Below are 143,029 nucleotides of genomic sequence, written 5' to 3' on the forward strand. Positions count from 1 at the left end.
CCTCCCCCCCCCCCCCCGCCCTCGCCGCCGCCGCCGCCACCCGGGCCGGCGCGCAGGCCGGGCCCGCCAGCGGGCCGGGGCGAGGCCGCGGGGAGGAGGTCTCGGCTCGCCGCCGGCCCACGTCCCCTCCCCGGCCGGGGAGGAGAAAGCGAGCGAGGGCCAAGCACAACAGTTAAGAGAAGGTTTGAAAGCGCCCTCCTCCCCCCCCCCCCCCAACCCCCGCCCCGCCGGGGAAGAGGAAAGCGAGAACCGCCGTGAGTGGCGGAGGAGGATGATAACTTAGGCGGGAGGGCAGAAGGGCGGGCGGCCGTGCCGCGCCGTGCCGCGCCGCGGGGCTGCCGGCGGGCGCGGAGGGGCGCCCGCGCTTCCAGAGGGGTTTCTCTGCCAGTGCCGGGCCAGAGCGGCTCTGAGGGCGGCAGAGATGTCGCAGGGTACAGCTGGGGCAGAGGGTGCGCCCCAGGTGCAGCCGGAGGGGAAGGAGAGGCAGAGGAAGAGGAGGCGGAGGAAGAAGGAGAGTAAGACGCGGCTTGTGCGCTCCAACTTGCTGTTACCCGAGCCCGAGGCAGAGAAGTCCAAGAGGACCATCCTGGCCAGCAACCGCCTCAAGACCACCAAGTACACGGCGCTGTCCTTCCTGCCCAAGAACCTCTTCGAGCAGTTCCACCGCCTGGCCAATGTCTACTTCGTCTTCATCGCCCTGCTCAACTTCGTGCCAGCGGTCAACGCCTTCCAGCCAGAGCTGGCATTAGCCCCCGTGCTGTTCATCCTGGCAGTCACTGCCATCAAGGACCTGTGGGAGGATTACAGTCGCTACCGCTCTGACAAGGAGATCAACCACATGGAGTGCCTGGTGTACAGCAGGTGAGGTGGCTTGGGCCGGGCGCTGGGACGGGGAGCGCTGGCAGCACCCCACAGGACTTGTGCAAGTGCATGTGTGAACACAGCAGTGGGCAGCTCTGCTCCGAAGGGTTTTGATTCATCCCCCAAGTGCGAAGAAACACTCGGTTATCTCTGGGATGGGCGTCTCCCATCTCTTTATCCAAAATTGCGGGTGTTCCTAAAGTTCTGTGGCATCAGATGAAAGTTAGTTCGCTCTGACCAGTAGGAATGCCACAATAAATTACTGAATTATGAGTAAGCAGCATTCTTGTATATGTATATGCTCCGGTCTTCATAGTGTTTTATGTTTTAAAGGGAGGACGGTGCATCACAAAATGAACATAAGTATCACAACCGCTGTTTGATTTGCAAGCCTTTATGGGAGTACTTCACAGTGTGAGTGGTCGATTCTACTGGGGTGTAGTTTTAGGCATTAATTTGCCTTTAGTAATAGGAGATCTTACTCAAGTTTTCTTTGCTGAGCAAAAGATAGAGGCCAAAGGCTTCTGCGTTTGAGTTGCAGCGCGAGGTTTTGTGACATGCAAATTAGTAAGCCTGAGCTGTGTTTGCTTTTCTAAGGCATGTAAGACAGTCCTTTCATTAAACATTTACTCTGAAAGTGAATACTTTTAAATTTATTGTCTCAACTGTCATAATTTCCTGTGACTTTCCTACCTCCCGCAGTGTTAGGTCATTCATCTCCTCCAGACAGAAAGCTTTTATTTTTTTTTCTTATTTTTAATGATCTGGGCTGTAGTTTTAGATCACATCCTTGATACCTGTAAATCAGACTGAAATGACCTTTGTATTAATGTTTCTGTGTGCTCAGAATCCAGCTTCACAGAACCTTTGTTTTGCTTCTTTGCTAGATAGTCATCTCCATAGTAGCTAAAGCTGAGATTTTTCTGGGAATTGAGCATAGCTTCCACAAGAGCAAGTTTTAGTTCTGTCTCATGCTTGTAGATCTAAAACAGAAAAGAAACACGTGCCAAGAAGCTTACACTGATTCCCCAAGCTGTCTGGGAGGAGTCCTCTGGCTGACATAAGCATGAAGACAGAGAGTAATTGGCCCGTTGTGGGGAAATCGTGTGAAAAAAAAGGAAAACCCCTAAAAAGTCTCATTTTCAACATTCAGTAGACTAAGTTTGTTATTTCACAGACTCATATTGCACAAGAAATCTCAGCCTGGGATATACCTCTTCCTGTAGTTGCACATGTGTGGGAATACAAGTAAAGTGCCGTTATTTACCTAAATTAAAACTAAAGTAACTAACCCAGCCAAATCACACATGTAGACAACACTAACAAAATGCCATGCCTAGTGCTTGCTCACCTATAGCCATCTTTAACTCTGTGAATAGTTCTGTGATTGGGGGTGCATGTGTGGCAGGCTGGCTGATAAGGGATCATTCTTGAAGTAAAGTAAAATAGTGCTAATGAGAATGATAAAATCTAGTTCCCATCAGATAAAAAGCAGTTTAGAAATGGGTTATCCTGTGTCCAGGGTTGAAAAGAAAAAAAGTACCTGTTGCAAAAACTGTTCAAAGTATTAATGAATCCTAGTACCAGAATATTAAGTCTGGAATGTTTCTTCCTCCTGCAACTTTCCATGCCCTTGTCTGCAGCCAAAAAAGAGAGAAATGACTGAGAAAAGATGTACCTTCAGTGCTGAAGTCACTTAGGCTGTTTTGGGAGTCCCACCTAAGCACACAATAGTGCTTATGCTGTGCCAGACTAAAATCAGAACTGTTCCTTAGACTGCAGAATTTAGATTACTTTTGAGTGACATTTACATTGGATTAATTTGGGAGTAGTTTGGATAGCCTCTGCATTTGCATGGATGGCGCATGTCAGCTTAATCTCTGTGGGACAATGAATGTGAAAGCTCAGGAGCTCTCAGCCACCTATTCAAATACAGTAGGAGCAAAGGGTAAAGCAGCCTGCAGAAGCAGGGTAGCAGCTCACCTATTTTCACCTTTAAGCAGTAATTAGAAATCAGTCCTCCTAGCCCCAGTTAAAAAAAATTAGGTAAAATAATTTGGTTTTATGTTTTTAATCTTTCCTCTTTTTCAGTTTTAGTCTTTCTTTAGTCTTTTTAAAGCTTTATAACCTTTTTGAACATCCTCCAGCCCTAGTGCAAGCTAAGATTCTCAGTAACTTGCATGGCTTCAGTAGCTGAGTCTTGAAAGAAGAGAACCAAGACTGAGATACGTGTCAAGCTCATGAAGGTCACTGGGAATGAGTCCAGAAAAGCTGTTTTCTCAGAAAGGTGTAATGCCAGAAGCACAAGCCTGTGATTTTAATTTGTTTCCTTATACCTTTTGCTTCTGGAAAAAATGTTGAAGGATAGATATCACATAAGAAAGCAATAAATGACAGCTTTTCTCTCCACTTATGCTGATCACTTTATTGGTTCTACTACCTTTTGTCCAAGTGGCTCTCTTCGCTCTCCCTCTCCGTCTCCCCCTCCCTTTTTTTTTTCTGTCACTTCCTTGTGGTGTCATACAGGCAGACTTTGATGCAATACTGTCCTCAATACAGATGCTTCTGTAGAGGTAGGGCAGGTTAATGAACTACAGTCATGTACTCCCCTAGGATTGCTGGATTTGCTCTCTCTTCTCTTGCAGATTCTTCACAGATTTAAAAGAGGCCTCCTGAGAGATGGGATGTGTCTGAGTCCCAAGGAGGTCCTCTGTGGTGTGACGGGCTCCTTTTCCTGCCACCCTCCCACACAGCTGAAAGAGAACCACTTCAAACACGGAGTATAGCAAACGGCAGCTAATTATAACAGTGAGCAGCCTGCAACAGGGTCCTTTGCTATGCTGTAAATCCCACTATCTTGTGTTGTATACTCTTGGCTCTTTCATGACCACATAAAGATTCAAGTCAGATCATGTGTTTTCTGTCATATATCCTGCATGTGTTGCTTTCCTGGCTGCTGAAGTACCAGTTCCCAGTTATACACAATTGGCAATTAATTATGCGAGATCTACATGATGGAGAGAAATTAGGCAGAGGCAGGGCCTATGTCTATGTTCGTGCCAACTCATCAAAAAGAGGCTCCAACAGCATGAGAGCAATGTCTCCTGTGAGATTCTCTGCAATAACATAAACAAATAGACCCCATCAGGAATCTGAACGTGAAGGGGGAAATACTGTTCTCCTGCTCTGCAGACTGCTAACAAACTGTTGTGTAGGCTGGGCCTCGTTCCTCCTGCCTTCCCAGTGGTGTGGACTCAGATGACCCTTCCTCATAAAACCACTGCTGAATCAATGACTCAGTGGCTCGTAGTTGGCAAACTTATCAGACAAACACAGCAAAAGATGATGCAACCTGAAGTAAAAGCTAGAGAGAGATGGAGCTTTTTTTCAAAGAAGGAGAAGAACACTTTTGTTTAGAAACTCTGAATGTTTTGAAGAGTCCCTCAAAAGCTATTGCTTTCTAGAGTTGGTTGGTATAAAGGGAAAAGACCTGATTCTTTGAAATAATTGAAAAAAGCTGTTTGAACTGGCAGCCTGTGTCAAGGAGTGAAGCATGCTCAAGAATGCACACTTCTGTTGCCATGTAATGGAGTTTGCAGGTCTGCTTCTGAGAGCATCCATAGACAAAGAATGGAGTTTTTTAGCTAAGAGAAGTTAATGGGGCCTGTCTCTGGAGGTCTTTAAAGGCACCTTTCTTGTTTAACTTTATAGAGGAATTTAGGCACTTACCTTAGGAGGCAGCTTCATCTAAAACTTCACCTAAAAATTCAATTCAGGTGCTTAAGTTAGACAGCTGGATCACAGCCAAAGCTCTTGCTTAGTCAGTTTAAAGGCAGGTTTAAAGTCCTGCATTAGAACCCAGTCTACAGAAAATTCTGTGTGTGTAACCTTTGCGGTTTTGTTATCATCTTTCTTGGTCTCCTCTCTCCATCCTTCTTCCTCATTTCCACCACTCAGGGTTGGAGGAAGTGGAGATGAGTGGAGATCACAAATTCACAGTCTCATGGTGAAATCTCATTAGGTTAGTTGCTTTTCTGGATTGTTCTTTTTGAATCAGAGAGTTAGGAGGGTGACTTTCTGTTTGTGGTTGTTGACCTCCAGTCTTTACCACCTTTGGCTACAGATACGGATCACACATGTGAATGTTTTCTCCAAATAATTCTAAGATCTACACATTGCTGCTTGTGCTAATATATGATGGAACTTCATTTCTCCTAGGAGTGGAAGTGTTAAAACTCTTAGGAGCAGGGACTTTGCTGCTGTTAGAAAGTACAGTATACATTTACATGGTATGTAAATAGAAGACAAATAGTGGTAACTACAATCACAACAAATAGTGGCAGTCCTCCAGCAGGGAATACTCAGTGCTGTTTTGGTGAAATAATCTCAGCTAACATTTTTCTAGGAGCCTTATATTCTAAATATAGGGGTTTTGCTTGTTCAATCTACTCTCTTATTCTTGCTATGTCCATTGAAGAGTATTGCTAAAGAATGTGATGGTCTCTGCATACTGATCAGGGAGTGGTAACTGTCTCTTCTGTCAAGCCGTGACTTAGAAAATTCATGACAATCTGGAATTTATGACTTGATATTTTTCTCCTCTTAGGTGTGGAAGATGTTTAATGGGGCACTCCGGCATCTATGAAAGCAGGCTGTTTTATGCTAAATACTAATTTCTTCTTGCAAAACTCAGGAGGAGAGAAGAATTTGATGTAGGCAAGTTGCTTCATGCAATTGCCAAAATACACCCTCTTCTTCTTCTCTTTCAACCCCTGCAGTGAGGCACTTCCAGCCTCAGAGAAGAAGATACAGCAGTGCTACCAACTTCTCCCAATACCAAAGCATATTCCTCCCATGAGTTCTAAAAGAGCTACATGATGACTTGTCCCATAACCACCCCACTTCTAATCTCCCTGCTTTTCTGGCAACACCACTCTCTGAGGATTTGGGTAGTGATTATCTCCTCACTCTACCCAAATGGACCAGAGTAGCTTCTGGTCCCAAGAACTGCAGACAGGGCAAGACATTTCTCACCATAAGAAATAAACTTGTCTCATGCCTTCCATAAAGCAAATGTCACTAGATGTGATTCAGAAGGAAACTACCTGGGATTACTCAGTTTCCTCTGTGAGTGAGCTTGGTGCACAAAAGAGCTGACAGCAAAAAACAGTAGTCTGGATCTGTGTCAGTGAAGTCAAATGTTCCCTCCTTCAGTTTCACAGAGGTGCTGTTCTCTTCATGTTATAGTATCTTTGTGCTTCAGTTTGGGCCACTCTGGCAATGAATAAACTAACTGAGAGGTGTAGCAGAGGCTCTTACATTAGACTAAGGAGGTGCAAATTCATTCTGCAGAAAAGGATGTTCTAGTAGCAGAGGAGATCAGTGCTGGTCTTCTATAAGATGTAGGCAGCTGTAATACATGGGAGAAACCATCCATCCTTGCAAGTTCATGCATGCAATATATTTGCTATTCAATGTCAGACGAATTTTCTAAGTGCATAAGTTTCACTACTTGAAAAGAAAAATACTCACTTCTCATTACTGAGTTGCTTAGTTTGTATAGGATAGATGTCATGAGAATGGCTGTGGGCTGTTTCACACACTTCTGGCTAACTGCCAAAGACAGTCCTGCTAATCTCCACTGAAAGAGCTAGCAATGTCCCTGTTAACTTTTGAAGATATAGACTGCATTCTGAAGGGATCTTGCAGCTTGCGTTAGGAAGAAGACACCCAACAGGTATAGCTGGCCACTTTGTGCTCTGATCCAGTTGTTCTTTTGTGTCAGTATTATCTTGAAATCGTGCTTATTGCTAGAGGTAGTTGAAAGAATCAACCTGAGTCTTTCAAAGTACATTTCCAAAGAAAACTATAGAAGATAAAACAATTGCATTTAAGGTTCAACTCTGCCTGATATTTGGTTCTTGATTCCACTTTTTCCAGGTCCAATTAGCAAAATTGAAAATGTATATATTGGCATCCTGGCACATTACAGAACAGTATTTTATGGAACTGCTCGTTAGCCAGCGTGGTATAACATGGCCAGGACATAGCAGGCTGGGCCTACAGAAGTACTTTTTAGAGTGGCACTCTCAAGCACTGCTTGGGAGGCTTTAGAGGAAGGATTAAAAGGCTATTTGTGGCTTCCTGTCCTTCCGACTAATGTTGACTGATAAGGTAAAGACAGAGAAAGGAAGAGGTTCCTTGCTGCTGGACAGTGCATATTCAAATGTCTTGTCTCAGCCCGCACAACCCTTAATGGAGGAACAGGTTGCTTACTCTGCCACAACAGCAGCAGCAGTCTTAGTGCCAGATCTCCCTGGCTAGGTAATCCAGCCTGCTGCCCATTTGCAGTGTAGTTGCTCTGCCCAGGAGCAGGCTGAGAGTACCCATCCCTCACCCCACAACACCAGGCCTTTTGGGTACATGCAGCTCTTTTGTGTATACACAATGTGTGCAATGCAGCTGTGCATTGCAAACAGATGGCTCCAGGGTTGTGCATAATTTTCAGGATTTATACTGTGCAGGTTTGGTTTTAGCAACCACATATATTGAGAACAATTAAGTATATGAGAAACAGAAGACTGTTTCTCTTCATATAGCTGCAGAGGAGAACCAGTTTTGTCAGCTTACCTTCCACCTTGGGATTTTTATTTGGGTGTTTGCACTGATACAAATACGAGTGACCATAACATAGTTGTATCCAGAAGAGATCCACAGCAGAAACAAGATCTGGACACTTCTGTTAAGGCTGCAGTAATACACTCTGCCTGACCTTATCCCACTAGGAAGTAGAACCAAGACAGTGGGAGTCTCCACACACTGGGCCAGGGAGAGCGTGTTTTAGTGAATGGCGTAATTTAAGAGTGCAGAGCAGACACAATGCTAAGAGGCAGGATACTGACCCCTTACAGATGCTGTGTGCAGACACAGGCAGTAGCTTTCTCTGATTCATGACAACCACAAGAGTTGACCCATAGCCAAAAGGCACCCAAAATACAAATATGCAAAAGGCACTAGTTTGCAGCTTTTCTTGATATGGGTGTTTGTGGTGTCATGGGGGGGTGGGGGTGGAGGGGAAAGAGTATGACACTGACATCCTGTGCCAGGAGCTTGAGTGGCCCTGCTGCTGAGATCAGCTGAGGAAATGTGCACAAACAAAATGCATCTTTGAAAATGAAAGATTTGATAATGGTCAAAAAAGATTTAATTTGAGGAAGATGGCTCACACAGTCCTAAATGAGTTGGTTTAGTCTTTCTTGCATGTCCAGGAGGTGGGAATGAGAGGTTTTCAAACTAAGAGTTCTCAGTGGATGAAATATCTAAGTTCATAAGCAGAACTCCGTCTTTTTTTACTATCTCTGGGATATCAATACAAAGTCTGCACATGGAAAACTGCTAATTGCCCAACAAATAGTATGTTCTCTCCTGTGGAGTGTTGAGGTTATCTAATCCTTATGAGCTGGCAAACTGCCATCTAGTTCTTTGCTCCAAGAGGGCAATGTTTTATTCAGTGTAGCGTATTGCAGGTTAAGACCTCCAGCATGGTCATCCTACATCCTTAAGGCCATGCTGTTTTGTCAGAGGACAGTCTTGCACTGTGAAGGCACACATTTTAGAGGCAAGAAGCATCTGCCATCTCCTCTGCTATTTTATTATAGTTTTATTCATGTCTGATTACAATTTCTCCAGAGTGGTGTGACAAGTAGGCCAGCCTCTCCAGTGCAGCAGCCAATGTTTGCATCATGCCCAGTCATTTCATAAACCCAGACTCTGCTGGAGATTTGTTATAATAGGCATGGAGGTCACTTGTTTTGTTTTTATGTTCTGGTTGCCTGGAAATACTGACCTACTTCAAGGAAGAGTTTAAGTACTTGACTGACAGCTGCACTCCAGTTCCGATACGTCCGTGCTGCTATTATTTTAACACTGAGCCTGTGAACACAATTACAGAATATTTAGTTCTTCTGTATTTTTGAGGGAGATTTTAGTTTTGTCCTTTTGGAGGGAAAGAGAAAGTCAATTACGAAGTGACAGTATTTGTAACCTTAGTCCTTTCCCTTTGTTATCTGATGCTTACCAGACTTCTCCTGTGCTGTATAGCCATATACCTATATGCTTCCCCTTCCTGCCTCCCCTTGGCCTGTTCCCTTGAGTAAAAACCACAGTGTGCCTGTTTTGGCTCTGTTAGGTGGTTTGTTCACCAGTCCTTGGGACAGTTTGTTTTGAAGTCTCCCAAAATACTGAGGGCAACACAAGAAGTCCTGAATGTTAGTCTTCTAAATACCACAGCGAGGATGTTCATGATCTGTCAAAATCCAGACACTGAGTATGGTGCCTCAGGAGAGATGCCAGTGGACAGATCTTAGCATGAAGATTTAGCAGCCAACCTCTTCAAAATCTAGGAAGTTCAATAAGCACTGAAGAAAAAAAATCCATTCTGAGAAAAAGTAAATTGTAAGAAATTTAATATAACCCACCTAAGTCTGATATTGCAGTTGTAGTGCATTACTTTTGTGTGAATCCACACTTACATTTTGAGATTCAGATGATTTCCATATTTTTTCTCCCTTTCTGGAATTTCCATGTTCTCACTCTCAGCTTCTCCTTGATGTAATTCCTTCTTTCTATACACCTGCAAAGCAGGAAACAAAAGCTTGATCATACAGTTTACCAGAGTAAACACACATTTCATACACAGTTTACCAGAATAAATATACATTTTATTTTTATCTGCACACTTGAAAGCACTTTGATCTTCCTTCTTTCACTATCATATGTTCATATTTTATCAGCAGTACTTGGAATTCTCATTCTCCTGACAGACAGGTTGTTTCGTGTCTTACCTCTTCTGCATATATAATTAGCTGTCTTCCCCATAAACAATAGTGAACCAGTTACCTGTGGCTGGCTGGCAGGAAAGCCGCTCGAGTGCTAATTAGGCGCTCTCTGACCTGACAAGAGTATTTCCTGAGCAATTTGTCAGGTTCTTTCTGGGACACAAGAGGTGAGATTTAGAGCATGCCACTTTCAGCTGAAAGTTTTGCATCCAGTCGGACAAAGTCATCTAAACTTCTGCCACAGACATTGGAGAGTATTAGGCACCTTGGAGTGTGGGGAAAGACGGAAGAATCTTTCCTGTTTATCTGAGACAGTTACCTTAGGAGAGGTTAGGAGAGGAGGAGGTCCTTACTTACCCCTCTTCAGTGGCGATACAGCAGAAACCTGACTAGAAGGCTTACTCAGCTAAATTTGAGTAAGATGAATCCCACCTGTAAAGTCAGAAGGGCTAAATTTTAATTCCTATCCATGTTCCATATGATTTTCGGACTGTAGAGGAATGACCTGTCCTGCCAAATGTTTTTAATGATTTATTTAAGAGTTACACTTTGTAAATCATGGCTGCAAGTATATTCTCCTGTCAGGTGAAGGAGTTAACCCACTCTGCACTATTTCATCTGCTGCCCTACTCTGCCTTCAGCTTTAGCCATTAACATATTTTTCATACTTGTGAATTACATTTACCTCAATTTATCTCAAAGCTGGAAAACAATGTAAAAGATTGGCTGCTATCAATAAATAATTTCCCCCCTTGAATAACTGATGATATTTACATTTCTGTGAAGTTTTTCAGGCTGCCTAGATGGATCTTGATATTTTGGGATGTTAATTGCTTTTCAACCTTTTCAACTTCTGGGGATGGATGTTGAAACATAAGGTAGAAGGTGCTTAGTTCTGCTGACTTCCATTTATCTAGATGTGCCAGCTGGGTCAACTAAAAGGGCTGTGGAACCTCGATGCAAAAGGTCAGTGCAGGCATGCCTGTTGCAAGGGTGAAAGTGAGGCTTTGGTGGCAGGTATCTCACAAATATCAAGTATGGTTATTGGACTTATTTTTATGTCTTGTAGGATCAGATGTTAAAACCAGTAAGGGATAATGCTGGGTAGGTAAATAGGTATTGAATCAGGTGGGTCAATGGTGAAATTATTCAGGTCACTTTGAATGTCATCGTTTCACCCTTGATCACCATCTTACTATGTTGGAATTTCAGTTCTTGCCCATATGTGAGCATAGGTGTGTGCGTCATAAAGCCATGAGAGGTGCAGCAGCATAAGATGTCCAGTCATGCCGATGTTTGCTGTGTTAAAAGTTCTAAGTTCTGTTTGCTTGACTGTAGTACTGACACTGTGCTCTTCCTGATTCAAGCATGTATGTACTCTGTCCTGTGGACTTCATTCTTACATATGTCTCTCCTTTATTTTTAGTGCTGTTCTATCTGTCTGTCTTGCCTCTGTGATAGGATCATGGTTGTGTGTGGGAGCTCCTATTTCTGTCAGATCCTGTGGGAACTTTACAAAATAAAAGTTAAACAGAAAAACTATGCCAGGGCTGAACCAATTGTCGGTCTAGTGGACTGATGTTTAATCTCCCTCCCCATTTTTCAAAAGTCCAATGTAAGGTCCATAACAGCCTCTATCATCAATCCATGATACTGTCTGAATTCCAGGAATCACACTAGACTCCATATTTGAAGTCCTACCGACATTATATAATAAACCTATTGACATATTATCAGTGAAATAGCTTGCCTTTTTGGAGTGGGACATCTGTCAGCTCATGCTGGAAAAATGTACATGTACCCATAAGACCCTATCTATAGTCTGCCAAAGAATATTGCAGCACAGGATCCCCAGCCTGACAGGGCATCGCTATATGTAGTGCAAACAAAGCTAGCACTGAAATGTAGGGGAATCTAAGGGAGAAAGTCTAAAAAATTTTGCATATTTGTCCTGTGGTCAGTTGTTTATTTGTTTTTAATTTGGGGCTTTTTATCCAGTTAATATGCCAGGCAGAAATTATCAGTTGTTACTCCAATTTCAAAACTAGTTAATAATCAGTCTGATCATTACCATTCTCGCTAAAGATATTACTCATAAGAACACTTTAATCAAAAACATTTGACCCTTTTTTAGACAGAAGTACTGAGGAAGGATCTAGCATGATAAGGACAACAGTAGTGTCTTTTAAGCACGGGCAGTATCAAGTGCATATAGTATCTTTACCTTTTAAAGCCTGTATCCAGTATTTTAATGTAAGATTTCTCTAAAATCCTGAAGGGTTATTCTGAATTCAATCCTCCTTGGAGCACAATGAGCAGGAGAGAAGGAGAAGGGTTCCTGAATTTATTTTCAATGGCATTTATTTTGGCTTTGAGAATTTTTATAATGATTATTTGGTCCTAAAATTATTTATGTCCCTCTGCTGCTGCTCCTAAACTGGAAACTTTCCATTCTACATCTGGCATCTTGTCCCCAGTTTTTAACCTTTGTGCTTTATCACTGGCAGTAACTGTTTTGTATAAGTGAGTCCAGCCTTTTAGTCATAATAACATTCCCTTGAGCTGTCCTATCTGACAACTTCTGGAAAGAATTTTTTTTTTAAAACAACTATCCACATTTACAGAAAATGTGCCTTAGCTGATGGTGCTGCATCCTCCCAAAAAAGTAAGAAAAACATGATCAATGTTCTTCCCTCTTTACCAATGGAGGGAAGTTTAGGAACATAACCACATCTACAGAAGTGATTAAGGCCAATGGTTCATTGTTCCAGCTAGTTGAGCAGTATTGAAACCATTTGCAGACCCTGTTGCTGTTCTTCTGAGGGCAGTATTCTTTTTTTTCCAGTTACTGAATATTCATCTAGATGCCCTGCACTTCAGTGAGATGTCTCTTCATAGATGTCTAATTTTTTTTCTGATCTGCTTTAGTAACTAATTATTTCTAATTAGATTTCACAGCAATTGGTTCCATGGAGGACATGCACAATATGAAAACATCATCTGCACAGGAAGAGTGCCCAGTCAGTGTACCCTGTAAATCTTACGACTGTGCCACATATTTGTACATATTTGTGGGAATGCTAAGGTATGCAGTACACACTGGGAAAACATAAACCATGTATTTAGAAAGCTTAGTCTGTTCGTCTTTTTGCTCCAGTATAAGTCAAATGAAAGGCAAAGGTCAGACAAATAGATTTTTCTTAAATGGTGATTTCCCACTCAGTTGCTTCCATGAGTGCCAGTGCTTAAAACCTTGCAAAAGGCATGTTTGCACACATTTAGCAAGAAATACTATCCCAACTGCTATAGCCGAATGCCTCCAGAGCACCGTGCAGAGGAGCTGCCTTCTATGCAAGCAGTATGGAGCATTACTGCTGTGCTGTCTCTTAGGAGGGCTCATCAGCTCAAAACATAGCCAAGTTCACATGAGTAATAACTTTCTGTTTGTGGAGGGGCATAGCTGGTGGGAGTTTGGGACCCTGCACCCTACGCTATTTTATGCAGTGCAACGGTGCCCTTGGACTGAAAAAAAGCCAGTGAAAATTTTCGGTACACGCCAATGGAAATTGCTTGACTACACTTGTTCTTCAGGGGGTTATTTCTGTTTGACTGTAATCAAATGAATGGTAAATGGTGATTTTTATTACTGGCAGCTAATGCAGCAGTGTTTCCTGAGTAATTTTTGATGAGGAAATAATTTGGAATAAGTAGAGCCCTAGTGAAAGCACTTTTTTGTTGCTTTTTGAGAAGCATTTACAGTATAGGTGTGATTTAGCACATCAGCACAGATCAACTTACTGGAAGATTCATGATGCAGGATTGAAAAGCAAATTAAACAGACTGAACTTAAGTTTAAGAGATTCAGATGAGGCAGATTTAAAGAAGTGCAGCTACGTGTCGCTCTCTTTCTGCCTTATTTCTGCGATCCAAGTTCATTTTTACCAAGAACTTAAATGGACTGAAAAAGTTTCTTTGGAATTCTTAGGAAGAGAGCAAGACATTCTTAACAGTTTTCTGAGGCTTCCAAAAGGTAACCCAGTGGTGTCACAGCAGCTTAGGAAATTCATATTCCAGGGCGATGTTTATCATGCTTAAAGTCAACAGGACAACTCTCTTTGAGCTATGAGTTTTCTCCGGCTTTTTAAGTAATAACCTTTCTGCTAGTCAGATATAGCAGCATCTGATTTTCCCAATAATGACTGAATCAAATTTTACTAAAAATGCTAAATAGTAATAAAAAGTAAGTTTAAAAAAAAATTAATAATTTCAGTTGTGCTATAATTATGTATCAATAACATTGGGAGAGGGCAATCTTCTAGAAGAACAGAATACTTCCAGTAAGCATAAATAGCAAAAAGGCAGACAGTACAATTACCATAAAAGACTGAAAGGTGAATATTATAATACCTCTAAATAGCTCCACTGTCTAACACAGCACGTCTCCCCTCAATAAAGAGACATACCCACTTCCCTAAAAGAAGACACTTTGGGCTTCAGAAACTGAAGACAGTTTGAGACCTAGCTTTATTCAGTCTGACATTCAGAACATGATGTACTAGGTCACCTCCAGTGGCCTTAAACTTAATGGCCTTTGTAGTTAATGTCTGTCTAACTCTGTACCTGCCCTAAGCCCTATCCATGGTGGTTTGTGCAGAGAATCAAAAAGCACATTTATGTTGCGCAGCAAGGAAATCTCTGGGCTGGCAGTGAAGCAGACTGATGTGTCTATATGGCAACCTACAACACAGCTTTATTCAGATTAGTGTTTCAGAGATGTTCAGCAAAGTTTGTTTGTCTGCATGAGGCACGTTATGGTTGATTATGTTTGTATTGTTTTGAGATAAAAGTTGGCTGTACAGGAGCTAGTTCAAGTTTCTCTGAGTGTAATTTCCAGGATCAAAAGGAAAGATGGAGGTTAAAATGTTTGCAGTTGTAGGTAGCACCATTAAATGTTCAGTCTTTGAACTAGGAAAGTCTATTAAAAAGATGATTGGGAGTTCAATAGACCTTAAAATGTTTATGAATGGAATAATAGCTGTTTTTCCTTCTCTGTAGTGGAGCAGAGGGCATTTTGTAAACATCAGTCAGTTTGCTTTGCAACAAGGTGGGTACAAGGAGAAAATTGAAGCAGAAAAGGATTAAGGCATTTGTCTAAGGTCACTCGGAAGACTGCTGGAAAATACAAGGGAGGAATCCAGATGCTAAGTATTTTCCTTTCTCATAGGCAGAATGACAGTCTTGCTGCATTGTCACGGGAAAATGTGTCTTGGCAGTTAGCAGTGATCAAGTAGGTGGCATTTGTATGCTGGGACAGTTACCTATTAGCAATTTTTCATTCACTGATGTCCTTAAAGCTCACTCATGAAGAATACAGCTTGCTTGCGTTGGGACACTTGACTCCTTCACGGGTGATGTTCCCATTTTGCTGGAAGGAGAGCTCATATGCTTGTGAAGCAAAATTATAGCATGTCACAATATAGAACTGTCCATCATAAACCTATGTCACCTATTTGTACCGCAGTCCTGTTTATCAGGAAATGTCTGAGTAGACAGCAAGTGACCACCTAAAGCAAAGGTAAGTCATCCTCTGAGGAGTGGAGAAAATAATGGCAAATGTGATCACTGTATTTCCTCCATTCCTTCTTCTGAATGCAGATGATACGCAATAGTTCAGAAAGTTGAAATCCAGTCTTCTTGCCATGGCGTGGGTTTATACTTTGGCTGGCTCAAACTTCTGGTCCCTCCATGTCCAGGCAAGCTGCTTTACTATTGAACTTTGAACTGTCCAGGCGCAGAGATGGCTGACGGTTGACAGAGACATCAGGCTGCAAGGGTGGTATGGATAGTCCTTAATTCTGCCTGTAGGGATAGGTAAGAGCAGAGGCAACCTTCATGGCTCGCTAGCATTGGCTCTGTCTCCATCTCTTTCAAGATATTAAAACAGCACTCTGTGGCTTTTAAAAAGCATTTTCTTAAATACTGTTTAATGTCCATAATAATCTTAACTGCTGTTTTTCTCTACCGGTGTTGTTTTTCTCTTGATAAGCAATTGTGTTTGGGGGGTTTCTGTCTTCCTTTGGTTATTTAGGATGAAGTAGAAATCAGCTTTGCTACCAACACCATACAGATGCACACACATGAAATACTTGAACTTGCCAAAACAAGTTATGTTTTGCATCAGCATTCTTGAGTTTTTTCTGCTTGCATGCTTTCAGAAAAGAATGCCTCTTACCAGCTGTTGTGAACAAAACATTATTTCTACAAGGTCTGCAGACTGATGGCTTTTAATTAGTGATTTAGAGGTCAGTTATGGGAGAGGCAGTTAGAGGAAAATAGGCAAAATTTGATTATTTGAAGGACTTCTTGGATAAGAAGATAGATTAAAAAATAGGGCAAAAGATAAATGTGGTTCTGTCTTTTAAGGACTGAAAAAGGAACTGTCGAAGCTTAGAACCTGGGCCTTGAAGCTAGCCCCAGGAAGAGACTGAGGCTGAGTGATAGCTTAGATTTACCTCCAGCCCTTGATGTCTTTTTTTATGATGAACAGTTTTCTATATTGTGACATGCTATAATTTTGCTTCACGAGCACATGAGCTCTCCTTCCAGCAAAATGGGAACATCACCTGTGAGGGAGTCAAGTGTCCCAATGCAAGCAAGCTATATTCTTCATGAGTGAGCTTTAAGGACATCAGTGAATGAAGATGAGATTATAATATCCTTCCTGTCATCCAAAGCCCTGTTAGAAATGTCATTGGTGCTTATTACTCTCCCTTATTTTTATTTTTTTTTAATCTAACATCTTGTTAAATTACTGAAGGGCCTTCAGCTGTTTTGGGAGAAAGAATGGCCTTGTGTTTTAAATATGACTACAGAGAGTCAGCAGATCTTCACTGGGGTCTTCAGTCAGATTTTGAGCAAGTTATATTATCCTTTTATGCTCCACAGTCACAGTCTACAAAATGCGAACAGCATGATTTACCTCATGGGGTTTTTGAGGTTTGAACTGGAACTTTTGAAAGATATCAGTGTTTGAGTCAATTCCCCTATAAATTGAATGGGAGTTCTATGTCATTTTCTTATGCCAGGGATTTTTGAAGGAGCTTGCTTATGTGGAAGAAAAATATTTTTCCCTGGATTTTTGGGTCATTAGTGACCCAATTTGAAAGCTAGTTTGAATGGGGTAAAAGATGTGTTTGGGAAAAACTACAGTACCAGTGATAAAGAATTTTGTATATCTGCTGTCCATAAGCACTTGATTACTGCCAACATTGCTGATCTGTGATTATCTGTGATAAACAGGTTATAATTCCTCTACTTCTTTTATAATTCTCCGAGAAACTCTGAAATCAAAGTTTTAAATTGGCATTGTCAAGTACCCCAAAAAGGATCGGGCATTTAGTGTAGACAGTGCAAAGTATTTGGAGGTGCTTTAAGCAGAAGTAACTGTTTTCAGAAATACTTGTCTACCGAAAAAAAATGCTACTGCACAATAGCCATTGCCCTCAGGTAAATATGCAAGAAATTAGATAGAAAGGAATAGAATACAGAATAAAAATGCATGAGGAGTAACAAATGATGAGTAGAAAGTTCTTCACTGTATTCCTTAGCTACAAATAATCCTGTGAAATGTTTGTTTGAAAGGCCAAATAAAAAAGACTTCAAAACAAAAAAAAAAAAAGGATTATTAGAATCACTTGTATCATCAGACTAGAAAAACTTTTTTTGAAAAACTTGATTGGAAAGAGTGCTGGTATTTGAGGGAAACATTACGCCTAATTCTCTATTCATTTCAGTTCCTAAGAACTGAACAGCAGCATAAAGGACTTCAGCATCAATATCTGATCAGAGGGAAAACTGGGATTCCCAGAAAGGGAGAGGATAAAGCATTTATCGCCCCCTATACCCAGCAGCAACTTCATCATTTAAAGTGCTGAAATTTCTTGTTTTTCCCTGAAACATTCATGACATTTATCTTGCCTCATTTTAACTGTTCAGATATTAGTTGTTCAGTCACATCTACCCCTTAGACCCTCTTACTAGCTAGGGCAGAAAGATGGGCACCTCCACAGAAGTCCAGCCCATGTTCCCATGTGAAGATTGACCCACCAGAAACTTTCCTTCACTTTCCATTTGATGTAAAGTAGCCTAAATGAACCAGCGCAAATGAGATTTCTCACTTTGGGACAGATGAAATCAAATAATAATATTGTCTCCCCAGAAAGGCATGTGGGGATGTGCCTAAAGGTTATGTTAACAGGAAGGAATTACCTTTGTACTGTTCATAAGAAAATGCATCATGCAAATAGATCTGGCACCTGCTTGTTTGATTTTGTTGTAACTATCAGACTTAGCCCCAAAGTTATCTGTAGAGGTCCCTGTAGCTATTGCACCTCACCTACTCACTCATATTCCATTGCTTTGCACAAACGAGCATGAGCTTCTTCAAATCATGGAATCATAGAATCAGTTAGGTTGGAAGGGACCTCTGGAGATCATCTAGTCCAACCTCCCTGCTCTGCAGGGTCACCTACAGCATGTTAGACAGGGTTGCATCCAGGCTGGCCTTGAATATCTCCAGAGAAGGAGACTCCACAACCTCTCTGGACAACCTGTGCCAGTGCTCCGTCACTCTCACAGGGAAGAAATTCCCCCTCACATTCAGGCAGAACTTCCTGTGCTTCAATTTCTGCCCATTGCCTCTGGTCCTGTCACACGGGACAACTGAAAAGAGTTTGTCTCTGTCCCCTTGACACCCTCCGTTCAGGTACTTATACATGTTGATAAGATCCCCCTTCAGTCTTCTCTTCCCCAGGCTGAAGAGGCCCAGCTCTCGCAGACATTCCTCCTAGGGCAGATATTCCAGCCCTCTGATCATCTTCATAGCCCTACACTGGACTCTCTCCTTAGCTCCCTGTCTCTCTTGTACTGGGAGCTGAGAACTGGACACAGGACTCAAGATGAGGCCTCACCAGAACTGAGTAGAGGGGCAGGATCACCTCCCTTGTGCTGATGGCAACACTCTTCCCAATGCGCCCTGGGAGACCATTGGCCTTCTTGGCCACAAGGCCACATTACTGGCTCATAGGCAACTTGTCATCCACCAGCACTCCCAGGTCTTTCTCTGCAGAGCTGCTCTCCAGCAGGTCAGCCCCCACCTTGTACTGGTGCATGGGGTTATTTTTCCCTAGGTGCAGGACTCTGCACTTGCCCTTGTTGAACCTCGTGAGGGTCCTCTCTGTCAGAGCTGGTAAGGTTAAAAGGGACCTCTGGAGATCATCTAGTCCAACCCTCTAGCAAGCAGCCTATACAGGGATCAAACCCACGACCTTGGCATTATTAGCACAACGCTCTCACTAGCTGAGCTAAACCTAACCCCAGTCTTTTAGTGGTGAATGTATCACTGTGCTGCTCATCAATGTCAAATCCCATGTCCCGTTACAGGCCCAATTTTGTTAAAACTCCTGTGATTTTGTTAGTGCATCTGCTGTTTTTTTAAAAATTGTCATGCTTCTTTTCTCACCAGAGTGGTTTTACTTTTCCTATCAAGTGTTTTTGAAGTTAGCAAACTTATCAGCAAGTCAGAAGTCAGGAACTGGGCCTTCCTGAGCTCCCCACTTGCACAATGCCGAGGGAGCCCTCTAATGCCTACGCAGTATTGCCAGCAGACAGCGCTTCTCTGCTGATGTACTTCTGCCACAACCCTAACACAGAAAAAGCAGTTGTCAAAAAGCTGTTGGCCTATCTGAGTCCATGCAGAGCTGTTACCAAAGATGATAGATTAACCCTTTAAGGCATCATTTCAATGAATTATTTGGGAGACTTTCCTACATCTTTTAAGAGTACTCAGATTTTCTTATATAATGTGGGATAACAAAATGCTACTTGTAGATACCACAATGAAGAAGTTTATAAGGAATGTTGAAGTCTTTCTGGCAAAGACTATCTTTGATGATGCTACAAGAAGGGTTCCCACGTCAGAGATATATTGCCATTTTAAATGTGCTTCCATTTCCCATAGCAGTGAGATCTCTACAAAATGGAGTCCTCTATAAAATGGGAGAGAATCTGAAAATGTTATGTATTTCGAAAAGTTTTCCCCAAACCCATACTATCTGCTAAAGCTAATCATTTTATAAACATTCGGCCATTTTAAGCAATATGGTTATAACTTCAGCTTTATGCAGGGAGAGATTGCTAAGGAATACCTTGACAGAAATATATTGTGGCAGTGTTTTTGAAAAAATACTGAAGGTTTAAATACAATGTGCATTTCTTCAGATTTTTCTGGTGATAGTGACACATCCTTTTGCTTCTTTCTGAGCTCTTCTGTTTTTTCCTTCTGTTTTGTTCTCCTCTAGAAAAAAATGAAGAGCAAGTTTATCAGTAAGAGGAGAAAAGGGGGATCAGCTTTCTTTTTCAAAACAGAATACGTTTTATTTGTTGAGCCTGAAAAATGATCTGTTTTTACAAGATTTAAACTTTGTCAAATTCTGTTGAAAACATTATTTCTTAAAAAAAAAAAAAAAAAAAGTGAAAAATGAAGGCAGTATTTCCAGCCAGGCTTGCAGAAGATCTTTGGACTAGTAGTTCAGGTATGAGAGTGAACGCTAGCACGCAGGAGGGTTGGGGTCTGTTGCCCTCCCCAATTCTCAACAGTATCCCTGTGTGCTTTTCCTCCTGAAATACATCCAGCAGTAGTTTTCCACCTGCATCTACAGATCCCAGGAGATGCGGGAGGCATTGCTTGTAGGTTTTGCGAAAAGTATAAACAAACTTATTTTCACTAGGCTTAAAAATGCTGGGTCTGTACCTCAGTAGAAAAAAAGTGTGCAAATAAAAAACAAGACAGAACTCAAAAATCTCTGCTATCAGTTACACAAAGTGAAATGATAAATTTCATAATGTCTAGTGCTTGGGACTGAACTTCACACTGCAAAGGCTGTGAGACAGTCTGCTTAGCTGAACTTACCAGTTGAGTTGTTCCGATCTGTCTCAGCTGAATGTTCACCCAGCACCTTTTGGCGCGGTTATGGAACATTGCAAACACAACAAGTGGACAAAACGTAATTTAGTGCACTCAACAGAACGATTGAGCACATTTTTATCACATTTACTGCCATCACCCCATTGTTTATTTCTAGACCATGCAAAGTTAAACGAGATTTTTGTTTTTTCTTTGAGCTGAGAAGCTGTAAGTTTATTCTATAAATACAACCTGAGTAGACTTGTAGGAAGGGCTGAGTTGCATATTTTCCTTAAGGAGTGCTGTGCAGGTAAATAATCTTTCAAATAAAGGGATCGTTAGTCATCTTTTCCACATAGAACAGAAAAAATCCTGTTTCCTCCAGTGTACTGAATTGCTTTCTCTTGGGTGGGAGGGGGGACAACAACAAATAAATAGAAAATAGAAGTCTTCCAACTGCCTATAGAAATTTTGTTTTTACAGTGTGCTTCAGTCTTACCGCTTTTGAGGAATACTAGTGATAGTCAGACATTCCTCAGATGGGAAGTGATTAGGGTGTGAATTGCTGTAGAAGAGCACTATTTCTAGTAATAACATGGCAGGTGTTTGGAAAGAATGTTGCTCCAGCCTTTCAGATTGCAGATGCATCCCAGTAAATATAAGAATCACAGTCTACAAATGCCTAATTTCACTTCTGCATTACTAATTAAAAGGGGGAGGGGGAAGAGCAAGAATACCAAATTTTAAAAGACAAACTAATACAAATGAACAACTTCCCATTTCTGATCTGTCGTCGTAAATGGGAAGGTCATTCACATACAGTCTCAGGACCTGCATGCCTGAGTATAGTGCTGTTAGCACCGGTGGGAAACCGAAGTGTAAAAAGACATACACTTTGATCAAAGCTTAAGAAATGCAAATGCATTGCACTGGGGGAAATACATTGCAGTCAGTGGGACCAAGATAACTGTTGCCTGATAATTACATTGTCTTTATGGCACAGGACACAAATTCATTATGAGATTCTAGTGTCAAGTGGGCATTTGATGTGTGTAATCTTGATTTAGAGATTTCAGCTGACTGCAAATCCACCATATCCCTTTGGAAGTCATCCTGACGCTAGAGCGAAAATCTTGCACTTCATTTTCCATCTGACCTTTGTTTAGTTTCAGTTCTCAGCCAGTGAATCTTGATCTTTCTTTGCCTGATCATCTCTCTCAGAAAGGTTCTTCCTGTGTAGATATTAATATATCAAGCCACTTCTCAGCCTTCTCTCTGTTAATTAAATAGCTTGATCTATGACATAAGAAAACCAGTATTATGTTTATCATTCACATTCTACCATAAGTTCAAGTTTTGGTTAGATTTACTGCCTGCCAGTTTTACATCTATTCAGCTCACCAAAAAGGGACCTTTATTTAAATGTTAATCCACTTTGACAACCTGAATTATGAATAGCATCAAAAGAATATAGAGTCTTCTCCCACTTGAAATCAGTAGCACAAATCCCATTATTTTTAATGGATGCAAAATTATTCCTTCAGTTCTGCATTGTAAAAGGGTAAGAGTCAGAAGTAAAGTGTACTGGTAGAGCAAATAAAATTAATTTGTTATTTGTAGACCACATACTATGTGTTGCTTTTTTTGCTTTAGAACAATATTCTATTTTTCATTGCTCACTAAGGTATATTTTGCCTTTAGTTTTCCTGCAAATCAGCCATTAATATAGGGGGAAATTCAGTGTCAAATATTGTGCAAGATACGAACGCTGTGAGAATTAAGCCCATTCTTCTCTCCCACCCATGTTAACATAGAAATGTCAAGGTTATTTCAGAACCTTTTGCTTGGCAGAAATTTGAACTCACTAGAGACCTGTTCCAAAGCACACGGAAATCAGTGCAAAAGAACTCACTCACTTCAGTGAGTTTGGGATAAAGCACTGGGACTTTCCTGAAGGGAAAAAATTGCAAAATATTTCTAATTGTAAGTCATTTTAAAGCAGACTGCTTTGTTCTCTGAAATCACTTTTAAGGAGCTGCTGGAGACTGAAAACGTGTATAACTTGATTAGTTTGATGTCTAGGGTTTTTTTCCTGCTTATTCTTTTTAGCTGGTGGAAAAAGAATGTTATTTTCTTACAACCTTATTCCAGATTGATCACAGATAAATTAAAGAGCTTTGAAGTGGTCAGCAAAGCATACTTACTGATTTAATAACAAATACAAGTGTTCTTGGAAAAAACCTCTCGGGCGTATGCTGCAATTCTATGTTTGTTTTTCTCTCCTTTTTTGAATAATAATAATAAAAAAATTATTTTTTTAGAATGTTTCCTCAACCTGATTGTTCTGATTCAGCTAAGCATACACTCTACAACAGAAAGGATAAACAAGTGTAGCTTTGTACTTGGTCCAGAGCATGAGAAGTTCTAATCATAAAAGTTATTGAGAACTTAACCTGACTTACATTTCTGTTGCTTGATAGATACTAGGTGTCTTTCACTTGACAAAATTAAGAAAGAACATAGAAAATTATCTTCTTTTCCTAAAATTCAAGGGCAAAATGGTAACATTAATAACATTAACTTTCCATTCCTCTGGGTGTTACTAGCCTTTCTTCTTTAGATGGGGAACTTGCAAATTACAGAAAAGCCCCATGACAACCCTCTGTGTCCTCTTTTAACTGACTACATGACAGGTTGTTTTCAGTTGTTGTTACATTGCTGGTGCTTAGCAGTTTTGAAAATTAGGACACTTACTCTTAGGTACCTGAAAGAGAAATAGGTCTCAAGGCCTTACTAATCTTCGCGAGGAGAGAAACTTGCCACCAGTAGAAACACAGAGCTGTGTAGAGTTCACTACCGTGTCAGAGTCCTCATTTTCAGAAACAATTTAGGTTCCTGCGTGGCTGACCCAGAACTGATCAATTAGTCTCATTCGTAAGTGCATCATACTCCACCTTAAAATACCTATGCTGTTTGTTCAGACTACTGCTGTAGTAGTAGTTAATCTCACTAGTTTATCTTTCTCCGAACCTTAGAAATCGTGTTCTTCGCAGCCTTAGTTTTTGATAGCCAGTTTTATACCTACTGTCTTGTAGGTTTAAAACTCAATCTTGTCTGAAGGCTTCCCTCATATTTAAGTAGCAGGTCCTCTGAAGTTTGCCCTTGTGGAAACAGTCCAGTTACTGTCTGGGCTTTGTTTCCTAGGCCAAGAAAATCAAGCAGAGGTGGGTGAAAGGAATTTTTCCTTGAATTACCTTGAGATCACTTTAAAAGCTCAGAATGAAAACAGAAGCTTTTTAATGGACCCAGAATGAATTCTGTAATCACTAGGAAATGACAATTTGAAAATAAAAAGTCTTTTAACAGGAAAACATCAAACTATTGACAGTGGTGATCTGTTGGTCAGACATCTCTGGGATTCACTAGTGCCTGTGGAATAACTCTCGCCTTAGTTTTTCCTTTTAAATTAATCCTTTTGCCCCATTGTTAATAGTTTGATTCCTGTTCCCTGGGTTCTGTCCTGAGCCCAGATGACAAGGCCCTATACAGTATGCAGAATGGGGACATATTAGAGCCTTGTACTCTGGAAATAACGTTTCTCTCACTGCATTTGCCACCTTGACACTCCAGTGTGGAGCCCAGGGCTGTGGAAGGATAAAGTATCGGTAATTTCCAGTTTCCAATAAATCATCAGTTGTTTTTGAGAGTGCCAACTCCTGGTAAGTTTCCCATGAGGTTCGTGACCTTGTTTTTATTTCTGTTTGATTGGTTATTTTTCTTGGAGAAATATCTTTGAACACCCTTAAAATGTGTGCTGTGCATAGCTGCTGAATTAACAAAGAGTGGATATACTGAAAACTAAAAGCGCAAGGATTTTTTTTATCCCTTTAAGCTATCTAGTAGATTTCTGTCATGGTTGACTTGAAAACAGAACAAAGTTGTTGGGAGATGCACAAACCTAATATTAGTTTGGAAGGAGTAAATATTTATCCAGGGAGAAGAAGATGACTTATTTAAAGGCTGACCTAATTTATTATTTAGGAAAACCACTTTTCTGTATCCACCCTGCAGCCAAGAATTGTCCTTCTTTTTCCTAGGGAGTATTATAGTTTCAGAAATGAACCACACAACCCGGAATATTTTGGCAGGGGCAGTCTCCCAGAATGGAACTAGTCATTAAACTCATTTATCCTCCTAACAGATCATTCTGAAGGTATTGCAGTGCATTAGGGACAAAGCTGAATTGCTGAAAGGTCACCGTTCTTAGAGAAGGTAACTGTAGCCAGAGGCATTCCAGGTTTGGTTTGCTGCTAGCAGTTTCACAGGACACTTGTCCACGATAGCAGTTTCACTCAGCAGTTCTATTTAATGTTCTGTATTTAAACTGCTTGCCAAAAAAAAAAGTCTCCCAAAATTAAGTCTTGGGAAGTGTGAAGGTGGTAGGGAGGTTGGTTTTTTGTTTTACTCATTTCATCCTCCATTATGTTAAAATACTGAATGAGATAGGGGATTAGAAGCATAATAGAGTTTCTTCCTTGAGAATGATTGATTTGTGTGTATGTGTGTGTGTGTGTTCTGTCCGGGCTAATAAGAGTAAGGAAAATTTCATATTTGCTGATAGTGATTCAGGTGCCAGAGAGGACCTGAACAGGCTTGGAGAAAGAACTTCTTTCCTCTTCCAGGAGCACCCTCTCTGAAATAGAGAGGGAACAACCATGTGGTTACACATCCTGTTCTAGCTGCAGCTGAGCCCTGCAAACACAGTTACCCTTCAGACTCCCTTCCACTCTCTCAGCTGCACAATTTAACTGCTTTGATGTTGCTTCCAAGCTCAGTTCAGTGAAAAAGATCCAGATTAGCTTCAACATTCCTAATAGTGGGATTCGCTTTTTGACTGAGCTGAGCTAAGAAGCAGTGGCACAAGTAGTTGTGCCAGCAATCGGAGTGATCAGTCATCTGTAACAGGAAGGCAGCGGTGAGCAGTCTGCGGTGAGCTAGAGACAGTAACCAGTGTGCCTTCCCCAGCAGTATACAGCTCAGAAGATGTTACTGCAGTATCTTCTCAGAGCAGTGCAGGGAAAACATGAAGTACTGCTGCCTCTGCTGTGCTAGTGCTTGAGATGAGCCACAGAGCTCCCCAGTCTTTCCTTTCCTCAAGTGGGAATAAAATACAGGTACAAGTTTTTATTGACGTGGCTGGGTGATGTACTGTTTGGATTTCTAATAGTCCCACAGTCCATACTAGTGTACTTACTGACTAATTGCAAAACACTTAAAGGGCTTTCATCCTGTTGCTTCTGACTGTCCCTCTGTGTCACACTAAATAGGCTTTTCCTCTTTCATGTAACAGCTCCCAGTATTTGTAAGGTTATCACATCTCTGTGGATGATTTGAATGTGCTGTGCAACACAGTTATTTTTATATTTCCTCATAAAGCCCTTTCCATGTTTTTGTTCTCTGAACTCTGCCCAGATTCTCATCCTTTTCATTCCACTGCTGAGGTATCTGGCAATATTTCAAAATGCAGAGCAGTAGGAGAAATCCCTGCTAGATCATGGGATCATCTCTGCCTTCAGCTGCAAATTGTGCTGACACTCTGCTGCTGCCTTTCAAGATAGCATTTCCGTCCTCAGCCTCATCCAGTGAGAGCAGGGCACGTGTGCTTCAGTGTGTTCTCAGGTCCTCACCTCTGTCACCTAGACCAGTGACTTGCCCGGAGGGTGTCATAGCTCTCTTCCAGCCACACTCTACAAGCCTATGCTTATGTACAGTATTTAATAAGACATTTTATTCCTTCCTCACATGCCTAATTTCTTTTGCGTGTACAGGAGTGGAGTCCTCAGTGCTCTTTAGTGTGCTGAGAAGCCCTATACTTAATCCCTGTATCTCATGTCTTTCCACAATAACTTAAGTAGGAATCACCATCCTCTGAAATAAGGAATGTTCTTAAAAACTGATTGAATACAACCCAGTGCTAATAAAACCATCAGTTTTATTTAACATTGCTGTGTCTATGTGATAAAACAGATAGGAGGCAACTTTTTTCAGTAGGTCCTGTACTTGATGTATTTGATCTATCTAGTTTACTGTGTTACATACTACTGCCTGCAGTTCATTAGCTTTGGTGGTGACTAAAACTGGAGTTAATCAAACGCTCCTCTGTGACTATTGTCACTCTACTCCATATGCTGTCATTCATTATTAACCTATGTCAACAGCTCTTCAGCTAATATATGTCATATTATACTGCTCTTTATGCCTGATACCATTAAAAGTAACAGTTCTAGAAAGCTTTCATGAAATGCTATATTGATCACTACACTTACAGTCAGATTTTTATGTACTCTTTTTTTTTTTCTCTTACTTGTAAGCTTTTGAAAATGTAATCACATTTCAAATTACATCCTTGTAGGTGTTTTTTTGTGCAGGTGTTTTTCTGCTACTGTTTATTGCTAGATAGGCCAACCAGAAATCTGGTTGCAAGCAGTAAGAATTTTGACATGTGAGTCTTTGAGAGATCTGTGTTTCTTTTATCACTATTCTTCATTAAGTGTTTAAATTATTTCTTCATATATTATACCCATACCCTAAAATTATGATTCTAAGTTTCAAAACTCATTATGCAGTTCTTTTTCAAATTGGAACAAATGTGAGAGCTTTGAGAATATCTATATAGTCTCCTGTTACTCTGGGGACAAAATCCAAACCAGGATCTCTCATCACTATGTCAGTTCAATTAAGAAACCATCATAATAGTCCACAATTTTCCATAAACTCTAGATTTTCTCATCAATAGCAACAAAATATTTTTATTAAAAATTGATTAAATACAGTCTAATAATCATACAATCAATAGTTTTATTTACAGTTTTGTCTCCATGTGAAGATGTATACAGTGACTTCACTTCATGCATAAAGTTGAATGAGGCACATTAGCGGTTAAAGTAGTCATATTCCCCAGATAGTTGCAACTGTTCCCATTTTTCCACTAAGATGTTTTAGATAAATGTAAAAGTATGGATGATTCTGCTTGAGGAAGGGAGAATATGACTTTGTATAAAAAGGAGGCATAGGTTTATACTATAAAGAGATCAGAGAGTTCACCTCCATAAATTGTAGACATTGTTACATGATCATAGATTTGCTGGATAATGCATTATTAGATTAGAGCTCAAAGGTATTATTAACCACCTTTTTAGTTTCTGAGCTATATGAAATAGATTATGTCTACCACAGTTAGACCAAGAATAATAGTTTTAGTGATTCTTCCTGCAAAGATTGTATTCCATATACTATTGAAATACCCTGCCCATGAAGTCTCAAGACAAGTGTCACCTGAAAGCAAAATGACAATAACATTATTAAAATATCCCAGCTTTTTTGAAATAGTGTGATTTTGACACTCGGGGAGAATAACAAAATTATCTATGTATTTCTAAAGATTCCTTAAAAGCAAGATTACATGATTTTAAATTATTTCAGTGTTTGGTGGTATGGCAGTTTTGATTCTTTTCTTGCTGTTGTATACTTTTCCTCTTAGTAAATGGAGTCATCGGTATTCATTTTCTCTGGATTTTAGATGATGATGATATTGACCCAATGCCAGGCACAACTTGCCTTGATTTAGAGTTCAATTTTGACCAGTCGTCTGTCACTAGCTTGGCACTTACTGTTTGAGTGAAGTTGTAGATGTAAAGTGCTGGAATCTGGCTAAGCCTAGGTTTCAGTGCCTTGCTTGACAGATTCATGATCTGTGGTAAAGCTCAGATTGCTTGACTATCAGTACCATATTTTAAGCCCATATTTCTCACTCTAAAGCTGTATTGTGAATGCTAGCTCAAATAAATTGTCAATTGATATAAGTAGGTTTTGTAGAAATTCCAATCTGGGCTTCTGTAACTTGAAATATGTGTCATATGTTGCTGGGGAAATGCTGAATCCAACCTGAGTGCCTAGGACCAGCAAAACACTAGGATAACTTTAGTGACAGCCTTCAGCAAACTGAACTCAGATGAGCTCAGAGTTGAAGTTTAGGTGTGTTTTACAGAGCAGAATACTCAGCCCACTGCAAGATTAAATCATTAGAAGCAAAAAATGTTTTATTTCCTCCTAGTGGTAAACCCTCCTGAACATTTCTGACTCAGAGGTATCTATCAGTGTGTACATATGTAAAGATAAAATATTTTCACAGGAATATTTGGAGTTCTGCTGCATATCCTGCTTATCCATCTGCTATTGTGCTTCACCTCTCAATTAAGGGCTGAGGAAGACACAGAGAGACTACTGTAGCTGGGTTGACCACTGAGAACGATACAGCCTGCTCTTTAGTTTTAAATTGCTGGATTTCTTTGCATAAAATTATCTATAATAAGAAATAAAAAGCATACATTGCTAAGGTGTGCTGATCATGAAATCCCAAACTGCGGATATTAAATGTTCTGGCCTGGTTTATATCATTCTTCCTTATCCTTCAGGAACGTACCCTTCAGTCCCACCATCCTCAGTTTACAGATTGATTTTAAAAAAGTTTAAATGAATTCTAAATCAAGGCAGGAAAAATATATCTCTATAGTTTCTGCACAGGAACACAAATGTAATGTTTCCCATTTGAACTAGTATGGAAGCAAAGTGTGATTGATAATAAAGTGTAATAGGATATACTGTACATACCTGCAAAACTATTCCTGGCTCCTTTACTTTCACATTAAATGTATAAAATCAAGAATTTGAAATCTCTTAGTACTTGCCCAAATAAGCTAAGGCTAGCTGTGAAAGCCAAGAGTAGGCATGCTCTGTGTTCTAACTATAACATTGTACTTTCTACAGTGGAAATAAAGCAGTATAAAATATTTTATTTTAAGAGCAGCAAACATTTTGTCATTTGATAACTTAATTCCATAATTTTAAGCTTTCTTTGCCCTATTTAATTTCATTCCTCTAATTCTGTTTATATCACTTGAATGTGTTCTTCTTGTTCATTTGTATGTTTGGCTATCAGATGTTAATGAATTACGATTGAAATAGTCAATTCCTGTTCTTTAAAACATAGGTTTTTATTACATTCAATAAATGTAGATTCCATTTTCCTTATTTTCCTCACGTATCAGTTTACCTTCCTGCTTAATAGTTTATATCACATTTTCAGAACTCCTCTGAGTTAAAACCAGCTTGATTTTGAGGAGGCCAGAAAACTGAGAGCATCATAAGAGAGTACATAGAAAACAAGAATTATAATTTATAGCTCATGGATATTTACTCCTACTTATTTTAGGTTTCTGAGTTTTATGGGTTATGAGTATGGGAGGATATGTGTGATTATTGCTGATTTTAATATCAGTAGAGAGTCAATTGCATATAAATATTGCTTGCACTCCCATTGTTTCAGATTACTATAAAAGTAGACTAAGGTAAGATTCAGTGGTGATTTCCATGATTCTCTTCATATATTGCTATTTTGATTAGATATATTGCCATAAAACCATTTGAATGAATGCTGAGATTCAGATCTTATGAAATACTGGCAAAATGGCTTTGCTTAACCCAAGCATATTATTAGTAGGTTTTGCAAAGGCATTTTCTAACGCAGCTAGGCTTCCAACTTATTAGTAATTAAAGTGAGATTCATAAAAGAACAGAGCCTAATTCCTATTAAAATAAGAGCAAGCATCTTTCAGATTGCAGTTGTTGCCTTTACAGTTGTGTTTAGTGGACAGGAGATTTGGTTTCTATTCCTAACTCTGCTGCCAAATTTCTAGGCCTCTTTCTGCTTTTCTTCATAGCTGTACAAGTTACAAATGCTGAAAAATAGAGCTTGAAGTTTCATCTACCTACATTTTATTGTGTTTCATGACCATTCTGGAGCTTCAATTTTATTTTTCCCAAAACAACAGATACTGTTCTAGGATACTTAAAGGCAGAGAAACAGAGAACAGTATCTTCCATCCATTCAGTAGTTGAGCTCTCCTGCACGGGAAAGCTATCCCGAATCAAATAGAGAATATTCATCTCCCACATCTAAATGTCAGTTTGTAATGCTGTGCATGCTAAGTTGCAGTATTTTATCTGTAAATTCTCTGGTTCTCTTCAAAAAAATCATATTCATTTCATATTCATTTTTTGTAGATGTAGGTAAAAGAGAGATGATTATGTCTTAACCCATAGGAAGGAAAAAAATAGACAAAGAAATTTCTTTTTTCCTTGGTGTCTAGGGAGATACTAAGGAATCAGCAAATCCTTCTGATCTGAGGTGCATCATTTTCAGCCTTGGAAATAAAATACAGCATTTTGTTTCTGATAATTCCTCTGCTGTCCCCTTCTCCCTGAAAACTAGTATGCCATGTAAATGAAAGTGAATATGAATAGTGTATTGAGAAACACTTAAAGTTGGATTCCCTTTAATGTCTCCTATCTACTTTGCAAAAAGTCATGCTGAGAGTGCAGCCCTCAGCATATATTCAACAAGTGAATTATTTCCTACACCTGCAAAGAGTTGTGGCCTCAAAACTGATGTGCCAGATCAGGAAGACAGAGCTGTGTGGTACTACCCTATTTTGCAGTCCCATGGATGAAGCTTAGAAGCCTCCAGCAGAAGTAGAGTCACAAAAGCAGGAACCTATTACCAGCCAGCCTTACAGTTTTCAAATTTTTCATTTCATATAACTGACTGAATTTTTCCAAAAACAGAAGGTTTGTTCTTCTGCTTAAGTTAAAAGACTTTCCCTTGACATGTTTTGCTCTACGTTTTCAAACAGCCATTAGCTCCCTTTCTCTGCTTTTCTTCATCTTTTCAGGCTCTCTTATGTGTATATCTCATCCTTTCCCATTCTATGTTCATGTACCTCTTTTTGTTGCCCAGTCCCATCCAGCGGATTCTGCTGCTGTCTTTCTCTTCATCACTGTCTGAGATTTGCATACAAACTCAGGGTTTTTCTAAAGGGATGTAAACTCAGTCTGAAGAGGACCTGCTCACTGATGGAGAGATGGGAAGAGAGAAATTGATCCTGTTCCTTGTCAAAAACGAATGAATGAATTTAAAGACTAGCAAACACATACTGTTAGAAGTCATCTTTTAGTCTGAATTGAGTTCAGAAAAATGAGCTACATTGTAACTAGTTTGGTTCCACCAGTGGCTGTCCTAAAAGTGTTTACATTGAACGAAATGCTAAATGGAGATTCCTGCAGGAGTCTAATTTGGTGCTGCCTCAGACTGAGGCAGATAAACAGCATGATCTGAACAGTGTCCTGGTCTTTTACAGCAGGTTGCCATCTGTGATGGAGTAGCGCATGGACAGCAGTGCTCAATTTCATGGGTTTTGGAAAGCGGTTCGTTAAAGTTTCCTCCAAGAATGCCACCCTTTCTTAGGGTTCATTTGACAGTCTCCAAAAACTAAGTATTCAGTCATTAATATATCAGAGAGAGTATTACCTGTACATTAGGAGTTAATATGTATTTGACAGACAACTTTATCCTTGCAGAATGCAGTGGTTCCCATTTATTTTGAGAATTCATCATTTTGGATTTTCTGAAGGCATGCTTTGTAGTCAGATTAAGTATGTAGTAAGATTGGGGGCTGCTTACAGCATTGCCTCTCTGATTAAGATCATGTCACCATTTTTGTTTTGTTTTGTTCTTTGAAAAGATGAAGGAAAATGATACTTTGCACATAGAGTTCTCAAGCAAGTTTTTGGGCCAACAGTTTTTTTTTTTCTGTTCTTAAACAAAAAATGATTGAAAGTATCTTTCTATATTCCATAAAATATTCTGCTTATTTTTATGCAGAATAAATGGATGTCAGTCTATAACTGTGGAGGAAGCGTATTTGTTTGGATTATTCTCCCCCTGAAATTACAATATTTAGTTTAATCCTGAAGTATTTATACATCTTTCTCACACCACCCTCTTGCTCTCATATCACAACTGAGCTAGCAGAGTAGGTCAGAGGTTTCTCGTTTCCTATGCTATGGCTTTTATCTCCATAGATAACTTAAGGAGGCACCCTGTTCCCATCTCTCTTTGCTGTATAGTACCACAAGGAAAGATGGAATAACATCCCTGGGGAAACTCACGGAAAATAGTATTCTGTTATTTGTCCCATGGTACCACTGAAGAGCTTGGTGAGAGATTGGGGACCTATTGGGTGGCAGACACAGTGAAATTAAAGAGGGAAGAATACTCCACAGAGCCTACATGATACAAGGTGAAACATTAGGCCCAATTCAGTTGCCTAAACATAGCTGTCTACTGCCGTTTGGAATGCTTTGGGATTTTCAGACTTCCACACCAGGCTAGAAAGTAGGAAAAACGACCCAGGAGAGACCTATGTGTTTCTGGAGCGGCAGCTAGAAACTAGGCACCGTGGACATCTCAGATGACCCTGGATACTTTGCTTAGGCCACAGAAACAAACTCACTGTGTCCATGAAGCTTCCTGTCCATTTTCTGCCTACCATTAGCAGCTCACTGCAGGCAAGCTTGTCAGCGAGAAGTCCAGAAGGTGCCAAGTCGCCAAGTCCCCGTAGGTTTGAGGCAGGTGCAAGACTAGCTGCAGCATGGCTCAGTTAATGGCTCCTGTGTGAGAGAGGCAGGATCCTGCACCCACCCCTTATCAGATACCAGCAAATCCAGAGGCTGAAGCCTGTAAAAAAAAACAAAACAAAACCCCCCAAACCAGTTACATTCATTTTGTACCAGAGGGTCCTCAGTGGGAGGAGGCCAGCAGAGTTAACCCAGCGCAGTGGCTGCATGCTAGACACTAGCATGCTAACAGAGTGGCTTCTGCATTGGAAGGCCTCTGAACTGAATTTTCTACCAGATGATGTGAGTAATTTGGCATATTTACAAAAGAAGTGGATTGTTTTGTGGGTGGTCAAAAAAAGCATTTTCAGAATTTGCACTATGTATTTACAAAGTAGCTTGGTTGAAATTAGTGCCTGAAGATGGATGATTATTCTTTTTCTTAGATTAATAAGGTCTACCTCACAGGGGAAGTGCAAGCACAAGTTTCAGTTTTAGGCATTTTACAAGCTCGGATTTCTAATTACAGAGAATTTTCCTTAGCTGTCTTTACAGATGTGGCCCTAAATGCAATCCATATCTCCAAGAGTCATAAGAGAAGATATACACAGTCAATCATGAGGTGCCAAAAATGACAGACAAGATCACCATCCACAGGGGTGTAGAAAAAGCTAGATAAGGAGGAGAAGTGCTTTGGAGTAGATGTGACTTTCAGCTGGATGTAGCAAAGAGGAGCCACAGGGTTCAAAGTCATTATTTGCTGACAATAGAGAAGGCAAAGTGATTGTAGCAGTACCAGTAGTACCAGTGTGGAAGCTGACAAAGCAAAACTGGAAATGAGGGTCATGTTGAGAGTTTGGCATTAGAGAGAGAAAGAAAAGTGTAAGTTTTTGATGTGGTGTTTTTATGATGAGGAGAGAAAGAGTAAAAAAGTAAACTTCAGTTATGGTTTGGGGGAATAGAATTGAAGATGGTGATGTGCAAAGGAGGAGACTTCCTATGCAAAGGAATTTTAAGTGTGGGCTGTGAGTGTTAAAATTCATCTAACTGGAAGACCTGTGTGTTATCTAAATATCTGTGAATTTCTTTTTTAAAATGTTTTGAATTTCTTACAGACTTGTGGGGGAATGGTTCAGGATAAATAACTCTTTTGTTAGATTTGTAAATTTTATCTGCAGGCTTAATTGATTTAATTTAGAATAGTAAATTGAGGCACCAGATTGAGGTTTGATTTTTAATACTTATATTCCTGAATTTTTAAGTTGTATTTTGCCTTAAGAATGTGACACAGGCTTTTTGGTTTCTCTGTATGCACCAGGCTGCTGAATGCTGGCTTTTCTGCACACAACCAGGGTGGCCCGTCACCTGCTGAGGTGTTTCAGACCTCACATCAGGCTATTTGTTCTCCCTCTATGATTCAAACCCTTCCAATAAATAGTCCCTTTGTAATTGCTTGCTCTAAACTTCAGTTTCTGGGTGTTTGAGAAGAAGAGTTGTTTGCAGTTAGTCAATTTTTTCTTTTGGCTACAGTAAAGACATTGAAGGTGTTTTTGTGTGTTTGGTTGGTTTTTTTTCCTATGGTATTGCATTTCAATGTCCTATCTTTTCTTTCACTCAAGGAAGGTATGAATCTTAACTGCAGAGAAGTTTTCTTTCTGGACTTCGGCCAAAAAAATTGCCTTTCTGGCTGAATTTAGACATAAAATTAGGCACCTTCCTGAATTGAGGCCTAGATTTTTAGCCTATTTTCGGAGTTTAGTGAATAATAGGTGAAAATTATTCATGAATAATTTCTTTCTGGGAATAATATTTGCAAAGAACTTTAATAATTACCAAGAAAAATTTTAACTTAATGAGGTATCCCACTCATCCAGAAAGAATCAAAACAGTGTTCATTCCTATTAATTGACCTGCTTATTTTTTAAAGAAATAAGATACAAGTCTTCAAAAATGAATTTAAATAGTTTCCACGAGCAATATGAGTGCTATAAAAAGTGCTCAAGAATGACACTATATCTATTTATTTTAGCAATAGTGAAAAGAAAGATTGTAAGTGTCCATCTTTGTATTTAAAAACATACAGATACATACAGGCCCGCCAACCAACATACTCTCGAAAATATTCATGCTGTAACTGCCTGAATGATTTAAAAAATGTGGGATAATTATTGTATAAAGATACATTTCGTTGTGAAAATGTATTATCTGGTAAACTGATGGAAACAGACTACCAAAATTTATATTGATGGGATATAGTTCTTCAGAAATTGTCCTCTTTATTGATGATAGTTCTGTAGTTGTGGACAAATGGCAAAGATAACTTGGTTCCCTGCAGAGCTCTCTAATTACAGTGTCTTTGAATAACTAAGTTAACAGGTTGTGATACATTCCATGTGTCAGCTGACTATACCTCATGAACCATAATTCATAGCATTTGGATTATAAATCAGTGGGACAGAATCCGAGTGCATTTATTTCTGCAAAAACAAAAGTACTGTTCCAGCTTAGAATTTCATACTAAACTATATTCATTAATTATCTCCAGGATGTTTGGAATATTAATGAGATGAAGACCAACCGTCTTTAGTTCTGGGAATGGATAGGTTGTGTAAAGGCAGAGGCTGTCAGTATAATCAAATTGACATTGAAAACACTTAATGAATTCATCGTCTAAATTTTTCATCTGCAAGTACCAGCCATAGTCAAATTGTCGAATCAGAACTACTGAAATGTTACTAAAGACATCTTAACATTTCATTTAAATAGTAGGACACTACATTTTGCGGTTTTCACTTCTTCAATGTAGATCTCTATCATTTATTTTTACCAAGAATTTTGAATACACGATTTGCATTCATAGACGTATTTGTTTTGAGTCAAACCCTGAAAGATTCGTATCACTACATGGCATGTGCATACAGTTTGGCCTTCTAATTCTTCTCTGATGTGAATGACGAACATTTTTATATTCTATGAATTTGTATAAAAGCAAAACAGTCCAATAAAAGGATTGGTATGTCTACATTTAGACTGCATCAGCACCTAGAGCATAGCAAATTGGGGCTTCTGCACATCCTTGTTTCAAGCTGACGGAAGATCAGGATTCGATCGATGCATGTACTCAGTCATGAGTACTGAGAATTGTTGCCAGGTCCTGGGTTAGGTGTGGCCTTATCAATCTTCATTAAGACAACATTCTTGTGAAACACCTTGTTATTAGTTTACACATAATTCTGGAGACTTTTAGACTTCTGTTTTGTTGTGAGAACAATATGGTAATTTAAACATTTCTCAGTACTAATGTTTAGCTTGAGGCTGTTTGCTTTTCCTTGCATTAGTGTTCTTGTCTTGTTGGAGCAAGCAGTGATCCAGAAAGGTAAAGACAAACCACATAACCTGTGGGAGCAGCTAAATATAGAGAAATTGGGCTATACATAGTCTAGGATAAGTCACTATGTTTAAAACTTGAACTATATTTTCTGAATCAGCCTGAAGTACAAGATACGGCCTATTCTCCTGGCAGCTTCACAGAAGAATTAGGATTCTTTTGAGTTGTAATGCCTTTTACAGCTCCTTCTCCCTTGGGGGTGTACTGATGCTGGAAATAGATGTTTATACTTCGAATCAGGGGCTCCCCAGGGATTTGTACTAGTATTGCCTCTCACAAAGTAGCTTCCAGATCTAGATTGAAAGTGTCAAACAGTTCTTTCACTTTGAGCAGCAGTGCAAGCACTATGAGAGCAGTGCAGCAAGTTCCAGTTCTTCTGTATTTCATTTACATCTTTTCTGAGAAATCTCATTGCTCTTGTGCTTAAAAACCTACATGGAAAAATATAAACAAAGAATTAATAATAGTAAATACTAAAAAAGGCATTAAAAAGATCTTTCTGTTCATGTTTCAGGGCCTTAGCTGACCTTGTGTGCCTTCATATTAGGAAGAAACCTATGGGAACCCAGTTATCCTAAAATTGCTGACCTGTTTTTACAGAGCCATACCCAGTTAGGAGGACATGAATGTGGTATGACAGAAGCAATGCCTCAGAAGTGAAGCATTCTGCCACCCTGCTGGGGATTTGTATCAGGGGCCTAGGGCAGCCAGTCATGTTATACCAGGGACAGGGCCCTAAAAGCAGTATATGGCATCTGCTCAACAGATATTCGCCAGTGATACCCACTTTGGCCAAATTCTGAATATTTGGGGGCCTCTTTTATTCTTGGGTAGACATTGAAGGGTAAGATCAATGTTTGCACAAAAATCCTACCAAACCATTCTTCCATGGTTTGGCAGGATTTATGTGCAAATATTGGTTTTATTCTGTCACCATCACAAAAGCACATAGATATGTCCAGTTTGCTTTGCCTGCAGCCTGTAAGCATCCATGAATGTCAGGTAAAACTGTCCACTTTGCCATACCTGCCTGGGACTATTTGGTGCAGGCTTCAGATAGGTGATAGATAGACCATGGTTTTATCGAGGATAATGCATTACATCTCCCTTTTTACCTCTGAGGGTCAAGAGAGAAAACAGTGCCTGATTTTGAGGTTTCACTCTTTTGCAATTTCCCTCTGATATATCTCCTCTGACAGAGAGTAAACTAATTCCTTAGTAATGATACAGTTAAATAAAGTTCATGAGAATTAAGATAACAGTACAATGAAACATGCTCCAGTTCAGTTTTGTGTGGGAGTCGCAAGATCTTGTTTATGGGCCAAAGCAATATTCTAGGAGTACAGTCAGAAGTATTTTAGAAGCAGCAACGCGTAGAGCATCATCTCAGTTGGTCGAAGTTTGAGCACTGAGACCCAATGAGGTGTCAGTTGGTGTTTGGACAGGTTGATATTTTTACTATCCTCAACTTGAAATTTAGATTATATCCTGCATTTCTAAATGTTAACATATAAACACCTTTTTTCTTTCCTTTACTCTTTAGTGAATGTAAGGAATGGAATGGGACACTGTGTGACTTCTTCCAGACAAGAATAGAAATGGAAAAAAAAATGTAAAACTTTATAATTTAAGGAGGAACTCGAGAAAAAAGATCAAAGGTTTATATTTCAGCCTGAGAGGCTGATTTTGCTTGTTTAATTCTGAATTGGTGAATTATTAACATTCTTTTCAACAATGGTCTTGTTAACATAAAGTAGTAACTGAACTACATTAACTTCTGGAGTCCTTTTGTGTGGTGATTAGATAACATGAGCTTCAAAGCTGACTTTAAAGGAGCTATGTTCGTATGCCACAGCTATGTGCAGGAGGATACTTGAAAAAAAAATAGTCTCCAAAACTGGATATTAATCAACAACTCCAGCAGGTCTCTGCACGTAATTACCAGGAAATACCTTTCCTGCTAAAATTCTTTCAACTGTTTCATGTTTAGCTCAAGGTACTGGAATTATTTCTTAAATTAAAACTGTTGCATTTAGGAAATGCCTTTCATTTAAGAGATTTTGTATTATTTTACAAAAAACTTTCTGTGTCTGGATAAATTGTATGTAGTGAATACATTAATGCATATATGATGTGTGTCATGTGGTCCTGAGATCAAATAGGCAGATGTGTAGAATCACAGGAATTAGAAGGAAAAAAAATTCCATCTGAATCTTGTTAAAGAATGGGATTTCCCTTACTAGCTCTTCGGAGCCATGCTAAATTTACCTTTTAGGACATACAGTTAAGATACTACAAGCTCCTTTTCAGTACTCAGCTGATTATACTGGTTTAAATGCAGTGGGGGAGCACCAAAGGGTGAGATTTTGCTCACTAAATTTAGGTATCTAATTTGCACCTAAAATTTATGTACTGAAAGAGTTTTCCGATGTTGCTTCATTCGACTGATTATCAGTTTACAGAACCAGGGCTTTGGAAAGCTTCTGCACAGAGATTATTCCTTACCAAAACTGAGCACCTAAGATCTCCCTTGGAGAGGGTTCATGCCTCTCCTGTAATTGTTCAGGAAGTAGGCACAGGCATGGATTTTTATCATTACGTGTCTACAATTTAAATGGCCCTCCTTTAGGCAGGGATTGTTTCTCATCCATGTCTGCACAGCGCTAGATGCAATTGAATCTTATCAAAATGCGTGGTTTGGGGCTCCACTCTATAATGCCTGCAGTGATCCTGAAATTCAGGATGAGAATCTTAGCTGGGTGCGGGTCTAGTGCTGAGGTGGCCATCTCCTTTGTATCTGTGGGTATCTGGGAGATACCAGGCTGGTAAGCAATGTTGTCAGTGTTGTCAAATGCAGGGGTTATGGTTAGTGATGGTCAGTTAGAAGGCATCAAAACCAGATGAATGCTTTGTTGCACTATTTTACTCAGAAGAGAATTTCTAATACATCAAGCTGTTGGAAGCTTTGTGGCATTAATATGGAGGTAACTGACTCATGGATTTTAATATCTGTAGGACAGGTTGGACATTGTATCAGGCAGTTCTTTCACTTTTTCCACTTCCCTGTATAGTACCCAGTTAGGAAGCCTCTGTACTAACCATTATTTATACATCCTGCTAAGTATAAGCAATAGATAATCTTCTCTTCCAATATATCTGTTTACTGGAAGAATGATAACAAGTTTGTTAGCATTTCGGTCAGTAAACAAAGGAGTATCTAGGATCATACTACTTTAAAAAAAAAAAGATGGATACTAGATGTAACTCCAAAACAATCTGAGTTTTAAAATGGAGTTCTGGAAGACAGCTTTTCATTCTTCAGTTTGTGTAAAGTAAATGTTATGCTTTTATATTTCATGTTGTTATCTCAACAACAATTTTCTTGGCTGAAAAATCATTTATTCCGGGTAGCAAATGTTTCATTACAGTGAACAACAGTAAGATTTTTTTCAGCATGAGGTATAATGGAGATAACACTGCCAAAAGAAGTTCAGTGATTGCTTCCACATTCCTAACCTGAGTCACTGAGGTTCCCTGATTACATTTTATTTCAGAACAAGTTTAACTTTTAACAGAAAAATTAGCACTTCTTAGAAAGCCTGAATTTATTAAAAGGCACCTCATTATTCCCATACACACACAGGCTCCTAGTCCTTTTGTTAGGATTAACATCTGTAACATATATTTGCACTTGCTAATCCCCCCCAAAAAACTTAAAGTCCATGAAAACAAGAAAAGTTCTAAGTCCTTTTAAAATAATGTGAAGATTAAGGAGTCTATTTAGCAACATCAGTCACAGAGAGATTTTGTTCTCTTCAACATTTCTCAAGAACATACACTATTAATCTGTTTGTCTGATTAATATCATATTCAGAGCTTCTTCATGATTTATTTTAATAGAAACAGATGTTATCGTTTATGGTAGAATGAAGACATATTCTGGGCATTAGGTAACCTGCTTTGGCATTAACTTACACTACATATTTTTCCTTAATTCTGCCACAACATTGTAATTGTACCCAAATGGTTCCCAGTGTGTTTCCATAGATATTTATCATGTTCAGACTTAAAGTAATACATGCATTCATCTCGTGGATAAACGAGAGTTTTTAAACTCTGAAATCTGATACACTTACAGCTTTCAAACTATAATTGATACTGGTCATAATACAGTAATTTTTGTGGACTGCTTTGTGGACTACTTTATTATGAGTGTAACAGAGCACTGGAACAAGTTGCTCAGAGAGGTTGTGGAGTCTCCGTCCATGGAGATATTCAAAAGCCATCTGGACATGATCCGGGGCAATGTGTTCTAGGTGATCTCCAGAGGTCCCTTCCAACCTCAACCTTTCTGTGATTCTGTGATATATTTCAGTGTTGCCACTAGCCCTGATTTTGTAGTCTATGATGAGTTACACAAAATCTGTACTTGCTGTCCATGTTAACAGAGTCTTGGGCTCAGTTAGCGTTAAGCATCCACTTCTGCAGTAGTGTCAAACACCAATGTAGAGGGTTACAAAGGAGAACTCTAGCCCAGGCAAGGGCAGACTGGAAAGAAGAGGAGACAATTTGTGAAAAAACCTTGAGTGTGTGAAAGACCTGTTTAGAAACAGCTAGATACTAGAGCCTCTCATAAAGATAGTTCAGCCTGGTGTGGAACATCTTTTTACTTTGTTATTTGAACAAGGCTCTCTTTCTTGGTGTGTAATAGTGAAGTTGCCATTGTGCTTCAGCTCTGCCAATTGAATCCTCGTGTTTTTTTAGTTAGCTTGTTCCTAACCAAGAGACTTATCCCAGCACCTGTAACCAATCCACTAGAACATGTTTTAAGGCATTGGAGACATAAATGTTCTTAATAATTTGTTTAGCTCTACCCCACCCTCTTTCTGCCTTCTCAGATGTAAAGAAAGGACTTGGTTGACATCAAGAACTGCTCCAAGGTATACTTTGTATATGCCTGCTGTCTTTGACCTGCCTATTTTGGAGGACTTTTTCTCTTCCACAGAGTTAATTTAGTACTGTGTTTCTGCTGGCTCTGTGACCAATCTGGGCTTGAAGAGAAGGCATAGTCTGGTCTCTTTTGAAGCGAGGACAATTGGTACTTCAAAAGCAGGTCATTTGACAGGCTTGGACTGGGAAACAAACTTTCATTTAAGTGTCCTGAAAGGCTTAAAATCTCCTAGGCTGCAGTCTCAGCCTGTGCAGGGAATGGCATATTGGGTAGGCCAGACTGAGCAGCCCAGGAGATACACATGCGTGTCCCCCTATCTTTTACTACATGCCTTTTCCAAGGCCCTCCTAAAACAGAAGTAAGAGATTATGCTGGGTCTGAGACAGGATGGTGTTACAAATACGTAGAGGCTCCCCAGCCACTCCCTGCAATGATGGAGCAAATCTGTGTCTGCTATTCCCACTCATTAAATGCAGTTGTTGCCAGTGGAGAAACATAAGAAGGAAGAAATGATTACCCAGTAATCTCATCTCCTGGGCTTAAGATATGAAATTGCTAGTAGTAAGGCCTTGCACGAGTGGAACAGATTATACTGCAGAGCCTTCACATTTTTGACTTAATCTTGCTTGTGATATTTTCCTCTAGACTTTGGGGGGGGGAGGGAAATAAAAGGAAGGAAAAGAAAAAAGAAAGGAAGATTTCTCCAAAATTTTATATGCATATAAAGCTCTGTTATCTCCCTTTATGGTTAATTTGGATAATGTCTTATCACACCAAAACAGATCAAAGCTATTCAAAATAAGGAAACCATGTTATTTTTGTGAGGCTTAGTTAGAGATCTTAAATCTTCAGCCTTTTGTAGTTTTAAAAAAGATGTTTATAAAGTGAGAAAAGTGAAATTATTGGCTTAATCTTCATCAGGTCAAGCTGCAGGGAAGACCAGAAGAAGGAAGAGCATGTTTAATAAGGAGGAAAAAAAAAAGTAATATCTGAGTTTCTGTATTTTTAAATTTAGATTTAAAATTTAGAGACAAAAAGTTCATCAATAACTTGGGAGTTCTGAGAAGTTTTGCTGTTAGCCAAAGCTATTCCTAAATTTGGTACAAACCTGCAAGCTGTACTGGTTCAAAACAGATCACAGGCCTAAGCAGTGGGTAGGGTAACACAAGTTTTTAGACAGCAGTTAGAGTCATTTTCTCTGTGTACACACATTTGAAAGAATGTTGCAAACTTTACCTTGTGTGTTGAAAAGTGAACATGTTAGAATAATTGCACTTCACGGCTGCAAAAGTACATTAACCTCTAGAGGTGCTTAAATCCACCAGTGCCACAGATGCTGCTGACTGATGGTATTGAAATCAATACAGCTGAGCCAGTCAACTCTTTAGGCTTCCATCTTTAGATTTCAATCAATATCTATCTGTAAAGATATGCACAGAAAAGCAGAATCAGTGGCAATTTCTGTTTCAGATCATGACAGAGAAAAGGAAGATTTCCATCAGTAAGGGTATGCAACCTGAGCTAACTGATAACGTTCTCTGCATGTAAATGTGTTGGTGGAGTTTAGGTTGTGTACAAGGGGGCTAGACATTTTTAATATGTGGGCCCAGTACAAACCTTAGAGTAGTTGGGCATAGCTCTCTGAGCCTAAGTGTTCCGCAAAGTGATTTAACTAGAGAGTAACATGATCTATTCCTTCTTGAAGAGTGGCAAAAGTGTGTGACAGCATTTTAGTTTAGAAGGCTTTTATCTAAATCTCCAAGTTTGAACGATAAGAATTAGCATCTCTGACCTCTTCCTGGGTTCATGCAGCTTTGGTATCTTGCAATATCAGCGTTAAATTTGTTATAGGTACTATATCTTGAGGCTTGAGATAAGTGAGGGCAGGTAGAACTAGGGTTGTGGGGTGTTAGCTTCTGACATAAACATCCATGGCAGCATTTTCCATGACTGCAGGGAGGAGGCTGAACTCACTAATCCAGGAGTTCCTTTCCAGTGCTATGTTCCTGCTAGGAGTTTTTGAGCGCTTCAACAAAATATTCCAGAAAACCAGATGATGTTTAGTTAAACTTACGAGAAGCTGTTAATAAAAGTTCCTTGCAAACAGGACCTGAGGCCCTCTCATGAGAGTGCAGAGGACTGTCATAGACCACATAGCTGTGGACAGAGCAAGGATAAATGGCAGGACCTCAGAGGAATAGACCAAGGCATCTGTGTTCAAAACATTGTCAGCTGGGTAATTAAAAAAGGGAAGACAGCAAAATTTTCAGATGATTTTTAGGACATTCAAGACAAAATGAAGACATTTCAAAAGCTCCTACCAGATAAATGAATGGATAGAACCATGACAGGAAAAATCATACTGATTATTGGATAAGTAATAAATACCCACTCGACTGCATTTTGTTGAATATGCTTTGCATGAGTATACTTCCACCTGACAGCATTTTGTTGCTGTTGCATAAGATTATATAGAGTGGTGGTTGTTTTCTTTTCTGGGCTTGATCTCCATTACATGAATCCCTGCAGTTGCAATGAACTGGTCTCAGTGATCTAGGTATTCCATTCAGTCCTATGTTTCAATGTTTTAAATTGTTGATATCCTCCAAACTTGGTCATTGCTGTGAAGAGCTCAGATCAAGTATCTGCTTAAACATTACATTTGCTGTTAAGTTGAAAAATAAACTGAACCATTTAAAAATATGTACATGCCACTCCAGATATGTAATAAAGTTGTACATATGCTCACCTGTATTTGATCTAGTTTGCCTGTTGCAACAGAGCTATGCAATATGGTCCTCAGAGACTTTGCCGTATGTCCTTAGAGACATAAAAAGAACTCCTTCTGAAAAGCATCTAGAAAAATAAAGTCTATGAGGTTACACTGAGACAAAAGTACTCAAATCACTGAACTTCAAATAAATTTTAAGTCAAGTGTTCTTATATGCTCCACCTTATATAAACACAAAAGAGAGCTTAAATATTAAAGAGAGCATTTCTCTTATATGTGTGACATTCCTAACTCTTTATATCATATAACTTATGGAAATTACTGGCACAATATAACAGCAAGAATAAATATTTAGTCAGCAGTATAAAACTTGGATGCTAAAGTCCTGTCTGTGCAGAAGTCAATGACAAATTATTACTTGATAAATCATACTGTATTAGTAGGGTCAACGAAAATTTTCTCCAAATGAACTAACTTTTATGTTCAAAGGAGTAGGATGAGCGTGTTAAAGGAAGAATGTTCCTAAAGGGCTAGAGCATCTATGCTGCATCAATACCTGAACCAACACATTTGAAGATGGTATTGTGCCTTATTTTGTGGTGAATACTAGCAGTGACAGTTCATTTGGTGCAGTGAGAAAATTCTGAGTTAAAAACTTTGTTAGAGGATGTGGGTAACTGGTTGAATAGGATAAGGAAGTAGTTTTCCGTGCAGGCAGACAATTTGTCCTCTACTGGCCCTTGTTAGCAGAGAGAGATGGATTAAGTGGAGTCCTAGGCCAAATTATTTCTGTACATCTACTGAAGGGAATTTTTCCCTGGGGCCCTGGCAAGTGTGCAAGAGTTCTTGCATTCGTTCTATCCTAGCAGAGCCATTTGGCCTGGTGGTGCGAGATGCCCACCCTTCCTGCTGCAGACAGAATATGTAGTGTGACAGCTGCCAAATGTGGGAGATCAGGAAATGCTAAAATAGCAATGCTTTTCAAACAGTGGAAGTTATATAAAAATATTAGGCCTTACAGCATGGTACAGGACTACTTGCTAGTTCTGGCCTGGTAGTACTTATATACTGCCATTCACTTTGCGTGCACTTGAACATCACCCATTTTCACAATTAAATGAAAAAGGATCAAGAGTGATGGCTACATGTGAAGGGGTTTGGATTTACAGATTGTGTGGCTAACAGACCTTTCTGATCTGTAATGGAGTGATTTGCACTACATTATGGCACACTGTATTTCAAAGCAATTCATTCATTAGCAGAGAAACTTAGATGCTGGCTTCAGCCTGAATGTGAAAGGAGTGGGTAATATCTGCAGCTAGTACATGAATTACTTGCCCTTGTTAGAGTATCACATTTTACACTTTGCTGTTATTAATCATTTTTAGGCTTTATCAAAATAGAAAGCTCATACATGGTTTTCTTTTGTCCTTTTATAAATTACATCTAAAGAAAGGTCAGTGAAGCAATTCTAGGAGGCAAAACTTCTCTGATTCATCCTTGTGAGGTTACCTGAGAAGTTATTGCTCAGGGCTCAGGCTAAATAAATGAATGAAAGCAAACTGAGGTACTAATTCTTTTAATGCCCTCGAAGGCATGATAAGGATGAATTAGGGATAGCATCACTATCAGTGATTAGCAGGACATCTGTATTTCCACTTAGTTACAAGCTTATTCACATTACTACCAAAAGCAATGTGTTTTAAATAATACACTTTGAAAGAACATAAAATAGCATGTGTGCACGCATGCGCACACACACACACGCATGCATACATACACACATTTCAGAATCCCATTCTGCCTGTTTAAGTACTGTCAAGGAAGACTATGCCTCACTGTCAGTGACAGGATGCCAGCACTGACAGTAGCCTAGGTGCTTGCGCTGTCTGTGTGATGTACGTCCCAGCAGCTTAGAAGTGTCAGACTAGCCACTTTCCACTTTCAGTTAATATTGTGGCTGTTTTGAAAGGAATTTATTTCAAAAACATAAGGAAAGCGATTTACACAAATGCCAAGAAAGCACATGAATGTTTTGAAGCTAGAAATGTGGATTTTAACTAGAATTAATTAAACAAGCACCCGTTCCTTTTTTCCCTTTACTTTTAATAAAAAGTAAAAAAAGTAGCCAATTATCATGACTTTTAAAAATAGATTTAGTGGCTATGTCTAAATGAACAACATACACATGTATGTTTCAATTGGATAAGTCTTTGAAGTAACAACGAAATTGCACTCCAAAAGAAAATGTTCACAGTAACTAAGCAGAACTGAGCTAAGTAACAGATGGTACAATGGTTAATATGGTGGTACTGCAGAAATATTTAAAAGAAATAATAGTGTGTTCCCCCTGTAGAGCACTTGGGGCTATGTTTTTCCATTGAAGGTGTTCTTGTGATTCTAGAGTTAGTGATTAATATTGGAAATTTCTTTCAGATACAGTTTTTTGGCTCCTTCATCCAGATTTCACATGTAGTACTATACAAACTTCGTCTATATTGGAAGGAAGGCAAAGTGGGAGCCAGCTGAGGGTTTGTCACAGGGGGATGTATGATGGAAGTCATTCAGGAGCCGAGTCAAGGAGGTATTGTGCTTACGCCTCTTCACAGTTGCAATGCTGTTCCATCGCTTGCCCTGAAGTGTGGGAGATACCTCAGTCTGTGACTCATCCTCACTCCTGGTGCACAGCAGCTCCCTCCACTTCATGGGATTAGTGGTTGGACCATTGAGGGAAGGAGGAGAGTGTGCAGCACCCACTTGCCCTAGGATCCCAGCTCCAACAGCCACATGTGGTATTCTAGGCCTTAAAGAGCATCTGCTTGCTTGCTTGCCTTTTTTTTTTTTTTTCCCCCCCGTTTGTTTAGTTTTTAAGCCCTTGGGAATTCTGACCTGGTTCTTAGTTGGTGATAATTGGCATCCATGCAGCCTGCGTGACCTTTTTGTGGCATAACTTGAAAGTACTTGAGGAACTTCCACAGAAGTGCTCCTGCTGCAAATCAAACCAGATCTTATCTGAGGCATGATGATCTATGCATTTTTTTGATATATGTCCTTTAAATGTCTTTTCTTCAGGAATGAAAAGAAATATATAAGCAGATACTGGAAAGAAGTGAAAGTTGGAGACTTTGTTCAGCTTCGCTGTAATGAAATTATACCTGCTGATATACTGCTGCTCTCTTCAAGTGATCCTGATGGGCTGTGCCATATAGAAACAGCTAACCTGGATGGTGAAACTAACCTAAAACAAAGACAGGTGGTGAGGAGATTCTTAGAGCTGGTAAGTCACCATTCTTAACCCTTGCTTATGATAAAAAATTGTTTTGGAAAAGTAAACTACTCACCAATGCATTCCACACCAGATATATCTGCTTGTTCTAGTAGTGCTGATGAGTTACTGTTACGATTAAAATACTAGCATTTGCCAACAGCTGACCTCGTAATAGTAGCAAACGTTTTACCATAATTTTTCCTCAAATTTGAATAGGAATTGTTTGGGGCAATTGTGTGTGACTGAAAAATATTGAGGGTTTTTAATGGCTTCTATTGTAGCTTGATTTTTGAAAACACATTTTAAGTGTCCAATGAGAAGATATTTTAATATAAACAAGTACTTTTTTTGCCTGCAGACCAGATCAGTTTCAATTAGGAATTCTGCCTAAAACTCCATGTTGCAGAATATCCCTCTAGCATTTGGAGCATTAAAGCTTGTAAGATTTAAAGGGGTAGCATGCATGCATTCTAGAGGTGCTGAAAATTTGTTTTACTGCTCTCTCATTATACTTATCTCTCCCCAACAGCATTGTTTTAAAACAAAGCAAAATCCAGAAGATCAGATACTGTCAGCAGAATTAGAGGAAATTATCTGAAGTTTTACTTGACTTAATAACGTTTTATTTAAATAATATTTATTTGTATGTTCTCCTCTCCCATCCCTCTTGCCAGCTAACTCCAGTTTCCTGTGCTTTGGCTGGGATATGAAAAAAATATATTTTTTCCCTAGAATTCAGCTGCAATCTTTTTTCCTAGTAGCTCTTCTCATTTGACAGGTTATGCAAACTATGGGAGTTTCTGTCCTTATGACTGTCAGCAGCCTGTTGCTGTACTATTACAGCAGCCTGTAATAGTACTGAGGTATATCAACATTAGTGAAGTCATAATTTAACCAATGGGATGAAAATCAATGTGCCTTCCTAATAATTCTTTATGTCGGGCAAAGCCTTTCTGTGAAAAGCTTGTAAAAACATGAGATAAAGACTTGTTTAATCATCAGTGATTCCCACATAAATATTAGACATCACGTGTCAGTTAACACCACGACAAGAAACTTAATCAGCTGCAGGCGAAATGTTTAAAAAACCTTGATTGTTCCAAAGAAGCTAATTGGGTTGCTTTCAAAAGTCCTAACCTGCTCCTACTGAGGGGAAATATGTCCCAGTGGGTAAAGCTCCTGGGAGGCATTTAGATAATGTAGCCCAGTTCTCTGCCAGCACAGAGTTCCTAGATGACCTCGGGCACATTTTAAAGGACAAAAACTAGATGTTGTATATAGTCTACTGAGTACAGGGATGCCTCCATATTCTCAGGTACAGTTATAGGCTAAGGACATATAACAGCTGTCTCAAAAGCAAGAGCCGAGGAGACACCAACTTCCCCGCTCACCGACATTAGATGATCAGTTCTTCATGATTCAAGACCTTCTGACACACTGCAGTAGATGATGGTAAACACAGTAAGTGGGATTTAAATGTCCAAGTACAGAGTATCTCAAGACTGACTTTTAAAAGCCTTGCTGTCAAGGAGAATCCACTGCACAGTGTTAGGTACCCAAGCCTCCCTGGCAGCAGAGGCACAGTTCAGCACTAGGATTGTGATTCCTGGAACCTAGACAGTGAGAACTTCTAGGAATTAGCACCTTGCTCCTGGGAGCTGGGAAACAAAGATGTGTGCCCAAACCATCAACTGTCGAGTCACTCTTCTATCTCTGTCCCAGTGAATATATACATTCAATAATTCAGCTTTAGCAGGAATGCTGAGAGGAAATACCCGTGCGATCTGGTGTTTGGCGTACTTGCTGAAGTTTAGATTGCTGACCCAAGCCAGGCAGCTAGAAAGTTTAAATCTGGGTGTTTTACATATCTGTAAGACTGTTGCGTGGGAGTGAATAGCAGTGTCATTTCCTCCTCCATCAGGTTAAAGGTTTCTGGAGACTGAATTGAGCCCCACAGGGGAAGGAGGCTGAGGAAAGAGTACCTTCTAGGGAATCAAGACTAGATTTATGTCCCAAGTGGCTCAGCACACCAGGGCAGATATGGCTTGGCTTACATGGCTTATCCTGCTTTGCTGAGTGGCATCTGAGAAGGAGTTCTGAGGAATTTAGTTGACCTTAGAGATATCTTTTAGTCAGCATTATAGATCACACTCTTTGAATTTCCAGGCCATCCACCTTCTGCACCTCTGTTCATTGTATTATGATAAGAATATGGCATTTATCTGTCTCAGAAGAATGCCCCCAAACATGAGGATAAATAAATCTTTAGATCACAAGATGCCCAGGTGCAACAACAGTAGGGTCCATAATAAATTTTAAACTGGGTTCAATGACAAAAAGCTCATTCATTTCAATGAAAGCAGGACGGGGCCTCAAGAAGTCCAGTATTGAAAGAAACTCTGAAAGAAAACCACACATGACTACCTCCCCTCTCCTAAAATAGCTGAGAAAGCAGGAAATATCCAAGCCCTGGTTCCTGTGTCAACTAAGTTGTAGGCAAAGTGCACACCTGCAAGTTCCAAGTCCGCAGCAGCTACAGCATCACAGAGCCTCTCTGTAAAAGCATTGCCTAAGTTCCCAGCAGAAAACTTGCCATCCTCATTAAAGTTCTTGCCAAAGCCTGTTGGAGCACACTGTTAATTTATGCAACACCTTCCCTCCACCCCAACTGGTCAGCATATGGTCTTACTGGTTCCTGAAGGTGTTGTCCTGCAGAGGGATACTCGGTGGTGGGATAGAGGGAGCTGCTTGGGAAATGTTGGATGAATAGTAGACTCAGTCAAATGTCATGGAATATAACATGACCCAATTTTGAGGCCCAATTTTGAACTGAAGTTCATTCCTTATCTAGATATGTCTATGTCATCCTTACTGGAGAGGGCTTACTGGTAGATCTCATAAAATACTTTGGAAGAACAAAAATTTTTTGTACCAAATACTGACCATCGTTTTTAACAAACCTCACATGGGCTTGTTCCGAGACCCGTTATAGAACCTCCATCCCAACCCCTTCATACAGTGGACAAGAATACCTTTATATTATTATATTATCATTTTATTCAGGCGAATAACTCTCACTAGCTCTTCAGTACTGTCTCATTCTACAGTACTGTTGTTCAAGCAGGAAGACAAACAAATAGATTATGTAGTCCTAACCCTCCCTTTCCCACACTGCCAAAGTCTTCCCCCACCAGCCTTACAGTACGACGTGCTTGATCATGCGGTTTTTCATAGGACAAGAAACAAAGATTTTTTGGAAGCCTCTTCTTAAACTATCAGCTTCCCATAGCAGGCTTTGAATAATGTCCTTGTAGCAGTATCCCAAGCATTTAAAAGAAGCTGTGTTACAAAGCTTGGCATTTGTGTGTTTCTTGTAGGAACTCACTGATTGCTTTTGAGCACGTGCCTGGGAAGTAGGTCGATAAAGGATAGCTATTTCTATCCTCGTAACTCTACTGGGCATGGGAAAGGGGGGAGGGTAATAGCAGTTGTTTTAAGCCACTTTTATGCTTTCCTAATTCTGTCCCTGCCTTGTGCCCACTCATGCAATTTAAAGTTCACAGATCTACTGCAAACTGCGTTCCATAGAGAGCCAGGTTACCAGTTTGGAAAAGCTGAAGTGCAGTGTGCTCCGGACAGCCCTCTTCCAACCACAGCGCACTCTCCAAATGTCCTTTCAAGGGGAAAGCAAGCCCAGAGCTATTTTGCTGGGCAGGGCTCTGGACCTCTGGAGTGGTAGTCGTTCTGCCAGCACGGTCTAAAGTATTTTTGCATGTCTCTTTTCAGTATTAACAATATACGAGATCAATAGTCACAGGGAGTGTAAAATGACTTAGAGTTCCCCTCTTCCAAACCTTTGCTTAGAGAATACTATCCTGTCACTGGGAAAGGTAGTATCTCTTTTTAGAATGACCCTTGCGGCAGCACTAAGCAATTATAGAAGCAGTTCTGTATCCTTGTCTCCAGTGTTTTGCAGGCATTATTATACTCTAAACATATGCTCAGAAATCCAAGATCAGCATTTGTGGGCTTGGATTAGACCTCTCCGCTTGTGAATTCCAAGAAACTGTTTTCCTTTATAGCACAAGTGACCAGAAATACTGCTTTTTTTTAGCACCACTTTGATTTATCTGAGTAATTTATAGTAGAATGAGAACATATTGCTTGTTATGTTTGTGTATTTCTTAATGAATGTGATTTGTCTGACACGAATCTGTACGTTCTGTACACAGTTCTACATCCTATCGATATACAAGCTGTGAAGACAGTTAATGATGTATTCCTTTGTGGCTGTAAATCTTGTATATCTGAAGACTGTAGTTTGAATTTATGCATTGTTACTCTACATTCACAATAATCAGCACATAAAGAAATTAATTAATAGGATAAAAAAGGGAAAGAAAAAGGAGGCTTTTCAGAGGCTTTTGAACTGTTTCCCCAGAGACTCTAAATCTGGTCTCATTATCCAGATATTACCATGAGAGTATGTGTTAAAATGTTTTAAATAGTCAGAAATGTACTTCTACATTCTCTCTCTTTAAAGTCAAAAAAATAGTGGACTGTCTTCACATTGAAACACAGGTCAGGTCTGTGTGTGCAGCATGAAACACCAGAGAGCTAAGCAAGGAGCAAGTACTTTATTGAACCCTTATGAGTGGTATAATAGTGCTAGCAGTGAGTGGTAAGCATCTTTGGAAAAAACAAGTGTTTCTTGGTATGACACCAGTTTCCTCCTGATTCCTAATCCACCCTTGTTGCTGTCTAGTCACAGCAGCCACTTCTGGTGTGCTGAACCTAATAGGAGATGCATTATGAAAGAAGAATCAATGTGTTTTCTGTATTACTCTACAGGCTGTTTTGCCACCGCACCCTCCATAATTGCTTGTGGAATGTTGTACATGCATTTGAAACATTTTGTCAGCCACTCTTCAGAGCGTGCATAAGCAGATACAGCTCTGACTGCAAAGGCTCAATCCTCCCTTTCAGGTTTCATAAACTTGATTTAGGATATTTTGATAGTATGAATCTAGACTCATGAAAAATATTTACATTTTCTTGCTGCCTTGTAGTACAAAACAAACAAAATACACCACTGTTTTTGCTCAGTATGTCTTTTAACAAAATCCACAAAGATTCACTGTGGATTCTGGAGCAGTTTATAGTTTATTAACCACTGGCCATGTCAGGGGTGTTTATGTGGAAAGCTTCAGTTCAGTTAAAAGCTAAGTTGAATCCAGCAGCTGCCACCCTTTTTGAGAAGATGCATATGTCCCTCTGAGAACTGATAGGGTAGATCCCTCTCTTTTTCTTGTAAGATTATGCCTTTGTTCAAAATAAATTTATACTATCATGATTAAACAGATTTAGATAAACTTTGCAAATGACTTTGTGGCTGCTTATTTAATTTGTCTAAAAAAGTACGTTTGGATTTGGTGTCTGCCTGTATGAGAGGGTTCACTTGCGTGCAGATTAGAATCCAAATAACTTATCAGTCTGATTTCCTTGCAAATCAGTATGTCCACACTCCTGGAATATGTGTAAACTCAGAACCTGTGTTTACTGCAAATACTTTTGCACTTCCACCACAGCCTGGAAGCTAGGCTGAATGGACAGGTCTAGCTTTCATGCCAGCCCTGTCTATTCTTGCACGGTGTTGGAAGCATACTAAGTACAACTAGTCTTAGAGAAACATTCCCACAGTTCCCTCTTCCACGCTTTAGGCCATCTTTACTGTCTCTTCCCCTGTAAGTCCTAAGCAGAAAGTGGTCAGAAGAAAAGATGAGACTGCTTCCTAAAAGGGCTTCACTCTAAGCCTTACTATGTTGGTGCTGCACCACATGTGAGTTTAGATTTGGAGGAGGGCAGCTCATACTATCTGGGTGAAAACAGCTCATGAAGTGGACACAATATCTCACTGTAGATATTCACTTTGCATTCAAACTCTTTTTCTTCAGTTTTCTCCCTCAAAATTTTTTTTTTCAAGTTCTGATTAACGCTATACTAAACTAAGATTTCTCATGTAGCCACCATCTGTATGGGTGAAGTAGCCCAATTTGAGAGAACGGCTAAAGTTAAACCAGCACAATTCCCGGGTGAGACTAGCTTTCATTCATCTGCTGAGAGGAGCTCTTTATCTCGAAGAGTCTGATAGGGTCTTCTAAAGCAACACTGCTTTAAAGCAACAGGCATGGCCCTATCACTCTTTGTCCCGCTGATACCCTCACACATCTGTAAAGAGCCAGCTCTGTACGTGCATCCAGCCAAAATTATCAGGAATGGTACTGTATAATAATCAAGTGAATGTGATCAACCAGCATGCTCAGTCTCATTTAGACGGTGAGTACTTAAAAGGATAGAATCAGGCCACATGAACAGTGGAGACATTTCTGGTGTCTTTTTGTGGTTGTACCTTGTGCCTTTCTTTTTTCCAGTATTTTGAAAAGGTTCACAAGGCTAAGAAAAATGACTTGAAAATTCCAGACATGCACATGTTAAAAAAGCAGATTATTGCTCCATCCCACACACATTGCCAAAATTAGATTTCCCTGAGGGAAAAGAAAGTTAAAAAAATAACCATCCAAACAAAAGAAAATAAATGTTTTCCCCCATGTACTACTAGCATATTAAATTAAAAACTATTATTTTTTACATTCTAGCTGAAGCTTTTAGTGAAGCAAGTCTTTTAAAAATTCCCAGACGTCGTGAATATGATTATGTAGTCTTCTTGTGTTTCTCAGTGCAAAATGCTAGTATGTACATACCATGAAAACCTATGTTCAAAGTCACATCTTAAATGTTCAGTAAATTTCTCTGATGAAACCGAAATCACTACGAAAAGCTCAATGTCTATACTGTTCTTTTTAATATATTTTTTGGATAATACCACGTTCAGAAACAACTTCTATAGAAACTATGGACATGTCTGTCTAACAGAGAAAAGTATCGCAGCTGCACACAGAATGGCCTACTGCAGAGCAGGCCTGAGTCAGTGGTTTTGTATTAGCTACAAATCCATAAGAGATGCTAAGAACAGTTTTTCACTGTGCCATTTTACTGTGGCATTTAGTTAGTAGTCTAGGGGGGAGTTGTTTAGTTTGTAGTTGGGGGGTGAGGGGACAGGATGCAAGTTTTGACAAACTCAGGAATTGTGGTTCACTTCCTGTTGGGTTGGTTTCAAGCAAGATGATCATCTCTTTCTAGTTTCCATTGTGCAGGTGTCCAGACCACAGTTTTGGTTGTCAAGACTCATCAGAGGGACAAAGGATTTGAATAACTGTAACAGAAAATTTTGGGTACCTTAATTTAAGCATTGGCAAAAAAATAAGAGTCCAATTTGAATGGGTGCTAAGTCCTTAACTTTTACCGTTGACATTGGCTGTTTATTTTTTGTGCCTAATTGTGAATGATAGGAGATAAATTCATGAATCTAAGTTTGAACATCCTGGCTGCGAAGGACCTCCTATCTTTAGGATAATCCTTCCTGCACCGGTAGAACAGTGGTGAAGCCACATAAGGAAATGTATCATGCCTGTTCTTGTGCTGCAGCTGACCTCTAAAGAGGTAGCAGGTTTCATTCTCCGTGTGGCAAGTCTCGCATCTCTCCAATCCTTTGTTTCTGTGAATAAACGTTAGAAAACAAGAAAGCATTTCAAGTCTGGAGAGAAAATGAAATACTCTACTGCTTTCTTGCTATAGGAGAAGTAAACATATACATTTAAATCAAGGAGAGGTTTTCCCAATCAGATCTTCTTTTCTTGTTGGTTTGTTGTGACTTTTCTAATCTCCTAGCCTAATTCAATTTTACTAAAAAAAAAGAGTTTTATTTCTGGGATTGCTTATTCCTTAGATTTGCATTGGCTTGTCATCTGAGAGGGCAAAATATCTGGAATATTTATTCTTAGAAATGGTATGTTAATCAGATGCTGAGAACTCCTGCTTTTAGACGCAGGAGTTTGGAGCTGGAAGCATACCACAACTTTCTAATCTGATACCATAACCTAATTTGCAGTATCAGTGATTAGGAAAAGATAGAAGGACTTTCTTTTCCACAGCAGGAAGGTTTACAGTAAGTATTAAGCTGTGTGTAACCCCAGCAGTGGTGACATAGTCTCGCTTTCCTTTTGGAAGCAGTGAGGTAGAGAACAAGTTTTTTTTTCTGCCTGAGAAACTAGAGCAACAGTATGAGGAACTCCTCTGTTTATCTCAACATCTAGGATGTGAACTTAATCCCACTTCTCTTTTCTCCACCTGCTACCCTCCAAGTCCTTTATTTGTTTTAATACTAATAAGGCTACAAAGAGCAGTAAAAGTTTGCATTAAAGTCCTTATTACATGGGAAGTGGCTGACCATATGTCTCAAAACTGTTATTTGTAATAACTTATGAAAATTTCCATTCTTTGGTTATACTCAAGTTCGTACTTTCAAGGTCTGCTATGACTGTGTTGGTTAGACAGTTTATATATGCATGCACATATATGAGAGAGAGAAAGCTATGGTTTTACTGTAGGTACGTGACTTGAGAAGATACTGCCCTCAGCATAGAAGTATAGTGCTTATACTTCCATTTGGTTTTGAATTAAAAATGTCAATTGTGCGTACAAATTTATAGGCAGCAGTGCTGATTTACTAATTCAGCTTTCTTATTGACACACTAATCCCTTCCAAAGGGAAGAGATTTTGATGTTTAACATAGAACATGATTAGAAAGCATGTATAAGTTGCTAGGAGCATTACTGCCCTCTCTGTATTTTTTCCAGGCATGTTTGCCTATTAAATTTTTGGCCTGACTTGGTTAAAGAGCAGGTTGAAAAACAATCTATTATGGCTAATGTATGCTCATATGCCTGCATAGCCATGTGGCCAGTATGGTTAAGATCACAGGCATCTGACTTACAGGGTGTTGAAGTATAGCAGGAAGGGATAAAGGTGGCTTTATCTTGCTGGTTACTACAGGGAGTTATTGAAGAAAAGACCTAGGCAGGATCTCCATAATCCTTCTGCGTGCCTGAGGTGTGAAGCTGCTTGCAGGGCTCAAGAGGGAAGTGAACCTTAATAGCTAACCCAGTGATACATGTTTATCCTCGGAGCTCATTTCCCAGCTCTATTGTCCAGTTTTGCAATTGGCAGTGTGCTCATGATTTTCTTTTCATAAGTCTTCTGCAAACTGCTGGTGTCTGCAAAGAAAAACAACGCACTGAACTCCTCCAGCTTTTGAGAAGGTGTGCTTCCCTTTATCTCTGAAGTCTTCAGTGTATTGTTTGAAAAGGTATTTGTTCAATAAAACAGGTAGTAGATGAGAATGGACAGACAGGACAGCAAAACCGTTACCTAAAAGCGTTTTGGCAGCTCTCTAGACTTCCCTCTTGTACTCTGCATGCCAGTCACAGCCTTACTGTTCTCAGATTGATTGTTAATCTTCATATTCTTCCCACTACCCTCCCAGTAGGGCTAGAAGGGAAGTTCAGAAACAGCTGGGATTAAGTGGGGAAGATGCATTCTTAATGCTGTGTTTGAATTAGGAGCGTTAGTAGAGCAGGCGTGCGATGATGAATATTGTTATTAAGATACGATTCTAAGCAAAGACTGCATGCTAGTGTCCAACTTGGAGAGTTTTTCATAGTTATATAACCTTCACACATTAAAGACGCTAATGGAAAGACTGACAAAACTGTAACAGTACTGATATGAATGCTGCTCTGTAATACTTGAAATGAAAGATTTATTTTCATTAGGACTGCTTCTTTGCCCTACACTTTTCTTCAAATGGTGAGGACTGGCATCTCTAAGTAATCTGGGAGGTTGCTGAGTGTTACAGATTTCATATTACAAATCAAATTTCACTCAAATCTTAGGAACATTTCTTGCACATAATGCCTTGAAATGTAAAGACTGTGTTATCCAGATTTCATGTCTTCAGGATAAGTGAGATGGGCACGTCAGGCTTTGGTGCACGTAACTGCATCCTGGCGCTGTAGCCTTTAGTGGCAGGTTTTACCATTCATAAGAAAAGCCTCCATCACGAGCCACACACTCTGCTGCCATGACTCTGGAGTTCTGTTTTTCATTTATGAAACAATGTAAGAGAGGTACTTGGCATTTTCCTCTTCTTCTTGAAGGGTCTTAGGTTTTCCTGTTCTTTTTCTGGCAAAACTTCGTCCCACAAGTAGTCTGACTCGCCAGCTGCCCAGCGTGAGAGCGTGAGAAGGCCAAGGTATATTTGGAAGCTAATGTGAGCTGTTGTGCTACCAAATTAAAATGACTGTACAGGCACTAAGCAAATTAAATTTTTTTCCCGTCAGTTTTGAAACGCAGCAGAAATACTGTTGGAAACATCTCCTAAAAGAAGAGAGTACTGTCGAGTGGGGAGGGTTGCATCTCACTGCAGACTATGCAAACGAAGCCAGGGAAAGCCACTGGAGGAACAGGGCATGCTATATGCGGAGCTTTGTGAGCCTTTAACAGGCTTGGTCTGTGGCTTAAGAGCTGAGCTCATGTTGAGGTTGGTTCCTATGGACTAGGAACCCATTCACTTATTTCAGCAGCTGGCCTTTGGTACAGGTAGCTCCTACTTTGTTAAATGTTCAGATCTGGATCCATATTTCAGCTTTAACATATTCTATTTCCTGACCACTTGCCTGCACTGCAATACTCAGTCAACTGGTTCTTTCACATCACTATCATTTTCAATGCATTGCTAAGAATTGCCATCATTCTATGGGGTGTTAGAGTATACAGTGTTGTATATGTGTATTTTCAGCATTGTTAGCATTTTATTTTGGGACTGTGTTACCCTGTGACTGACTAAAAGCAGTTTCTTCAGCTGGCTGTCATAGAACTTTTGAGGTTTTCATAGGCCTTACAAACAACACATTTTTTTCCCTACAGGCGGAATATTGTGCTATTCCCTCATAATATTTTCTATTTTTACTTACGTCAGCGAGAGGAAGATCAGCCCTCTAACATGTATTTGGCTTGCTCAGCTGTTCCAGTGTTTCTAAATACTGAACATTTCTGTTCCCTTTATACAAACACTTTGAAAAAATCCAATTATAGTAGTAGTTGTCAGTGTGGAAAACAAAACTATTAAATTCTGATGTATGGCTAGATCTTCTTAGTTCCTAAATAGCATAGATCAAACTGTTTCTTCTTCTTCTTGTGAATTAGTGGCATAGATAAATTCTGCCAGGAAGACTAATGCAGTTTAGACATTAAAACATTTCACTGTTTTAGTATATAAACAGTCTTCATGCTTTGGATACGTAAAATCAATATGTAATTCCAGTTGCACATTAATAAAAGGTCAGATTAATTTTATTTGGTAAATGTAGTGTGCTGCTGTATAAAGCGATCATAGGTGGACCAATGTTTTAAGGGAATAAATTCTTACTGCAGTTAAAAGCTTTTAAACTGGAAAGCTGTTTTTCTGGCTGAAGCAGATTTTTGTCTATTAAGTATTTCCTTTGAGTTGCCCCCTTGACTTCATTTCTCCCTGTCTCCCTCCAGACATACAAGTCAAAACAAATACTAGACTCCTCATCCAGCAGTTTTACTTCAAGGAGAAGCCTGTGTAAGATCCCCACCATATCCCGTAAAGAGACTATGATGAGTGGGTAACTGTCCCTCTGATGCAAGGGCATCTTGGTGTACTTATGCCATCCTAGTGAAAGAAAGGACCAAACATCAAACTCAAGTTTCTGCAACGGTAAAGTAGGGCAGGTGAATAAAGGAAAGCATTTTAATGCTATGTATTATTAATAACACTAGCAGGCCATTAAAACACCCATATAACACGCGTTCAATGAAGAGGAATATGTTGTTTGAACATGGTGTAACTGTCAAACTAAATCATTTGGCAGAGCAGCATGTTTTGCTTCTTGAGCTATGACAGTTCGGTATGGTTGCCAGCAGAGCCAGAACGGTTGGCATTTCACTGTCGAGATTCAGAATGATGTTACAGCTGAGGCTCCAAAGTCTCCTTTTTTTTTTTCTTTTTTGTGACAGGTCTCTACACTTACTTCATCTCTCTACCTCTTGTTTCCCACTCATCAACAGTCACCTGAGAGATACGGGGCGGTGACTTATTTTAAGGGAAATCTTAAAGAAAACACTTTTCCTTTAGCATACCATTATGTTTTCTTCTCCTGTATACATTTCTGCTTCCCTCAAGAGACACAGCCCAATTATTCAGGACCTCAAGTTATTGTTTTAAATGGAACTCTTTATCAGGTTTAATTGGTTTTAGTAGAGCATTAAAGCCTAGTCACAAAATCCTTTACATCTGCAATTTTAACTAACTTTCATTTGATGTTCAGCTTTGAGAGAATCAATATTTGCAGATTTCTACAATCTGCAAAAGTCTGCTTATATAAGGAAAGTAAGTCTTCCCATTGCTGTGTATAGAATAGGAATATAGTTCCTAAAAATTTAAGAAACTGAAACAAGTAAGATTTATAGGTAACTTATCAAACTTCTTTCCTAGTAAGAAAACTCCTGAAAAAATAAAATATGTTCTATGGAATCCTTGAGTACATTAAATTGCTACTAGAAGAAGTACTATCTGTCGTTTTGACAAGTTTCAGCCTTTCAGAAAATACTTATGATTTCCTAAAGGTCAGCACTTTTTCAGAAGAAGGCAGTGAACTAGCTTATGTTACTTTGGTGAAATCAAAATGAAAGCCTGGTATTTGAGGAAAGTGAGGCTCTAACTATTGAATCAAGTCCCTGCTTCTCTCTTTTTTTTTTTCCTACTTTTTCTCTCTTTTTTCCCTTTTTTTTTGTTTTTGGTATGCCATGATACAGCATAAGAGTTAAGCAAGAGTTGTCCTCTTTTTCTTCAGTAAGTGCATTATTTCATACTGCAGAAACCTGAAAGATCTGTTCTTAAAGTGGTATTACTAAAAAAGAATTCTTACACTAAAGTAGTTTAATAATAATCAGTGACTGAAAGCTTCCAAAATACAGAACATAAACATCCAGAGTGTGGGGATATACATGAATGTTTTTGTGCATTCATGGTTGACCAAATGATGTATTTCTACTTCTGAAATGCTCAAACCTTATGGGAAGAAGTGATTGAAATCTTTTTTCACATTTTTCAAGACCATATTCTGACTTAAGAGAACTGTGTTGTACCATGATAGGAGCAGCAACAGGTTCCTGGTGTTTTGACTGGCCACACATCACTGGACAAGACATGCTGCCAAATTTATCTTTTCATCCGCTATGTGCAGGCCTGTGTTCATTTGGTTGTTCTGGCAGCATTTTCCAACCAGCCAGCCATTCCTCCAGAGGATAGGCAACCAGACATAATTTGGGGGTTTAGTGTTTGAAGTAACTTGCATACTGTAGTTAGTATACGCATAGTACAGCTTGGAACCCCTGTTGTACTATTATAATGCTCTGATACCATGATTGTGATATAAAATTGAAACCGCACTGGAGGAAGAACATCAGGCTGAAAGACCAACAGAGCATTAAATTGGAGCGCCTATGAACGATGCTTGCATCTGTGCTTGCTGTGTCAAAAAAAAAAAAAAAAAAAAAAAAACGGGGACAATACCTAACATTTGGAAAAGAGCTGCAGCAGTTGCAGTGACAGTAATCATTTTGCTAGAGCCTGCAAGTACTAAGATAGTGTGAACCACATAGACAGAGAGGTTTACACTAGTACTGTTAACCTCAAAAGAAATGGAAATGTGTTCATTTCCTTTTTCAGCTTCACAGAAGCCAAATTCACATTTCATGACACCTGAATACGCACCATCTTTCATATTGTAGCTCTTTCATAGTCTCAAAGAGAATTTGAGGTTCATTGGAATGAACAGGGAGAGCACAAGTGGAAATATGATTGTGCAGCCTTAGACTATTAATGCAGGAGCATAAACTTTTAAGTTCTGGTTGCTGTTTCTTACTTTCTGTTAAAGAAATTGGATATGCTTGACTTTGCTTAGACTTTGGCATACATGGTGTTCATGACAGCTTTTTCAAAATCAGCACTCACTGCTTTCTGGCCCTTCTTCTAGAGCTCTTTTTTCCCCAAGTGGCCTTCACATATCCTTTCAAAGAGTATTTTGCTGTTTCTTAACATTGATGAGTTTGTGCTCCTAATTAAGTCCTACTTAGCAGTAAGAACTCCACCTTAAGTATAAGCAAGGTATTTTGCCTTGATCATGTTTTGCAGATACTCATCCTCAGAATTAGTGCTGACAAAATTTAAATTGCAGCAAAGGGAAAACAGGTTAAGAAAAAGATTTGACTGACATAAGCATAATTTAGCTCTGGCATTAGCCCTGCTACAGTTTTGTGAAATATTTGAGATAGCTTATTTGCAATCAGCAAATCTCTCCTAGGATTTTATCAACTAGGAAGTCAATTGACATTCAGATCAACAGTGCACAAGGCACAAGTTTGGGAGATATACAAAGGTATCATATGATAGATGAGACACCATCACATACCTTCAGAAAAGAAAAAATGCCTGCAACTGCTTTTTATGAATGACCTGATCTGGCTGATGTACACTGGGAGACCTTGAGAACACCAAATAAGTCAAGTTTTCAGGGAGATAGAGCTTTGGAAAGCCTCAATGCAGATCAAGTGAGGCTAGGCATGGAGCATTTCATCCCTCTCAAGACTGGGACAGCTCTAGTACCTAGCAGTTCTATACATTAAAAGAAAGACACCAAAAATTAGGCACATCAGGCAGTTGCTGCACAAAGCTCTGGGGAAGTACTGTGTTTGACCGTATTTTGTTGTTGGGATTTTGTGTGTCTTAACAGTGACAGAAATTTCCTGAAGGAGAAAAATCAAATTAGTGGCAGAGTATTTTTTTTTCATGGACTTGTACCCAGAAAACAACACAAATGATACTTTGTGGACTATAAAACCAACACTTTACTTTCCTTCTAGCTACAGCTTCCCTTAGCTATTAATACATGAGAGAGTTACCATGGTTTGTTCCACTTGCTGCTGAAGTGTGTGTAGCAGCATAAAAAGGAACAAAATTTTGATCATTGAGAAAGCTTATGTTGATTTTGTGCTTCTTTATAACCACTGAAAGCAGTTACACATGGGCAGCATTTACATATTTTCCCATTAACCAAAAGATATTTTTACATCAAAATGGTGTCATCAGCTGTAATGGAATATGGTGTATATCTACACTTCCATTTCAGAAGGAAGAGATGGAGCTATTTGATTTACTAATAAAACAAAGAGCTTTTGCAATAAATCAGAATTTAGTAGCTTTGTTCCCTTACGTAAACTACTATTCTGATTGAATTTCTCCCCTCCCAGGTATTATCTGATTAAAGACCGTAATCATATATTTCAAGTTAATTGTAACAGAACACAAATACACAGACAGTTAGATTTCATGATAAGGGACTTTTAGTTCCAAAACTGAGTCATAGAAGAGAAGAACCCAACAAATAGAACAGAAAAGCTACATTGTAGTAGTGTGGAAGTAGGATAGGTTTAGTCTTGTCTGATCTTGACAAGATCTTTAGCTCTACATTTTAAAGGTGTGGGTTATTTTATTTGTGAAGTTACTGGCCTTGTTGTCAGGTATTCCGAGGAGAAAGGAAATTCAGTCTATAAACTTCCAATTGCTGGAGAAGTTAATGTGTCTATACAGCTCTGAAACCAGACTCTCCTTGCTGAGTTCAGCAAGGCCATAGAAAACCTTCATTTGGTTAGGTTGGCCTTTGCTTTTAGGTGTCTCTAGGATTCCTTCTGAGGCATTCATCAAAGGTACTAAGATTTCTCATTAAAAAAAAAAAAAAAAAAAAAAAAAACAATGAAAATTTGTGTGAAACAAACTAGAGCTTGTAATACTGCTGCATATGATCATAAAGGACAAAAATACTTGTCTTTCTGGTCCAGTCTTTTCCTGCCAATTGATGAATGCAATTTAAACTACAGTGGGGAATCTTCTTTAATACAGCATTAGGCAGACAGACGGTATATTATTGAAAAACCATGAGTGAAGTTTGTGTGTTATTTTTCCTGGACTATTTCTTCTGTGAAGAAACATACTGAAGTAAGGAAGGAAAAGAAGATTGTACTCTGGGGCAGCCGAGCAGGTGTTTGTTATGTAGACAACACAGACTTTACAGCCCCATAAGCTTTGGCATCGCTTGGAAAACATTTACTTTCTACAAAAAGCTCAAGCAAAGCCAGCTGCCTGGTAGTGCTGGCTGCTAGCATAGTGTCTCTGCAACATGAACCTTTGAACGCTGGAAGCAAGGACACAGGCATAGTGCACAGTTTAAGTGCTGTGGTAACAGATTTCAGATGCCAAGGCCTGAAAGCTTCCTGATGGCTGTTCTGACTAGTGAGCGAGTCCTTCCTTGTGACTGCGAATGTCTGTGCCGCTCTGCGGTTGCGACTGAGGAATAAGGGTCGGAGAGGGTGAATGTGCAGCTTTGCGATGTCTGCCTCATCCCTAGTGGCGTTCTGTGAGCCGCCCTAGAACGAGGTGCTCCTTGAGTGTTCCCAGCACCAAACTTCAGTCATTGAGACAAAACTAAGACTGACCAGGAAAAACATCTAATGAGCTTAAATAGCAACAGTATGTAGTGCTGAGAAGGCCATCTGGATTTCTTGCTAAGGCTTAGGTATCTGACTGCCTATTTTGACATAATTTAGGAAGTCTGAATCTCAGCATAGTATTCTTCTTCCTCAGAGCTGCCTGTTGTTTTTAATATTTTTTTTCCTGTTTACAAGCTGAATTCAGCATCTAAAAGTGATTATTTCCTCCAGTGGGCTGTAGCTGTCTCTAGATGACAGCCCATCTTCATGGATTTCTTATCATCTCCTGCTTCTTGAAAATATTGTAAAGATTTCCCAAGGTGTCAGGTGTGGGTGGTTTGAATTACCTCCTATATACTGTAAGTCTGTCTTTCTCCCAAACATGGTTGGTAGAAAAATAAAGAAGGGGGTTGACAGTGATGCTGGCATATCCTCTAGTTCTTTTACCTTTTATTTACAATCTATTTTCTTCCTCTCCTTCTGAGTGGAGTCAATATTAAATTTTTTTTTGATATATCTGTGTTTTTCAGAAAAGCTGGCAATGAGACTGTTTCTCTGTTCTTTGATTACTGATCCTTGGCTGTTCCCATAATGTGATCTAAAAGACTGTGCTCAGGGACCTACAGCAGCTGCTCAGTAGAACCATTATAAAAACATAACATTTTCTGTGTTACAACTGTTGAAAACTTAATAATGTGATGATCCACAATTAGTTTTTTCATTCAGAAGATCTGTGAAGCAGTTTTTAAAAGGCATTCCTCATTGATGGAGACAAACAGCTGTCTCAGCAGCACCAGAACTGCAGACCTCTACTGGTTTCACTATGTAGTTCATTTAGTCTGGCCTATCCATCTTTGTTTGGAAGACGGAAGACCCTTGATTTATATTTAACAAAATTAAACAATTGTGCTGTGATAGGACATTTTTCCTCAGGCCAAGAAGTTTGTAACTGTGGGTAAACATCTTGTATGCACAGTCAGCAAAAATGCCACCTTCAGACTAATTAGCTAGAGAATCAAGATTTTTAAGTGTTAATTAGGAAAAAGATATTTTTCTGTATGTGAATAATTTTCTGTAGTAGATTAATTTATCTGTGTTGACATAAAGCAAGTAAGAAGTCTTACTATATCAAAAACTCACACTAGCCTTTTTATAACTGGCAATTTATTGGCTGATGTTGTCCTAGATTTGCAATAGCTCCATTTGGACATTATGTGTAGTGAAACTTCTGAATATTTTGAGCCTTCCCAGAAAAATCTGATTTTTTTCCCCTCTAGATAAACTTGCAGAACAAAAAATCTTTTTTGTAAGGGAGATTTTCCAAGTCACCTGAGGAATTTTATTACCTGTGTTCCTTTGATTTTTCAGTGTCATTTATATGCTTTTGAAAAGCCTTAACTTTGATATATTATAAAAGCTAGCGAAGAAGGCAGTTCTGGCTATAAGTTGCAAGTCTTTGCACTAAGTGATTGATACTTTTATTATTCCAGGACTCAGAATTTGACCCCTTGAAGTTCACCAGTGTCATTGAATGTGAGAAGCCAAACAATGACTTGAGTAGGTTTCGAGGTTACATGTGAGTATTTCATATAATATGCTTTAGTATATACTCCTTCTTTCTCTAATACGGGATAAAATACAAGCTGCTTTGGTTTGGACTATGTTCTGCCCCTCACATCATCATCACTTCTGAATGTCTAGAGAAGGATATTCAAAGCTCTTTTAGAGGATCTTCTCTTCAGAGACACATGAGCCTCACATTTCCATTCCTTCGGATGGATTTAGTTGCCAGCCTTGATCAGTTTACACTCTAGAAAACAAATGCATGAAGCAGTGAAGTTACAGACACTCTTTTCCCTTTCCCTCCCTCCACAGATCAAAACAGACCATCTGGAAATGGGAGGAAATAGAAAACCAGGCCAAAAGAGCCAACAAACAAACACAGTCTGCTATACGTTATTTTTATGAAGATGTGTCTGTTTGGTGTTTCTTTTAAAGTAAGTGTCATTGAGGAAAATCAGAAGGTGAAACTGATATTTCAGCTATGCTGCTTTTCCCTTTCTCTCATTCAGACAAAATTAAGCAACTAATTCACACTATGAGTGTGCTTGTTCATCACCATGCAGAATCACATACAGCCACTTGACTTAATTCTAACCAAACAGAACTCCCTTAATAGGCTGCTTGTCTCTGGCCCATTAGTTGTGCTCAGTGTACAGAGCACTTTGCTTCTAACACACAGCCAAGGACTGTGCTATGTGGGCATGCATTCTTGCATGACTTTTCTTTTTTACAGTCTGTGACCACATGCAGGCTGAGAGACCAGGATACTTAATTCTTTTCTAAATTTTGATGAAAAGAGTTAAGTACACACTAATTCTGTTTAGAATACAATGATTTATTATCCTTATGGATTAGGAATGGTAAGCAGTATTGAACTGCATAAATGGCACGAGCTGAAATTGCTGAGGCTTGAGGAGCTTTTTATGGTTATGCTATTTATCAGCTCAGTTACTACTCTCAGATGTCAGAGATTGTGTAGGATGTACTGTCAACTGGTGTAAATCAGGAAAGCTCTTTTGAGGCGACATCAAGTTGTGCTGTGGGAAGATGTGTTGCTTTATTTAACAGCCACCAAGCCCTATAGTTCATTTAAAGATAAAAGTTCAGTATTAGACATTACTGCATGAGGGCGTGTAACTGTCTAAAATGATAGAGAGCTTTCTCTGCTGCAGAAATGACATTTCCAGATACAAAAAAAAGAAAGTTTGGCAGCTTTTCTAGCACACTTCATATGTGTTGATCTTAGTCCCCAAAGTATTGAACAAAAGTAGAATACAGCAGGATGTATGCACAAATTTGTCTTTCATTATGTATTTACTTATGTACTCCATGTGGAAAATGCATGTAACATTTAAGTTACTCAAATTATGTAGCAGATAACATGGAAGCCCTTTGTTCAAGATAAATTCTAATTTATCTTCTCAATGTTTTATCTTTTCATGTTTTACAAATGAAGTGGATGTTTTTTGACATAGCAAGAGGTCAGACATCAGTTGTGAATATGGCAGAAAGCATCAGGTCTCATCAGCTGTGCTGCCAGAGATTTACGACTAAAGGAGCATGTGGTATTTGAAGTGAAAAGCAGGCACTGACTCTCAAAAATAAACTTTGTTTTGAAAGATCCTAGATTCAACCTCCCAGTTTGTCAAGAGAAAGAGGGTCTTTTTCCTTCTTTTATTCTTTTTAGATTTTCTTCATTGGTATCATGAAATCATGGGTCTATTTCAAATCATATGTTAGCAAGATGGATTGTAATTAGTACATCTGAATTGAAACATGTCATTGCCGTGTCAAAATCAGATCTTAATCATATCAAAATCTTTCTGATAGTCAGTGCTTGAAAGACAGGTTCAGATAGCTCTCAGCTGATCAAGTAGTAGCTCAAGTAAAAAGAAATGTTATTGAAATTTTTAAATAGGGATGCTGTGAAACAGTAGACTTTCAAGAGATCCATATTAAAAAGCTGTGCTGACACATTACCATCAAAATTTGCTTTGACCCCTTCGTAGGTTTCCATTTTAGAAGATGACTATTTTTTTCTGTTTGAAATATGAAAAGCACCTCTGGTTCCAGTGGCTATGCTGACAGTTTTTTAGGGAGTCAGAAATACGTGTGTGTGAGTTGTAAACCGGTGTTTGGTGGAGGGAAAATTTCGTTCCCCACAACTAATCTGAAATGTGATCACTATAGATAACCAATGTAACACAGGCAGGCCAGGATGACAGGAGACATGATAATATAAAACAGCAAAAATACTACAAAATGTTCTGCGACAGGCCTGGTCATACACTTCCCTATGTCTGTAGATGTGTAGCATACTCTTTGTGTGCAGATGGGCAGACAGACTGGCTGTTCTATGCAAGCACTTACTTTAATACTGTTTTGTAATTTCTGCACCTCATATATGCCGAGCATGTTTCCTCATTTTTACTTCCCGTAGAAGTCCTCTATGTGAAACGAACAGAATAAAATCTAGCATGCCCCCTGCCTGTTTGGATCTAGCCAGGTTATGTACAGTATGCATGGCAAACATTCAAAAATCCTATGCCGGATTCCAGAAATAACAAATTTGGGCTTTAAAGTCTCTTCTCACTCTTTTTGTGAGTGTATGTGCAAGGGAAAAGGAGAAGGGGTAGTTTGTATTCAGGCTTTCCAGCTTTTCTCTGAAAAACAGATCTTTTATTATTAACTTTAGACAAGAACAGAAATCTTCATCTAATCATGTGATGTCAGAAGACTTGCCTGGAAAATGCCGAAAGGAGTATACAAGGAGTGATAATAATATATGAATTCATGTGTGCATTTCTACTTCAAAGCTTGTCATAAATTTACAGAACAGTATTAATAAAAAAGCGCTATATGAATCAGACTTATTCTTTTATTTAGAAAAGTACAAATCTGTTTCTTGATATCCCTTTGACCTGCTGCAATGACACAACCTCTTCAGAGTCCGGAAGGTTCAGACTGATGATCTGCGCTGGGACTAATGAGGTTTAAGATTATTGAGTCTTTGGGATTATCAAGGAGCAGGAAGTAATGACTGCTCCACTATTTGCTTTGTAAGGACTCAAAACTGCTCAAGGAACCAGAGAGTGAGAGAAAATACTTGAAAAAATATTTGAATATAATTTTGATATGTCACCATGTTATTGAACGCCAGTGAACAAACCAGTAAACAAACAGGCAAAAATGCCATAGAAGGCTGAAATGAGCTATCATAAGACTAATCTTTGAGTTACTGTATTAAACTGTGAGGCTTATTTCTATACAAACACTTCCTCACTGCTGTAGTAAAGTGGTAGCTAACTGCATCTGGTGAGCCCATTTCTCATAATATGTGGTGTTTGTGTATTTTAGATGTTTATATACAGCATGTTGGTGACATCCATGTGAGAAGTTGCAGAGATAAAGAGTAGTGCACCTGTGCTTACCAGCACATTTCCATGGGGACCAGCCTTCACATTCCAAACTTCTGAGCAGCTTCAGCAAGCAACTCTTTTAAATACTGACAGAGAAAAGTTTCCTTCTTTGCCTCCAAAATTATACTGACCTGAATTCAGAAAGGGAAAAAACAGACTGTTCAACCTCTGTAACAGGCTTAAGGTTTATAGCTCTGCAGGACTAGAAATGGGATCTAAGCCAACTCAACATAAGGTTGTAGCCTTGGCAGGTTTGTTACCAGAGTGGTTTATCTAGCTCTAGTTTTCATTATTTTTTAATTCAGACCTTCAGGTCTGTAATTTTGTTTTCCTTTTATCATCTGTGCCTGATTGGGTTATATGTATGTTTGGTTAGTGAGTCACTGAAAATGAGGTACAGACAAGAAGGAAACAATGAGTTTCAGTTCATCCAGCTTATGTCTCACAAATTTTGATTTTATCCATCCTGTTTTTTAAAGGTCTGGTGAGCAGTAGGTGATTTAGGCAACTTCATTTGGCAGTGAAAAGGTAAAAAGCAGTACCAGATGTGTGTAACGATAAGATGAGCTTTGGTGAGAAAGCCCAATCTGTGACTAAAGGCAGTAGATTGGCGTCTTGGCACCAACAGGTCAGCTTCAGATGTTGCACTGTTGCTATGGAGTAAGTTCAGATGTTGTATAAGGCAGGATAATAAGAGCAAATATGTAATTGTATAGAACACATATACAATTAATTGTATATAAAAGTTATCATGTACAATATACCTATCACAGTCCACAGTTACTGTTATGTGTAATGAATGGATGAAGGTTATAAAATCATCAGCCAGATCAATTACTTCTTAAGTAGGTTTATCTTTAAAAAGTCTCTGTATTAGCAGGAGCTGTAACTATGATTTGGAGACATTATTGGAAATTCAAGCTAGTGTCCTAATGATTTATGAGAAAGGCTAATGAAGAATTCAGTATTAAATAGCAGAGGAATGGCAGAATACTGGTAACTATAATTTCTGCACTATGTATTCATTAAGGAATGATTTCCCGAAGTATAAGCCCAGCCAAATTCAGGTAATTCTCAAACTGGCAATCAGTATTTACAGGTACTGTCATGCTACAAGAGGGCTGCTGGGCAGTCTTCAGTTTTTGAAGCTCCATTGACAAAAGGTGAGGCATTGAATTAAAGAGGTTTACTGAAGAGGACAGAAGCAGAACTTGCAACCTCATATCTGCAGGACTGCAGAGAGGATAGGTTGAGCAGGGGAAATTCTCTCCTAATGAAAAAAAAGCTTCACTTTTGCATCAATCGTGCAAACTTGATGTTAGCTGTTTCCTCCTCTGTTCATTTTTGGTCTCTAGTCAGAAGTTATCACTGCTGCAGCCAGCTCAGTTCTCAAATCCACCGCTGCTTCTCCATTCCTTCTGAAAAAAGCTGAGCATACTTGTTAAAAACCCGTGCTTTGAATGTATACTGTGAGCTCTTAGAAGCATGGAGTGGGTATATTACATTATCCTGAAATAAAGAGGACTGTGTGTATATATATACATATGTATGTGTATGTATACAGATACATTAAAAAGTGTGCACATATGTAAAGCATCGACCACAGGCTACTTAACATAACCAGTTCCTTAGTCTGCAGCTGGTCCTGCTGATACAGACTTCCTGCTCCTTGATAATCCCTGCTGATATAGGGAGGAAAATATGTAGGATTTCCAACTATCACTATTTTTTCTTGCATATCTCAGGATGCTTGGTACAGTTCTTCAAGCCTGAGATCCTAGAAGTGTGTGCTAAAGATAGAATTTAGATTTTCATTAAAAAAAGTTCTAACGGTCAGAGAAAAGTGTAAATATACAACCCAGGTATGAAGGCTCGGAAAACAGGAAGTAAATAAAAAGAACTCAACATTTTTGTAAAAGTTACAATTTTAAGCCAGTTTACAGATTTTGTGGGACACAGGCTACTCAAAATGCTCTAAATCCAGGTAGCCATAAAGTTTGACATGACAACAAGAGCAGTTAAATCAGTCTGTTAATTTTGCACATTACATTTTTCCAGGATTTCTCATAAAACTCCCAACTTTTATTAGTTTTTTTTATTGCATTAGGTTTTTAGAAGGGATAGTTTTGATGCTCTGTAAGTTAAGGCCAAACATTTAAATATTTCAGACTTTGCTTTAATCTGCTCTGAGGCGTTAGGATATTGCAGTCTATTAAATGAAATTTTATTCATTCAGAGAAGGTCTAGAATGATTATTTTATTTTTTTTATCTAATAGAACATTCTAATGCTATTTTTTTAAATGTTGTTGTTATTATTTAGCATTTCCCTTGTGACAGTTAATGCTCATAAGGCTACTTTCTATTCTTCTTTGTCTACTGAAATTTGAGTCAGTCCATATACAGTAGAGAATTAGGAGTTGTAGTGGAAAAATGTTACTTAGTTCCATTTTTCTCATGTGTTTCAGTGTTAGTTGACAATAATCATAAGGGTGCATGCCATTTCTTCTTTCTTAACCACTCAGTGAGGCTCTCGGAAAGGAATCTGTCTTATTCTCACTGATGAACCAATGGAATTTTTCTTGCTTTCCCTTTCATTGAACCAACATGTAGTATCCCTGACACATCATACCTAGTGTCACTGCTTCTGAAACGCTGTCCTTTCCCAAATTCACCGTATTTCCTTCTAGGAGTTCTTTAATACAAATGTGTATAGTATGTAAATCATATGCATTGCATATCTGCTCTTGGACAGGGTTAATTGTGATTGCACAGTCAATCTGTGCATGCTTAAAAAGTCCAATGCAATTTCAAAGTTGTAGATTTGACCTGCATGTTTCTAGTAACCATTCTTCCCATACATTTGCACATCCAATAGCCTAGTCAGGGCTACTGGTACTGCTCCAACTAGGCTGCCAGACTTTTGGGATTCCTGTGTAGGTATTCTCAGTTTTCGAAGGTTGCCAGAGAATCTTCCAACAGAGAAGAGGACACATCTAAGGAAATACCTCACCATCAGGCTGACATGACTTCTTAAACTTTGAATATGTTTCGTGGGCTTCTATTAAAGAGTAGTAAGATTGAAAAAATTTAAACTTTTTGACATGCTGTGCTTTGTTCTGTTTTTAAATCTTCTGCAGGATACATGAAAGTGGAAAAAAAGATGGATTGTTCAAAGAAAATCTTTTGTTACGTGGATGTACCATTAGAAACACAGAAGAAGTAGCAGGAATCGTAATCTATGCAGGTAAAAGTTGCTTTTCATTTTTCTGCCTAAGCACACTACCCTTCTTAGAGTTTACTTAAAATACTAACAAAAATCCATATTACATCATTTGATGCAATTGCTTCTGCAGGGCATGAGACCAAAGCTTTATTAAATAATAACGGACCCCGTTACAAACGCAGTAAGCTTGAAAGACAGATGAATGCTGATGTCCTTTGGTGTGTCCTCATACTTCTAATCATGTGTCTGTTTTCTGCCATTGGTAAGTGTTCTTTAAAAATAGAAGCTTAAGTAACATACTCTCCTAGGATTGATGTGCTTTGCTATGTCAAAAATATATGTATCTGCCAAAACATGACATCCATTTAGCTGCTTCCATACGATCTATTTTTTTTTTGTATTTTCTTTCTTTGAAATCAAGATGTCTTGATACATAAGCCAATCTAAATTACTTCTTACCATCAGACAGATATATGCTATTAGTACCAGAGATATGAATGCTTAGATTCTACTAGCCTTTATAACATCAAAAAATGTCGAGTCCAGAAGCCACTTTATATGCAGTCCTCTTAAAACTACAGGTGGTAGAGTGTAACATATCATTAATCAGACAACAAAGTAATGTATGTGGAGAGGGTAAACATAATTAGCACCCTGCTATTTCCCAGTACTGTTTATTAAATCGAGGGCACAGTGTACAGCATTTACTGACTGTCCCTAAGGCTGCAGCTTTAACATAGAAGAAATACATAAAAGTCCAAATCTGCATAAATCCAATTAGAAGACTCTTTAGACTTCATGAAATGTTTAAGAAAATGATGAGGTTCAGGTTAAAACTCTTCAGGCTGTTTTTCTATTCATCTGTGGGAAAGAATTGAATTTTACATTTGGCATCCAAAATGATTGTTTATATATTGCATATGAATTTCATATTCTTGATGTTTGTGTGTTCTGTAATGTTTGGTATGTGAGTAATATGGGCACAAACACTGGAATGTTTCCTAACAACCATGATGCAGTTTAATAACAGTCTTATGTCATTTTAATATCTCTCTGTATGCCTTTTTCCGGGTATTGTTAAGTGTTACTTAAAGACAAGGGTTTAGAGCTGTGAATGAACATACTTGTTTCCGCTGAGTTCATGACACCCTCCATGTCAGGGAGCTCTGATGTTGGAGGCTCTGATGAAGTCCTGTGGTAGGCTTAATTGCAGGCAGTTGCTGCCTACGCCTGTCCATTCTGCTGCTCCATCAGAGGTGATTGCCCTAGAGCACTGGCAGCAGGGAAGGTGCCACAGTAGCTTCAGTTCAGCTTCAACTACTGTGATGCAGGACTGTGAGAGTGTGTGTAGGTGACACACAGATACACCTTTCATTCTATCACTCTTACTACAAGCATAGCGATCACCAGCAAGGGGACTGTGCAAACTACTAGGAGTGGTAACATCCAGAACAGCTGAGACAAATTTGCTAGAACATTTAAAAACCAGAAGTGCCTGGTGCTTCAAGAAATGCAAAGTTGTGTTCTGTAACAGTCAGGCAATTTTTTTACTTTCTCTCGGGAAAATGTAAAGGAGGCATAACACCTCAATAATTCTGTTGAAAATCTCAGAATATTTATAAAACAAGTCTTGACATAGTTCATTGTAAGTGTGGGACTTCAATTTTTGCTCTCAACTATAAAAAGCATAGAGAAAGACATTAATATAATGATATACTGGTGATACGGGGGAGAAATAACTTCCCTTCTTTGATTTAAGAGGGTTTTTTTAATTATCAAGAGTTCAATGCTGTTTTTATTTAACAAGATTTAAAGGGTATTGTCAAAAAATATTGTCAGATGTGGCTTACAAAGATTATATTTAAAGTAGGCTTTTTTGTCCATTTTCTGCTTTCTGATGTCATGTGGAGAAGATAATTTGAATGGTTCTTATATTGTTTGGGGGTTTTTTTGTGTGTGTCGGGTGGGGAGGGGAATTAGTGCTTGTTTTTAACCTTTAAAACAGGCATACCATCTTAGATCTCTCCTGGAAGATTTCAAGAAACTGCTGTGTATCTTGGAAGATGCTGACTGCGAATTCTAGCACTGTACTTAGAAAGGCAGCTTCTTGTCCCCTCAAGAAGAATGTTCTTTTCCCAAAGTAATAACAATTATGCCTTTAGTTATTAGCTCAGTTAATAGAAAAAGGGCTTGAGGTCTTCTGTTCTAAGATCCTTGGCTTCCATGCTGATGGCTCTGCTGGTGGTGTTATTTCATTAATTCTGCAGGCATGGTGGGTACGATTCGTGTGTAAGATTAAAGTCTCTTTTGACTTCATCCAGCTGAAACTAGCCTAGTGATACCTGGCTAGTGATTCAGCCTAGTCAGTGGAGGTCATCTTTCATTTTAACACAACTATCCATTGAAACAAATCACTTTCTGGAAATACCTTTTTTTTTTTTCTCTGCAGAAAGAGCCTAAACTATCAATTTTAACTAGCCAGGTTTATTTGGATAAAGTTAAACAAAATGAATCCTCCATCATGACCTTAAGAACAGACAAATCTCTCCCAAGGAAGAAAAAGGTTTTGGGGCCTTTTTTCAAAAATCCTACAGAGTAGATGAAAACAAAAATCAATTTCCTGTGTAACGCCTCTTAAAGTACAGATTCGTACCTTAAGCATTTTTTTCTTGAGTTAATTGGCATTTTCCTCTCTTTCAACTCTTCTGCAGGTCATGGCCTATGGGTATGGCAATATGGTGAGAAGAAGAAACCAATTTTTGATGTTCCAGGGCCTGATGGCAAATACTTGTCCCCCGTTCTAGCTTCAGTATATTTATTTCTGACAGTGATAATAGTTTTTCAGGTAACCATGTTGTACATGCTGTCTTTTGTGTTCATAGTTTGCTGACAACAGTAAATGTTCAGTATGTGCAGTATTTCTTCTCCCACTAAGTCACGCACAAAGCTCACCAAGCACTAAAAAGAAGTACATTTATTCACTTTAAAATTTAGGTATAACTATAGGAAATGTGATAATATATAACCAGAAAAATTAATCAGCATCATTAAAGAAAAAAAAGTCTACCAAATGGTAAAAAGAGGAAAACCTCTCAAAAATAAACAGAATGATCCACACAGAAAACTCTCAGAGATGCATAAATTTTAGAAGGGAAAACCAGTTGAGAACCTTCCTCAAAAAATCCAAACGTTATATGTTATTTTAAACAAATAGGAGGAGATAGGATGCAGTAGGTTCTCTTGTGAGAAAATAAGCTTTATACTTCATGTCCACCCACTGTGGAAGAACACTGAGAAGATTAAGGGTGCTACTTTGGGTACACTGCCCAGTTAAGAACATGAGTCAATATGTAGCTTTTCTAATCTCTTCCCAAGATACATTAGAATGCCAAGAAAGTATATGGCTCTTAACTCCATATCTTAGCTGAATAACAAGCTGAGTAAAAGATTTTCAGATCATGAAAAGAACTATATTGAATGGTGAAAGTGATGGTAAGTTAAGAGAAGTAACAGAGACTCATGTTACTGGGACATGTGAAAGTAGGCTCAGTAGGACACTAGAGAAAGGTGTTTTAATGGAGGCAGTAACTCCTTTAAGAAGAGAATGAAAAAGGATGAGTTAAATAACTTTTTACTCTAAGGTAATGTTTATGGTATTGGTTAAATAAAGTTCACCACAGAATTATTTTAAACACCCACCCTTGTGCTGTAGTTTTTCTTTAAACAACCACATTTGCCAGTTATATGTCTGCCATAATTTATCCCTTACGTCTAATGGAGCAAGCTAAAAACGGCATGCAATCAGGAATTTCTATGCTGAAAAACATCTACAGAGAAAAACTGAAGTATAAGTGAGATCTTTCATGGGATTTTGACAATCCTAAAGAAACTGTTGAAAATAGTTTCTAGAGAAGCTTCTTACAGTATCTCTTTCTTCAGTAATTATAAAATGTGTTCTTCATTCAAATAATCAGCAGTACAAAAGCCAAGACCAAATAGATTGTTTCTTTGGAGAACTTTGCACTTTTAATTTTGTTTTCTCTTTTCCTGCAGAGTGAATTTGTGAAAAGTCTATTATTTATGTGGAATAAACTTGATTTTTTTTTAATGCAGAGTATCCTTTCACATTTGCAGGATTCTGACTGTGCTGATTTGTTTTTTTGCTGTATTTTCCTTTTCTAGCTAGTTTCAAACTTGCGTTATTAACCACAAAAAGATTTGCTTCTGTCCATGTTCAGATAATCACTCTTCCAGACATAATAATGGATTTCAGCTCTGCAGCTGACCATAGGCTTTCCTGATCTAATGTAGCAAACGCTTCTCAAACTTTCTAGTAACTTTAGTTAGTAGGCTAGTATGCCTGTTAAAACTCTTTAAGTACATAGTCTCCTCATGTTCTAGTCTATAACCAAGTTAATTAGATTTTACCAATTCAGTGTAGCCTTGTTTCTGTTTTCTCCTAATTCTCTTTCTTTTTATGTATTCTAGGTTATGATTCCAATTTCTTTGTATGTATCTATTGAAATAGTTAAAATCTGCCAAGTATACTTTATTCATCAAGATAAAGATTTATATGATGAAGAAACAGACTCTCAACTACAATGCCGAGCTTTAAATATCACAGAAGACTTAGGTCAGGTGCAGTTTATCTTTTCAGACAAGACTGGGACACTTACTGAAAATAAGATGGTTTTCCGACGATGCACTGTTTCTGGAATAGAGTATTCCCACGATGCAAATGGTGAGCCCATGATCTTGCTTTCTGTCTAACAGTTGTACTTTGGTTCAATCTAAAGTTTACATAAAAGTTACTGTAGTCTTAAATCAGAAAGAAAAACAAAACAAATTGCATGTATCCACTCAACAAGCTTTGTAATAGCTGTTTTCAGATTATTACAAATTGATGGCTGTGTTCAGCTGACAATGACAATCTTATCAAAATACTCTGTAACATCTACAGTATGCTGTCAAGACAGTTGCAGCTTCTAAGTTTAGTTTCTGATCTGGTAAAGCACTTGAGCACGTGATTAATTTAAGCAAATTGAATATGCCGTTGGTTTCAAGACTGCATTTGAAGTATATTATGTTAAATACCAATTTTAAGCATAGACAGACTAGATGATAGATTTTTAAGCATACAAGACTAGATTAGTCTCTGAATATCTGGAATGAGATTATCCTTTTGTGCTGAGAACAAAATGTAAACAGAATTGTTGATTTTCGTATTAACAGGAAACATAATCTGATATAATAGCATTTTTTATGTTAGCTTTGATAGATTCTTTGTGCTCTGAGTAACAAGTGTCTGATTTAAGTTGTCTTCACTACTGCATGAACATTTTAGTTGAGAGAACATCCCAAGTATCAGGTTTTTGAAGTACTAAGAGTCATTCTTTGTTAGAAGGGAATGCGAGGATGCCTAAATGAATTCCTACTATGTGATTTTTTTTTTTTTTTTTTTTTTTTTTTTTGCAATTTGTGCTAAGCTATTTTCTCCTAACATTTTGTTATTATCCTTTGTGCTATAACAGATCTTAAATCTTCAAATCCTGCTCTGTCTGTATCATGGAAAATATTGATAACTACAGTATTGCATTCTTAATTGCAAAAATTAGGTTTCTTATCTACAGAACATGTTAAAATCACTGATTAGAAAGTTTTCTTGAAGAGTCATTACAGAATTTCAGTTTACAAATAAGATATGGAATAAGAAAAATAATCAAAACAGATTGGAAAATCTAAAACATGCCTTAAAAAGTACATGAGGTTGCCAATTGATAAAAGATATTTTGGAGTTTGGGTTTATGAAGTGATTGTTCTTTTCTGTCCTACTTTAAAGTAGTACTGAGACCTTACATTTAAGACACTTTTCTTCCAAACATTTGGGTAGTATTATTATCCCAGTATTACTGAAAGAAGAATTTAAAGGGGGAGAAGCTGTGACTTCCTACCTCTACATTCTACGTAAGACAGAGAGAATTAGGATTAAGAGTACATTTCTGGATTCCTAGTTCTACTTGTTCTCTTTATTTATTCTTTTTTTTTTCCTGCCACTGATTGTTTGCTTGTTTAGACGAATTTCAGAGTGTACTGTGTTCCTTGCAGGAATGATAACATTACTGCCAACTACAACAGTGTAGAAAGGGTACTTTTATAAGCACAGTATCATCAGCTGATACGGAGGCTGAACTCAGGCTCCCAGAACCCAGAGCTCCCAGAGCTTCAGATCTTTATTCTTTAAATATAACACATTTAATATTTCTATTTGTTCATACTTTCTAGTTGCAATTTCAATTTACGATACAAATGTTAAGAAAATAGAGTGAAAATCACTACACAAAAAAAGATCATTTAAATACCTAAAATGAACTAAAAGATTTTTTTTCTTTCACTTACAGCTATGTTTGTGCTTTCTTACAACTATAGTCAATATAAAATTTCCGATGTAAATTTTTTAAAATTGAAAATCCGCTTTGTGCATGGTATTTTAATCATTTATTTTCTCCTCTTCAGAAAATAGATCTTTCTGTGCCTTTCTAAGCATAAATGGTAATCATTTCTATTGATTTTGTTCCATATTCTCAGGATTAATGAGGTAATAAAAACTATTCTTCATTCACGTCTTTGGTTAGTTTCCATTCTCCAGTCTGATTTCTCAGTCATCTCATTTAGATATGGTAAGATGTCTTCAACAGTCCTGTGAGTTGTTAGGGAGTATGTCAATAACATTTCATTGCTTCTGTGCTTAATGGTAAATGATTTGTCAGCATCTCTTCTATGTTTCATACCAGAGTATTTAAGGTCTTCTCTGAGGTATTTGGGAATTACATTATAAATGATGCCATCCAGCTTTCCTCCTGAGATTTTTCTGAGGATTTCTTGAATTACAAAATTCTAAAATCTTCCACCTGACAAGTGATCCAGTGCTGCCATATGGGATCCCCATGCAGGGATCAAGAAGATCAAGTAAAATGCATCTACTTTTTCTCATCCACTTCAAAGGTGATATATGTCTTTCTTCACTTATCTGGGTAAATATTCAGGCATAGTGTTTTGCTGCTTGGAACCAAACTCTGAGTAGTCTTTCAAATAAAGAAATGAATTCAAAATTTTTGTATGCAAGTCAAGATTCAAATGCTGAAGATAACAAATCATTTTCTAGTGTGGTATCTTGTAGAAGCAGATTACTCAGGATGGAAATATACTTGTTCTGAGCTCTTTGGCGTAAGTTTGTTATTCTGCTGTGGCTGGGTAGCAGTGCCTGTTATTACAGTTGCTTGACCCTTCCCATGATAAGATCCTGTTTTCAGTTATGGATAGTTTTACAAAACGTTAACTATTTGGTTAAAGTTAACTATTTGGTTAAAGACAGATCTCTGCCTGAGGTATGAATACTGGGAGATAAATTTCAGTTAGAATAGTCCCATTCAGGCATATCCAAGAAAGCTAAGATGAAACACACTTTTTTCCCACGCTGAGAAGTTCTGGCAAACTTTAGTTTGAAATGATCTAGAGGCCCTATATTCTGGAGCTCAGCCACCCATACACACAAGGGAGGAAATTTATACCTACGCTGGCAGCTTGGGCATTTCCTCACTTTGGAACTTTAATTTTTGTTTGAAAGTATTTTTTCTGCATAATCTAACACTGCCGTATATGTCTATTAGTTACTCAATCAACAGACTTCACAATGTTTTTCTGTACTGCATTTTAAGATCTCCATAAAATATGTCCGCTGGTGCTGCCCCGTTCTATTCTGTTCTACAGGGATTATTATACCACAGTTGTCCTCATCATATCTGAGTGCATTCCACCAGTGCAGTAAGCAACAAGCATCACATTATGCATAGTCTGTTCTTTCCCCTTCTTCCTCTCCTTGGGTGGGAATTTTGGGTCTACAGTGTGCAGTTTGTTTGAGTTTGGGGATATTTAAAAGGCGTATGCTATACTATGTTCTTTTAGGGTTGGCATATTTGAGGAGACTGAAACCTTGAACTAAACTCATCACTTCATGGGTAGGTAGTGTGGGGAACAAGGGAAAGATTTTATGAATTTGCTGGAGAAAACGTTTTGCTGCAGAACACTGTATTAGCTCTAAGTTTCTTATGGGGCTGATGGCGCTATGCCCAGGAATATTGCATTGTTTTGGTCTAGACAAGAGGTGACAAAGACATGAGTAATGGAGGCCAGTAAGTTCCACCGGTCTAGGACAGAATCTCCTAGCCAACTGGAGATAGTACAAAGTATTACTCATGGATACTGCTATATGAGAGCTTAGCACCAAGAAAGAATCCAGAAACACATCTGAGGGCTGTGAGGAGAGGTTTAAGTGTGCTCAGCACTTTTCTCACCCAGTTCGTTGAGTGAGGCAAGCTATATCAAATATACGTCTTTGTTGAGGTCATCTGTAATATCTTGGTGATGGATTATAATCTGATCAGGATCAAGCTACAGGAGTTTGCCCTGCCAATTTTGGCCCTGTGAATACCATGTTGATAGGAATGGGATTCTTGTTACCTAATTTTAGATATCTGTATTTAACATAGTCACCTAGGGACTAACATCTAGTTAATGGAGAAAATTAAGCATTTATACGATGCAATAGGATGCAGTTATCAGACCTGTTTTAGACAACTACATTTGTTATTTAGTACATGTCTTTTTCTCTGTGTTTTAGAAGTCTAAAGACAGGTGGGAAAAAATCCAACTTCATATTTGTGGTACATATTTTCTTAAATTTTTTCCATTGTTTCCTTCCAAGGTCCTTCCTGATTTGGTGTGTGAATTCAGGATTCAAGAATGTCGTGGAACATTCCAAGTATAAGAATGATTGTCTCATTCATAAATGCTTTGGGCACTTGTGGAATATCTTTTGGCAGTATACTCTAGTTAAAATGCAGAAATAGATAGATCTATACCCATACATTATTTCTTGAAACTGTCATCTTGCTATGTGTTTCCATAATGAGATGATATTGCAAAGGTATGCGACACAACACAAAAAATTATTCTTCTAATCAGTCCATCCTCTTAAGCCAAAAGAATGGTAGCCTCAAAGAAGAGGGAGCTGCTGCCCAGTATTTAAAATTGTGTTGCCATACCATGTGTCTTCTCTTCAGGCTATTAGACAACTTCTAACACTACTTGAAATTGGCTATGCCCAAGTTTATCTGCTGATCCCAGAGGTAGTAGATGCCCAAAAGGTGGCTACGCTTGTGAAGGTCATTATATGGTTTAGCAACAACCAAATGCTCTTGGCCTAACATTTGTCCTCAGTGTTTTCCAAATGCTAGATTAAAACCTTCTTGCCTATGGGTGTGGTCCCTGTTTTTCTAGTTTTTGCCTTTCATTGTATGGAAGTTTTGATTGAATATTGAAAGTGTTAGATTTTAAACTCTTGTGGAATACAGAATAACTCGTCATAGGCATATTTTGAGACAATTAATACTTTCATTTTACCTACAATACAATTGCTCTGGAAATTTTCTGGAAGAATAATTTCCATTTCTAAGGGGAGTACAGAGTTCTTCATGAGAGATGTAGGATTATTCTCTTTAGTCCTGGGAGATGACAGGAGGGATGAGGAAGGAAAATAATGATGTTTCCTAATCTCAAGACTTGTCCGTATAGAGACATTCTTGCAAAGTATGTCTGGTTGTGTTGACTCACTCTTACAAATTTATAGCACACTGTCTATTTGACTGACTCTGCATAGACATTAGAGTGCACTTCAAAGTAGAATAAGCTTGCACTCATAAAGTAATAAGGAAATAAGGTAATGTAAGTAGTTACTGCAACACACAGAAGACTTCATGGTAATTTCATGATAACTGTCTTATTAAAGTGTTTTGGAACCAGATGGAATCATCCCTGGCCCACATACAAACAGCTGATTTATTCTTGTTTAGGGGGTCTGGAGCTGTATTCTGCTTGGAGGAAATTCTCTTAAGAGTTTCCTGAACACACCTTTCTAGTTAGTGGAAGATACAGCTGGGTGGCCATGGTGTCTCTGCCAGCCAGAAAAATGGATGCCCCAGAATAGGACGCAGGTAGCATGGAAGATACGTTTATATGCTAAGTGAAGCAGGTGGTAAGCAAAAACAAAAATAAATAAAATAAAAGAGTTTTTAAAATAAAAATAAAAAGTATCTGTAAAATACTTCAGCAGCTACTACTGGTGATTTATTGATTGTTTACTGTTGTCTTCTGAAAGGTGGAAAAGAGTTCATGGAATAAGTATCAGTTATCATTTCTACTTTGTGCTATAAATATAACATGAACTATAAGACTGTGAAATTTGACTTTCATGAATTGCATTGCTGTGTTTCTGAAGTTGTTTGTGTCTTTACCCTTAATAAAAAATTCTCTATCAGACAGAAGATCAAGGCCATCAATTTTCAGTGCTGAAACAGAAAAGCATCCTATAACAATGTCTTTCAGGTTATAATGTTCATAGGGAAAGGTTCTGAATTTGAAAAGGCTGAGTAGGTGGAGAGAACTTAATGTTCCCAAAGAAGCATGCTTTGCACAGCTGAAGCATTATGAACCTTAGCCATAACATAACGATGGAATTATTTCATTATTTCTTCAAACTTCTTAACTCTTGCTGCATAATATATAAGCCTGCACTTCAGAAATTGTTGAAAAGTTCTAAGATCTGTTTTTTTATATTAAGCTTACCTTGATATAAAAATGAAATTACACCATTCATAACAAAAGAAGTACATGTGTCTTTGTAAAATAAGATTCTAGTATAAAGATTTCAAATTTTTGTCTTGTATCTACTTTCCTTTTTTCTCTTTTTCCCAGTGACAGTAACAATTAAATGAATGAGCTACCGAGGAAATCTGTATAGAGAATGAGAGATAGCCGGTACCACATAGGCAAAGTAGGGAGGACTTCCCTATTGGTATATTAATAATAAATAAGCTGAGTGCTGTGTTAGGAAACAGCCTTGGCTATGCTGAATAAACCAAGTATTTTTAGATACGATGTAGTAAGAAAACAATGAAGAACACAGAGATAAGATACGCAAGCATAACTGATATTTTGTGCATAAAATGCATTATACTTTTAGCCGTAGAGTTTTTGTATGTGGAATAAAATAATTAGCTCAGAGTCTCCGGGGGTCATGCATTTCAAGATATATTTTCAGAGCGGAAGCTTAAATTAAGTCTGATTATGAAAGATCATATTAATTTGGAAAGACATAGCATGGTAGGCAATCACCCAAAAACGTGTGCCCTTTTATTAACAGCTGTGCTTGGAAAAGAGTTTGACAAACAAGGTAGCGCGTTTTGCAAAAGCTGAAAAGAATAATTGCACCTAGTCCTTTCCCTGCCGAAGAATATTCCTGTTATGGCAAGGAGTGCAGCATTCTGTCAGTCTGCTTTTCACATGCACACATTCAGAGTAAGAAAGATCATTCCTGTGGCACACCCAATCCTATGCCTTTACTGAGAGAGGCTGAGTGTCCACAGACTCCACCAACTCTTCTTTAGATTGGACTTGCCACTAAGAACTTCAGTCAAGATCAGGCATTGAAATGGGCTTCTCATGATCATTTTAAAAGAATGCAAGTAAGGTGGTTACATGCAAATAGCCTCGCTGGTATGTCATCCTGAGCAACGATTTTCAACGTGGGTTTTGCGGAATGCAGCTAGGAGCCCGCAAAAAATAGTTAAGGCTAAACTTGCAGTGTCAGGCTAGGGACTGTCCTCCACAGGCTGCATATGAGGATGCACACTCCATCTTACCTCCTTAGTGCAAAGAAGGACATACATCCTTCAGTGTGCTGCTCAGTTCTTGTACTTCAGTCATCCCCTTGGGAGGGCTTGCCAGGGTTTCCACATGGCTCCTTACTTCCTCACCTACCTGAGTTTTCTTTGGATGCCCCTTGCATTTGGATGCTGGAGGGGAATAGTGAGCAGTCTGGCCTTCTCCCAGGAGGGACTCAGACAGCAGCAGTGGGATCAAGGGCCTGAACAGGGCTTATGGGCACTCCGCAGATAATTTCTAGCCCTCCGCATAGACTGCGTAGACAGAGGCTAACCTGTGATCAGTTGCATTAAACTCACAGAACAGGTGTCTCCACTTCCACTGGGAAATAGCAGAGAGGCTTAAAGACCAAAAGAAGGTGAGAATGAGTGAGCAAGAATAAGACAGGTTGGACCTTTGCTATCTTAAGGTGTGTGCAACAAGTTGTGGGAAGCAGCCTGTGTGGGTAGAGTGACCTTTATTTTTTGCACCTCATTAATGTGCAGCGCAAGTGTCAAGGAGACTACTGACCACCCTAACTTTCTGAGACATCTTGTAGATTCGGTCATCAAAGGACAAGATGGGTATTGAAAGGGGGAGAAGCAGACAGTGCTGTGCTACTCCATTTGCAGCTGTGGGACTCGCTGTGCAGCTGCCCCTCACACTGCGGGATGTGCCATTGCTCAACTTCTATCCCATCATGTAATACAGAGGTGCATGAATTGCACCAAACAATGCTAATGAAGGAAACTCCAGAGTCACCACAGTTAGTCTGTAACCACCTCAAGATCTGCACTGCATAGCTGTGTCTAGACTATGGGGCAGTCTTTGTTCTCCATGTCTACCTGCACACTACAGCCCTTTCTACCTGCTTGGCCTGAATTTTCTCCCAGTGCAAGCCAGAGTGTAGTGGACAATGTTGCAAATCCAAGCCTGCTCCTGGCATGCAGTTAGAGCAATGCCTGGGTGTTAAGTATATTCACAGCCAGGAACGGGGAAGCTCTCCCAGCCTCCACGTTTCAGAAACAGTCTATACACGTTCCAAATGGAACTGAAAAAAAACTCTGACATTCGATGCTGTAGTGATAGACCATCACCATATAGTGTGTGGGGTTTGACTGCTTTCTGACAGCTAAAGCAAGATTGAAAATTACAGTGGATAGGGAGGATGGATTTATGGATTTTTGTTTGATTGTAAAACTAGCCACATTAAAAGTGATCCCATGATAAATTCACTGTATGTAGTGCAAGATTTTTCTCAGGGAATATTCTGATAGAAAAATCTTCGTGTACCAGTTTTGTTTTTTTTTTTTTTTTTCCCTTTGGGGGGGGGTGTTAAATGCCTGATAGGAAAATCCAATTTGTTACACCAGAGAACTGAAACAAAGCAGAGCCATGAGTATGTAACTTGTACTGAGTATCTGTGTAAAACACATTATTTTGAGAATGTAATGAAAAACTTTTCAGTGAATACCTAAGGAAGAATTAATAAATACCTGTTAAAGTGATGAGTGCTTGTCTAATGAATAACCCAAATTATTAAATATCCATGATCTTTTGGGAATGAAAAAATATGTTATAGATCAGTTAGAACTAAATGGAACCTGTCATTAGGTGGGCTGGATTCTATGGCTGTTATACACCTTTCTTTCTGTTACATTTGTATCTTCTGTATATCAAACTGCCAGAGTTTGTTTCTCAGGTTAATTTTTTTTAGTTAGTTCCTCAAATAGTAATGTATTTGTTTAAACTTTTTCATTTGGAAAACTGTATAAAGCTGTTTCATTTTGTGTACATTTGATATTGCTCTGTGCAGCAAATAATAAAAACAAGTGTTTTAATGGTTGAAGGTACAGTAATTTTGAATATCACAGGCTGCATTATTCTGCCTATAATCCTATTCAAAGAGGAGAGGATAGATTCCAGGGTTATCTTAGCAGTAGGCTAGAAGTCAGGAACCTGGATTTAAGTCTCCATTCTGCAACAGATGGCCCTGACCTTGAGCAAGGCTTTTACTCTGACTATATGTTGTACTCTCTCTGTATGTAAAATAAGGGCAGCAGTGCTCTTTAGGTGTGTTCTGGAGAAAAATGCAAGACAATTTGTATGTCAGTTAACTGGTACTGGGTAGATGTCATATGACATCTTTGCTGAAAAATGTTTCCTATGAAATGTCCATATTTTATTGGAAAGGACAAGAAGGTTTTTTAGATTGCTTATTTCCTTCTCAGACTGCAAGTGAAGACCAAATTATTTGATTGGTGTCATAAAGCTGGACTATGAAATTCACTTCAGGGATACAGTGAGTTACTGCAGTCTCACTGCCTTTCAGAGAGAGTGTGATGATGAGGGAGGCAGCGTATTGCATTATGTTTCTAATTCTGATATCTGCAGCCTTTAGGTGTTACCATTCAATTAAGACTAGAATTTTTTATCCCTTGATAACAGAATCATTCATTCTCATCATGAAAGCACAGTCTATCATAAAACTATCTCACTTCAAAAAAATCACTTTGCACCTTTCCCTCTTTATCCACCACATTTAACATATGCAACATTTCTTCTCTTGTGTTTTTACTAATAGCTAGACGCTTAGCAATGTACCAAGAACCTGATTCTGAGGAAGAGGAAGCAGCCCCAAAAGGAGGAACTTTATCCCAGCGTGACAGTATCTGCAGTCATCAGAGCATTAAAGTAGTCCACAGAAGCCAGAGTACCAAAACTCATCGGCGCACTGGCAGCAGAGCTGAAGCAAAAAGAGCAAGCATACTCTCGAAGCATACTGCATTCAGTAGCCCAATGGTAAGTCATGAGAAATAAATGCACAATGTCCTGTATCTTTTAATAGAACAATGTCCTGAAAAGGGAAAGACAAAGATATTTGTAGCACATTGTGTACCTCTCACAGATTTCATCTTCTTGGCATTTTTTCCTCTGTAGTCACAGTTGTTTGTACAAAGACAACCAAATGTAGGCATAGATCTTATCTAAATACCTTCTCTTTAGGAAGAAGCTAAAGCAAAAGATAATTTGAAAGCTTTAGTTAAGGTATCTTTTCATTCTGAAAAGGTTTCCCTTCCCTTTATTTACAGAAGATGAGGGTAGCATAAGGTTTGAAATCAAAGAGTCTAATAATTGCTCTATGTGTATTTCTTCTCATTTTTGTCAATGGTTTTATCAGAGTGCTGTGATACACTGTGATACTCCGATTCTCAGACATTATGGACATACTCTATAACATCACTTTCAGTATGACTCAAAAGTAGTGGAGTTCATGTGTTGCATTTAAAAAAAAATTTTCAAAAATTTTGAAGGTGATGACAATTTTCCTTTGGTTAATTTATTTTACACTATTGTAATTCTGTTTTACATGATCTGAATGGAGCAGAGAAGCTCGATCTTGTCTGCGTAGAGAATTTGCACTGATGCACTGTTGATACAAATTCACCCTCAAAGTAATTCACAAGTATAGACAGAGAAAGATGCTGTTTGCATTGGTGGAACTTCTTGCTTTCAGTCAAGAGTAAGCTCATTTGGTAAAATTTGGATCTGTGTTCTTTACACATGAGGTCCAGTGTTTGGGCAGATTCATTAGCTGCTGATCATGAACAGATAAAATCAAAATAAATTCTTCTGAAGAAAGAACCTTAGGTCTGTTTGTATTCTAAAACACTTTCTCTATCCTAGCATTCCTGTACAGTGAGAAATACATGAGTTTGCTCTGACAAGAAATAGACAAAACAGTGGAAAGTACTGTTGAAATAGAGTGGACAGTGCTCTGTATTTCCATATAAAAACCACATGAACTACTCTCAAATGTGTGGATAGTTTTTTGTTTTCTAACAAACAATCCAGGATGGTTTCATTTTTCTGTGCTGACATAAGGCCAAGCATTTAATGTCATTGATGTTCAATCTTTCCACACTCTTGGTCCTTGCAGTGTAACACCCTTTAGTAACAGCTAATAAATGTCTTGAATTGGACAGGAGAAAGGAAGGAATATTAGTGTATAACTCTTCCTGTCTGCAACCCCCAAATTGGATGAAAATTGCAGTTATAATTATCAGTAGTGAAAAAGTTGATAACAAAGTTATTCCCATTTCTATTTCCATTATTAGGCTTATTATTAACTATATATTGTGCAGAATGGGTGTGTCACAGTTCTCTCCACCAACTCTCCTTAATCACTGACAGGGCCTGGAGAGTGCAGGGGAAACAACAAAGCGACCAGTCAGGTTCACAAAGTGAAGCTGAGGCTTCTCTTCACCATGCCAAGCTGCAAAGCTCTTCAGCAGCCAAGGCAGTATTTCTGTTCAATAACTTCGCACCCTATCCGTGCATGCATAGTAGGATCTCCTCGTATTGTCCCCAGCTTCAGGCATACCATGAATGCAGTCTGAAGTGGTTCCACATATTCCTTAGGGCCCGGTCTGCATTCTCTCCTTCCCTTTTTCTTAGAGCTGCACACGCTTGCACCAGGTTCTGTTCTGCAGCAACTTGTTTTCATGCCAGTCACACTGGAGTTTCTGTGACAGCAGCTCATTTTGTGCTTCCGTTGGCCAGAACAAGCATTTTTCTTCCCCTCTATACTACAGGTCTAAGTACTGGATCTTCTCTGAGTTTAGGAGGTGAGCAATGTGCCTCACCTGCAGGACTTGTACGAGAAACAACATTGATGTCTCAGAGACATTAATTGTAGTCATGAACCATACAAGCTGAAGTTGAACAACTCCTTCTGGACCCTGTTGTCCCTGCATAGCTGGCAGATGGGAGAAAGAGAAGGAGGAGAGGGTTGAAAATATACTGTGTAAGGCTACCATAATGTTCTTTGATAGTAACACTGGATGCTGCTTGAAAATCTGCAGAATCACAAATATTAATCACTGCCTTTTATTACTAGGAAAAGGACATCACACCTGACCCTAACCTGTTAGAAAAGGTGAATGAATGTGCAAAGCATCTGGAGATCATGAGGAACCACGAACAGCCATTAACCCACCTGAGCCCTGAACTGTGTGACATTTTTGACTTCTTCATAGCTTTGACTATATGTAATACAGTTGTGGTTACTGCACCGAATCAGCCCCGACAGAAGGTAAGTTAAAGAAACAGCAAAATAGAGTTTAAATCTCCTTTGTATTGATACTAATTTATCTTGTAAATTGAGGAAGTGAAAACCACCTGTTCTAATGAGAAACATATAATCATGAGACAACTCTTTATACCCCTATGTGAATGAATGGATTTACTCAAGCATTAGCTAAATGGAGTATTTCAGTTGTTTCATTTAACTCTGAGGTATCATTTCATCTACAATTTCAAGATACTTTTGAAGCTTCTGCGAGTTCTTGTAACTTACTCACTTATTAAATTTATACATGTGTATATGTTTGTGTGTGTGTGTGTGTGTGTGTATGTAAATGAATTTGTAAATTTGCAGGACTTTCCAGGAAAGACAAGAGTATAAGCTGTCTGTAAATCTTTTGTATATATAGATTCAGTTTTCAAAAGGCTTAGACTTTAAAAAAAATTAAAAGGAAATGCTTGAAACACATTGCTTAAATCTTTCAAATTGTGTAAAAAATGCATCTTAAGCTGATTATCATTAATAGTGATCAGCCTAAAACAGTGTTACTGATGAGTAAGAATTTCAAAAAAGCAATCCCCCAAGGATGATCTCTAAGACAAAAATATAATGGAATGTAGTATTAAAGCTAGCCAGCATCTGGAATTTCCATTCTGGAGGAAATTCTGAGATTTGTTTCTGTTCCAAATTGTAATAAAAACTGAACTAGTCTGCAAAATGACATGTTTCTGCACCAGGGAAACATTTAGAAAATGCTGAATTTTGCTGTTTTGGGAATGCTAAACTGTTATAAAAGAATTTACTGTATATTACTATGAATATGTTATTACAATTACTAACATTATATATTTGTGAAAAAAGATCTAAATAAACTGAGATAAGTGATAAAACTGAAACAGAATGCTTTGATACTAAAGAAGAGAGTAGAAATTGCTTATTTCAACATGTTTCTATTGAAAATGCTATTGACATTGGTATATTCTTATAAAACATTTCTAGTACCACAGTTTTCAATAGAAAACTGTTACATCAACATTTTTTTACTACCTGCACTGAATATGCACAATGCCAGTTTCCTACTAACAATAGCTCTTATTATGCCCTACTGGTGGTGGTCCAACATTGATAGTCTGTCAGTTGGTCATATCTGATGAGATCAAATAAGAAAAAATGATTTTAACAAAAATGTACGTGCTTTCACACAGGAAAAGACCAATAGTGGTACAGTTCTCAAATTCTAGGATTTTTTTTTTTTTTTTTTTTTTTTTTTTTTGCTCCTGAATCAAATCTGTCCATTTACTCTTCTGTCTCAAAATACAAATGTCATTACTTTTTGCTCTAAAAGAAATATTCTTTTCTAGTTTGAGTAACTTAGGTTGAGTATAAATGTCTGAGTTCTTTTACAGCTTTTCTTTGGGTTTTGCTCATTGGTTTGTTTCTTACTTCTCAAGGTTAGAGACCGATTTGAACTAAAATCTCCAGTAAAAACCATAGAAGACTTCATCCGAAGATTCACTCCAAGCCGCTTGACCTCTGGATCTAACAGCAGCAGTTCATCTAGTCTAGCTACCAGTAAATCAGTGCACAGATTCGGTTTAAGTATTCTTTCCTCTACATCTACTGAAAGCACTTTATTAAAACTGGAAGAGAAGCTGGCATACTCTGCACAGATGAATAACAATGGCTACAGCTCACAGCAAGGCAGGACAGCTATAGGGAGTGGACCTGAGGAAGGAGAACTCCGTTACGAAGCAGAGAGTCCAGACGAAGCTGCTCTCGTCTATGCAGCAAGGGCATATAACTGTTCCCTGGTTGGAAGGCTGTCTGACCAGGTATCAGTGGAGCTACCTCACCTGGGAACATTGAACTTTGAAGTATTGCATACATTGGGCTTTGATTCCATCAGGAAGAGGATGTCAGTAGTGGTCAGACATCCCCTCACAGATGAGATAAATGTTTACACTAAAGGAGCAGATTCAGTTATTATGGATCTTCTTCTACCCTGTTCTTCAGGTATACCACTTACTTAGCTTGGAGGAGGTGGGGGTTTCTAGTTAACTGCTAAAGAACTCATCAAGTTTTATGGCACTCCTCTAGCAAGTAGATCTGCCTGTTTGGTTTGTGAGTATTGGGAGCTGCAGAATGGCAACCATCTCTGTTTTTTAATAATACTTTATTATTATAGCAAATTTCCTACAACAGATTACTGGTTCTTTACCTTACAAGAATGAGTTAAATTAATTTCTTTACAAGATCTTCTACTGGCAAACTTTATTTTGAAGGAATGTTTTGAGACTTTGCCAAAGCAATTTACATTTCTTCGGGAAACCTTGCCTGGCAGTGCTTGGCTATTTCAATATTTTATATGAAAGCTAGGTATTTCTTACTGTAGCTCCTCTATCTATTTCATTTGTGAATCTTAACCTCCTTTTGTTGCAATATGTTTGTATAAATCAGTACTTCTGTATTGGTTTGACTATAATGCTAAAGGACACTGTGAATCAGTCAGCCATCAGAACAGGAAGGTTGTAGCAAAATAAGGAGAGATACTATTTAGACTAGAAATCTTTGCTAGTAGTTGACGAGTAAACATAAAGTTGCAAATGTGGAGTATTTTTCCGAAGTGCTTGACACTCAAATGTTGCATGAAACAGACAACTTTACATAGCTACTTGTTGTAATCAATCAGTTGGATTCAAGAAAAATTCTGTAAGCTTTCAGAATTTACAGGAGACATAAAGGTTTCAGTTTGCGTGAATCAGTTTGCATCTGATTTACTACATGTTCAACACTGAAGCTAACCAGTGTTTAAAGGTTATCCCAGAGTGAATGGACAGAAACCTAATGTGCTAGAGGTACTTCCCTTGTGTCCCTTATGCATTGACTTTGTGGTTACTTTTACATTAGTTGGTGTAAACAATGGTGAAAGGCTTATACTGTGCAATTTTAGTTTAATGAACTACAGAAAAATGTTGGCATTAGTTTTGTGTTTACAGCCACAGGAGTCAAAGCAGAGCCAGAAAATTAAGAACAACTTGTCCTTAACTAACAACAAAGTATTCATGAATAATATTCTGGTAAAGATCTGATATCACAGAGGTACACAGAGCATCTGTGGTAACTTGTTTGCCTCCAAAGTACTGACAGAATACTGGGAAGACTTACTAATAGCATACCTGGCAAATAGTGTTTGGAAATGAGTTCTTTAGAGTTATCTAAAAAAACCCAACTGAGCATTACAAGAAGAAAAACAAAAACGTGATTTTAGGATGAGTCTCACATACATTGTCACCACCTTAAAACAAAAAATAAAATAGACTGCTTAAAGCTACTGTGTTCATTCGCAGTGGATACAATGGATCGAGGAATTTTCAGGCAAATTCCAAGATAAGTCTAGGACTCACCTGACTAAAAGGAACAAGACCAGTTAGACCCCCAAAATTGCAACATTGCAGCATAAGGTGGTATCTGTCAGAGAAGAAGAGCAGTGTTCCTGAAGGTCTTTGTTAGCCGTGAGTGAATTCCATAGCTGGGCAAAGAGAGTGAACTTGCACCATCTTTACAAGCAAATGAATTAAATGTGACTTTAGAGTGGTGCATTTTAAAATGTTTTTAACCCAAATTGAACTATCAGTTTTAGTATAGTTTGCTTTTTCAAACAATATAAAGTGCAGTCACTGAAACTTCCAAAGTAATTTCCCTTTCTTTCGAGCCTTCTAATCCACTGGTGGCTTGAGTAATTCTGTAAGTTTCAGCTGATTCATCTGAGGAACATTTGACATTTCTCTTGAACAGCTTCACTCGTGGCAGCAGATTCATGGCTCCTGTCTGCAGTATCCTAACATCAGTGGATATTTTGTCAATTCTTGAGACATTTTCACCTTTTTCACAGCATGGGGCTGTATAAAGGGAGAGGGAGTCTCAGCATATCTGTGCTATGAAAATTGTATATCTTCCTGGATCTGTCAGTGGTTTCATTCTATTCTCATGAAATATGATATGAATATGATCATGAAATACAAGTGTGAGAAGAAATGGATATACTAAAAAAATGCAGACATTTATCATTTCAAGCAATTGATCAATATGTGTGACAGCTAATCCTGGTGTGCTTTTATGGCTATCTTAATTCCTCAAAGACATGTAAATTGTATACAAGTCAGCTATGCATTTTGAGACTTTGCGGTGCTTGTGTTCTGAGACTGAAAGTCCAGAACACCATAATATGTATCCGAAATCTGCATATTCAAATGCATGTTGCATGACTGAATCCTAACAAGTGACAGCCCAAAATCAGGTGCAAAAATACTGTGGTGCGTTGTGCTGAATGCTGTAGCTTCAACCATATCTTAAGTAAAATCAGAAATTATCCAGTGAGCTTCAAAACTTAAGAGTTTCAGATTTCACTCAATTTCTTCTGCCTATCTATAGTCTCAACTACATCTAGTTGAGACTGTGAAACTTGATATTTTTTGATAGCATACAAATATTTTCAAAAGACTTGACGTGATTCCTAAGTGTGTATTGTTTTTACTTTATCTCAGCAGTCACCATGTGGATCATAAATAAGAAAGTTGCTATTTGAGTCAATAACCAACTCATACAGCAACTGTGAATGTAAGTCATTGAGAAAACAATGATTGGGCTGGCTTTCAAAAACTTATGGTTGTGGAAGGAAATAGAGCAAGCAGAATCCTGCTAGCTCTCTATCATTCTTCTGTAGATTTGTTTACTTGTTTTCACTTCTGTAGTGCATGTGGTCACACTGCTAGGCAAAGAAAACTGCATCCCAGCTAAAAAGGATCTCAGCAACTGGGTGTTGGATGCCAGAGATTTCTTTCCTTCTCCCTTTTAACTTCTGAGCACAAGATGAATTTCACAGTAAGATTGATAAGGCATATGAGGAGCTAAAATGAGTTTTAGCTCCCATTGGTATGCTGATGGAGAAGGGAGATGCAATCCTTCAGGCTGTAATTGAGAATTCACATGGAAAAGGTTGTGTACATCTCTACTTGGAGAGAGTTGCTGCCTTCGTACATCGAAGGCAGAATAACATTTGACATTATAAGCACTGCATTAGTGCCCATAGTATTCAGATAGATCTAGTTAATGGTATCACTTAATGGTAAAGTGATAGAAAAGTTTTGGAGGTTTTTAAGCAGCCATTCAAGTTTGCACTAATTGGAATCTATGAATGATTGGAATGACCACTCCCTTAAGATAATTTCTTATGGGATATGCAAGAAATATGTCATTTCTCTCTAGAACAGTAACTTATCACAATAAATTAGGAACAGTGCTTGTCTACTTTATTCTTTTAAAGTTTTAAAAAGCTGAATACAAGTCTCTAAGAATAGGTTTGCTGCAGTACTTCTCCCAGAAAAACATTTCTGATATTACACAGCCAAGTCACATATGCCAAAAAAGACTATTATGCACAAATAGAAAAGAAGCTATATGTAACTGTATGAGGTTACCAGTTTAGAATATGCATATTTCCACTGCATATTGCAGCTGAATCTGATGGCAAGCTGTTATAATAATTTCTGAAGGAATCTGGTGGGGTGTGTGTGTAGGAGAACAAGCTACAGTGTAAGAAATGGCTCTCTAATTGCAAATAATTATTCACAGGGATGTTCTTCCAAAATAGTATATCTGTATTGTCCTCATGGTAAAATCTATACTGATAGCACAGATAGGATTGATAGATAGACAAGCCCACTAGAGTTTTTCTGCAGTCTTCAGCACAGGACCTTAATTAGAGATGGAACTGAAATGAAGGAACACATGAAATACCTTCAGCAATCTTTATGTAGTTCTTTAGGAACAGCTAAGTGTGTACACTAGGCTTTACAGACCTAGAGGGAATAAGACTGTCTTTAACAGTGGGAAAAGAGCTATATAATGAGTAAAATGTGCTGTTAGATGGTTGAGATAACAGGGACGAAAAACTAGACTATTGGGATTCCAAATTACCAGCTCCTACCTTCCAACAGTATCAGTATTTCTAAAAGCTTGTATTGGAGCCTCTAAAGGCCCACATAGGCACTGTGCCTCTGTATGAGAGTGCTGAATGTGTCTATGTTTATAGATAGAGAGACAGATAGTCATGTGTGTACATTGTCCCTCATAGCAAGCTGAAAATGAATATGAATGCACACTGGAAGCATGGGAATTGAAAACAAGAAGATATTCCTATCATCTAATTTAGATACCTGAGTTAACTGCATCAGATAGGGGCATAGTGACCAAAGGTTCCTAGTACAGTCAGTTGAGAGAGGTGGACAAATTTGGTGGTCAGTTCAGATCACCCATATTAGGCCGTTAAGTGTTCAGACCTCTGGTGATGAGTGGCATCCACCTAACTCTGTGAATGGTTGTTGTGCAAGTACCAGTAACACTAATACTGTCTTAAGGAACGGTTCTAATTACAAAATTATAATCCTGAAGTGATTCTACAAACTCCCTAAAACATGCAGACTTTCTAAAAAATTATTTGGATGACATCAGGGGATTGGGAAAATTGCCTGAAGGTACCAGTCATTCTCACTCAACAGTTTCAATTTAAAAACCTGTAAGTTTCCTTTAATGCTAACATTGCAATTCATATTGCTGAAGATTGCTACAACAGTATATTGTACCTGAATCTATCTTGATCCTAGATGATAAAAAAGATACATATCACCTTCTTTAAACTTTCAGAGAACTCAGGTAATGAGATGGAACAAAATGTGTTACCATCATGTGCATTAATCTTTCTCGCTTATGGTGTGAGCACATTGAACTAATCCCAGCTAAAGAGGGAAAAGAAACAGAAGCTCAGTCCTGATTTTGAATTCTTACACATGGCTTTAAATGAGGAGTAAAGTTAAGTAGAAGTTGTGCTATTGCATTCAAGGTAGAAGCTAGTTGTCAGGTCTGCGTGAGTGTAAATTCTGTTATAAATGAAATCAAAGTCAGACCCAGATCTTCTTTTATTGACTCAGTCCCATAGGAAAATGAGTAAAAGAAAACAAGGATTTTAGTAACAGTAGTACCTTCCTATACTTAGATATACAAAACGGAGCACATCTCTGGTTCTTTTTAGAAAGGTCTTAACCTTGGTGGAAACCTACGTGCTTTTGTATAATAAGTGTCATTTTTCTACACATAATCGTATGTGCAGAAATGTTTGCTAATACTCCATTTGAAAACGTACTTCTCTTTCTCTCGTGATTGTTTGCTGTGGAAATTAATCAGGATTTCCCAAAGTACTCAGGGCAAACATACTGAAGAATGAAAGATTTTTTTAACACATGTCCATGGTGACTTCTGAATAAAGAAGAAAGAAAAGACAGTAGAAAAGGTTTTTTTTCTAAACAGAATGTTTTACTTAAAAGTTTCCCAGGAGACATCAGTAGCTCTTTAAAAGTATCAGTTTTAAAGCACCAGTACAGAGTGTACCATAGGCACAATCTTATTCTCTGAGGCCGTTCAGCTGCTGCTATTTTTCAATCACTAATTTCTTCTTTTATTCTTATCTAGATGACCCTCAGGGCAAACATCAAAAAAAAATCCAAAGCAAAACCCAGAATTATCTTAATCTGTATGCTATAGATGGGCTGCGGACCCTGTGTATTGCAAAAAGAGTAAGTAAATGCATACTCTTAGTTTGCTTTTATGGAGAGCCTTGACAAAGATTACTGAAGGCATTTATTAATATCTTGTTCTTAATTTATAACTTTTTTCATTTTATTCAATAAAGTATGAATGCCTCTACATCATTTTGGCTGTGTCTTCACATCCTCTTTTAAATAGGTTCTCAGCAAGGAAGAGTATGCCTGTTGGTTACAAAGTCATTTAGAAGCAGAATCCTCTGTTGAAAATCGTGAAGAACTTCTGTTTCAGTCAGCGCTGCGTGTAGAGAAGAATCTGCATCTGCTAGGTAAAGAAATGAGAGCTGGACATGAAATTAAAATGTGTTGAAGAATTCCAAAAGCTTGGCTACAAACTCTATTCTTTTCTTTAAATGGTTTCTGACAGTACAGGAATTGACTTCTTCTGGACTTTGTCATGGCTGTCTTGTGCAGCAGCACAAAGGAATGGGATTATAATTAACATAACAGACATAGCCTATTTGCTTTGCTCATGCAATCATTCTATCACTAGTGAAATCAGTGGAGTAATACCAGAGATGAATCTGACACAATAGCAAAAATGGGAACTGCTGATCCAAGTACGAGAAGAAGGACTTGGTTTTGCCTGTCTACAGAATTTCATTAGCTTTAGTGCCACTTTAACGTGTCACAGGCCCATGACTCCAGGGGCACCAGAGACACTGGTAAAGCAAAGCTCATAAACAGCATTTGTGAGAGGCATCAACTCTCATATACATCAGGTTCAGCACAGGCACTCAGGGCCTGTGGGTTCTGTGGAAAGGGACTGCAGTACTTCACAGTGATGTACTTTGATTCTGTATATGTAAAATGTATTCCAGGGACTAAGTCATACTGTTTCTTTGCTTCATTGAAATATTGAAAGCACTGATGTTCTAAAATGTGTATATATCCACTATTACCAAAAGCAGAGGTAACTGGGACAGTTAAAACACGTACTGGTAAAGATAAAACCTTCACTAATTTCCAACTTTTCAGTCTTTGGGAGAGGAGATCCACTTCATCCAGCTTCTGATGCATCCAATGCAAATCTCCAAGGCTCTCTGTATAACCAGTGGAGAGAGAGAGGTGGGGGAAAAAAGGCAGTTCATTTGATATGTCTTAGATACCTGCTTTAGGATTACATGAATCACACCCAAAATCCTCAGACTGTGATTTGTGTCTTCAAGTGATCACTTATGATTAGCCTGTTGGAATAAAAAAAGTATGCCTGGAAAAGGAACATCTTTTTCCTTAGACACTATTTGGATAAGAGCTTCCATGGCATTTCAGTAAGAATATGCTTTCACCTGCATGACTGGTGCTCAGACTATTGCTAAAATGTTTTTCTTCTAAGAACGACTATAGGAATAATAAGTAGCTAAGAGAATTTTACTTTGCTTTTCCTGTTGCTCCAGGTAATTTGCAGGCCTTTCATATCCAAGTTATCTAATAGGGAGGACTTACATTTACTCACATTAACCTTCTCTGAAACTCAGGGGACTACTGATATATCTGTGGTGACACTGAACTTGGTCCTGAACTGCTTTTGCTATAGTATTTGAAAATCTTGTCTCCTTCAATTGATGTATGAAAACATAGGAAAGATACTCAGTCTGTTATAAACATACTAGTAGCAAGATACATTGAAAGCCTGAAAAGCAGAGAGGCACTTGCCACAGTACACCAGCCTTGTGAAGCTCTGAGACTAGAAATGGCATCATATTGCTTTTGAGGCTTTGAATTCTGGATGTGTTGTTGACTGTTGATGCAAATGTTTACCCCAGCTACTTTCTACTCCTCTGTCTGGATACTCCAAAAACCTGCCCATATCTTGCATTCATTATTAGTTTAGCTGTTTACCAGTAAAGGTGACTGCTGTTGATTGAAAACTTTACCTTCTGGAGTTCTGTCTTTCAGTTTGAGGCAAAGCCTAAGTATTCATATAATGTGGACTAATTTTCTTCTTCTGTGTTTAGGTGCAACTGGCATTGAAGACCGTTTACAGGATGGTGTTCCAGAAACCATTGCAAACTTACGCAAAGCTGGGTTGCAGATTTGGGTTCTTACTGGAGATAAGCAAGAAACAGCTGTTAATATTGCTTATGCCTGCAAGCTACTAGATCATGATGAGGAAATCATCACTTTGAATGCTGAATCACCAGTAAGGAATTCCAATACTATAATTAAGTCTACTTGTAAACTAGCTTTGCTTTATTTTCAACTTGTACAATTAAAAGTTTGATGGCTTTTTTTCCTTTCCCTCTTTTTTTCTTTTTTCCTGCTTCATCCGTAATTTTCAGGTAGGACATGTCTTTGAATACTTTTCAATGAATTAACACTGTTAGATCATAGTGTCATGCATCATAAACCTATTGAAGATATGTTTGGGTAGTGGGCTCCACCGTGAATGAAAATATGCCATGACAGCATAAATGCCTTTCTTGAGTATGCATTCTCAAAAACTTCCCTAGTTTCACTTACTGGAACCACTGGGTCTCCAGTAGCAACCTGTTATTAAACATGTGTTGAGGAAGAAAACAATTGACTACCTATTGAGAATTTATGCTTTATTTTAAATCACTGAATTGTAGTATTTAGATAACTCAGTCATTCATGTTTTCTCAGATGGCTTTTTCTCTGGAGATAGAAGCAATACTTAAATTTCAGTGCTAGCACTGAGAGTCCGAAAACCACATCTACAGTAAAGCCTTGCTTCCTAACAGACCTCTTCTAACTCTTCTGAATTTCTGATCTTTCCTGTGCTCAACTGGTTGCAAGCAGACAGTCACACAGACTTTACTGATATGGTCAAACATGCAAGGAACCAGACTGATAGTGCTGTAGTCCTTTAATGGGGTGATAAAATTGGACTTCAGATCAGCAGAGGAGAGGTAGGCCAACAGCATCAAGCTCCAATTCCTTTGTAAAAGAAAGAAAAGATAAGAGTATTTTCCCTTCTTGGGTATATCAACTGAACTGGTAAATTGATTTTCCATGTTCTTTTTTTTCCTGTCATGTTTTGCTGTAAGACAACCAATAGTATTTTATATTAAATGTTCAGATATTAGCAATAGTATCTTTTAGTTAAGTATGGCTAGGAAAAAGACTTTAAATTCAGCTTAAATAACCTTTAATTGGCCTTTAACAATGCATAAGTATTTGATTTGAGTTGTAGGCATTTACAGGGTGCTCATCACCATACTTAACTTGGTACTGATACTGATTATATCATTCGCTAGCACTGTTATTCTGAGAAGGAGCTAAAAGAAAGGAGTTTAGCATGCATGTTTAAGAGGAATTAGATTTTAAGTCTTTCATGTACCCCTTGCTGTTTTATCTTCTGCTACAAGATTTAAGTGTGTTAAGAGGGAATAGAGAAGAAGAAAAGAGTATTAGAAATTAAAACTTTCATAGTGGAGCACATATACCACATTCCCAGTATTGCTTATACTTAAACGTACAGCAAACACAAATGTTCAGATGTATGTTCCTTCCCCTCAAGCATATTTATTTTGAATTTTTTGTTTTCCAGGAGACATGTGCTATCTTGCTGGAACAGTGTCTACAATGTGTAGAGTCTAAATTTTCAAACAACACAATAGACAAAGCTACTGGAAACATGACTGTTGGGTTCACCCCTCTCTATCCGTCATCTTCCCCTGTGCTTTCCAGCTTGGGCCTAGTGATTGATGGAAGGACTCTAGCTTATGCCCTGGAACCTACACTAGAGGATAAATTTCTTGCTCTAGCCAAGCGATGCCGTTCAGTACTGTGTTGTCGCTCCACTCCACTCCAAAAGAGCATGGTAGTGAAACTAGTCAGAGACAAACTCAAAGCAATGACCTTGGCAATAGGTAAATATCTCAGTTTAAACTAGCCTTCCTTGATGTATACTTTCTTGGGATTTTTTTTTCTTTTGGCTTGCAAAGGGATCCTTCTAGCTGCCTGACAACACAAATAGCATCTGATTTTGTTTGAAAATTTTTCTGGTGACTCTAGCATTTCTATTCAAACCAGATATGGAACTCTGAAGTAGTATTTGGGCTTCCTTCCTACAGAAGGTAGGTACTGGGGGCCAAGCTATACTATGTGATTTCAGCATGTTCAGACACTGCTGTGAAGAACTGAGTTAGATGATACTGTGTAGAACATCATCTTGCAATCAGTGTATTACTCAGGCCAAACTGTATTCAGTGTCATTTCAGCCAGTCATGATTAAACTCAAGGTCCTGCATTTTCACCACAAGAACCCATACAGCACAGGACATGAGTTGGCCTTATCTGTATGGACAATGGATTTGTGAATGTCATCCTGCCAACTAATACACTTCTTCCCAGCTCTTATTTGATTAACAAAGGAGAGATTTTGTAACTCACTCTAGTTTAAATCTGGCAGCATCTTCCATGTCTCCAGGATTTTTATGTAAGAAAAGTCAGCCAACTCTTCTCCTCTCTCAGGTTTAGGCTTGTGTTTATTAGAAGATATCTCTATAGTATATATTGTCACAACCACCCTAGCTTTCATCTACCTATCTTGGTTAATGATAGCAATGAAGATGCAATGACACATGGGTTGGATCTGTCCTTCAGAATCTCTAAGTACATGCTGTGAGTGACAAAAGGCTGTGACACATCACCAAATATGTGTTTATTATAGTAATCCTCATGCTCACGACATTAAATCTCACTCAGATCTGCCTTTCTCGTGTTGAATTTGTATCTTTGACTGACCATGAAATAATCATTTGCCTGTGCTGCCAAAAAAGACTGTCTGGCTAACCTGAATTATCCAGCATGCTTAAAAACACCAGTGGAGATTGGGCAGCTTGTGTTTTCATTCTTTCTGAGCACCTTGAGCCTGTGGGTTGAACTCAGGTTCCTGCTTTTACTTAAAATTTGAGTTGTCCCATCTCACTTTTAACCAACGTGAGCGAACTTGAGGCTGTCTCAGTCACAAATTGATCAGCTTTGTCAAGTAAGTGGATACCACTCTTTTATGTGCCAACAGCAGGGGAAGTGGAGTGAGATGTGAATGCACATCTCAGCCACTGCAGTTTAAAATCCAGGGTGTTTTCATCAACTAATACAGTTTCAGTTTCCACTAGTACACTGGATGTAAAGCTCAGAGATTAAGCAGTAGGTACATGTCCCATTCTGGTATCTTTTCTAAGGTACCTATCACTTGTGATATCATGATGGGAAGTAGAGCAAGGGGTGGTGACTATGAAAGCACTGCTGTTAAATCTACCTGTAGTGATATACCAGGGAGCTCAGACTGGCCAGCCAAAGTCAAGAATTCATCTGCTTTTTGTTTTATTTTATTTTTTTGCTGTGTAGGCATCCCCACTAGCTTTAGGTCTTCTTGCACGTTTCACTTAATCATACCTGGTCGCAAGTAGACAATTACCTGACACTTATATTTTAGAACTTATTTAAAATAGAAGTGTTTGGCTTAGTTTTGCTTGCCATGATAAAAAAAAAAAAAAAAAAAAAACTACAAAGATCAGAATGTCTTGGCAGCTTTGCCAAGGTTTGAATGTTATATTCCAAACATAGATCCTTTCCAACCCCACCTCTCTCTTCCTGTATGCACCCAACACTAGTTTTCCTTTGCTGCCACTAACTGTTTCTGATATACTAATGGCAAACAAAACTGTATCTTGTCATCTCTAGGTGATGGTGCTAATGATGTCAGTATGATCCAAGTGGCAGATGTTGGCGTGGGGATCTCCGGTCAAGAGGGCATGCAGGTAATTTTGTTTGTTACTGAAACACATTTTCTTGCAAAGAATGGGATAGGCACTTCCCATAAGTTAGCTTGGGTATCTTTGGATAGCCAGCAGAAGCTGTGCTGAGGAGGGCCAGTTGTGCTTCATAAGGATACCTTCAGCTTGAGTTTGAGCCTGCATTTTAGGTCAGTGGTGAGCATAATCAGGGTACTTCCTCCTCAGAAAATTCAACTTGTGAGATCTCTCTAAGCAGTATGTTTTAAGAAATCATTTATTAAATACTGGTTCTGAAGAGGAAAAAAGGTATTATACAAGAAATGAAGATGTACCTTATTCTGATTTTATTATTCCTGTCTCCTGCACTGCTCAGTTATTCTCCTGTGGAATAGCTACACCAGCCCATCCAACTGCAGCAGCTATTCTCCACGGTGTGGTGATGTCCCTTAGCCCAGACACCCACACATCTCACTTAAACAGCTTATTCTGACAGCAGAACAGTGAAGAAAGAGAAAATTGCAGGCCTTTGCAGAACTAGTGCTCCCTACAGCACTCTTCCAAGTTTTGTTTTTCTCAGGATTTCCTTCCACAGGGAACAGCAAGATAGAGGGACTTGCCCCACAGTCTTCTGGACATATCCAGCCTGTGATTACTGCATTTACCACTGTGTAAGAGGAACTTCTCCCATCCTAAAAAGGGAGGATGTGTGTATATAGAGTTTATGCCAAAACTATCCAGTGATCTGAATGCCATCTCTGTCTCTTCCACTGCTAGTTCAGTTTAGTTGCCGTGCCAGCAGTGTAAGAGGCAATAAGCTGCAAAGAATGAGGGTGATAACTAATTTCCACAACTTAACCTTGTAACTGGGGTGGGTGCAGATAGTTTGCATGAGAAAATAGAGTAGTTGAGTATGAGTATGACAAAAAGCTTTTTGGAGAAGATGAGAAGTGTTTCCATCCTGAGGACCTGAGTAGAATTATAGAATCAGAGAATCAGTAAGGTTAGAAGGGACCTCTGGAGATCATCTAGTCCAACCTCCCTGCTCTGCAGGGTCACTTAGAGCATGTTAGACAGGATTGCATCCAGGTGGGCCTTGAATATCTCCAGAGAAGGAGACTCCACAACCTCTCTGGGCAACCTGTGTCAGTGCTCCGTCACTCCCACAGTGAAGAAATTCCCCCTCATGGTCAGGCGGAACTTCCTGTGCTTCAATTTCTGACCATTGCCTCTGGTCCTGTCATACAGGACAAGTGAAAAGAGTTTGGCCCCGTTCCCCTGCCACCCTCCCTTCAGGTACATATACACATTGGTAAGATCCCCCCTCAGTCTTCTCTTCCCCCAGCTGAAGAGCTCCAGCTCTCGCAGCCGTTCCTCACAGGGCAGATGTTCCAGCCCTCTGATCATCTTCGTAGCCCTACACTGGACTCTCTCCAGTAGCTCCATGTCTCTCTTGTACTGGGAAGCTGAGAACTGAACACAGGACTCGAGATGAGGCCTCCCAAGGGCTGAGTAGAGGGGCAGGATCACCTCCCTCCACCTGCTGGCAACAGTCTTCCTAATGCACCCCAGGAGACCATTGGATTTCTTGGCCACAAGGGCACATTGCTGGCTCGTGGTCAACTTGTCCACCATCACTCCCAGGTCCTTCTCTGCAGAGCTTCTCTCCAGCAGATCAGCTGCCACCTTGTACTGGTACCTAGGGTTTTTTTCCCCTAGGTGCAGGACTCTGTACTTGCCCTTGTTGAACGTCTGAAGGTTCCTCTCCACTCAACTCTCCAGCCTGTCCAGGTCTCTGAATGGCAGCACAGCCCTATGACGCATCAGCCACTCCTCCCAGCTTGGTATCATCAGCAAACTTGCTGAGGAGGCACTCTGTCCCCTCATCCAGGTCGTTGATGAAGAGATTGAACAGGATGGGACCCAGTACTGAGCCCTGGGGGACACCACTAGCCACAGGCCTCCAACTAGACTCTACGCCACTGATGACTACCCTCTGAGCTCTGCCTTTCAGCCAGTTCTCAATCCACCTCACTCTCCACTCGTCTAGCCCCCACTTCCTGAGCTTCTCTAGGAGGATGTTATGGGAGACAGTGTCAAAAGCCTTGAGGAAGTCAAAGTACACAACGTCCACTGCTCTGCCCTCATCTACCCAGCCAGTCATTCCATCAGAGAAGGCTATCAGATTAGTTAAGCATGATTGCCCTTGGTGCCCACCTAACCCTTGGTGAATCCATGCTGGCTACTCCTGATCACCTTCTTTTCCTCCATAGGTCTGGAGATAAGTAGATGAGCATGCTTCTTGACTTAGTTACCAGGGGGTGATTCTCTGACCCACACTGCATTTTTTGCAATTCTGGGTGGATTTTTAGTTCAAAAGCAAAGAGAGACCTTCCTTACTATGTGCACAAGTTGGCTGTAGAACTTTACTCCATGGAGCTTTGTGAATGCTATAATTTAACTGGGTTAAAAATATAAATACATGGAATAAAAACCTAACCAAGCCATGAACTTCGATGCCACCTATGTGAATCTTTTGAGATGCAGATTGCCAGAAACTAGGACAGCACTCTGGTGAAACTCAGTAGGTGTTTTCCATATCCATGTACTCTTCCCAAGGCATCCTCTCTAGACCATTGTTGGAGGCTAGATACTGGGGAAGATGAGCTTTCCTTTACTCCAAGGTCCTAAGGAATCATGCAGGCATTTTTACTATGAACAACTGTCATAATCTTACATGTGCAGGTACTCAAAAGGCATTGAGCATTTAGGTGACTAAGACAGCAATACTGTCTGTCTTATTTTCCTTCCACGTTCTATGGAGGGAAAAGCATGGGGAGGATGAATCACTTTTTCCTGTGAAAAAGCTGGAGGAAAATTAAAATGTGAAAATCAAGAGCACATTTTGAGATGAAATAAACTTGCAGATGTAATTGGATAATAACTTGATCCAGTTAGAGTTATCTTTCCATTTTTCTCACTCTAGTCAAAATGGAATTAAAAAAACAGATACTTTTCACAGTGTGTTGTGAAGTAATGTGATAGAAACACAAAAATGAAAGGATGCTAACAGTTTTGTCTTAACACTGAAATAGAATGAGATTCGGTAGAGGAGGAGGAACCAGATGTAGCAGATCTCTCATCAAACTGCAAGATAACTGTATGTCTGCAAGGCAAAACAGACTGTTCTATACAGTAAGATTCTAACAATTGTATCCCAGTACTTGAGAAATCCCAAGATGGGTCAACATAATAAAGTGTTCCATTGTGTTTATATACATCTTTTGCTTAAATTATATTGGATTAGTTCAACTTCTCTTGCATACTGTTTTACAGTTTACTTTAGTAGTTTCTGAAAACACTTATTTTGGAAAAATTGAAACATTTTTGTGATTTACTAAGAAAATGATTTAGAAAGAATGAAAAGGAACGATGTCACTTGTTCAAAAATACAGCCAAAATACACTGTAGAGTAGGAGGAAGACATTGGTCCTTTGGAGATAATTCACCTTTTGTGATGTTTTGCTGAGCTATGAGAAGAAAGATAATACTGAAATCAGAAATGAAATATAAAACAATATAACATGAAATCTTAATATAATCCTAGTCATATGGAGGCTCATGAAACAACTGTGATGTGTCATCATTTACAAGCAGTTTTCGTCTAGTTGTACAGTGCCTTGAATTTTAGTTAGTCAGAAGTAGAGAGAAATTGTGATTCATTTTGTCAAAGTTATTTGGCAGGCTGCACAGTCCCAGAGGAGTCTCCTCTGGCATGATTTTTCATGGACATTTTTAGACAGCATATAATTTTAAAAATCCCTCAAAATAAGAGACTGATAGGAAGATCAAATAAACTTTGTAAACTAGGATTTTGAATATTAATGAAAACTAATACTTGTATTGTTTTACCTTTTAAAGTCCAGCAGTTAAGATGCAACCACTTAATCTTGTTGTTCTCACTCCATTTTCCTTTAGAAATTCAGTTTCCCTGAGAGTAACCTTGTAGTTTTACAGAGAAGGATTTTAGCCAGCCACCCAGATGTTTACATATACCTTGAGCATTCATGTTTATGCAGCTGTATGTAACCCTGCCATTCTCCCACCTCTCACTTTTCTGCACTTTGTCATCATCCAGGATGCAGACTGAGATCTCTTCTGGGCAAGGATTGGGTCTTCTCACATGTTCTTCTCACATGTTCTGTAGAGCAGCTTATGGGTATTGCAGAGCAGAAGGTGCATTTCAGGTGCACAATGATAGATTTGACTCTTCTTCATCACAATTCCCATTGACTTGACATTTATATGGAGCTGAGAGGAAGACTAGATTTATTGCCAATATTGAAAGGAGCACTTTGCAGTATTGATTCCAACTCTTCTTTCATTGAAGGCGGTGATGGCAAGTGACTTCGCGATCCCAAGGTTCCGGCATTTGGAGAAACTCTTGCTTGTTCATGGACACTGGTGTTATTCCCGACTTGCCAACATGGTGCTGTATTTCTTCTACAAAAATGCAGTAAGTGTTTGACTTGGCAGCTTTGTGGCGCCACATGTTTCTAGGGTTTATTTTGTGCTAAGTGAGCATTAGGTCAGCTTTCAAAAGGTTTATAAATAAGCTGCGAAGAAATTTGCAGAGTTGAAAGACAGCTGGCTGCCATTTGCAGAAATACAGACCCCACTCCATAACAGCTACAGTGTGCTGCTGAATGTGCAAATTAGGTAACAGAAATAACAAGCACTGCTTAAGAAAAGTTTCTTTATAGAGCAGTGTTGCAGAAATTTAGCTGGCTAGACACAGGAGTCTTTAATGCCAAGGCTATCCAGCATTGGTCCAAAATAGCAGTTGGGTGTGTTTTCTCTTCCTGACCCTGTCTTGTAATCGGTTATGAATCACTGTGCATTTTCCCCGGTGACTTGAGATACTTTGAATCCTCTGTGTGTCTCAGATGCAGAGATTTGGAAAAGTTTTGTAGATTTATCTTACTTCTAACTAACCAAGTGTAACGGAAGCACACTGTGGTAGAGAGCAGACTAAGAGTCTGCATTTCCTCTTTGGTATATGAAACAGGAATTACTGCAGTACTGGGCACTGGGCCAGTAGAAGTTCAACTTATTGGCCCAGCAAAGTCCCTTTGCATTACTCATATAGTACAGAGATGATTGAAAACTGCCTAACACAACAACCAAGAATTCCATCAACTGTGTAGGAGTCACTGGCAAGTACAGAGACCTGCACACTTTCAACACTTACAAATCACCTTGGGAGCAAGGGATATGGAGAAGCAGGAAAAAGAGCAGAGCCAGAACTCTCAGACCTCTATCTGCTCCAGAGGGTAATGTGTGAACCATCAAATGGGAGAGTGGATTTCATTCTCTGTGTCGGTCTTGCAAGAAAACAAGTAGTTCTCACTTTTGTAAAAGTTACTTTCCAGATTCCATCTAATCCTCATTTTTTTCGGTCCATATTAACTTTTTCATGTAAATGCCTTTTGTCTTGAGTAATCTCTACCTGATCTGAATCTGAAGATAGTTATTTTTTCAGAAAAAGACTATGATTTGTTCAAAAAATTATGAACTGCAAGGAGTACTTACAGGAGCTAAAAAATAAATAGACCAGCTTTGTGTTGACACAAGCATGATAAAGTACCTTCTGTGGTATGATCAGAAACTGTATGCAAGCACCCTTCCAGGCACAAAAGTATGTAGGGGCTTGCAAAGTCTGAATTTGTCCCTGAGTCTAGAATAGCAAGCAGATTTAAATACTGCTGTGAGTGGAGAGCAGCAGTGAAGTACATGCTGGTGTTAGAAGGCCTGAGTTTTAAGGCTTGATCCTGAATCATTCTAAACATCTGTACTCCTACACCCAATTCTGTATGTTTCTAAGATACCCTTTGGCTTAACAATATCAAATCTCATCAACTTCCAAGAAATATATTCAGAGCCATCTTACTTTAAAATAAAAAAAATTAAAATACTACACATAAGGCATTCCAGCAATTGACAGCCAGAGATGTTGTTTATACATTTACATTGTTGTAAAATCTTCCATTTCCTGTGGTATAACTCCCCTTGATTACAAGCATTATTTCTTAAGCCATTTTTAGTAAGACATTTTCAGAAATTGCTGCCTTAAGGCTAGAATATAACTGAAGAATCTCTCTTTGTCTTGGCTCTGCTTTTACAGACTTCAGAGCTTTATGAGCAACACTTCTTGCTACTGACTCTAAAAGTGTAGTGGAGTATGCAGTGTATAGCCATGAATATGTCTGACACAGTGGTTGTCTTCCAGAAAGAATATTCAAAAATGTAAGCTGTGAGCACCTGATCTTTTTGCAAGGAGGTTGTTCTGGATGATTGTCCATAGTTTTGAGATAGCTACACTTCATATGTTCTGCAAGTTTTCTACTTCATCAAGCTTTTTTTTTTTTTCCCAGTTGTTCATATGATGACATTTTCCATTCTCCACTACAATCTATGTAACTCAAAGTTTAAACTCCAAAATACTGCAAAAGCCATTTGGAAACTCATTTGACTTACTCAAGAAGATGTTTGGCTTGGTGGAAATAATAAAAATACAAATAAAACTTTAAAAAAGCATAACTGGAAATATCTGTGATTGATACAAAGGGGGCTGATATAAACAATCTTTTACCTACACAAGCATGTACTGGTGCTTTCCCTTTATACAGTACCTCTGCAAGGGAGCGCTGGATTTTTTTTGACTAATACTTTATTCACTGAGAAATTCTTCGGAGCGAAATTCAGGAAATAGTCTCATCTGGAAAAGAAAGAAAACCTTTTTTAAAAAAAATCTCATTCAGTGTTTATGTCAAAACAAGCATGTTTCATTAAATTTGATTTGTTCCAATTGTTTTTCAGAGGGGTAATGCATGGAAACAAGAGGAAACATATTTGGAGTCAAATTGAACACTTTGTTTAACTCAAAATAAAATTTCAGAGAGAACAATCTGATTTAAGCTTGGTTACTGAAATGTCATTTATTTGCACAGCCTTCTCTGACAGCACTGCTGAGGCACGTTCTAGAGGTTGACTCAGCCATAGAATCATAGAATGGTAAGGTTGGAAGGGACCTCTGGAGGTCATCTAGTCCAACCCTCAGCATAGCCCCATATGGGGATTGGGCCCATGACCTTGGCATTAGCAGCACCACGTTCTAACCAACTGAGCTAAACTGGATGGAAAGTTTTCAACTAACTGTACTTTCATCAATATACACATTTTTGTCAAAGCCAAACTATTTCACCAAGACATGTTAATTTTAGCAAAGTTCTAAACAGAAAATTTTCTGAGGCCCAAGATTAGCTGGCTTTTTGTTAGTTCTGATGAGAAAAAATGTCTAAATCCCTATAGTACTCCAGTTCTGTTTTGAAAAAATACTCAGGAAGTTTTGTTGTATTTTGGGTGTGGAAATAAATTTCAAAATCTATTCAATTGCAAAATGTAATTGCCATCTTCCATCCAACTGCTGTGTAAATGGTAAGCTCTGTTAAGTCAATCTTGTTTTGGCCAAAGAATCCTGCCTAGGATAAGGAAGGCATTTTTCTTGAAATACATTTATTCACAGGAGCACTTTCAGAGGTAATCCTTAAAAAAAGTGCTACCATTTAACAGGTTAGTTTATTCAAAAACAGTGGGACATACATTGCTACTGATATAGAAACTACTTCAACATAGTACACAAACATTGACTCAACACATATATATATGTATATATGTATACAGTCTGGTTGTATATACAACAGGATTGACCCTCTTATTCTGTGGCAATTTTCCTTCACAAGATGTGTTTCCTTGCCCCTTAGCAGTTTTCTTTGACTGAGCAGACCATAGCTTTTTTTTCTCGTGTGAATTTCACAGGCATTTTAGGGTACAGATAAAATATATTTATATTTTGCTTTGTCTGTCTGAAGATGATGAAGGGTTAATATATTGCAGCTGATTAAGAGCTTTTGGGAATAGAATATAAAGCAAAGAGGAAATGAAGGGAGAGGCCATGTAATTTCTCTTCATGGTTAAATGGGGAAAAACCCTGAGGGATTATTGCCCAGGTTTTTCTAGTAGATTTCCATTTAGTGCATTTAGTGTAAAGTGATTTACAAAGGATAGTATAAATTACAATTTTAGGAGGACCAAGTCTCGGTCATTTACTTCCTTCCCTAGGAAGGTGTCCATCTTTTTCTATGGCTCAAATGCCCCATCATAAGTGAAATCAGCACCTCTCTTGAACCCCCAAAACTTTGGGGTTTTGATGCTTTAGTCATAGTAGAAGAAATGAGTTGCATATTTCATCCCTATTTGGGTAATTCGAGCCAAATTACATGAACTATCCCTCTGCACCTATGTATGTAATTGATTTCTTCATTCACGTGAAGAGAACAGAAAGACTGAGGAATCTTTAGAGCACTGTTGATTTGCTGAAATTCGAAACACAGAAATCAGAATAGTTAAGCATAACTTTGTTAGACCTTATAGTTTCACCTCCCTTGCTGCAGGTAGATAATTAGTCAGTCTTGAAAAAGCTCTGCATTTACTACTTGTAGATCAGCTGAACCTCTTGAAACATCTCAAGCCATCAGAAGATTATAGAAATGGTTATTCTTATGACAATAATATAAGTGCTATGAGATCAGTACTCGTATACCTAGCTGTCAGCAATGGTTTGGAAAGCTTTTTGTTGCGAGCTAAATTGTATCTGAGTGTTCCACTTGAATTGAAAGTTAATTTCTTGTGAAACCAGCTCTTACTCATGATATCTGAGGTTCCAGTGGTGCAAAGATGTAGAGATGTGCCAAACTGCAGCTTAGCTAAGTGGAATTTTCATCCAGAACAGTGTGCTAAAGACTGGGCATCTTCAAAAGGATTGCTCATGTGTTTGAAGTTCACGTGAGTCCTTGCAGAAGCTGGAATCAGAATGATTTCAGAACACAATGGGGTAATGATCCCTCTTTGTCTTAAATTCAAGACAAATCATGCTTACAGCATTGCTGGTTTTGTTTCAGATGTTTGTGGCCCTTCTCTTCTGGTACCAGTTCTACTGCGGGTTCTCTGGCTCATCGATGGTTGATCAGTGGTATCTCATCTTCTTTAATTTATTATTCTCTTCTCTTCCACAACTGATTACTGGTGTGTTGGATAAGGACGTTCCAGCTGACATGTTAATTGCTGTACCTCAGCTCTACAAAAGTGGCCAGAATATGGAGGTAAAAATGCTTCTTGTAATTTTTTCCCTAAATAACATCGGTTTCAACTGAAAACCAACCTTGCTTCCAAAGGATGGATGACTAATAAAAAAATGACTGAGAAGTGACTGTTGTTATTTCGTGATACTTCTTATCTGAGTTTAAGTATCTAGATGTCAAAAGGATATTTAACCCCCCCCCCAAAAAAAAACAGCTATATTTTAAAATATATAAAGGAAAGGAGCTGGATGATTTAATTCAAAGCTGAAAATCTGTTTCATGGTCTAGGCTCACAACCAGCCGGAGAAGTAAAGCAGATTATACCTTGTAGACTAGTGCAGATATTCACAAAATAACCTCACGGTATTTACTGACTTGAAAATTCAGGTCCTAGCTGTTTGCAGACAGGCAGAAGAGAAAGATGACTTTAGGAGTAAGCACTGAGGTTGACATACTTAGGCTCCGAGGCAACTAGTCATCAGCAGATCACATCAGCAGATTCAGAAAGCTTTTGTTGAAAATACCTTGTCCCCATCTGCTTAGCTTGTACAAAGACTGAAGAGAGTCATTGCAGAAGAGATTCAAGCCAAACCATTTCTGATGATTGCAACTACAATTTACAGTGGGAAGATTTTCTGCTTGGCAAAATGGTCCATATCCAATAATTACTTCCAAGTAAATGCCTTTCTTAAAAGTGTCTGACATTGTGCCTTCTGAGAGGAGACTCTGACTGTCTTTTGCCTGCAAATGTACACCTGCCTTTGGTATGCTACACATCTAATGGTATTGCTAGACACCATTGTGGAAAGACAAGCAGAGAATTTTAGTATGGCTTATTCTTAGCGCTTTAGTCCAAATTCTTTCTTTTTCACCCAGCTGTTGTTTTTCATTTTTTGTATCTGTTTATCTGTTCCAGTGTGTTACACTTTAAAGATCCATAACAGTCATGCCTTTCTTTCTTCCCCACTCTTAAGGTGACAGAAATCTTGTCACAGCTTAAGCTTGTTGGAAAGTTTTATCTGCCTTTCTCCAGCTGGCAAGCTGAAGGAAAGTCTCCCAGGTTCACAGCAGAATTACTTCTCAGAGGCAAGCCTAGGGCTTATTTAAGTTTGTTTGAAATCTAGTGAGATTTTCTCTGAGTACTTACCTAAAAAGGCATTTTAAATTCCCTATAATTCTGCTTTAGATTCAATGCATATAGAATTATAGAATAATTTAGTTTGGAAGGGACCCCTGGAGGCCATCTGGTCCAACTACCTGCTCAAAACAGTCTAGCTCCAAAGCTAAACAAGTTTGCTCAGGGTCTTGTCTAGTCCGGTTTTCAATATCTCCAAGAATGAAGATTCCACTGCCTCTCTGGGCAACCTGTTCCTGTGCTTAACCATGTGTTATTTCACTAGATCAAAGAGCACCATAATTTTTTCTTAGATTCCTTTATATCTCATTTTCAGGCTGAAATGACATTCATCATGGAGTGAAAGAGTTGTGATGAACCCAGTGGCTGGAGATCTAGCCTATATCCCAAAATTAACAAAATAAGTATTTTGAAAATTAACCATTTACAGATTATTTTCCCTTATACCCAGGTCTTTTGTATGAGCATCTCCCTGCAATTGTATATTCCTTTAAACCAAAATGCTAGTTTAGTATTGTTTCTTACATATATATATATATATATATTTATATATACACACACACATATATATACACACACACTATATATATATGCATATATATGTATAAATTAGCATACTCTGGTGTAAATTATCACTAAAGATCATTGTGGATCTTCTTTTCCAAGTATTTGGAAACAAGCATTTTGTTTCCTCTCTTGTGAGTAGATACTCTGTGTTTGTTTGTATATGGTGTAGAAGGCACTTACTCATGTGCTTACACCTCAGATAGCTCCTCCTGAGTCAGTGGTTTAGCTGCAGTGCATAAAGTTGAACCTTTGTAAATTTTTGCTGGTCTGAGTACCCTCTGTTGGGAGTGCAGGGGTGGAAATCAGCAGAAGATTCTCTGCTCCAAAGAGAGGGACTTAATTCATACCTCAACCCAGAGGGTACCTAACTGATTGGCAAAGCAGTAAAGTTGTTTGCACAAGCCCTGAAAAATGTCCATTGGAATATCCCCCAAAATACTTATACCAACAAATAGCATCTTCATTGGGCTCTAAATTTTTTTCTTTATTTTATTTTTTTTTGTTCTATAGGAGTACCAACCACATATGTTCTGGATGAACATGATTGATGCTATGTATCAAAGCCTGGTTTGCTTCTTCATCCCTTACTTCGTAAGTTTGGTTTAAGACAATTTCAAGCATTTTGAGGAGAACTGGTAACATCACTTGCACTAACTAAATTCTGACTTCTTCTTTACAGACTTACTATGATTCAGAGGTGGATATTTTCTCCTGGGGAACTCCCATCACCACAGTAGCTCTTTTCACCATCATATTACATTTGGCTATTGAAACCAAAACTTGGGTAAGACATCCACGGACTATACAGAAACTTGCTGACATATCATAACTCTTCTCTGAATGCCATTCTTATCAAGCATTTTAAACAAACATGAAAAGGATTTTAAACTGTGACCTGCAAACAGTTTTTTAATTCTTTACATATAATATGAATTTCTGGAAATAATGAGGCTTCAAACACTTTCATGTGCATAGATTTGTCTCCAGAAGTTAAGAACTATTAATTCATAATCACAGCGAATTTCTCAGAAAATAAAGAATCATTAATCTTTGGTTCTTGTTTGTTCCAGACTTTTCTCCACTGGTCATCTTGCATCTTCAGTATCCTTCTATTTTTCTTTGTGGTTCTGGTTTACAATGCTTCCTGCCCAATATGCCATCCTCCTTCCAACCCCTACTGGACTATGCAAAGGCTGATGGGAGACCCTATGTTCTATTTTACTTGCATTATATCACCAGTCATTGCGCTGCTGCCCAGGTATTGTATCTTCTTTTGTATCTTTGTTATATATGAAAGTAGTTCATGCATGTGATTGGGAGAGCAGGAAAGGTTTCTTGCTCTTCTCTCTCTCTTTCTTTTTCCCTGACTAGCCAAGCAAGTTTTTTCAGTCATTGATTATAAAGCCAGCTTGTCTAACCTTTTCTGTCTGTGCTTCTGACCACAGGAATAGATCACATATCCTGGCCATAGACCACAGGAGTGGGATAATGGTAGATTGTTCAGCAAATTTCCTGGCTATGCAGAGATTTTGGAGAAGGTGGTCAGCTAACATGTTTCATTGTACTACCCTATGAAGTTTTCTATGATGCTTTCAGATGCATTCCATCCTCCCATAACAGTGCACCATACAGATGTTCTGATAGTTTGTTGTGGACTTACATACCTACTTACAGATGTAGGAGCGTTGTCCTATAGACTAATCCCCACTAACTCTGAGTCTGCATCAGGAAAGATGAAAGACCATGTGTAATCACAGGTGGATCAATGGCTAAAGATGCAAATATATTACACTACTTGCTATTTATTAAAATATTACCAGAGCATTCAGAGCTTTTCTATCTGCAGTCTTTCTTGTGTCAAATGTAAGAAAAGCACACAAAACTCTCTTATTTTCCTATATGGTACTTTTTTTCATGATATTTTTCCTTAATAATATCTTGGATACTTCCTCTCTTTCAGTTCTTTTCATGTGCACATTCTTCTCTTGCAGATTTCTGTACAGAACCCTTCAGGGCACACTATTCCCAACTCAGCTTCAGCTTGGACGCCAGTTGAGTAAACTATCCCCAGAGATTCGTACCCAGCTTCAGACTAAGTTGAATGTCAGAAGGGAAATGATTCTTCAGACACAGCCCTTTGCAGAGAGCTTCTCACCAAACTTTGGCTCAAATGCTAGTGATTGTTACACAGCTTATAACCAAAACAACCCTTTGCCAGCATCTCATCAAAGAAATGTATCACCTTTCGCAGAGCCAGCAAGGGCAGAACATACAACAGATCGGACTGTAGCTGCTTCTCCCCAGGGTGCTCTGTTGTACGGGGAAAACAAACTCTCCTCAGCAGCAAGTAGTCCAGGAAGGCCCGTGGGATTTCATGAGGTTACCCACAGCACTTCAGAGGTGGAGTCACTGTCTGTCGGAGCAGCATTCCCATGGAACTCAGCAGTAGATCAATCAGACTTCAGTTTGCTGAAGTGGATCACGTCAACTCCACTATTCAGTCGCTTTGGAGCAGTTTTACAGGTGTCTAGTAGTTTACAAAATGAATCACAAGACAGTATGTCTGTGCTTGGTTCTTCTTTGCATGTAGACTTCAAAGGCTTGAAAGAACAGAGCTCAAACAATTTCCAGGACAAAATGAAAGGGATCCCAACTGACAATTGTAAAAGTGACAATTCTGAAACCACCTTTTTATGACATGGGCCTCAAAGATATTTATATATTTTCTATTTGCACACATTTATAGTGAGATTACTCTATTTGTTTCCAAAGATGAAACAGAAAATCAAAGGTACAGAATGATTATTTAAGAATATGTAAATACAGTATATTGAAATAAGAGCTTTAAATATAAAAAGAAACACTTGAAAGTTCCATTTATTTTATTTTTTCATCTCATTTTGTAAGGAAATGCCATCTGTTTATTTTTCAGATGCTTCTCTTTTATTCTGACACATACAGTAAAAACAAACAACCTATCTACCATATCCATAAGGATTAGATTCAGCAACAATTATTGATATCAATATAGACCATTCAGTAATCGAGGAGGAAAAAACGTGATAATAAATAGACACTGTATTCCAACCATCATTTATTTGCCAGGGTGTTCTGTCACAGGAACAAACCATTAAGCAAGACTTCGGAAATATTTTACACTTCTCTGTAAATGTTAACAATATCTTACCATCGCATTAATAATACTGGTATTTAATAAGTGACACCATATTTTGATATTTCAGCCATAGCATTTTATGTGTCATGATAAAACAATAAATAAATGATGGTCCATATTACAAAGTAACTCCTCAGTCTGGCATTAATAGTAACTCAACCTTTCATTTGAAGTAAGTAGTGTTTGAAGGTCACAACCTTGTATCAGACTGTTCAACTTTAGAAGAAAAAGTCTCATTTTTGTGGAATTATTTGGTGGCAAAGAGCTGGTGCAGTGTGTCCACTGTAGAGCAGGACTTGGGGAAGTCTGATCTTCTGTGCTGGAGTGCTACAGAAAGCAGGCTGTTTTTGCCGAAGAACTCAGTCCTGCTTGCTAATGGGGGGGTGGAGGGCAGGCAGAGTGGAAAGCCTTGTTATGCATCTTTTACTGTTGTTTCAGCCAGGTTAAATCAAGCCCTTCCTGATCAGGAAAGGGCATGACCAGCTAGGGCAGGGCAATGCAGTGCAGAGGTACCTCAGCTCGATCTGAAACAGGCTGAAAGCAGGTAACTGCACTGCTTTCTGAGGTTGTGCCTGAAATGGTTGTACTGCATGCACCTCACAAACTACGCCTGGTATATTGGTGTGCGGCTGCACTGTATCGACTTGATGGATCCCAGGGATTTTTAGCTTTGGATGGCTGCTCAGTTCTTTCATATGTAGTCACCATAATTGTGTATAAACTAGCTGTTTCACTTCTTAGTTCCTTTGTCAGAGGTTTTCAGACTGTCTTTGCCTTGTTTACCATTAGTTGTTTAAGGCCAGAACCTTCTTACATCATGCTGTTTCTTGACAGTACAGCGTCAGGTTCCCACGCAGATTGCCTCAACTATTAAACCATGGTTTGTACCATATGCCACTTTCTAGTCCATTTGGGATTTTATTATAAGGATTTATATGCTAGCCTCTTCCCAAAAACAGAATTGGTAATGTCAAATTGTAAAATGCAATAAAAGGAAGAGATGAAAACAGATCTAAATAAAAACTTTCAGCCTGTATGTATGTTACCTTGATTAAAAATGGCTCATCAATATGTACCTAAACTATGTTCTGGGGTAGAATTAAATAGGGACAGATAAGCTAAGAGATTCACAAGATTTTCAGTCTTTTCTGTGAAGAGAAAATTGTACCTGAGGCAGAACGTCCTCCTTTTAGCCTCTAGTTAAAGAAGAATTTTGGTCTACGTGTGTAGATCTTAGCAGAGGGAAGCAAACCTATTGACTCATTTGTTACTGGCTCAAAACATTATGACATTTTTCTACTTTGTTCTCACTGTGGAAATGAGGCAGTAGGAGTGTCCTTTCATTTCACTGACTGTAGGCATCCACACTGAAGGCATAATGTATGAACTTTTTGCTATAGGCCTCTCAAATAGTCCTGAAAACAGGAACTACTGGGACATGCCTCCTGATGTAGACCTCTGAAACAGGGCAGAGGTATCACACCTTGAAGGCACTTGTTTCTCTTCACTGACCGGAAAGGGAGCTGGAGCGACTCAGCACAGGTGGGGAAATCTCCACTGCAAGGGTCAGCAGCTGGGTATGACAATTCCGGTTTTAGACATCTCTACTTGCTCTACCAGCCTCCTAGGTCTTGAGAAGAACTCTGTTGGGATTACATTACAGGTCATTTTTTTGCAAGGCTAATCGGCTGATACAAAATGCATAGTGATTGCCGTTCTAAATAACTCCCCTGTTTGGAACTGCTGTATCTTTTAGTGTCAGTGAGGAAATCTAATGACACTTTGAAATGTGAAAATATTGCCATCTGGTTATAAACATTCCCTTGCTTGTAAAACAGGACCTCACATAAGGACAGAGTATCAGATATCAAGTAGGTAGATCTGATAGTTTATGGGACCTTAAATTCACTCTTCAGTCTAAGAGATCTTGGGGTCATAGCAGGAGCTTGCCATGGGTGGTGTGTGTGTGTATGTTTTTCCTCCATGACTACATCACGCAAGGTGGGTGAGGATCTTTCAAGCCTGTTAAATCATCTGCATCTTTCCACAGCATATCTGGTGCACTGCAACACAAAAAGTAGCATTTCTTGGGTCACGTCTGCTGACTGCCAAGGTCTATGGCTTGCTATGAGAGGAATGTAAAATGTAAGTACACACACACACACTTTCTTCTAGTTCAGTGCAAATTTAGGCTCATTTCCATTTGATTGTGAATGAAAATTATTATGGCACCTCTGTGCCAGATACCTTTCTTCAAAAGGTTGAGGAGTCCCTAGATGGAATAAGTGAGATACTAGCTTTGGTGAGATCCACAAAAAATGGATCCCTGTAAGACATGGCAGCTTGCAATTAAACTGGATAAAAACTGCCTTACAGAGTTTTCAGGCTAAAAGTTGCAGGTTCCCTTCCAGAAGCAGAGTTTTCAGGGCTCAGATACTGCTCCTGGCTCTATGCCTGCATGAAATCTCTCCCCAAATATTGCAGTGATTCATGCATATGAGAAAAGCTTTACTGATTACACAAATGCAGCCACTCCAGGAGAGAACGGGGACACATAAGCCATTTTACCCATTTACAGCTAGTACTCTCCCCTAGTGTCTCCCTGGGACAGGCCTGCTGCATCTGCTGGTCTTTGGCTCGGAGTAGGATGTCCTTATCAAAAAGAACCTAAATTCCTGGCTAACAATGCTCTTATTTACTGTTTTTATGCCTTTTTGATACTAAGATATGCTCACGTGCTGCCACTATGACTATGAGAGCAGTACACCTGTGTCATATGTTTAGGGAGAGTCAGTATTACCATCAATCTAGATCCTCAGCTGCTACAGCCATCATAGCTCCATCAGTTTCTGCAAGCTGACTTAAACCCAGCTGAGAATCAGGCCTCAGTAACTGCTGTATTTTGCTAAAAACAAAAAAACAAAAATACCCCTTAGAGATGTATTTTGAAAGAAAGAAATTGTAAATGTTTCTTTGTAAAAGATACAAAATCTTTTTACGGCTGCAGTCCTGCAAACAGATACGAGTTTAACCTCAAATAAACCAAGTAATCCCACTGACTTTAATGGTGCAGTGACCTCAGTTGGACTGCTTGTGTGCTTGTAGATAGGAAGATACATAACATTGAGGTCTCCATGCACCAAAGCTACACAGCAAGATACCTAGGAGGACAGAACCAGGTCAGTAAAAAGTAAGCAAGATGTTTCCATTTTCTTTTGAGAGAGAAATTTTTAAAATAATATAAATAAAATGTAAATTTAACTACAGAGTCAAGGGGGGAAAAAAACATAGCTGATTTCACATTTGGAAAGAAAATATTAGGCCAACTAATTCTTCTCATTTCAAATCAGAAGATCTCTCTTCAGCTGCCAGAAGACAAATACATCAAAGCGTATTACTTGCTGGCCTTTAAGGCTTGTCGACAATTTGAAACTGCTATTAATACTTGAAATATTCTAAGAAACAAATACTAATGTTTTCGAAGCTGTATACATTGCTGTATGCGCCAGACATGCACCTGCATGTCGTACCCTTGCATCAGAGGTAGAACCCTGGCTCTGTCCCCTCATGGCCATTAAATGATCATTTATGCTTTTCATAGGTTCGCTGATTTCTCACTGCAGTCAAGGCCAGGGACATTTATTCCGGGCTTATACAACCCAAATGTTGTAGGGTGATTACCCCATCCACCTAGAGCAGGTATGGAGGATTTGAGGAAGTATATACATTAAAGGTGCTACAGAGAAGGGTTTTGCACTAACAGTGACTGCAGTGTATGGATACGTTAAGGTTAAAATAAATGATGTCAGAATTGGACGTTGCTTTATTGGACGGTTGAATCATGTGGGAGTAACATTCAAAAATCCGCCTCAAAACCCTTACTAAAAAAAAAAAATCATCTTTTTTTCAGCAGCAAGTTCTCAGCTCAAACTGTTTAGAGCCTGAGGCATTACTCAACCTAGCATTAAATTTAGAAGTGTACTTTTGTAACCAAATGCATGCAGAAATCTGGGAAAACACTGCTGGTAGAACACAGTGTGCACAGAGTAGTAGCAGATACATGTCAAAGACACTGCAGAAGCCACTAGAGACAAGGTTATGCAGATGTAGTGTAGCTGGGAAGGAAATACAGTGATAGAAGTTATTCAAAATCCCCCAGATAGAAAGATGAGTGGAATTTTAAAGCTTTCCAACTGTGTTGATTTTATGAATTGCTGCTGCATGTCTCCTTCTCCACCCGCTGGCCGGCTTCTTCATACCAGCATTAAACTTCAATAGCGTTATACCAAGAGAGAATTTGGCTCGTCGTCTGTATCTGAACAGTGATGATGGGGTTGGATACCCCGCTGACGTCAAGCGCTGTAGCTGTATTGACTTTAGCGGAGGTAGGAGGTGTTGGTTTTGCAAACACAAACTTGCTGACTGTGCACCCTGGTTAGGCGTGCCCCCGAGACCTAATACTAAGGCAGCTCCTCATGCAGTATTACTGTTCCTTCCCACAGCCTAAGCCAGGACCCTCCAAACCCTTTCCACCCCCAATCCTTTCCCGTTCGGCGGAAAGCGAAGCAGGAGCGCCGACTCAGCTGTTGCCAAAGGCAGATGTCAGATGTTCTGCAGAGGGGCCGAGCTGCTGCCCCTAAAGCACCTGCCCTGCTGCCCTGCGCTGCAGCGTCTGCTCTCCCACCTACGGGGTAGCGTTCACTGCAGTCCTGCTGTATTGGTGTTCGGTAACAGCAACGGGCAGAAGCTCTTCAAAGGGTGGTTTCCCACCCTCATGGAAGTGACCCTTTCCGTAAACAGCTCCTCGCGCAGAAGGGCCAGCACAGGCCGGGGCAGCGCAAACCTCCCTCGTCCTGCTCTGCTGGTTTATTCCTATCCAGCGGGTCCTTTTCTGGGCAGCCTGGCTACTACATCTTTGGCCACGCTGTTGTCTTGATTTCCAAAACTAGCCCCGGTGACTGGCTGCCCGGAGTGACCCGAGTGTCCTCACACACGTGCAGGACCTGAGCAGCCCTCCCCTGCTCACTCACCTGCGCCGACCCGTGGGTTTTCTCTGCCCATGGCCACTCTTGGCTTTCAGTGACCTGGCAAAGTAGCAGCTGCTGAGGCACTAGGGATAAACCTTCATGCTCCATCAATAACCTCCTGAGACATCATATAAATGTCTCGTTTTTTCTCACACACTTTCCAGGAACAAGGCTGGCCACCAGAAAACCTCTGAGATGGGTGCACGTCCTGCTGTCGAAGATGTTGCAGAAAACACTGGGCTGTAGTGAAGAAGGGCCCCTTGAAAGCATCTGCACCCAGGGCCACCACGCTGGGGTGCTGGAGGCCCTCGCTGTTAGCGATAGCGCCAGCAGCCCTGGGCGTGCGATTCGTTAACTCTCCTTCTGAAGAACAAGCCACTTCATGGCCACAGCCTAGGTATATTCAGTTAAAAAAATACATATACATACACATATACATATACATACATATATAAATATATATATATCTCCAAATGCTTTCAGTCTGACTGAAGAGGCACATAGTAGGGAAAGATTTACACATGCCTCTGACTCTGGACACTGGGATTTAGACAAGCATTTCCCAGCTGTCCTGCGCTGTGAAACCCCGAGGCACTTCCCAGATTTCAGGTGCATCTGTAATGCTTCGTGTGCCTGAAAGCACATGTGGGGGGAGGCTGCCCACCCCCAAATCCCACATCCAGAACCAGCAGCTGCTGTTCAAAACAGCACCTGGACCACAAGGACGGTGTTTCATTTACATGGCACAGGAACAGTCAGCAGAAAGGGCCAGCTTTTAAGGAAGATTTTTCTATTGTAGCTGTAGAAGAAATTATCTCTAAGTTGCGCACAGCTTCCTCACAGCTTTAGGCAAGGTTGTTTGCTCTGTTCGGTAACGTCTCCCTCGATACATAAAGTGCAGCATTACGGAAATCCTTCCAAAAGGAAGTTTAGCATATCCTAACCCAGGTGGGCAAAGACAGCCCGGTCCTGCTGTGGGGAGGACTTCAGCTAGCTCAGCTCTTAAAGACCTCTTACCTCAGCTTGCCTTGTGGAAAGCCTGGCTGCGGTTTACCCTAACACCTTGTTGAAAACAGAATAAAGACGTCAACATTTAGCACGGCCATTCCCATATTACTGCAATACCTATAGCACATGCATGAAAAAAAGTCTCGTAGTGAACATACAACACTTGGAAAGGACCTTTTAAGAGACTGAGAAATGTGCCAGTGAAGAACTAGCACGAGGCAAATAGAAGCTGCTCCAACCAGGTGGAGCACCTCCTTCCTTTCGCAGGAAGATGTCCCAGCAATTTAACTCTTATTTATTAACTAGGAAGTTGCTGCAGGAAGGACTGGGCAGAGTATATGTTTCCAAACACAGTGTTGAATAACTGTTGGAATAACAGTGCCTCGAACACTCAGACACCTAAATCTTTGGGGCATTAAAAATAAACATTGTGCTGGTGTAACCAACATTATCAGTTCTTGGACTGCTAATACATTGCTTGTGCTTATTCATTACATCTTCCAAAAGCTGTAGGTTTTAAAGTTTCCCTTTTATTCCTGGATTGCCTGTTTTATGTGCAAGATTGCATCTACCTCATATCGTCTTGGCCTCTGCCCTCCCTCGGCGGAGGGATGCGCCTCCCGCCCCGCTTTCCTCCCCCCTGTGTGCAGGTGGCAGAGAAACGTTTCAGCCTTCACAGCTCTCGACCGTGACTCTAACGTCTTCAGAAGCGTTGCCCAGGATCTACAGGAGGCCTGGAGGGTCTTTTTGTTAATACAAAGCAGCAGAGAGGCCCCTGAAGCAGCCCGGGTTTGAGTAGCGTATCAGCGGATCTATCGTCCACAGCCGGCTGCTGAAGGGGATCTGGCGAAAGCTGGAGCTGCTCGTCACGTACAAACGGTTTGTGTGCAAATGCTCAGAGACCTGGGCGAGAAAAGGGGAATATTATGTAAAAAACTGAAAATGCAAAGCACTTTTTTATCAAATTCCTGATGAAAACTCAGGAGTTCGATTTCAAATGAAGAACAGAAACTCTTCAAAGCTGCAAGTCTCCCGTTAGTTATGTTTACGTCAAACTGGCGACGCGTGCAACGTTACGAGTCGGGGGCGAACACGCCGCTGCACAGCGCTCGCCCGCGGGAAGGGAAGGGAAGGGAAGGGAAGGGAAGGGAAGGGAAGGGAAGGGAAGGGAAGGAGCAATTGTGCCCGTCCGGGCCAGCTCTTATCATGGGGGGAATATTGTTTTTTTTTTTTTTTTTTTTTTTTTGAGGAGGAGGAGGAGGAGGAGAATATTTTTGTTTTTTTAAAGCCAAACAAAAAAGAAAAGAGAAACACAGAGATCTTCAGGCTCTTGAACACTTTTTAAAGGTAATTTCAATTTTTCTGAAAGGAAAAGCAATTTGTATTTTCTGTTGTTCCTAGTTTGTTGGAAGTAAGAAAAAAAGAAAAAATAAAAAAACAAGGAGAAATACAAGTGCCTGTGTTACCCAGTGCAGACCTTTTTATTTTAAATCAACTGCTTGAAGTTCAAAACGTATTATGTTCCTTTTTCCACCTCAGCTTAAAGAAGCCCGTATGTTTTAAGGCCTTTGCTAGTCCGTTGCCCCATGATTCACTCTGGAGAAACAACTGGGGTGCTGGAAATGGGAAGGGAAAAAAAAAAACAAAGAAGAAGATGACTTTAAGGTGCCTTTATGCAGCTTCCTCCTCCCTGGCCAGAGACTGGACCAAGGTGCCCGGAGCTATATTAAAATAACAAGTGCAACAGCAACAATGCATCGGGACAAGGCGAGCGTTCGGTGGGTCCCGTCAAACCTCAGAAGAGAAATCATCAAACGAAGGGGAACTTGCCAGGGCCCCTGCCGGCTGCGACGGGTGGATTTTCTACGCGGGCCGTTTCCTTCTCGGAGCTCCTCCGCAGCGCAAGCAGGCGGGCGGGGGTAGGTAGCTTGGCTTCAGGGCCCGGGGGGGGACCCGATGCGGGCTGGGGCAACGAGCCTTCTTCCTGGCCTGAAGCGCTCGGTCGGCACGTGCGCTCGGCGGGCACCACCTCCGCCGTTTGCGTGCCGGGTGCCGTCCGTGCGCGAGCCGGCGAGGGCTGCTCGGGCAGGCAGGGCCGTCTCGCTAGACCCGCCAGCGGAGCCGGGGAAAAAATAAAAAAAAAAAAAAAAGAGATATCAACGCTGCTTCCTCGTCTGCCGCGAGCTCGGGGCTGGCCCAAGCGCCCGGGAGGTGGGGTGGCCGCGGGAAGGGGGCCGCCGGCTTGGCCCCGCGCGTGCCCGGGGCGCGGATACGACCCGTGCGCCGAGCAGCCGGGCATGCCCGCGCCTGCGAACCGGCCCAGCACGCTGCTACCACCTGCCCCCGCCGAAGATTTCACCCCCCTCTTTTCACACTGCTGTTTTCAGCACTCCGTAACCACCTATCTTTTTGCATTGACTCTAGAAGGAGCGGTTTTTTAAAAACTACTCAGCTCCCTACTAAACAGCTAAAATTAGGTGAGCAAAGCTCAACCTTCAGCTTTCGCCTTAAACCCACCTGTGGTCCATAATGATCTGTATCGCTTAGGGGCACTCCACATTTTCCTCCCACAAATCACACAAATCATAGGACTTTTTTTTATTAAAGCCACCAACACTTTAATTTCCTTATCCTTGAACTCATTGATTAATACAGGAGGGCAGCCTCTCTGTCCAGGAACAAACCGATTTCCTTTGTATTTATTCACACATTCAAGAGCAGACCATCGTGTTTTTAAGGCATTTGTTTCCTTAAAAATATCAAATGAAATTAAGGCAAAATCAGATACATTCTTTTCTATGTAACATGATTCTTGTCAGCTATATTGATTTAGGAAGGTGCTAGTTGATTTTCATACTTTTTTATTTTCCAGATGAGGAGTTTCTAGAGTTACCGATCACAAAACATCTAGGATGTAAATCAAGAAGTCAGGAGTCCAGGAAGGAACTGAGTGTCACTGTAAGTGAGCCTAGCCTAAACATTGCTTTTGGGTCTGGCTGCTTTACTTCTCTTTCCCTCCTTTTATTTTTTACTGGTTTTGCTCTGTTTCCAGGCTCAGTTAGCTAAGGAAAAATCTCTGTATGAAGAGTGGGTCCCCAATCATGCTCTCAAAAAAATTAAGGCTTCATTTAATTCTGTCCTTTCACTGCAAAAACATTTTTTGCTGCAGAACCGGTAGCCCAGAGCCTTGTTCTGCTGGGAAATTCTGGTCTATGTGGGCAATACTGTGCATCTCTGGGAAAATTTAATTAACTTTGGGCTCCTCTTTGCATTCCCTCACCAGAGCTGCCGTTAGGTTGGCAGGTACCTCACGTCCCCCTTGACATTGTCGCTATTTAGGGATACCCTCACAGCGTGACAAAGGTTAACATCAGTCGGGCAGAGGTTAGTATCAATTGACGCTTAAGTAGATTAAAATAGGATTTCTGCTACCGGCAGTTTTGACAAGAAGGCATTTTCATGGCTCATTCAGATTAAAGTCACTTAGGGCAGGCTGATCCTTAGAGCGACAGCTAAGAAAGGATTTAGGAACCTCATGCTGAAGTGCTGCAGATCCTACTGTCTGGGTTTGTCCTGTTTTCTTCAGCCACTTCAAAAAATGGGTCTCTGTGCCAAGAAAAATCCCTAAATTAGCTCATTCACTTGCTGGCAGTTCTGAAAACTCTGCCGCAGGTATTTTGATCACAAATGCATCGTGTTACTAGGAAATCTGTGAGAAACACTGCTCTTTTTATTTGGGGGGATTTTTTTTTTTTGGGGGGGGGGGTGTTGTTTGTTTTACAGCATGCCATTGATACAATACAGGCAGGACTTCCCGTGGTTTGGAGGGTGGAGTGCCAGGATGGGCTGGTGAACGACTTCCACCCCGCAGGAAACCAGCCGAGCCACGGCTCAGAGGGGCGAGGCGAAGCCGATTCAAAACCACCGTGGTCCATGAGGACTGCCAACTCCTCCGCAGCAAGCAGAAGTACCTCCATTCAGGGCCGGGGTGCCTCGGAGAAACCTTGCAAAGAAAAAAAAAAAATCACCTTTATAGCCAAGCTCCTCTGTGCCAGGGAGGCTGTCTGGGAGTCACAGTGGCTCTTCGTGGCAGTCAGGGCAAGGGAGCTGTCAGACCCAGCTGGGTTTTCACAGCCATCACTGAGCCTGCCTGGAGCATTATTTTTTCTGCAGATGAGGTGCAAGGATTAGCCCCCCTACAGGTATGCTGTCCTGGCTGAAGAACTTCAGCTTTAAGACTTGAGCATTTGCTCTGGCAAATGTTTCCCAAATGCAGCAGCTCAGCTGAGCAAAGGTTGCTGCTGAGCTACGTGTGGCCCTGGCCAACTCCCTTGGTCCCTTTCTCATCTGTCCACATTTCCACCTGCGAGGGAGTACTGCAAGCGGAGCAAAATTTGCCAGTGTCCACTGCTGAAGCCTTGCAACAAAGTCACTTTTCTGTGACTGAGCGCTTCAACAGCAACAGCCCAGGCATTTTACAGAGAGGTCAGGAGCAAGACATGAAATTTCATCCCAGATTTGTGCTCCAATTTAAGGGGAATATTAGGGAGAGCAGGACCCTCTGGCCTCCGCAAGAGAGGGTGCAGGACATCTCTCTAACATGGCAGGACTATCTAGCTTAGAGTCCAGCACACTGTGGCTATCTCAGACAAGATTTTTTGACAACCTCCAGTTCCCAGGACCCAAGAAATGCATCTGGGCAGTGATAGCAGCAGCCTTGGCCATGTGCACTGCTGCTATGCAGTCAGCTCTTCTGCACTCCCCAGGAGAGTTCCCATGTGTTTCTAACGAACCGGTGGGGAGAGCCCTACTTCCATGCATGTGCGTTTTCGCCATAGGATCCAAAATCCCCAGGGGCATGCGTCTCAGAGATCTTTTCAGTGAAACAGAGGCGAAGACAGCAACTACAAGCTGCCTGTTTCTGATTTTCCCCGGCCCTGTTTTTCTCGCAGATCACTCCCTGAGCCAATCATGAACTCAGGAAGGGTAGTGAATTACAGGGCCTCCAAAGCAGGGAGATGTAACTACCATGCGATGTAAATACCATACATCTCACTACCATGAGATGTAAATACCCAGCTGGGGTAGAAGAACCACCACTGGGGCTGGGAGCAGATAACCCATCCTGTCCTGTCCCATCCCATCTCATCTCATCTCATCCTGGCCCATCCCATGGCATCCCATTCAGTTGCATCCCATCTAATCCTATCCCATGCCATCCGGGCCCATCCAACCCCATCCTGTCTCATCCCATTCAGTCTTATCCCATCCCTTCCCATCCCATCCTACCCCAGCTCATCCTATCTAATCCCCCTCACCATCCCAGGAGGAGCCAGTCTGCCAGCAGCCTCCAAGGGAGCTTCCCAACCCAGCTGAGAGAGAGACCTGCAAGAAGGTGAAAAGTGGGTTCCTCTTTCCATTTGCGTTGAGCAACAGAGACCTAGACACAAGATAATAGATGTGGGAATGTGTTAGTTTTGGAGACAGTGTGGTGTGGGAAAAAGGCAGAGGGGGTGATTTGTGCCCACCTGGACAGCTTTGGGATGCTAAAATGCATTTAAAACAACTACACCAGCTTAGTATTCATATATTGCTATTTTCCACAAAACAGACTGCTTGAGCCACCATGCAGCTTTTGGGAGAGTGGAAGGACAGATGTTTCATGACGGAGTCCCAGTATAAAAGCACAGTCCACATGAGGAGAACATTGGTCAGTATCTGCTCTACACAAGAAAAAAAATCCATCCAGGGCATCAAGTAGTGTTTGAGGGCCTGGACTTGTATCTACTTACACCGCAGTGAAGTTTGCTACAAAGGCTTGGAAATCAGCAGTAGTTAGGATGTTTTGGGTCTCATTTTTCTGCACTTTTTTCAGCATAAAATACTACTTGGTTCAGACTAAGATAAAGCCAGCTGTGGGGAACATGCTACCTCCCTGGACCTCATCCAATTTAAGCCTGTCCTGGAGTCTTTAGTTGTGCCTTGGTGAAGGGGGTCTGCTAGAATTGGCTGCTGAGGAGATTGATGATAGCACAAGGAATTTTTCCATGTAACAGTTGTCCAGAAATTGTATAAAGCCTTTTCCCTATTCACCTTCCCCCTTTCCCATCTCACTCTGGGAAAATACCTTTAACATTAGCGGTTGGACTTATTTTCTTTCCAGAGAACATTGTGTTCTTACCGAGAGTCTGCACAAACAGCTGTCACATTTCTGTATCACACAATTTCCCTCCAATGTAAACCACCTTTGCCGAAAGGCTTTTTTGTCCTGACTGAAAAATGAATGAGCATTTGCTGTAAAGAAAAGGAATCATTAATGAAGGTACTAAGCAGTTTTCTCCCTACGTATACCCTGCACGTTATGTCCAGATTTAATTCTTCTTCAGCTACCTATAAAGCTCCGAGCAGGGTGTTGTCTTCTCCCTGGTTAGGCTTCAGCAGCCATCTCTGAGCGCAAAGGCTGACGGTGCTCTCCAAAGAGGTGTGCCAGTACAACTGGGCAGCCTGTGGGAGAACTGCAGGATAAAGTGGGTAAGCCATAAGCTGTATACCGTGCGGAAAGCCTATAGCTGAGTGAAGAAATGAAGCCGCGCTTTCTGTAGGCCAGCACTTCACCAAAAGAGATTGCCTTCTCTGTCTAGCAGTCATTGCCCCGGGGTTCATTTTAAGAAACTGCACAAAAAGGACTTACTTAGTCATCTATTCTGTGGGTAGGTTAGGAACACAAACAATCCTGAGCCAAAAGGTTTGGCCTTAAAAACAGATATTTTCCAAGCTCCAGAACATTCAGGTGGAGGCTTTTGACTCAGCCCATTGCACACGCGTGAGGAAACCTCTCTCTGTCCATGGGGCTGTTGTTAACAGTGCTATCGGACAGCAATTTCCCTACAAGGCTGCTGCTAAATCCTGAAATGGTTGGAGTGTTTGTGAAGCACCGAAAAGCTCAGCCCTTAGCCACTTCTGTCACAGGATGCCAGCTCAGCTCCTCCCCAATCGCTACAGCAGTGGCAATGCTGTGGCTCCTGCTTTCTCATTTCAGCTCTTCTCAAAAGGCTGTTAAGGAGAGAACAGTAGAAAACCTCTGTCTGGGTTTTTTTTTTCCCATTAAATTGCACACAAACATGAGAACGGATTAAATAACATGCATTTCAGGGCATACATTTCATAATACCATAAAGAGTATAAGCTTTTAAAGCAATTCTCTCCACTAAAATTAAAACAAACCATTCTGAACAGCACTTCCGAGGCTCATTGGAGGCAGGAAGATGCTAATTTCCATGCTGCTCCTGTACAGCTTGTTCACAGGCATTGCAGAACATAGGCAGTTTCCTTAAAAAAAGTATTTAGGAAGTTATTATCCATTCTTCAAATTATTTAATAACGTGCACACTTGCATCACGACAACGATGAACTCTGTATCAGTAGAGCAAGCGATCACTCACGGGTGTGCAGAAAGCAAACAAACCCGAGTCCTCCAGCAAACTGTCCCATCTCCCAGCACCCGGCCCTCGGCCCAAGGTGTGGATGGGGAGGCCCAACAGCTGCGCTTTGGTGATACACAAACACAGATATTCAGCAAGGGAGCTTGTTTTCATCCATGCAGGGACGATGATATAAAAAGTCACCTCAGGTTGAGATCAGATAAGGAACTTCAGAAGGCCTAGAGCCTTGGGGAGGCAGACGGGACACTAGCAGTTGGATATGGTGTGTTTATTTTTTCCCAAGCCCGCATGTTCCTACTAGATTTTTGCAAACCCTGCACATCTATCAGAAGAACCCTTCCCAGAAAAAAGATCTTGAAAGTTTTAAAGCACTGCTTAGCACTTCCTTCCATTTTTTTCTTCCTAGAGAACTGATATCATGAGACCACAAATACAAATGCAAGTATGCCAAAGGGAGAAGAAAATCATAAATAAAAAAATGTTACTTTCAAAACCAACCTGCTTTTATGGCAAATAATATCATGACTATAATCTGGTGTCCTGAGAGTACCAGGACTACAAGTAAATGCTATGCCCTACTTCCACTTTAAGGCCTTAAATTGCCTTATATGACCAGGCTAGCCAAGAAAAGGCCAAAGGACCTGTAGAGGAAGCTCAGTATCATCAGCGCCAGCATTTATCTGATTCTCTCTTTCAGTCAGTGAGCAAACAAAGCCCAATGTGAAATCCTAGACAGAGGAATTTTCATTACAGCCCTCTTCCAGCAGAGACCCCATGTGATTTCAAAGAGCAATATTGATCTAGAAATATTTTGATAACAAAAGTGTGCATTATGTTTGCCCAACTAAAGCGCTTTGGAAATCAAGCTGCTTTAAACTGTGTTTTGACTGCTTGGAGAGACACCCACATTTTCCACATTTAACTACTGTATTTTCACCCAGGAGGCATTCTGTTCTATAGCAATCCTTTAACGTTGTTAGTAACATTTAACTCGGCAGGAGGCACGGTCATAACAGCCACCTATTTATGTGATGGAGCTGGTAAACTGGAGGAATCATATGCAAAAGGAAGGAGAAGCAAGGAGCTGAGCCTAAATAGTACAGGGACCGCTAGCTGTGGTCTTTTGCCAGTAAAAGGTAAAAAAAAAAACCCAGAATACTAGGTTTCAGAAACAAACTCAGGGACAAAAAGATGACTCCAATTTTTTAAGCTTTGAGATTATAAATTCTGAAAAGCCGGAGAGATGATTGCCTTTAGCAATAAGTAGAAGAAAGCTTTCATTTAAAAGCCCAGCAGGAATTTATTTTGCTACCTGTTTGGTTTGTACAAGTAATTCTGAAGCTCTTTACGTGGTTAAACTAGAGACATTTGCTCTTATAGATTGAAAATAATTTAAATCAGACCTGAATATTATGGGACCAACTCTAGGGACCAGCCGGACTTCTCCAGCCGTCAGTTTTGTAGACCATGCTCTGTTAGACAGATTTTAATTTACTGCAGCTTTCATTGTGCCATGATTTAAAGAGTGGTAAAAGAGATGTAGGAAAGCAGCCTGCAGTTGAAGAATGGATTCAGGCAGTTGGTGATCCTCAGCCCTGTAAAAGTTCAACCTTCAGGAACTGCCCAGACACCGCACCGAGATGGGGATGTTGATGCTGGGACAGCACAAGATGCCAGCAGGGGCAGAGCAGGCAGTTGACTTGATGGGTGAACTGTCTCACCAGGGTGAATGGGTCCCACTGCTCCCTTCCCTGCACCAGAGCCTAACATACAAATAGCAGCTGCCCTAGCCCACAGACCCTCAGTTCAACGGTGCAGATCAATATCGCCTCCATCTCCAAAGGACCCCTACGGCAGCTCAGCACCAGTGAGACTCTCTGGGGTCCTGCCATCTCTCCCTCACATGGCTATGCTCAGAGAAGATGCCTCAGATCTTGCCACCACAAGCTCAGTTCTCCCTCAGCAAAGCGTACGCTGCTGGCTGGACTTACAGACTTAGCAACTGAAAGCAGACCCAAGCACCTGCTCATCAGGACTAGGCTTTCCTAGTAAAAGTGCACCCACCCCAGTCTTGTAGGAAGCTGTTCATCCTTTGTAGAAAAGTCTACCACCCTGAGATCAGAGGTTTTCCCAGATAAGGTTTGCACATTAGAGGAATGGGAAGGCCACAAGCAACCTTTGCTCTGAGGTTAGAGGACATCTCTGCTGGCTGTGACATGCCTTCAACATCTCTTCCAGGCAGCTATTGAGAGTCTTTAAAGGGAAATGGAAAATGCTGCACTCGTAGGAGACCACAGTTACAGTGGTTTGGCTCCCAACCACTAGTGGATATGGGATTCACCACACACAGCTACCTCCAGTTGAAGATCAGATTGTCTTTTGTTGTTTTCCAAGCAGTATAGAAATTGGAAAGAGGTAGACACTTCTCCATTGATTATAGAGGAAATCTCCATCACTATTTTAGAAGGATAAAGTAAGGCTTTGCAGAAGACTCCAGAGTTTGTAAGGATTTTCCCTTCATTTGGAAAATTGATAGCTTTCGACCCAAACGCCAAGAGCAGACTGTGCTCTGGAACTGCGCAGCTCGCAGGAGTGTCTGAACGTTTGCATGTAGCACACATCTGTGGTAGGCTTGGAAGAAATGCCTGGTTTTTTTCAAGGTAGCCACATGTGTACCAGTGTAATGGCTGTCATACCTTGACCTGGTAGATTGTTGTTATAGTTACTACCAGCAACAATTCACATCTCCTGCTACAGCACACAACTTGGTCTTTGACCTCACAGCTTACCCTCTTGGGAAGTGCGTTATTACCTCGTAAAACAGAACAGCTAGAGAATTACTCCTTAAGTAAACGCGCTACAGTGCTGAATTCCCTGTTACGGTGCAAGTACCATCATTCCTCCATCTCTCAAGGTGTGCATGTTTTGCTGCAAGGCTTTCAAAGTAAAGAGCTTTATCTGCAGCCCTGGAGCTTTTGAGCCTTTTTTTGCATTCATGCTGTAGAGTTATTTCTCCTATTTGGAGAGTAAAGGAAGGATTTTAGGTTCATTCATTTTGCTTATTATTTCTACCTTTTGGGGGGGGTTGTCGGATAAACAGGGGAGGAGATCAGAAATAAAGTACCTTCTCTTTCTTCACTGGACTAATTTTGAAATGTAATCAGCTTCTCAACTACTCTCTGAGTACTATGTGCACAAGAGTTTCTAATTAAAGAGAGTATGTGATCACTGCAGCCGCCCATGATGTGGGGGCAGGCAGCAGGCTGCAAAAGGCATGCAGCCTCGAATGGTGGCAGCTCTTTCTTTGTGGTTTTGCTTGGCTCCAACCCAGGAAACACAAATGTGCTGCGGTCAAATATTAGAGCGCTGGGTGCGAAGGTAGACCTGCTGCAACAGAGCCTCAAGAAGCATCTCCGCTAGAGAGAGAGAAATTCTGAATCTTTTTGCTAATTTTAGATCCTACGTAGTATTTTTATCTGCTCATCAGTAAGCCAGCACCACCCCAGCAGGCATGACTGCAGTGAGGGCGAGCAGATCGTCTGCAGAGGAAGAGCATGGCCCCTCTAATCCTGGGTCTCACTAGGTGACACCTCCCCTCTCTGCTGTGGAGCCTCCCGCTGGCTCCTGATGCCATGGATCAGGCCAGCTGCCCACTCGGACACGCATGGGCAAGAGGCAGGATGCAGCCTTGCAGAGACATGGTGCATGCAGTTGGGTCTAAATGCTGGGGCTGGCAGGGCAGACGGGGCTGTGCAGTTGGAAACTGCCCTCTGCCATGTGACATGGGAGCCAGGTCTGCGGTCACTAGGGCCCAAGGATGGTGTGTTTTAGCCCACAGGAAAATCTACCGTCCAAGAAAGGCCTGGGTGTTGGGGAGGATGAAAGGGGAGGCAGCCCTGCACGAGATCTGACGGCTTTGCACTTAGAGACCTTTACTGTCCCTTCTGGAGCCTGGCACGTGACAGGCTGCACCAGCAGAACTAACAGCTGCATAAGAGACATGATTTATTTTTCCTGTCCCTGACATAGCTAAGCTGGTTAAAATGCCTGCACTAGGTGCAGAGCAGCATTGTCGCTATACATCCCTTCATCCAACAACAGCATAGGGGTTTTTTTCAGTGAAAAAAAAAATCTCCAATGTGAGGACTGTTTTCATCACAGCATCCCTACAACACCGCTGAAGGAGCTCTCCTACTTTAACTATGCAGAGATGAAGTTGCAAAATACATAGGTGTGGATCTGACCCCAGTTGTCATTCGTGCTTGAGGAACACCTGGAGGCTCCCAGGCAGAAGAGGCAGAGGCAGCACCACTGAAGGCAGTGATGAAGGCAGTGAGCTGCAGACCCAGCTGAGCAGGTGAATGACAGCTGTCTTACGGGAGGGATCTCTCTTGTGCCTCTGTTACGCCATCGCTTGCTACAAACCTAAGAACCTGAGCTGAGACAACCACCTTTTTTTAAGCTTCCTTGATCTCATTCTTGTTTCATACCTGCTGCAGTCTTTGCCAAGACATGATACTTTGCCATTGTTGCTGTTGTGACCAGACCCGGTCTGTCCATCCGTCCATAATGTCATGCAACCCTCTATTTGCTGGCTCTAATATAGATTTTGAAAGTGCTGAAGAGAGTTATTGCTATATAATGCACTCAGTCTAATCACAGGAACACGCTACTGCTGAAGAGGGGTTGACAGGATTTCTCCAGGGGAAAGTCACCCACTTGCACCTGGCCTTACAAGCGAGGAGCGGTATTTATTCACTCTATTACAAGCCAAGAATAAGCCATCTGGAGCAGCTCCAAGATGACCTACTTCGCTACTAAAGCAAATGCATCAAATCAAACTGATGCTTGTTCCTCTGCTCTCTACCATTAGAGGAAATTAGTATTTCTTATGCAACCTCTTTCTGGTATTTTATCTTCATATACCTGTGCTAGCTAATGAGCTGATGTTGCTAGCTGAGCTTAAGGCTCCATCTCTTTCCTTGTTTTACGCTGGGGGAGTGTTATGGTGCTAATACTGGAAGTAGGGACAGATCTGTAACGTAAGCGTGAACTAACAGAAGCAGACAAATAAATCTGGCACCTGGCCCTCCTGCCAGCTTTTTTCACCAGACCTTTTTATTCGGTATGCTGGACCTCAGGCACATCAAAGAGTATAGATGGTTAAAGTGTGCTTCATAAAATATACTTTCCCTGGTATTCTCAAAAATTGGGAATGAATTTGTGGGTTTTTTAGTACATACCAAAAATAATGTCAAAATTTCCCCCCCAAAAAATGAAAAATAAACTTGTTTTCCAGTCAATCGTCCTTTCCAAAAATAAATAAAAAAATCCTTCTTCTCCAAAACAAATCCAAGGCCACTAAAATTTAGTATATTTACAGTTGAAAATGATGTTTCCTATACAGACTGGAAAGCTAGGCGTAAGCCACCCATCATTTCTTTCTTTGGTGTTTTTTATAGACATGCATACAACATACATTTTAGATGCAGGTGCTACTGAGATTCCAGAAAGCTACATTGCATAACACACTTACGAACATGTCTGTGAGAACAACGATAGATCAGACATACAGTTTCCCTCCAGGCAGTTTGCAGAAGGCCTAATTCCATGCAAGACAGCCGAGGTAAGGAACCCACCAATGCATTACATGGGTGAAGGGGGGGGCCCTCACAATGCGATTTAATTTCAGATCCAGGATTAAATCATAGATCATAGAATCGGTAAGGTTGGAAGGGACCTCTGGAGATCATCTAGTCCAACCCCCCCTGCTCAAGCAGGGTCACCTAGAGCATGTTAGACAGGGTTGCAGCAACAAGGACCCCCCCTTGCTGAAGCCCAGACTTGAACTAGGGACCTTCAGATCTTTAGCCTAATGCTCTTCTAGCTGAGCTATTACAAATACTGCCTTTTCGTCTCTTTCACACGTGTTTATTTCTGTGCATTTATTTCTATGTCTGTGAAAACATAAATATTCATATAACATATGTGTCCATCCATGTAAATATAAATACGCCTTGTTTGATAATAAAATACACTCTTTTACCTAGGATATATTTAAAAATATATCCAAGGATGCCAAACTATACCAGGCTCCACAGAAATACATAGATATTCACACTTAAACACATGGATTCACATATGTAGGCTGCGTATAAAATTATAGGAAGCTTAGTATGAAACTTCCTTTCCTTCTTTCGTAGGTATCACAGCAGAATTGCATAAACAAGCACAAAAGAAAGAAGCCAAAGGGGGGTCATTTTTTATAACGCATAGTACTACAAGTAGCTGATTACAGGAAAAATAAGTGATTGCCTCCAAAATTGGAAATCTCTACAGCTGAATGGTACATTTTCTCCTTTTGACCTCCAGAGCATTTGGGACTGAAAGGTTTTTGTCCTGCTCTGCTGTCTTGTTCAAACCTGGCGCTGCAGCTCGATTTGAGCATAGAACATGTGCTCAAGGACACAGTTTTCTCCCACTTCTGCTCTTGTTGCAGCTATTCACAGAGTAGTAAATTAAAAAAGGATGCCAAAATTCAATTCCCAGAGGCAGGCATTTTTCAAAGATTTCTCATCATTGACAACAATTTTGTCTAATAATATTTAGGGAAAAAAAATCAGACGCCTTTCAGCTGGTACCTGCTTGTCATGAATGTTCAAATTAAGGAAGCTGAGAACTGAAGGGTACATTATCAACAGTAATCGTGTTAATAGATATGATTGCTGATGGATGTGGCTGGTAGCCTTGCAAATATTGAGTGCAATTCCTTCTTTTTCTTTTTTTTTTAAGATTGCCTGGCACGACTAGGACTCTTATTCTTCTGAACAGACTTCAGAGCAAAGAGGTCTCTGTAAAGCTCCCTGTTCCTCTTTGTAGGGTAATAAGCCCAGTGTAGCCTCGACAGGGCACGCTGCTTCTCCAGGAAGTATCTACCACAGCATATCTTGCTGTCCTGCAGCTAATACCCCTTGGAAATGCCTGACTGTCTGCCCACAAGGTGGTACTTGTTTAAACTCCAGGTTAAAAATGCTGCCTACAGCCCATAAAAGCCTGGAAGGGAGCTTGGCCTGTCTCCCCACATCATACTACACAGCAGTGTAAGTAGCAAGTGTGGAGAGGCCTGGAAGGTGCCCATGGACCCATAGAAAGGACAAGGCAAAGAGCAGCATTCAGATAGCTAGGAATGAAAAGCAGCATCAGCTTCAAATTTTGGTGGACATGCAACAGACTGAGTCTGGTTGATAGCCTCTAAAGGAAGTCTAGATGACTTTGCAAGGTCTGGACTTAGGTGAGACAAATCCTGCCTTCGGGAAGTCCAGAGCTTTTTCTGGATTGCTGTTGCTTAGGCTTATGACCCCCTGTTTTTGAGCTGCAAGCACCCTGGGAGGAACCCGGTTCCCCTTATCCCGGCCTGGGTGCGCCACCTGCAGACAGTGCATCTCACCCCAAATCCGTTCTGTTCAAACCACCGTCAAATATTTGCTTCACAGGGTATCGACGTGCCATTTACCAGTGACCTGTGAGTTCTGTTGTTGGCAGGATCTTATTGCAGAGAGTCGCTTTAAGATTCCTCAAAACATGTCCTTTCACTTTCCCAAACAAGATACACTGAGGGAAATGATCATTTCTCTACCGTTCTGGAGAGGGATAACACAAATTGTAATGAAGAGAACTTAACTCATTTAATTAGGAAACTAAGCCATACTGGCCTCTTTTTTCATCATTCTGAATGACTTTAGCATGGAAAAAAAAGGCACTTTTCTCTCTCATTCCTCCATGGTAGTCACCAAGACTTGCTTGCAGCTCGATCAAAGGCAGCCAGACAGTTCAAAGATTTATAGTATTACTTAGTAAGGGCAAGTGCGAAAGTCAAACGGTAACTTCCCAAGAGAGACTGATTACTCTGAACTGCAGCTAATACAATTCACCGACAGAGAGTTATGAAGACATTAGTTCACACCAGGGCAAAGGAAAACTGCTGCACAGGTTCTGGTGTTCCCACCAAACATGTTCAGCAAACTGCTAGCAAGTTATGATCCAGAAATACCGCTGCTCCAGACACCCGTAGACCTTAGTAAAACTGAAAAACTACTGTTCTTGGGTAACTGTATTTTTCATAGTATTTTGTTCAACGTTGCTGTATTTTCAAAGTGGCAGAGCACACGTAGAGCGCTCTTAGTCTCGTCCCTTTGCCATTTTACCCTCACCAAAGGGCTTATGCATTTTTGCTGCTCCCACCTTTGCCTGATCGCTGTGGAGGTAATCTCACCCGTTCCATTTTCTTCAAATCGATGTATTTCAAAAGCGGTTCTCTTCATTAGCCAGCAGTCAGAGCCATACTGAGTGGGTGTGCAATCAGGCAAGGGTCATTTCAAGCCCTTTCCCAAATAAAGACTTTGGGGGGACACGCTGGCTGCACGCTGGCATCTCCGTACCCAGCAGCTGACTGGGGCTCAGCTCCAGAGGAGCCCCACATCTGCATAGTTGTTTGCACAGTCCACCAGGTAGCCCTGGGGCTCGGTATCCTTACACTCATTTCTGAGATTGCTTCTCTCCTCTCAGTCAGTCTCAGCTGAAAGAAGGATGATCCCACTGCTTGCACCAGGGCTCAGTTTGGCCTTTCTTTTTAATTACCCCCCCAAAAAAATCCTACCTTTTTCTACTACCACAATTTTTTTTTACCGGGGCAACTAGGAAGGGGAATAACAAGGAAGGACTGAATATTAGTTTTCATTTAATGAGTTTTGCACTTGCCCTGAGAGCCTGCTTGGGAGAAAACACCTTGTAGACTTTAATTCACAGAGCAGTCATGAAGGAAATTATGGGGAGGGGGTGTGGGGGGGAAGGATGAATAATTCTGATGGAACCTCTCTTCCACTTACAGAAATAAAATGTATTGAAGCTGTGGGAATGGACATTGCCTTCTGGGAGCTTTAATTCTCTGCACTGCCCCCGTGTCCTGGGAAGACTAATAGCTGAAGGAGTCCTCCACAGATCACTTCATTACCCTCCAAAGACCATCAAGGGAATAAGAACCTCTGGAGGCGTATAAGCCGCCATTTCTGGGGAGAAGGTATGGGGAATTTCACTACCCCACCATGATGCTTTTCTATTTGCTTATGAATAATACAAAGCTGGATTTGCAGAGACACTGATCTCCATGTAGTTTTCTTCCACAAGAACTGCAGGTACCCCTATCAGTGCAAAACCACCCCAGCCTATGAACACGTGCAAAGGTCTCCTCCTTTATTCTGAGCAAACACCACCAGCAGATGTCATGCTGTGTGTCAAATAACCATGCACATGTTTCTGAATGTCATTCTTCCATGAACTGCACATTTGGCTGTAGTCGTTCAGCTACAGCCACATCCCACTATAACTGATCCATTCTGTCTCATCTTCGTTCCCTACTGCTTACCAAAGCCCTTCACCAAGATGAGTTCAGCAAGCTGCCTTGGAAATACAAGAGGAAACCCCAGGAGGAACCAAGAAAATAAAGAGCGGACCTCACAAGTGCTCCGGACCAGAAGGCAGAGGTTGCTACGTCCCACTGTCCTGCTCCTTGGGCAGCTGAAGGCCAGAGACTTGTCATCAAACACATTCTCTCCAGCCCCTGTACAAACAGATGCTTACTTCCTCCCTGTTGCTGCTATTCAGTCTTTACCCACCTTTTGTTTTGCTTGAGAGAGGGAGTCACAAGGACGGTACCTTCCATCTGTTCCCAAATTCCTCTGCAAATCACATGCAACTTTCTGAAGCAGAAGGAGATTTCCCCTTTGGCACACCAGGCAGTTTTGTTTCCTGAGGCGACAGGTTGCACCCATGCAGAGAGCCAGTACAAGAACAAAAGGGCCATTGAAGTCTTCAGAAGTGACTTGTGAGGGACACAAGCTCTTGGCTGAAATCCCCCCCTTACATGCGGGCCTCTGGGGAGACTAAATTTTTTGTTCAAGAGAAATCATCATTTAGCTGGGCAGCACTAGAGGACCTGAAGGTAGGATGACCACACAGCGAGCTGAGCTGTAGTGCTGTAAAATAAGCACGGACTCCTTCGACAGACGGGCTACGTGGACGTATCCAGGATTGTAGCAGCACTTGCTTTTGCTGCTGGAGGTAAGTTCTGTGACTTCTTATCCACATTTGAAACATCAAACTTGAATCCCCTCTCGCAAGTCCAGAGGAAAGGAATTAACCCTCAGGAGCACAGTTGAGGAAATCCTTACATTTCGTCCAGAGCTTACGGAGCAGGGCTAGGCCGTAAGTGAAGACTTTTCAACTAGCCTGCCATTAATGAACTGGGTAACATTAATGTAGAGGACCAAAGGCCTTTCCTGTGCTCTTCTGAGTTTAGTCGGGCTGTTTTACAGATGGGAATACAGATACAATGAGACAAAGCCCAGTATTGGCAAAATTAACTCTGAAAGACAGCAGCATGTCACAGGAACATTAATACAGCAGGAATAACCTCGCAGAAGGAAAGAAAAAAAATGGAAGAAAGGCAAGAATGTTCAAAGCACAAGCAAAAGTTAAGGATTAGTTTAGAAGCACCAAACTGTATTTTTCTGTGTTAAACACTTAGCAGTGACCTTTCAATATGGCCATGGCTTTCTATCAAGGCCAAACAAAGACACACATTGCAAAACATTAATTTTTCAGAGGCCACTCTTCATTTCAGAAGATTTTGAGTGACAGGTTAAACCATATTTTTACTGTAACTCATTCCATCGCTGAAGTTGCAGACATTTATGACTGTGTTTTGAAATGTTGGTATACCCAGGGATTTTGCAACATTAACTTTGACATCCCAAGTCAGTCTATCGGCCCATTCTAAAGCTAATCTGTGGTGTAGTGGATGAGGGCAGGGTAGCTGAGAGCTGCAAGACCTGCCTTCAAAATGAGTCACCCAAAGCCTCATATGCTGTTAGCAGACATACTGGGCACCCCTTTATTGCACTGACGCATGCATTCAAGGAGCAAACGCTTTGCCTACAATTTATGAAAAATAGCATCTAACAGCAAGAAAGTGGACATGTGGTGAGCGTTTTAACAGAGGCCACCAGCTCAGGTCTCAGGCATATTCTTTGTCCTGAGGTCTGTTCTTCTGTTTATTGATAAGGTATCAGCATTAATCCTACCATGGATGAGAGCTGTAAGAGGAAGCCTCAGGACATCCTCATCCTTGTAGAGGTGCCTTATGCCACTCTTGGGAGAGGTGAGCACCTAAAGAAAGAAAAATAAAAGCCCAAGAACCGAGCAGATCATTGTTCCTGGGAGAAAATAGGAAACAGAAGAGGCATGGGCTGCCCTTTCTAGGATTTAGTCAGGGAGAGAGCTGCAAAGACCCTTACACACTCTCCAGGTTGTGGTCAGGGGAACTCGCTTTCAGCAGGCGCTCTGAGTGCACAGTCTAAACACCCTTGTTCCACTCCTGAAGGGAACAGAGTGAAAAATAATATTGGGAGACCTGCTGGCTTGAGGCTAGAGAACAGCCCCAGGCATGTTTAATTCAGATATAACATAAATATCTTATCCTGCTAGCAGATTATGCAAATGTTGAGTCCAGGTGCCTTGGGAACTCATCCCGACGTGTCTCCACCGAAAGCCTCTAGAAAAATAAGCTACAGGCCATGCTGCAAGCTCTTCGTGCGCTTTCGCTGTGCCTTTAACAGGTTATTTTGAAATGTCGTGGCTGATGGTGTATTTTCCCTGAATCCAGTTTTACATTTCTTAATCAGCAGCTAGAATGCTTCGCCTCTCAGCTTCGTCTGGGATTAAAGCAAAGGGAAGCTCTGCCGGGTAATGCCATGGTGCAGATCAGGTCTTTCACTGGCCCTGCCGTCTGCCCTCAGGTGAAAAAGTAGCTTTCTCAGTGCTCACCCAACATGAATTACAGAGATGCATTTTATTCGAGACAGAAGAAAACGCAGAGGATTAGCTGGGTAAACTCATCTGGCTTTATCGGCAGTAAATCCGTTGTTCAGGCCACTTAGTTCCTGTAAATTCCCATTTAATTACAACCCCCCGTCTCCAGCGCGCCTCGACAGCCCCGGTGCCGAGGAAGGGCAGCGGTGGGACGCCCCTGGGTGGCAGCGGAGACCGGCAGAGCACCGCCGGGAGAGCTTCGGCCGAGGCGAGCTGCAACCCCGAGCCCGGCGGCACCCGCTTCCCGGTGCCTCGCTCGCGTCCGCCGCCGTGAGCTGCCTCAGCCCGCCGTGAGGCTGCTCCAGCGCGGCACCTGCCAAGACTCGGTGAGCCCGCTCGTTGCTTCCAAGAAAAACGGTATCCTCCGCCCCTCCGGAAATACCGCCGTGGAAATATCGCTTTCCCCTTGCACTGTCCTCTCTGCTTTGCCCTTCACTTTTTCGGAAAAAAAAAAATCTTATATATTTTGATGCTGAGACAGTGATTCGTAACACTTTAAATGCTAAAGTTGAAGCTAAAAATTACCTTTATCAAAGTGTGTTGCTTGGACTATCCATGCATAACCTGGAAAAAAGAAGGTAAAAATAATGCAAAGACGTGTGAAGAAGTACTCTGCGCAAGGCATGACAAAGTGTGTAACAAAATAATTGAGCTCATTGCCACAGGATGCTGTAGCTGTCAAAAGTACAAATGAGCAGACATCTCATGCCCTGAAACAACTTAGTTTATGACCCACCTTGTTTTTTTGTCCTCTCTCATCTATCTATGAAATGTTTTGCGTTTCATATAAAGGCAAATCATCTGGGGAAAAATTTTCTTTTGAGCATTTAAAAAAAATGCCCTAAAATAATCATTGCCAAGCGTTAAAAAACATGGTTCATTTCAAACGTTCCTCAGACCTGCGTGAAACCCGTCAGCAGAATTTCGTGTGAATATACAAGCCCGTGGAGGTAGGGCTCAGGAAATAATCAGAGCTTTAGATCCTTACCAATAAACAGAATTACTGAATGGTCTCTTCTGATAGTCTCACGTAGCATCACTGGTTTCCTGACAGAAATTTCATTTCTTGATAAAAACAAATACAAAACCCTCGGTGGT

The 143,029-nt window shown here is 39.9% G+C and overlaps 1 protein-coding gene across 3 annotated transcripts; it reads left to right on the forward strand.

Annotated features, from left to right (window-relative positions):
* The first annotated feature begins 356 nt into the window (after positions 1–356).
* ATP10A (ATPase phospholipid transporting 10A (putative)) lies at positions 357–116,791 on the forward strand. Of its 3 annotated transcripts, XM_062601566.1 has the most exons (21): positions 357–861; positions 47,317–47,521; positions 65,534–65,619; positions 72,164–72,270; positions 72,380–72,511; positions 74,961–75,094; positions 76,738–76,990; positions 86,591–86,808; positions 88,907–89,101; positions 90,544–91,105; positions 96,617–96,720; positions 96,890–97,016; positions 98,706–98,890; positions 100,262–100,583; positions 102,403–102,479; positions 106,843–106,968; positions 111,473–111,673; positions 113,865–113,945; positions 114,034–114,138; positions 114,425–114,612; positions 115,346–116,791. In XM_062601566.1, the coding sequence occupies exons 1-21, from the start codon at positions 422–424 to the stop codon at positions 116,049–116,051; spliced, it is 4,554 nt and encodes a 1,517-aa protein (XP_062457550.1). In that variant the 5' UTR covers positions 357–421; the 3' UTR covers positions 116,052–116,791. The 3 variants fall into 3 exon arrangements, with proteins under 3 accessions (XP_062457550.1, XP_062457551.1, XP_062457552.1); XM_062601567.1 differs by lacking the exon at positions 111,473–111,673; XM_062601568.1 differs by lacking the exons at positions 106,843–106,968; positions 111,473–111,673; positions 113,865–113,945; ... (1 more) ...; positions 114,425–114,612; positions 115,346–116,791 and adding an exon at positions 106,591–106,612.
* Positions 116,792–143,029: the final 26,238 nt, after the last annotated feature.

Source organism: Rhea pennata, chromosome 1, assembly GCF_028389875.1.
Source record: "Rhea pennata isolate bPtePen1 chromosome 1, bPtePen1.pri, whole genome shotgun sequence".
Classification (NCBI taxonomy): Eukaryota; Metazoa; Chordata; class Aves; order Rheiformes; family Rheidae; genus Rhea; species Rhea pennata.

Excerpts from the sequence above, each read along its gene's own strand:
- ATP10A (XM_062601566.1), top strand. The coding sequence starts at position 422 with ATGTCGCAGGGTACAGCTGGGGCAGAGGGTGCGCCCCAGGTGCAGCCG. Across the intron at positions 75,095-76,737 it reads CAGTGATAATAGTTTTTCAG|GTTATGATTCCAATTTCTTT; the intron begins GTAACCATGTTG and ends TATGTATTCTAG. Across the intron at positions 86,809-88,906 it reads CTGCATTCAGTAGCCCAATG|GAAAAGGACATCACACCTGA; the intron begins GTAAGTCATGAG and ends TTTTATTACTAG.